At 54.3% G+C, this 102933-nt stretch overlaps 1 protein-coding gene across 3 annotated transcripts; it reads right to left on the bottom strand.

The window, feature by feature from the left end:
- Positions 1-22169: 22169 nt before the first annotated feature.
- LOC137359644 (kinesin heavy chain-like) lies at positions 22170-101787 on the bottom strand. Of its 3 annotated transcripts, XM_068025451.1 has the most exons (29): positions 93520-93648; positions 84156-84243; positions 83711-83784; positions 82901-83005; positions 82753-82801; positions 82359-82414; positions 81377-81464; positions 79008-79132; positions 78071-78175; positions 76016-76164; positions 75359-75507; positions 73962-74122; positions 73715-73783; positions 72617-72823; positions 68255-68401; positions 65393-65581; positions 55612-55729; positions 55173-55243; positions 53808-53917; positions 47264-47365; positions 46081-46141; positions 44835-44906; positions 43597-43701; positions 37882-38098; positions 33950-34103; positions 32975-33057; positions 30296-30323; positions 22633-22731; positions 22252-22337 (listed from the first exon to the last, which is right to left on the bottom strand). In XM_068025451.1, exons 1-28 carry the CDS (start codon positions 93646-93648, stop codon positions 22653-22655), a joined length of 3090 nt encoding a protein of 1029 aa, XP_067881552.1. In that variant the 3' UTR covers positions 22252-22337; positions 22633-22652. The 3 variants fall into 3 exon arrangements, with proteins under 3 accessions (XP_067881551.1, XP_067881550.1, XP_067881552.1); XM_068025450.1 differs by lacking the exons at positions 30296-30323; positions 93520-93648 and adding an exon at positions 101665-101787 and having other exon boundaries at positions 22170-22337; XM_068025449.1 differs by lacking the exon at positions 30296-30323 and having other exon boundaries at positions 22170-22337.
- Positions 101788-102933: the final 1146 nt, after the last annotated feature.

Here is a 102933-nt window from a genome sequence, read left to right as displayed (position 1 = left end):
TCCCGGCCCCGCCCCGCCCACTACCCCCCCCCCCGTCTCCAAGGCGACCGGGACAGGTGAGAGGCCCTGAGCCACCTGGAGCTCCATTGAGGAGGACGGGAGGGGAAGGAACCGCTGTTCCCCCTCCCAGGGCTTCCGACAGCACCCAGACAGGTAAGTAGCCACATTATATATATTATTTTATATCTGCAGCCCCCCTCACCCGGGATCGGGGAGAGAGTCCCAAAACCACACCGACTGGGATCGGGCATAATCCCAAATCCACGCCGACTGGGATCGGGCATAATCCCAAATCCGTGCTGACTGGGATCGGGGAAAGACCCAAATCCACACCGACTGGGATCGGGGAAAGACCCAAATCCACGCTGACTGGGATCGGGGAAAGACCCAAATCCACACCGACTGGGATCGGGCATAATCCCAAATCCACACCGACTGGGATCGGGGAAAGACCCAAATCCACGCTGACTGGGATCGGGGAAAGACCCAAATCCACACCGACTGGGATCGGGGAAAGACCCAAATCCACGCTGACTGGGATCGGGAAAGACCCAAATCCACACCGACTGGGATCGGGCATAATCCCAAATCCACACCGACTGGGATCGGGGAAAGACCCAAATCCACACCGACTGGGATCGGGAAAGACCCAAATCCACGCTGACTGGGATCGGGGAAAGACCCAAATCCACACCGACTGGAATCGGGGATAATCCCAAATCCACGCCGACTGGGATCGGGGAAAGACCCAAATCCACACCGACTGGGATCGGGCATAATCCCAAATCCACACCGACTGGGATCGGGGATAATCCCAAATCCACGCTGACTGGGATCGGGGAAAGACCCAAATCCACACCGACTGGGATTGGGGATAATCCCAAATCCACGCCGACTGGGATCGGGGAAAGACCCAAATCCACACCGACTGGGATCGGGCATAATCCCAAAACCACGCCGACTGGGATCGGGGATAATCCCAAATCCGTGCTGACTGGGATCGGGGAAAGACCCAAATCCACGCCGACTGGGATCGGGCATAATCCCAAATCCACACCGACTGGGATCGGGGATAATCCCAAATCTGTGCTGACTGGGATCGGGGAAAGACCCAAATCCACACCGACTGGGATCGGGGATAATCCCAAATCCATGCTGACTGGGATCGGGGAAAGACCCAAATACACACCGACTGGGATCGGGCATAATCCCAAAACCACGCCGACTGGGATCGGGGAAAGACCCAAAACCACACCGACTGGGATCGGGGATAATCCCAAATCCGTGCTGACTGGGATCGGGGAAAGACCCAAATCCACACCGACTGGGATCGGGCATAATCCCAAATCCGTGCTGACTGGGATCGGGGAAAGACCCAAATCCACACCGACTGGGATCGGGCATAATCCCAAATCCACACCGACTGGGATCGGGGAAAGACCCAAATCCACGCTGACTGGGATCGGGGAAAGACCCAAATCCACACCGACTGGGATCGGGGATAATCCCAAATCCACGCCGACTGGGATCGGGGAAAGACCCAAATCCACACCGACTGGGATCGGGCATAATCCCAAAACCACGCCGACTGGGATCGGGGATAATCCCAAATCCGTGCTGACTGGGATCGGGGAAAGACCCAAATCCACGCCGACTGGGATCGGGCATAATCCCAAATCCACACCGACTGGGATCGGGGATAATCCCAAATCTGTGCTGACTGGGATCGGGGAAAGACCCAAATCCACACCGACTGGGATCGGGGATAATCCCAAATCCATGCTGACTGGGATCGGGGAAAGACCCAAATCCACACCGACTGGGATCGGGCATAATCCCAAAACCACGCCGACTGGGATCGGGCATAATCCCAAATCCGTGCTGACTGGGATCGGGGAAAGACCCAAAACCACACCGACTGGGATCGGGGATAATCCCAAATCCGTGCTGACTGGGATCGGGGAAAGACCCAAATCCACACCGACTGGGATCGGGGATAATCCCAAATCCATGCTGACTGGGATCGGGGAAAGACCCAAATCCACGCCGACTGGGATCGGGGATAATCCCAAATCCGTGCTGACTGGGATCGGGGAAAGACCCAAATCCACACCGACTGGGATCGGGCATAATCCCAAATCCATGCTGACTGGGATCGGGGAAAGACCCAAATCCACACCGACTGGGATCGGGCATAATCCCAAATCCACACCGACTGGGATCGGGGAAAGACCCAAATCCACACCGACTGGGATCGGGCATAATCCCAAATCTGTGCTGACTGGGATCGGGGAAAGACCCAAATCCACACCGACTGGGATCGGGCATAATCCCAAATCCATGCTGACTGGGATCGGGGAAAGACCCAAATCCACACCGACTGGGATCGGGCATAATCCCAAATCCACACCGACTGGGATCGGGGATAATCCCAAATCCGTGCTGACTGGGATCGGGGAAAGACCCAAATCCACGCCGACTGGGATCGGGCATAATCCCAAATCCGTGCTGACTGGGATCGGGGAAAGACCCAAATCCACACCTACTGGGATCGGGGATAATCCCAAATCCGTGCTGACTGGGATTGGGGATAATCCCAAATCCGTGCTGACTGGGATCGGTGAAAGACCCAAATCCACGCCGACTGGGATCGGGCATAATCCCAAATCCGTGCTGACTGGGATTGGGGATAATCCCAAATCCGTGCTGACTGGGATCGGGGAAAGACCCAAATCCACACCGACTGGGATCGGGGATAATCCCAAATCCACGCCGACTGGGATCGGGGATAATCCCGAATCCGTGCTGACTGGGATCGGGGAAAGACCCAAATCCACACCGACTGGGATCGGGGATAATCCCAAATCCGTGCTGACTGGGATCGGGGAAAGACCCAAATCCACGCCGACTGGGATCGGGCATAATCCCAAATCCGTGCTGACTGGGATCGGGGAAAGACCCAAATCCACACCGACTGGGATCGGGGATAATCCCAAATCCGTGCTGACTGGGATTGGGGATAATCCCAAATCCGTGCTGACTGGGATCGGTGAAAGACCCAAATCCACGCCGACTGGGATCGGGCATAATCCCAAAACCGTGCTGACTGGGATTGGGGATAATCCCAAATCCGTGCTGACTGGGATCGGGGAAATACCCAAATCCACACCGACTGGTATCGGGGATAATCCCAAATCCACGCCGACTGGGATCGGGGATAATCCCGAATCCGTGCTGACTGGGATCGGGGAAAGACCCAAATCCACACCGACTGGGATCGGGGATAATCCCAAATCCGTGCTGACTGGGATCGGTGAAAGACCCAAATCCACGCCGACTGGGATCGGGCATAATCCAAAATCCGTGCTGACTGGGATCGGGGATAATCCCAAATCCGTGCTGACTGGGATCGGGGAAAGACCCAAATCCACACCGACTGGGATTGGGGATAATCCCAAATATGTGCTGACTGGGATCGGGGAAAGACCCAAATCCACACTGACTGGGATTGGGGATAATCCCAAAGCCATGCCGACTGGGATTGGGGATAATCCTGAATCCGTGCTATATGGGATCGGGGAAAGACCCAATTCCACACCGACTGGGATTGGGGATAATCCCAAATCCATGCCAACTGGGATCGTGAATAATACTGAATCTGCACCGACTGGGATTGGGGATAATCCCGAATCCATGCTGACTGGGATCAAGGAAAGTCCCAAATCCACACTGACTGGGATTTGGGATAATCCATTATGTACACCAACCCGGATCAGGGACAGAACCAAATCCGTGCCGATTGGGAATAATACTGAATCCACACCAACTGAGATTGGGGATTTTCCCAAATCCACACACCGGTTTTGCGGATACACCCGGATCCACACTTTTCTTATATCTGCCAGTTCCGAAGAAAGGTCACTGACCTGAAACGTTAACTCTGCTTCTCTCTCCACAGATGCTGCCAGACCTGCTGAGGAGATCCAGCATTTTTTGTTTTTATTCCGGAGCCACACTGACTGGGATCGGGGATAATCCCGGATCCACACTGATTGGGCTCAGGGATAATCCCAAATTTGCACTGACTGGGGTTGGGAATAATCCATTATGTACAGCAACCCAGATCGGGGACAGACCCAAATCCGTGCTACATGGGATCGGGGAAAGACCCAAATCCACACCGACTGGGATTGGGGATCATTCTGAATCTGTGCTAACTGGGATCAGGGAAAGACCCAAATCCCTGCCGACTGGGATTCAGGATAATCCATTATGTACACCAACCCGGATCGGGGACAGACCCAAATTCGTGCTGACTGGGATTGGGAAAAATACTTAATCCACATCGACTGGGATTGGGGATTATCCCGAATCCACACACCGGTTTTGCGGATAGACCTGGATCCACACTTTTCTTATATCTGCCAGTTCCAAAGAAGGGTCACTGACCTGAAACATTAACTCTGCTTCTCTCTCCACAGATGCTGCCTGACCTGCTGAGTATTTCCAGCGTTTCTTGTTTTTATTCCGGATCCACACTAACTGGGATTCCTCAGTACTGACCCTCTGACGGTGCGGCGCTCCCTCAGTACTGCACCGGGAGTGTTAGCCTTGATTTTGTGCCCAAGGCTCTGAAATGGGGTTTGGACCTACAACCTTCTGCCTCCAAGATTATGAGAGTCCCAGCCACTGGGCAACAGCGGACCCCTAGTTATGCATTCTTAATAGCTGCGATCTGTTCCTCAGATCAAGCCAGTCACCTTTTCCTGTGGGTCTGCAGTACCCTGCAGCTTCTGAAGATTATTATTCCTGGAATTTAACAAGCTGCAAAGCGCATTTCAGTTTTAATTGAGGCAAGGTTACGTCCATACCCAGTTTGAGCTGATTTCAGCGTCTGTATTGTTTAATTACCTGTTTTAAAATGGTCTGTGTCCTGCACTTACCGCGCCCCCCCCCCGCCCCGCCCCCCCGCAACCATCCACAGCCTTCCGATGCTCTCCCACCCTGCCTGCTTTGCCACAGAGCCATGGGCCCCCTCTTGAGTCTCGAGTCCGTTTCCGAGGTTGCCGATCCCAGCTCGGGTGTGGTCCCGCTCACACTCCAGACGCCCCGCGCCGTATCGGAGTGACGGTGACGACCGCCTCGAGTTCGGCCCCGATGCTCCGGAGGGGATTCATGTGAATCGATCTTTGAAGGTGGCAGGATATAATTGAGGGAGCGGTCAGCAAAGCATATGGGATCCTGGGCTTCATAAACAGAAGTATTGAGTACAAAAGCAGGGAGGTTACGCTGAACCTTTTATAAAGCTCTGGTTAGGCCCCGACTGGAGAATTGCGTCCAGTCCCGGTCACCACACTTTAGGAAGGATGTGGAGGGTCCCGGAGAGGGTGCGGAGGAGATTTACCAGAATGGTTCCGGGGATTGGAGGGGGTGATTTTTAGCTACAAGGTTAGGTTGGTGAAGCTGGGGTTGTTCTCCCTGGAGTGAAGGAGATTGAGGGGGGAGATTTGATGGAGGTGTACAAGATTATGACAGGTTTAGATAAGGTAGACGAGGAAAAGCTGTTCCCATTAGCTGATGGAACAAGGACTGGCGTGGGGGAGGTGGGGGGACACAGATTGAAGATTTCGGGTGAGAGATGTGGGTGGGGTGGGGAACGTGAGAAGAACTTTTATTATACAGCGAGTGGTGATGACCTGGAACTCGCTGCCTATGCGATGAGGAAATGATGAATGATTTCAAAAGGAATTTGCATGGGTACTTGAGGGAAATAAACTTGCAGGGCGAGGGGATAGAGCGGGGGTGGGGGCATTCGGACTGACTGGATTGTTCTCTGTGCACAGTGCTCCAAGTGTGGGTCGAACCAAGTTATATGCAGACCTGAACTGTGCACAGTGCTCCGAGTGTGGTCTAACCAAGGGATATGGAGACTGGAACTGTGCACAGTGCTCCAAGTGCGGTCTCACTGAGGGATATGGAGACTGGAACTGTGCACAGTGCTCCGAGTGCAGTCTAACTGAGGGATATGGAGACTGGAACTGTGCACAGTGCTCCGAGTGCAGTCTAACTGAGGGATATGGAGACTGGAACTGTGCACAGTGCTCCGAGTGCAGTCTAACTGAGGGATATGGAGACTGGAACTGTGCACAGTGCTCCAAGTGCGGTCTAACCGAGGGATATGGAGACTGGAACTGTGCACATTGCTCCGAGTGTGGTCTAACCGAGGGATATGGAGACTGGAACTGTGCACACTGCTCCAAGTGCAGTCTAACCGATGGATATGGAGACTGGAACTGTGCACAGTGCTCCAAGTGTGGTCTAACTGAGGGATATGGAGACTGGAACTGTGCACAGTGCTCCAAGTGCGGTCTAACCGATGGATATGGAGACTGGAACTGTGCACAGTGCTCCAAGTGTGGTCTAACCAAGGGATATGGAGACTGGAACTGTGCACACTGCTCCAAGTGCAGTCTAACCGATGGATATGGAGACTGGAACTGTGCACAGTGCTCCAAGTGCAGTCTAACCGAGGGATATGGAGACTGGAACTGTGCACAGTGCTCCAAGTGTGGGTCTAACTGAGGGATATGGAGACTGGAACTGTGCACAGTGCTCCAAGTGTGGTCTAACCGAGGGATATGGAGACTGGAACTGTGCACACTGCTCCAAGTGCAGTCTAACCGATGGATATGGAGACTGGAACTGTGCACAGTGCTCCAAGTGCAGTCTAACCGAGGGATATGGAGACTGGAACTGTGCACAGTGCTCCGAGTGTGGTCTAACCAAGGGATATGGAGACTGGAACTGTGCACAGTGCTCCAAGTGTGGTCTAACTGAGGGATATGGAGACTGGAACTGTGCACAGTGCTCCAAGTGCGGTCTAACCGAGGGATATGGAGACTGGAACTGTGCACAGTGCTCCAAGTGTGGTCTAACCGAGGGATATGGAGACTGGTACTGTGCACAGTGCTCCAAGTGCGGTCTAACCGAGGGATATGGAGACCGGAACTGTGCACATTGCTCCGAGTGTGGTCTAACCGAGGGATATGGAGACTGGAACTGTGCACACTTCTCCAAGTGCAGTCTAACCGATGGATATGGAGACTGGAACTGTGCACAGTGCTCCAAGTGTGGGTCTAACTGAGGGATATGGAGACTGGAACTGTGCACAGTGCTCCGAGTGTGGTCTAACCAAGGGATATGGAGACTGGAACTGTGCACAGTGCTCCAAGTGTGGTCTAACTGAGGGATATGGAGACTGGAACTGTGCACAGTGCTCCGAGTGTGGTCTAACCAAGGGATATGGAGACTGGAACTGTGCACAGTGCTCCAAGTGCGGTCTAACCGATGGATATGGAGACTGGAACTGTGCACAGTGCTCCGAGTGTGGTCTAACCAAGGGATATGGAGGCTGGAACTGTGCACAGTGCTCCAAGTGTGGTCAAACTGAGGGATATGGAGACTGGAACTGTGCACATTGCTCCGAGTGTGGTCTAACCGGGGGATATGGAGACTGGAACTGTGCACACTGCTCCAAGTGCAGTCTAACCGATGGATATGGAGACTGGAACTGTGCACAGTGCTCCAAGTGCAGTCTAACCGAGGGATATGGAGACTGGAACTGTGCACAGTGCTCCGAGTGTGGTCTAACCAAGGGATATGGAGACTGGAACTGTGCACAGTGCTCCAAGTGTGGTCTAACTGAGGGATATGGAGACTGGAACTGTGCACAGTGCTCCAAGTGCGGTCTAACCAATGGATATGGAGACTGGAACTGTGCACAGTGCTCCGAGTGTGGTCTAACTGAGGGATATGGAGACTGGAACTGTGCACAGTGCTCCAAGTGTGGTCTAACTGAGGGATATGGAGACTGGAACTGTGCACAGTGCTCCAAGTGCGGTCTAACCAATGGATATGGAGACTGGAACTGTGCACAGTGCTCCGAGTGTGGTCTAACCAAGGGATATGGAGGCTGGAACTGTGCACAGTGCTCCAAGTGTGGTCTAACTGAGGGATATGGAGACTGGAACTGTGCACAGTGTTCCAAGTGTGGTCTAACTGAGGGATATGGAGACTGGAACTGTGCACAGTGCTCCAAGTGTGGTCTAACCGAGGGATATGGAGACCGGAACTGTGCACAGTGCTCCAACATAAGCAGAGAAGCAGAGAGGTTTACATAAGAAACAGGAGCAGGAGTAGGCCATTCAGCCCCTCAAGCCTGCCCCCCCATTCACTAAGATCATGGCTGATCTTTCCCAGGCCTCAACTCCTCTTTCGGGCCTGCTCTAGATAACCCCCGACTCCCCGAGATTAAAAAATCTACTGACCTCCTTCTTAAATACATTTGGTGACCTAGCCTCCACAACTCTCTGAGGTAGAGAATTCCAGAGATTCACCACCCTCAGAGAGAAGAAATTCCTTCGCATCTCAGTTTTAAATGTGTTGCCCCCTTATTCTGTAACTATGTCCCCTAGTTTGAGATTCCCCCACCAGTGGAAACATCTTCTCAACATCTACCCTGTCGAGCCCTCTCAGAATCTTATATGTTTCAATAAGATCACCTCTCATTCTTCTAAACTCCAATGAATAAAGGCCTAACTTGTTTTGGCGTTCTTGATAAGACAACCCCTTCATCCCAGGAATCAGCCTACTGAACCTTTTCTGAACTGCCTCCAATGCTAGTATATCCTTCCTTAAATACGGGGACCAAAACTGTACGCAGTACTCCAGGTGTGGCCTCACCAACACCCTGTACAGTTGTAACAAGACTTCCCTATTTTTAAAACTCTAACCCCCTGGCAATAAAGGCCAAAATTCCATTTGCCTTCCTAATTACTTGCTGCACCTGCATGCTCACCTTTTGTGTTTCATGTACAAGAACACTCGGATCCCTCTGTACTGCAGTATTTTGTAGTCTTTCTCCATCTAAATAATCATCTGCCTTTTTATTCTTCCTACCAAAGTGGATGACCTCACACTTTCCCACATTGAACACCATCTGCCAAGTTTTTGCCCACTCACCTAACTGATCTATGTCCCTTTGCAGATTCTTTGTGTCCTCATCACTGCATGCCTTCCCACCTATTTTTGTATCGTCAGCAAATTTGGATACACTACACTCTGTCCCTTCCTCCAAGTCATTAATGTAGACAGTAAATAGTTGAGGCCCTAGGACCGATCCTTGTGGCACCCCACTAGTTACGGCTTTCCAACCTGAAAAAGACCCATTAATCCCGACTCTCTGCCTTCTCTGGGTTAGCCAATCCTCAATCCATGCCAACACATGACCCCCAGTACCCTGAGCTCTTATTTTGTGCAATAACCTTTTATGTGGCACTTTTTATCAAACACCTTCTGAAAATCCAAATACACAAGGGCGGCGCAGTGGTTAGCACCGCAGCCTCACAGCTCCAGCGACCCGGGTTCAATTCTGGGTACTGCCTGTGTGGAGTTTGCAAGTTCTCCCTGTGTCTGCGTGGGTTTCCTCCGGGTGCTCCGGTTTCCTCCCACATGCCAAAGACTTGCAGGTTGATAGGTAAATTGGCCATTATAAATTGTCACTAGTATAGGTAGGTGGTAGGGAAATATAGGGACAGGTGGGGATGTGGTAGGAATATGAGATTAGTGTAGGATTAGTATAAATGGGTGGTTGATGGTCGGCACATACTCGGTGGGCCGAAGGGCCTATCTCAGTGCTGTATCTCTAAACTAAACTAAAAATACAACATCTACTGGTTCATCTTTATCCACTCTGCTTGTTATATCCTCAAAGAACTCTAACAAATTTGTCAAACATGATTTCCCTTTCATAAAACCATGTTGATTCTGTTTGATTGCATTATGTTTTTCTAAATGTCCTGCTATTTCTTCCTTAATAATGGACTCATGCATTTTCCCAATGACTGATGTTAAGCTAACTGGTCTATAGTTTCCTGCTTTCTGTCTCCCTCCTTTCTTGAATAGGGGTGTCACATTAGCAGTTTTCCAATCCGCTGGTATCCTACCGGAATCCAGTGAGTTTTGGTATATTATGACCAATGTCTGCAGCCACTTCTTTTAAAACCCTTGGGTGCAGGCCATCAGGTCCTGGCGACTTGTCTGCCTTTAGTCCCATCAGTTTGTCCAGCACCTTTTCCCTCGTGATTGTGATTGTTACAAGTTCCTCCCTCCCATTTACACCTTGTTCATCTATTATTGTTGGGATGTTTATAGTGTCCTCCACCGTGAAGACCGATGCAAAATATTGGTTTAAATTATCTGCCATTTCCCTGTTCCCTGTTATTAATTTCCCAGTCTCATCCTCTAAGGGCCCCACACTTACTTTAGCTACTCTCTTCCTTGTAATATACCCATAGAAACTCTTACTGTTTGTTTTATATTTCTTGCCAATTTACTCTCAATCAATTTTCTCCCTCTTTATTAGTTTTTTAGTCATTCGCAGCTGGTTTCTAAAAGCTTCCCAATCCTCTGGCCTACCACTCATTTTTGCCACATCGTACACCTTTGTTTTTGATTTGATACTCTCCTTAACTTCCTTTGTTATCCACGGGTGGTTCATCGTTCTCTTCGAGTCCTTCCTTCTGACTGAAACGAGTGTTTGCTGAGTGTTACGAAATATCTGCTTAAAAGTCTGCCACTGCTCATCTACTGACTTTCCCCTGTAGTCTATTTTCCCAGCCCGCTTTAGACAACTCTTTCTTCATACCTCCGTAATCGCCCTTGTTTAAGTTGAAGACACTGGTTTGAGACCCGAGTTGCTCACCCTCAAACTGATGTCCTCGGGGGAGTATTTGCCGGAGTGGTTGGGGAGGGTTTAAACTAAAATGGCAGGGGGATGGGAAACGTTTGCAAGGAGTCAGAGGAGGGGGGAATCAAAGACAAGAACAAAAGACAGTAAGGGGAATAAGAAAAGTGATAGGCAGAGAAATCAAGGGCCAGAATCAAACAGGGTCACGGTGAAAAATAGTGGGAAGGGGGCAAGTAATGTTAAAAAGACAAGCCTTAAGGCTTTGTGCCTTATCGTGCGGAGCATTCACAATAAAGTGGATGAATTAATCGCGCAAATAGATGTAAACGGCTATGATATAGTCGGGATTACGGAGACATGGCTGCAAGGTGACCAGGGATGGGAAATGAACATCCCGGGGTATTCAGTATTTAGGAAGGACAGAAAAAAAGTAAAAGGTGGTGGAGTTGCATTGCTGGTTAAAGAGGAAGTTAACGCAATAGTGAGGAAAGATATTAGCTCTGACGATGTGGAATCTGTATGGGTAGAGCTGAGAAACACTAAGGGGCAAAAAATGTTAGTGGGGGTTGTATATAGACCCCCAAACTGTAGTGGTGATGTTGGGAATGGCATTAAACAGGAAATTAGAAACTCATGCGATAAAGGAACATCTGTAATTATGGGTGACTTTAATCTGCATATAGATTGGGCAAATCAAATTGGTCACAATACCGTAGAGCAGGAATTCTTGGAGCGTATACAGAATGGTATTCTGGACCAATACGTTGAGGAACCAACTAGAGAACAGGCCATCCTAGACAGGGTATTGTAATGAGAGAGGAATAATTGACAGTCTAGTGATGCGAGACCCCTTGGGGATGAGCGACCATAATATGATAGAATTCTTCATCAAGATGGAGAGTGACATAGTTGATTCTGAGACTAGGGCCCTGAATCTTAGTAAAGGAAACTACGAAGGTATGAGGTGCGGGTTGGCTGTGACGGATTGGGAAATGTTACTTAAAGGGATGACGGAGGATAGGCAATGGCAAACATTCAAAGAGCGCATGGATGAACTGTAACAATTGTTTATCCCTGTCTGGCGCAAAAGTAAGAGGGGAAAGGTAGCCAAACCATGGCTTACAAGGGAAATTAGAGATAGCATTTGATCCAAGGAATAGGCATATAAATTCACCAGAAAAAAAACAACAGACCTGAGGATTGGGAGCAGTTTAGAATTCAGCAAAGGAGGACCAAGGGATTGATTAAGAAGGGGAAAATAGAGTACGAGAGCAAGCTTGCGGGGAACATAAAAACTGACTGTAAAAATTTCTATCGGTATGTGAAGAGAAAAAGATTGGTGAAGACAAATGTAGGTCCCTTACAGTCAGAAACAGGGGAATTTATTATGGGGAACAAAGAAATGGCTGACCAACTAAATGCATACTTTGGTTCTGTCTTCACAAAGGAGGACACAAATATCATACCAGAAATGTTGGGGAGCACAGGGTTTAGTGAGAGAGAGGAACTGAAGGAAATCAGTATTAGTAGAGAAATGGTGTTGGGGAAATTGATGGGATTGAAGGCCAATAAATCCCCAGGGCCTGATGGTATGCATCCCAGAGTACTTACAGAAATGGCCCTAGAAATAGTGGATGCATTGGTGGTCATCTTCCAAGATTCTATAGACTCTGGAACAGTTCCTACAGATTGGAGGGTAGCTAATGTAACCCCACTATTTAAAAAGGGAGGTAGAGAGAAAGCAGGGAATTATAGACCAGTCAGCCTGACGTCGGTAGTGGGGAAAGTTCTAGAGTCCATTATCAAAGATTTTATAGTAGAGCACTTAGAGAACAGTGGGAGAATTGGCCAGAGTCAGCATGGATTTACGAAAGGGAAATCATGCTTGACTAATCTGCTAGAATTCTTCGAGGATGTAACTAGTAGAGTTGATGAGGGGGAGCCAGTGGATGTGGTTTATTTGGACTTTCAGAAGGCTTTCAACAAAGTCCCACATAAGATATTAGCGTGTAAAATTAAAGCGCATGGGTTTGGGGGTAGTGTATTACGATGGATAGAAAATTGGCAGACAGGAAACAGAGAGTAGGGATAAATGGATCTTTTTCCGAATGGCAGGCAGTGACTAGTGGGGTATCACAGGGATCGGTGCCAGGGCCTCAGCTATTCACAATATAAATGATTTAGATGAGGGAACTAAATGTAATATCTCCAAATTTGCAGATGACACAAAACTGGGTGGGAGGGTGAGTTGCGAGGAGGATGCAGAGAGGCTTCAGGGTGATTTGGACAAGTTGAGTGAGTGGGCTAATGCATGGCAGATGCAGTATAATGTGGATAAATGTGAGGTTATCGACTTTGGTAGCAAAAACAGGAAGGTAGATTATTATCTGAACGGCTATAAACTGAGAGAGGAGAATATGCAGCGAGACCTGGGTGTTCTCGTACACCATTCACTGAAGGTAAGCGTGCAGGTGCAACAGGCGGTAAAAAAGGCAAATGGTATGTTGGCCTTCATAGCGAGAGGATTTGAGTACAGCAGCAGGGATGTCTTGCTGCAATTATACAGGGCCTTGGTGAGGCCACACCTGGAGTATTGTGTGCAGTTTTGGTCTCCTTATCTGAGGAAGGATGTTCTTGCTATAGAGGGAGCGCAGTGAAGGTTCACCAGACTGATTCCTGGGATGGCGGGACTGACGTATGAGGAGAGATTGAGTCGGTTAGGATTATATTCGCTGGAGTTCGGAAGAGTGAGGGGTGATCTCATAGAATCCTATAAAATTCTAACAGGACTTGACAGGGTAGATGCAGGAAGGATGTTCCCGATGGTGGGGGAGTCCAGAACCAGGGGTCATAGTCTAAGGATACAGGGTAAACCTTTCAGGACTGAGATGAGGAGAAATTTCTTCACCCAGAGAGTGGTGAGACTGTGGAATTCGCTACCGCAGAAAGCAGTTGAGGCCAAAACATTGTATGTTTTCAAGAAGGAGTTAGATATAGCTCTTGGGTTTAAAGGGATCAAAGGGTCTGGGGTGAAAGTGGGAACAGGTTACTGAGTTGGATGATCAGCCATGATCATAATGAATGGCGGAGCAGGCTCGAAGGGCCAAATGGCCTACTCCTGCTCCTATTTTCTATGTTTGTAAACTGAATTTGAAATTCTGCCATGTTTATGATCACTTCCCCCGAAAGGATCCTTAACTATGAGATCTCTTATTAATCCTACCTCATTACACATTACCAAATCTAAAATAGCCTGTTCCCTGGTAGGTCCTGCAATGTATTGCTCTAAGTAACAATCCCTGAGGTACTCTATAAATTCCTCTTCCATGCTACCCTTGCCAATTTGATTTGTCCAGTCTATATGCAGATTAAAATCACCCATGATAATTGCAGTGCCCTTCTTACACGCCTCCATTATTTCCTGATTAATATCTTGTCCGACAGAGAGGCAACTCTTCGGGGGCCTACAGACCACCCCCAACCATGATTTCTTTCCCTTGCTATTCCTTATTTCCACCCAAACTGATTCTACATCACTATCTATTACACCTATATCATTACTCACAACTGCACTGATCCCTTCCTTTAATAACAAAGCTACCCCACCTCCTTTTCCTTTCTGCCTATTCTTCCGGAACGTTGAATATCCTTGAACATTGAGATTCCACTCCTGGTCATCTTGCAACCACGTCTCAGTGATAGCTATCAAATCATATTCATTTATTTCTATCTGTGCCGGCAGCTCATCTATCTTGTTACAAATGCTACATGCATTCAGATAAAGAGCCTTCAGCTTTGACTTTTTACCATTTTTACCTACTCTGGTTCTAATTTCTGCTGTACTCTTATACTTGTATTCTCTGTCCCTTCCTGTCACTCTCTGATTAATGTGTGCCCCTTCACTATCCTGCACCTCTACTCTCTCGATACCTTTCGACTTTTTAAACTTCCTTTCAATTGAACCCTCCCCCCCCCCCCACTATTTAGTTTAAAGCCTAGTACAACCCTAGTTATACGATTCGCCAGGGCGTGGTTCAGGTGAAGCCCATCCCAACGGAACAGCTCTCTCTTTCCCCAGTACTGGTGCCAGTGCCCCATGAATCGGAACCCATTTCTCCCACACCAATCTTTGAGCCACACATTTACCTCTCTAATCTTATTTACCCTACACCAATTTGCACGTGGCTCAGGGAGTAATCTGGAGATTATTACCTTTGTGGTTCTGCTTTTTAATTTAGCCCCGAGCTGCTCATAGTCCCTCAGCAGAACCTCTTTCCTAGTCCGACCTAGGTCGTTGGTAGCTACGTGGACCTCGACAACTGGATCTTTTCCCTCCCACTCCAAGTTCCTCTCCAGGAGAGATGTCCTTAACCTTGGCACCAGGTAGGCAACACAGCCTTCGGGACTCTCTATCTTTGCTGCAGAGAACAGTATCTACTCCCCTAACTATGCTATCCCCTATGACTACTACATTTCTCTTTTCTCCCCCACTTGAATGGCACTCTGAACCACGGTGCTGTAGTCAGTTCGCTCATCCTCCCTGCAGTCTGTGTCCTCGTCCACATCGGGAGCAAGAACCTCATACCTATTGGATAAGGGCACTAACTGAGGCTCCTCCAAAGCTAAATTCTAGATCCCCATACCTGCCTCACTCGCAGTCACACCCTCCTGTCCCTGACCACTGGCCAAGTTCAAGTTGGTTAATCTAAGGGGTGTGACTATCTCCTGAAACACAGTGTCCAGGTAACTCTCCCCCTCCCTGATGTATCGCAGTGTCCGCAGTTCGGACTCCAGCTCATCAACTCTGAGCTGAAGTTCCTCGAGCAGCCAACACTTGCTGCAGATGTGGTCACCGTGGCTCGCACTGGCGTCCACCAGCTCCCACATACTACAGCTGTAACACATCGCCTGCCCAGCCATCTCTATTCTATTTAATTCATTTATTTGGATCTCAGTAATTTAAAAAAAAAACTATTTAAGTGGTCTCTTAACCTGTAATGACGTCGCCTGATTTAAATCACTTGGCCAAAACTAAAAAAAAACACAAGAGACTCAGAAGTGTGGTCCAACCGAGGGATATGGAGACCGGAACTGTGCACAGTGCTCCAAGTGTGGTCTAACCGGGGGATATGGAGACCGGAACTGTGCACAGTGCACCAAGTATGGGTCTAACTGAGGGATATGGAGACTGGAACTGTGCACAGTGCACCAAGTGTGGTCTAACCGAGGGATATGGAGACCAGAACTGTGCACAGTGCTCCAAGTGTGGGTCTAACCGAGGGATATGGAGACCGGAACTGTGCACAGTGCTCCAAGTGTGGTCTAACCGGGGGATATGGAGACCGGAACTGTGCACAGTGCTCCAAGTGTGGTCTAACCGGGGGATATGGAGACCGGAACTGTGCACAGTGCACCAAGTGTGGTCTAACCGAGGGATATGGAGACCGGAACAGTGCACAGTGCTCCAAGTGTGATCTAACCGAGGGATATGGAGACCGGAACAGTGCACAGTGCTCCAAGTGTGGTCTAACCGAGGGATATGGAGACCGGAACTGTGCACAGTGCTCCAAGTGTGGTCTAACCGAGGGATATGGAGACCGGAACTGTGCACAGTGCTCCAAGTGTGGTCTAACCGAGGGAAATGCAGACCGTAACTGTGCACAGTGCTCCAAGTGTGGTCTAACCGAGGGATATGGAGACCGGAACTGTGCACAGTGCTCCAAGTGTGGTCTAACCGAGGGATATGGAGACCGGAACTGTGCACAGTGCTCCAAGTGTGGTCTAACCGAGGGATATGGAGACCGGAACTGTGCACAGTGCTCCAAGTGTGGTCTAACCGGGGGATATGGAGACCGGAACTGTGCACAGTGCACCAAGTATGGGTCTAACTGAGGGATATGGAGACTGGAACTGTGCACAGTGCTCCAAGTGTGGGTCTAACTGAGGGATATGGAGACTGGAACTGTGCACAGTGCTCCAAGTGTGGGCTAGCCGAGGGATATGGAGACCGGAACTGTGCACAGTGCACCAAGTGTGGTCTAACTGAGGGATATGGAGACTGGAACTGTGCACAGTGCTCCAAGTGTGGTCTAGCCAAGGGATATGGAGACCGGAACTGTGCACAGTGCTCCAAGTGTGGGTCTAACCGAGGGATATGGAGACCAGAACTGTGGACAGTGCACCAAGTGTGGTCTAACCGAGGGATATGGAGACCGGAACAGTGCACAGTGCTCCAAGTGTGATCTAACCGAGGGATATGGAGACCGGAACAGTGCACAGTGCTCCAAGTGTGGTCTAACCAAGGGATATGGAGACCGGAACTGTGCACAGTGCTCCAAGTGTGGTCTAACCGAGGGATATGGAGACCGGAACTGTGCACACTGCTCCAAGTGTGGTCTAACCGAGGGATATGCAGACCGGAACTGTGCACGGTGGTCTAACGACTGTTCTGTACAAATTTAACATAACTTCTCTGCTTTTTGGTTCTGTCCCTCGAGAAACGAACCCCAGTGCTTGGCTTTTTTTTTTAAAAAGGGCACGATAAGCTCTGTCGCTACTTGTAGTAACTTTTGTATCTGTATTCCTCAATCAGGCTGTGGTCAGACCTGCTGCAGCAGGGTTTTTTTTCCCTAAAAATAGTTCAGTTGTCAGCAGAGTTGGAGCCCATGGGATTAGAGGGACAGTGACAGTACAGATATAAAACTGGCTGAGGGACAGAAAATAGATTAGCAGTGAACTGATGTTTTTCAGGCTGGAGGACAGTATACAGTTGGTGTTTCCTCGGGGCCAGTATTAGGACTGTGGCTCTTCTCGATATAGATTAATGAGCTGGATGTTGGTATACAGGGCACAATTTCAAAGTTTGCAGGTGATATGAAACTCAGCACGGTAGCGAACAGCGAGGTAGACAGGGAGATGCCTGGAGGACACAGGGTGGCAGGAACTGAGAGACCTGGGGGCGTACGTACAGAAATCTTTGAAGGTGGTGCGACACGCCTTTTTTTTTTAAAAGGGCATACGGGATCCTTGGCTTTATAAATAGAGGCATAGAGCACAAAAGCAAGAAAATCACGGGTTTGGCCCCAGCTAGAGTGTGGTGCCCCAATTGAGGGAGGATGTCGGGGCTTCGGAGAGTGGGGGTGCGGAGGAGATTGACCAGAACGGAACCGGGGGACGAGGGACTTCAGTCAATGCGGAGAGACTGGGAGAAGCTGGGATTGTTCTTCCTCGGAGCAGAGAAGGTTAAGGGGGGGAGATTTAATCGAGGCGTTCAGAATCAGGAGGGGGGTTTGGACAGAGTCGAGAGAGAGAGAGGGAGAAACTGTTTCCAGTGGCGGGGAGGGTCGGTAACCAGAGGGACACAGATTTAAGATAATCGGTAAAGGAACCAGAGGGGTGGGGGGGGGGGGGGTAGAGAAGGAGAATTTATTTTTAACGTGGAGAGTTGTTGTGATCTGGAACGCGCTGCCTGAAAGGGCGGTGGAAGCAGATTCAACAGTAACGTTCAAATGGGCGGAATTGGATAAATACTGGAAGGGGGGGAAAATTTGCAGGGATGTGGCGGGGCGCGGGGGGGGGGGGTGGGGAAGAGCGGTGGGGGCAGGGAGTGGGGACGAACTGGATAGATCTTTCAATTAGCTGGCACGGGCTCGATGGGCCGAATGGACTCCTCTTGTCGCTGTAAAATTCCGTGCAAGTATTTGTGTACCCTTGCCAACATTTTGCAAACTCAGCATCGGAGATAGAGGCTGAAAAAGGAGGCTGCGGAGAATGGCTCTGTCACACACACACACGGAGAAGTTTATCAAATACCAACACAAACGCAACTTAATGTAGCATTGACGATACAACAGGGCTCAGTTAAAGAGAGAGGTTTTTTTTAAAGCAGCGTCTTAAAGGCGGAGAGGTTTAGTTTAGAGATACAGCACTGAAACAGGCCCTTCGGCCCACCAAGTCTGTGCCGACCATCAACCACCCATTTATACTAATCCTACACTAATCCCATATTCCTATCACATCCCCACCTATCCCTATATATTTCCCTACCACCTACCTATACTAGGAGCAATTTCTAATGGCCAATTTACCTATCAACCTGCAAGTCTTTGGCATGTGGGAGGAAACCGGAGCACCCGGAGGAAACCCATGCAGACACAGGGAGAACTTGCAAACTCCGCACAGGCAGTACCCAGAATCGAACCTGGGTCCCTGGAGCTGTGAGGCTGCGGTGTTAACCACTGCGCCACTGTGCCGCTCCCTAGGTTTAGGGAGTCTCGAGCTAACAAAGGCACGGATGAAGGTTGCAGTAGTCGGACATTCATTCAGTCCAGTCACTCCCGAGAGGCCTTGGGGGGTTTCGGCAGTTCTGAGACACACCGACAAGATGGGGCGGGGGAGGCAGGGGGGGTGGGGGGGGGGGGGGGGAACCCGTTTCACTCCGCCTCAGGCACCCAGGTACTCGCAACCCTCTGAGGAAGAGGACGGCAGACGCAGGGAACGGCGCCACCTCCGGGACTTCCCCCCCACCGACTCCATCCGCCTGCCCAATGATGACCCCTTCCCCCCCCCCACCCCCCCAGGAAATGCGGGGTTGTAACAACTCTGATTCTGTACCTACCAGGCTAAACAGGCTGGGGCTTCGTTTCCTCTTGAAGACTGGACTGACTAGATGCAGGAAGGATGTTCCTGATGGCCGGGGGGGGAGTCCGGGACCTGGGGGTCACAGTCTAAGGATAATAAGGATAAGGGGTAAGCCGTTTAGGACTGAGATGAGGAGGGATTTCTTCACCCCAGAGAGTGGTGAGCCTGTGGAACACTCTACCACGGAAAGCAGTTGAGGCCAAATCGTTAAATATATTCAAGAAAGAGTTAGATATAGTTCTTAGGGCGAATGGGATCAAGGGACACGGGGAGAAAGCGGGAACAGGGCACTGGGTTTGGACGATCAGCCATGATTGTATCAAATGGCGGTGCAGGCTCGAAGGGCCGAATGGCCAACTCCTGCTCCTATTTTTCTATGTTTCTATAGAGGTCTTCAAAATTATGAAAGGTCTTGGTGGAGTGGACACAAAAGAGGGTGTTTCTACTTGTGGGGGGGGTGGGGGGGAGACCAGAACTAGGGAGGCCATCAATATAAGACGGTCCCTAATAAACCCATCGGGGAATTCAGGAGAAACGTCTTCACCCGGAGAGCGGTGAGAATGTGGGGTCTCGCTACCACAGGGAGTGGGTTGAGGCGGACGGCGTAGATGCATTTAAGGGGGGGGGGGAGCTGGATAAACACACGAGGGAGAAAGGAATAGAAGGATATGGTGATGGGGGGGGGGGGGGTGGAGGAGGCTCGTGTGGAGCAGAAACTACCAGCACGGATGGGCCGAACGGCCTGTCTCTGCATCTGGAAATACCCGCGTAACCAAAGCTTCGCAATTAATCTTCATCTGTGGATACCAGATGTCGAACCCTCCCAAAACAGCAACCCCCCCCCCCCCCCCACCACTCCGTCACCGGTGCAACGCCCGACCAGATCCGAGACAGAAGCCCCGTAAAACCCAGGGCAGGGGGGGAAATAAAAACAGATCACCTCGTCTTTCTTTAAATCTAACGTCTGTGCGATGACTGGTGTACTTTATTGAAAGGTGAAGAGCAAGAGTACGCAGTTTACATGCAGTATACACACACACACACGGAGACAAGGGCAGACGCGGGCTCACACATGTCTATAAAATATACTGACTCAGGATACAGACAGCAGCAGTATTCAGTGCAAGTGTGAAAGGGTGCAGAGAAGTGGTGGACAGAATCGTGCCAAAGGGCAATTAGGGATGGGTGTTTCGAACTGGGATGGGGGTGGGCTCAGCCCCCAAGCCCCCTCCCCGCAGCCTTTCCTGTGCGGGATCAGGCCTGGCATGTTTGATTTCAGTCGTTTTTGTAATTGCGTATCTTTTTCTTTTCCCTCCTCTTGCCCCACCCCCCCCCCCCCCACCCCAGCGCTTTTTAGAAGAAAACACGGGGGGTGGGGGGAGGAGAATTGCGGCCCACCGTTATCGACGGCGGACTCCGATCGGGACAGCGCGGGCTTATCAACTGCTGAAGTCTTTCCAAGAATACAGAGCCATTCTCCCTTCTTCCTCCCAACTCCCCCGCCCCTCCCTCCCTCCCTCCTCCTGACTGCACGCGAACAGCCCCCTCCTCCAGAGTGTTCCCCCTTTCAATCAGATCATGACTGATCTGCATCCCAACTCCATCCACCCACCTCGGTAAATCCCCCCCTCACCCAAAATAAAATCTAAATCAGCTTTGAAATTTCCAATTGACCCCCGGCCTCGACAATGCTTCCTGACATCACCCCTCGACGGCCCTGGCTCTAATTTAAAGGTTCTGCCCGCCCCGTGGTGCTTGATGCGGTGCTGTGCTATCTAGAATACCGTGGTTTCCTTGCGTTGATCTAGAAAGCAGCTCTAACCTGTCCCGTGCTGTTCTAGAACCGGGCGCTTTCAGTACCATTGATGTGAAATACGGAGCAGTTTGCGCCTCGGGACGGCGTTAATCCAGAATGTCGCCCTCGTCCGCACGTGCTGTTTGGGAACAGCCGATGCGCACGGGTATCGCGCTGATGGGGAAACGTTACTGCCCGGCACCCAGCTGACTCTGAGCGCGTGCGCTGCTCTAGAACGCCACAGACTCCCCTGTCACGCTCCCTGCACAGTGCGACGCTACATCGATGACAACGCGCCGTCCTGCGAGCGGTCACCCGGACCTAGGATAACTCCGCACCGCAGCACACCAGCTTTACAGCCATGCGGCTTTCCGTGATGGTGCCGGTGTTCTAGAATAACACTGCTGTCCTGCTCAATATCGTTCGGATCCGGAATGAGGGAGCCCCCCCCCCTTCTCTCGGTACCACAATGATCTAGGACAGCACGCCAGGGCGTCACATTGATCCAAACTAACCTACGCGCCATCACCTCGTTCTGGCGGGGGGCTCACCACTCGAAGTTCGCGAAGCCCAGGATAAGAAAATTGAAGGAAAATTTGAGGGGGCGGGGGGGGGGGGGGTTCGGAAACCCGGAAGACTTCAGCAGTCGAGTCACGCATTTGGGTCAGGCCTTCTTCTTCGCTCTGCATTTCCAAGTTTTCATGCTTGGGGCAAATCCCCCCAACTCCCCAAAGTATTCAAAAAACCTACTTTATAAGATAGAAAACTATTTTCTCGCAGAGCACGCCAGTGCTGGGAGCAGGCACGGACAAGAACGGGAACAAGACGAACACACACACGCCACTAGCCAGGGGCAGACAAGAGAACGAGCGCTTCCGTCTTGCAAGCATAGATCGGAAAGCTTGCGGAGGGAGACTGGGGGGCAGTGTAGGCAACAGGAGCTTCCCCCACCTCCCCCCACTGAACCCCCCCCCCTGCCACCCGTACATCAAGACACACTCGCCAGAAAGGGGGAGCTACACAGGGTGAAGGTAGGACAATACACAAGGGGTTTTCTTTTTCCTCAAAACAACAATGTACGGGGAGAGCTGGAGAAATCGGTCAATGGGCTCAGGAGCAGGGTCAGTCGTTGCCTTGAAGCGTCCGTCCCAGGACCTGTAAATGGATGGAACAAAAACTTACAGGTGGCAGGAGACCCCTCCGCGCCTCCCCCACCCACCACCAGCTCCCCACCCCACCACTCACATCGAGTCCTGTTCGCCCATCCCCCCCACCACCCGCCCACGGCCTCCTCCCACACTCCCCCCTCCCCATCTCTGTAACCTCCACCAGCCCATACAACCCTCCGAGATCTCTGCGTGCCTCCCGTCCTGCCTTCAGCTGCCTGGGGCCCCCTTACGAACGGGCCCGCGATCATAAGCGGAATGTGGGGGGGGGGGGCGGTGGGTACCTGCACTCGGAGCCTGGCCGTTAGCTTGCTGCCGTCTCCTGCTGAAACACGTAGACTTTTGACTGGTCCTCAGCTTCGCAGCCACAGTGGGAGTCACTCCTGCAATCATAGAATCAGAGGGTGATACAGCGACAGCAGGAGTCCATTCGGCCCGTCGTGCCTGTGCTGGCTCTTTGAAAGATCTATCCAATTAGTCCTCACTCCCCCCTCCTGCTCTTTCCCCCCACATCCCTGCAAATTCTCCCCCCTTCCAGTATTTATCCAATTTCCCCCCCTTTTGAAAGTTACTATTGAATCTGCTTCCACCGCCCTTTCAGGCAGCGCGTTCCAGATCACAACAACTCCCCGCGTTCAAAATAAATTCTCCTCCTCTCCCCCCCCCCGGTTCCTTTACCGATTATCTTAAATCTGTGTCCCTCTGGTTACCGACCCTCCCCGCCACCCGAAACAGTTTCTCCCTCTCTCTCTACTCTATCCGAACCCCTTCCTCATTCTGAACGCTTCGATTAAATCTCCCCCTTGACCTCCTCTGCTCCGAGGAAGAACAATCCCAGCTTCTCCCAGCAGGGATTAGATACAGAGTAAAGCTCCCAAAAAAGAAAAAAAAAACGGGGGTCAGATACAGAGTAAAGCTCCCTCTACACTGTCCCCCATCAAACACTCCCAGGACAGGTACAGTACGGGGGGGTTAGATACAGAGTAACGCTCCCTCTACACTGTCCCCCATCAAACACTCCCAGGACAGGTACAGCACTGGGATTGGCTGCTCTCTGATTTGGGAGCCTGAGTGCATCAACGAGGTGCAGCTGACTGTGGCTGTGTGCACAGGTTGGAGGCTGCAGGCTGTGTGACTGCTGCAAGAGGGAGATTCAGACTGAAACAAAAGTTTTTTCCAAATTTCAACAAAGGAAGGAAGGCAGAGAACTGGAAGCTCTTTTTGTGAGTTTGTTTTATCCTGAAGTCTTTTTCATTGATTGTTGGGGGTGGGGAAAGAAGAGACCTGAAGACCTTGGGTGGGGCTGCATTGTTCAATAGGGAGCTCCTGTGTTTAACATCTTTGGATAGGGAGCTCCCTCCCCACCCCAACTACTAAGCCTGGGACAGGTGGAGCTGCCCAGGTGAAGAGACTTTTCTCTTTTCTCTTATCTGAACATCGAAGGAGGCGTGTGCCTTGGCAGCTTACAGCTGACCCAGGTGAAGACATCACCCCACCCTCCCAACTGGAAGACCAGCTACAAGACTTCTTTAAAATACCAACAAAGACTGATTCCTCCTGGCCTTCCTCTCCCTCAGCCTCTTCCCCAGTGCTACATCCTTTAAATGTTGCTTTTTTGATTTATTGTATTTGCTCTTTTTTTTTTCTCTCAGCAAAGTGCCTGTAACTCTTCTACCCCATGACTTCTCAGTCCTCTCCGGTGGCGGGGCCCTCCTATGCTGCAGCAGCTGCGACAGCTGCTCCTGTGGCCCCGTCACCATTTAAAATCTTGACATCAAAGCATGGGGTGAAGAGTTACACTCATCCTAATATGACTATTGAGGCTTGTGTTAAGGCAATGGCCGTGGTTGTCGGCCCCTCGGCCATTGTTGCAGCCTCAAAGATGTATGGGAAGGCTGTGTTCTTCCTGAAGACCGAGCGGGCTGTGTCCCTCGCCCGAAGTACAGGGCTCACAATGGGTGGGATTTTCCTGCCAGTGGACCCTCTGGGGGCCACTGCACATCGGGTAACCTTGTCGAACGTCCCACCCTTCATTCCTGATGAGATCCTCCTCCCCCACCGACACCATCTGGGGGAGGTGAGGTCAGGGATCACCCCAGTCCCGCTCGGTCTTCGGGAGCACAGCCTCCGACATGTCTACTCCTTCCGCCGCCAGCTATTCATGCAGCTGGCGCGGGAGGAGGTCTTGGAGGGCCACTTCGGTATAGAGTTTCAGGGGACGGCCTACCGCGTCTTCTGGACCTCGGATGGGGCGCGGTGCCACGTCTGCAAGGGGGTGGGGCATGTTCGTAAGAACTGCCCCAACCTCCCGGCCGCCAGCTCCACCTCGGCGGCCCAGAGTGGTTCCACAGCACCTCCTCCCACTCCCCCCACACATCCAATAGACGCCGCTCAGTCGGTTCCGGAGGCTGTGGTTTTCACAGCCTCCGGCGGGGAGGGGAGCGTCCGTCCGAGCAGAAGGAAGACGCGGGGAAAAAAGAAACATCATGAGGCGCGTCCCCTGGACACTTTGACTCAACCCGAGCCTGAGCTCAGCCCAAAGCCCATTCCCATGGAATCCACCTGTCCCAGCGCTGGGCTCAGGCCCAGGGTGACTAAAAAGGAAAAAAAGGGTGCGGAGGCGGAGGCATCTGATGACATGGAGGTCTCTGAGCCTCTGCGCCCTAGTGGGAAAAAGAGGAGAAGGCACCCCTCCACAGAAATAACACAGGGCCCTGAGGTGCAGGGCCCATTTGTTGGAGGGGAGCTGTCTCCTGTTTCGGATCCTCAGGTTTCCCCTACCGCCACCACCAAGGCTGCAAAGTCCGGGCAGGAGCTCCCTATTCCTCAGGATGGAGAGGAGGGGAAGGCCCCGGTACATGAGGCCCCTCCTGAAGGAGTAAGTGGGGCCCTGCTTGTGGTGGGGGAGCCTGGGGACGCCGCCCATTCTGCCACTGCTACTGGGTCGGGTGTCCTGAATGAAGGGGAGGGCGACGCCCCAGAGGGTCAGCCCTCCCAGCCGGAGTCCACCACCAACCAGGAGACACCCGACCTGGTGAAAACTGAGAATGCTGCCCCATCTGCTGGACCTGTGGGTGCTGGCAGAGCGGGGGATGGCCTCCTCTCTCCGCCTCCGGTCTCGGCTCCGGCTGGATTTCCGGAGTCGGGATCTTATGTCTCCCCGGACCACTCGTTGGCCTGGGGACGGAGGTGGAGGGGGGTCCTGGGCTGCTGGCGCCCACAGGCTCCAGTTTTACAATAGAACCCAGAGAGGACTCCTCCGCCATCGATCCTGGGGGTGGGATCGTGACGGAGGCGGGACCAGCTGGCGCGGCCGGGATGTCCGCCCCACAGTGTGTGGTGGATGTGTCAGCCGCTGGCGGTGACGACCCGGAGGAGGATGGGGATTCGGTGGGGGGCACGGAGGATGATCTTGATTCCATCGCCAGTGAGGTGGTGGAGTCCCTCGTGCCTCCCACCGAATCTCCTCTCATCCCCACGGCGGAACTCCGGGATTTCCTCGCGGTTTGCAGGGGCTGCCGCAATAAAGTTCAGCTGGCCCTCGACCGCTGGTCGAATCTGGCGCTGATCATCCAGTCCGTCCGTGCTGCCCTGAAGATAGCGGGCAAGCGCGCGGGCGTGAAACTGGTTGAGAGGCGCCGGTTTCATGTGTTCCTCAATGGGTTGCTGGGGGAGTGGAAGGCCAGGTGCACTTCCACTCCCTCCTCACAGTGAGCTGTTGGTGACGGGTTTTAAGTACCTTTGACATGAAGATAACCATAGCCAGCCTCAACATCAATGGCAGCAAGGGGGCTCACCGCAGATTTCACAATCTCTCAGTCCTTAGAGAAGGGAGATACGCGGTGAGCTTTCTGCAGGAAACCCACACCGTTCCGGGAGACGAAGCCACCTGGCTCCTGGAGTGGCAGGGTGGGGTCTACATGAGTCACCTCACCCCTATTTCTAGTGGGGTGGCTATCTTGTTGGCCCCGACTTTTCAGCCGGAGATCTTGGGGGTCAAGGAGCTAGTGCCGGGCCGCTTGCTCCACCTTGCCGTTCGCCTGGGCAGCGTGCCGCTCCACTTTGTGAACGTGTACGCGCCCAGGCCCGGCGCGTTGCAAGCGCGCTTCTTTGAAGAAGTGTCCGCTCTCTTGGGCTCCATCGATAGCGGCGAGTGCATCATCCTCGGGGGGGATTTTAACTGCACCCTCGAGGTGGGGGATCGCTCCGGTCCCCAGCGCGGCCAAGCGTCGGTGGAGAAGTTGAGGGGACTGATCAGCTCCCTTAACTTGGTGGACGTCTGGCGGAATCTCCATCCCGACTCCAGCGCCTTCACGTGGAGGTCTGGAGGAGGGGGGTCGCGAATCGACCGCCTCTACATCTCGCAGGTGTACGTCTCCCGCGTCTCGGCGGCCTCCATGCGGCTGGTGCCATGCTCGGACCACCACCTGGTGTGGGCGGAGTTCACTCCGCTCCGCACGCGGGCGGGGTCCGCGTACTGGCACTTTAACAACCGGCTGCTGGAGGACGTGCGATTTCGGGACTCGTTCTGTCGATTCTGGGCCGACTGGAGAAGGAAGCAGGGGGGCTTCCCCTCCTTGAGGCTATGGTGGGATGTGGGCAAGACTCACATCCGCGTCTTCTGTCAGGAGTACGCGAAGGGGCCGACCAAGAGGCGGGAGGCCGAGATCGGGCGCCTTGAGAGGGAGGTGCTCGACTTGGGAGTCCCGCCTCGGTCATGCCGTCATGGTCCCGGCCCTGTGGCAGGCGTACAAAGAGAAGAAGGGCGCGCTGAGGGACCTGCAGCTCATAGGGTCCCGAGGCGCGTATGTGAGGTCGCGGATCCAGATCCTGGAAGATTTGGACCGCGCCTCACCCTTCTACTCGCTGGAAAAATGGCAGGGGGTCCGTAAGCAGCTCGTCGAGCTGCTGGCCGACGACGGATCCTCCATCACGGATCCGGAGGGAATGGGCCTCCTGGTCCGTGCTTATTACAGTGCGTTGTTCTCTCCGGATCCGTCCAGCGAGGATGTGTGCAGAGCTTTGTGGGAGGACCTGCCGCAGGTCAGTCCGGAGGGCGCTGAAGGATTGGAGGCTCCGCTCACGTTGGCGGAGCTGACTGGCGCCCTCCACCAGCTCTCAAGGGGCAAATCCCTAGGGCTGGATGGGTTGACCGTGGAGTTCCTCAGGGCGTTCTGGGACGTCCTGGGGGACGATTACGCGCGGGTCCTGGGGGAAAGCCTGGCGACTGGGGAGATGCCCCTCTCGTGGCGCAGGGCGGTCATCGTCCTGCTGCCGAAGAGGGGCGATCTCCGCCTGCTTAAAAACTGGCTTCCGGTCTCCCTCCTCAGCACGGATTATAAGATCTTTGCCCGGGCTATGTCTCCCCGTCTGGGCTTCGTGCTGGCCCACATGATCCACCCCGACCAGTCCTACACGGTCCCGGGCCAGTCCATCCAGGACAACATCCACCTGGTCCGGGACCTGATCCATCTTTCCCAGAGGACTGGTCAGTCGGTCACCTTTTTCTCCCTCGATCAGGAGAAGGCGTTCGACAGGGTGGATCACGATTACCTTTACGGGACTCTGCGCGCTTTCGGACTCGGGCCGCATTTTGTGGCCTGGGTCCGACTTTTATACGCCGCCGCAGAGTGTCTAGTCAAAGTTAACGGGTCCTTGACGGTGCCCCTTCGCTTTGGGAGAGGAGTGCGTCAGGGATGCCCCATGTCCGGCCAATTGTATACCATCTGCGTGGATCCCTTCCTGTGCCTGCTTCGCAGGAGGTTGACGGGATTGGCTCTGCGCGAGTCGGCCATGCGGGACGTCCTCTCGGCTTACGCCGACGACGTGCTCCTCGCAATCACAGATCCCGTTGACTTGCGGAGGATGCGCGACTGCCAGCAGACCTTTTCTGCCGCGTCCTCCGCGAGGATCAATTGGGAGAAATGTTCCGGACTCCTGGTTGGTCAGTGGCGGGTGGACTCCCTGCCGGAGGAGATGACACCTTTTGCGTGGAGCACCACGCACCTCCTCTATCTGGGAGTCCACCTTAGCCCCGCTGAGGAAGCCTGGCCGGCAAACTGGCAGGAGTTGGAGGCGAAAGTCACCGCTCGGCTGGGGCGCTGGACAGGACTGCTCCGAGTGCTTTCCTACAGGGGCCGAGCGTTGGTCATAAACCAACTGGTGGCCTCCATGTTGTGGTACCGGTTGGTCACTTTGGCCCCGCCCCCTGTATTTGCCACCAAGATCCAGAAGAAACTGGTCGAGTTCTTCTGGGGCAAGAGGAAACACTGGGTCTCTGCCGCGGTCCTGAGTCTCCCGATCGAGGAGGGTGGTCAGTCGCTGGTGTGCGTCCGCACCCAGGCTGCGACTCTCCGCCTTCGGACCCTGCAGAGATACCTGTACGTCGAGCGTCCTCCCAGATGGTGTGCGCTGGCGACGTATTTTTTCCGCCAGTGTCACTGCCTTCAAGACGACACGCAGCTCCCGGTGGAGTCCATTAGCCGCGCCTCTCTGAGGGAGTTGCCTGTCTTTTACCGGGATCTTTTCCGAGTCTGGAACATGGTCGCCTCCAGTCAGGGTGCTCCCCCGCCGGCGGAGGAGAGCGCCTCGGCTGTCCGGGCGGCCGACTCCGGGGACGGTCCGGCGGGCGGAGGAGTAGCCGAAACCCCCGGGACGCCCCTCACTGCGGGTGGCGAGGGGGCTCGGGAGTGCGGAGCGATCCCGGCCGAGCTGACTCCCGCTCGGCCGGAACTGCTCATCGGACCCAGGCCCCGAAACCCTCCTCGGGAGCCGGTCCCACACAACCCGAGCCGCCTCTCGGAAATGCCCTCCGTGCCATTCCAATCGGCGCGGAGGGGTTTCCTGTATGGGCTGCTCCTGCACACTCTCCACTTCCTCGCCCTCATCAGCCGGCCGGACACGCCCTGGCGGTCCGCGTTGCCATCTGGCGGCGAGGGGAAACCCCGATGGAGGTCTCTCTACGCGGGAGTCTTCCCCCTTTACATCGGGGACCTGGGGTGGAGGGTGCTGCACAGAGCAGTCCCGTGCAATAGGCTTTTAAGTAGGTTCACGGACTCCCAGGCCAGCTGTACTTTCTGCGGCCTGGACGAGTCCGTGTTCCACATTTATATGGAGTGTGCGAGGTTGCAGCCCCTATTTGAGTATCTGAAGGGGCTGCTCCTCAAATTCTGGCTGCACTTCAGTCCCACGCTCCTGATCTTTGGGCACCCGGTGCGGAGGGGCTTGGGCCGGGAGGAGGATCTCCTCATCGGTCTGCTCCTGGGCCTGGCCAAGGTGGCAATTCACAGGTCCAGGTTGCGGGCCGTCGGGGGGTCCGTCTTCCCCGATTGCCTGCCCCTCTTCCGCGGTTACGTTCGCGCCCGGGTGTCCCTGGAAAAGGAGCATGCGGTGTCCGCCGGTACGCTTGAGGCCTTCCGCGACCGGTGGCCACCGCAGGGACTGGAGTGCATTGTCGACGCCGAGAATGGCATTTTAATTTGAGTTTTTTTTTGTTTATTAATCTGGTTTTAATAAAGTTATTTTAAAAATATAAGTGTGTATATAAAGGGGGCCTGAGGAATAAAGGCCCCCTCGACATAAAAAATATATAAAAGGGGCCTGGGGTATAAAGGTCAGCTTAAAAAAAAATGAAAAAAAAAAGAAAAAAAAAAAAAACGGGGGTTAGATACAGAGTAAAGCTCCCTCTACACTGTCCCCTCAAGGAAATGAGGGGTAGAAACCCTGGCTGATTTATTTCCCTGCCTTACTCCTGTTGTAGGTCGCTGAGGTTTAACTCAATACCGCCTGCCACATTTTTCAGCAGGTCATGTTTTAGAATTTTCTGGAATGCCCAGTCATAAACCCAGTCCCTTTTTATTTAAAAACACAGAAGCTGCTTGTTAGGGGCAGCGGTCCAGAAGATGATGAGACAGAGTGGGGAAGGATTGTGCTAAAGAACCTGCTCACCTGTTATCGTTGATGTCGGTTTCGTTGCCTGTGTACGAGAGAGAGAGGAGGAGCGAATGGGTGCGGGGTGGAAGAGAGAGAGAGAAAACGGAAAAAGAGAAAGGCAGAGAGTAATTAGCAAACTGAGAGGTTGATATTCCCCAAACTGCCGGGGTACCTGCACTAGGTTGCGTTTTACACATCTCCTGCTGGGGTACCTGCGCAAGCTTGCGTTTTGCACATCTCCTGCTGGGGTACCTGTGCTAGCTTGCGTTTTACACATCTCCTGCCTGGGTACCTGCGCAAGCTTGCGTTTTACACATCACCTGCCTGGGTACCTGCGCAAGCTTGCGTTTTACACATCTCCTGCTGGGGTACCTGCGCTAGCTTGCGTTTTACACATCTCCTGCTGGGGTACCTGCGCAAGCTTGCGTTTTACACATCTCCTGCCTGGGTACCTGCGCAAGCTTGCGTTTTACACATCTCCTGCCTGGGTACCTGCGCAAGCTTGCGTTTTTCACATCTCCTGCTGGGGTACCTGCGCTAGCTTGCGTTTTACACATCTCCTGCCTGGGTACCTGCGCAAGCTTGCGTTTTACACATCTCCTGCCTGGGTACCTGCGCAAGCTTGCGTTTTACACATCTCCTGCCTGGGTACCTGCGCAAGCTTGCGTTTTACACATCTCCTGCCTGGGTACTTGCGCTAGCCTGCGTTTTACACATCTCCTGCCTGGGTACCTGCGCAAGCTTGCGTTTTACACATCTCCTGCCTGGGTACCTGCGCAAGCTTGCGTTTTACACATCTCCTGCCTGGGTACCTGCGCAAGCTTGCGTTTTACACATCTCCTGCCTGGGTACCTGCGCAAGCTTGCGTTTTTCACATCTCCTGCTGGGGTACCTGCGCAAGCTTGCGTTTTACACATCTCCTGCCTGGGTACCTGCGCAAGCTTGCGTTTTACACATCTCCTGCCTGGGTACCTGCGCAAGCTTGCGTTTTACACATCTCCTGCCTGGGTACCTGCGCAAGCTTGCGTTTTACACATCTCCTGCCTGGGTACTTGCGCTAGCCTGCGTTTTACACATCTCCTGCCTGGGTACCTGCGCAAGCTTGCGTTTTACACATCTCCTGCCTGGGTACCTGCGCAAGCTTGCGTTTTACACATCTCCTGCCTGGGTACCTGCGCTAGCCTGCGTTTTACACACCTCCTGCCTGGGTACCTGCGCTAGCCTGCGTTTTACACATCTCCTGCCTGGGTACCTGCGCTAGCTTGCGTTTTACACACCTCCTGCCTGGGTACCTGCGCTAGCTTGCGTTTTACACACCTCCTGCCTGGGTACCTGCGCTAGCTTGCGTTTTACACATCTCCTGCCTGGGTACCTGCGCTAGCTTGCGTTTTACACACCTCCTGCCTGGGTACTTGCGCTAGCTTGCGTTTTACACATCTCCTGCCTGGGTACTTGCGCTAGCTTGCGTTTTACACATCTCCTGCCTGGGTACCTGTGCTAGCCTGCGTTTTACACACCTCCTGCCTGGGTACTTGCGCTAGCCTGCGTTTTACACACCTGCCTGGGTACCTGTGCTAGCCTGCGTTTTACACACCTCCTGCCTGGGTACTTGCGCTAGCTTGCGTTTTACACATCTCCTGCCTGGGTACCTGTGCTAGCCTGCGTTTTACACACCTCCTGCCTGGGTACTTGCGCTAGCCTGCGTTTTACACACCTCCTGCCTGGGTACCTGTGCTAGCCTGCGTTTTACACACCTCCTGCCTGGGTACTTGCGCTAGCTTGCGTTTTACACATCTCCTGCCTGGGTACCTGTGCTAGCCTGCGTTTTACACACCTCCTGCCTGGGTACTTGCGCTAGCTTGCGTTTTACACACCTCCTGCCGGGGTACCTGCGCTAGCTTGCGTTTTACACATCTCCTGCCTGGGTACCTGCGCAAGCTTGCGTTTTACACATCTCCTGCCTGGGTACCTGTGCTAGCCTGCGTTTTACACACCTCCTGCCTGGGTACCTGCGCTAGCCTGCGTTTAACACATCTCCTGCCTGGGTACCTGCGCTAGCTTGCGTTTTACACATCCCCTGCCTGGGTACCTGCGCTAGCTTGCGTTTTACACATCCCCTGCCTGGGTACTTGCGCTAGCTTGCGTTTTACACACCTCCTGCCTGGGTACCTGCGCTAGCTTGCGTTTTACACATCTCCTGCCTGGGTACTTGCGCTAGCCTGCGTTTTACACATCTCCTGCCTGGGTACTTGCGCTAGCTTGCGTTTTACACATCTCCTGCCTGGGTACTTGCGCTAGCCTGCGTTTTACACACCTCCTGCCTGGGTACCTGCGCTAGCTTGCGTTTTACACACCTCCTGCCTGGGTACTTGCGCTAGCTTGCGTTTTACACATCCCCTGCCTGGGTACTTGCGCTAGCTTGCGTTTTACACATCCCCTGCCTGGGTACTTGCGCTAGCTTGCGTTTTACACATCCCCTGCCTGGGTACTTGCGCTAGCTTGCGTTTTACACATCCCCTGCCTGGGTACTTGCGCTAGCCTGCGTTTTATGTTCTCCTGCACTCGTCTGCATTTTATGCATCACCAGCCAGGGGCCTGCACTTTACCATCACTCACTTTCCGGTGAGCCCAGAATGAAACACTGAGGTTGTAGTGGCGGTGAGCCCAGTGAGTGAGTTTGAAGGTGCCACTCACCATTGTCAGTGATTTGTTTCTGGTACAAGTCGAAGCTATCTCCGGAGGACAATGTTCCACTTGAGCAGCTTGCACTGAGAGAGCTTGGAAAGAGAGAAACAGACCCTCAGCACTGTTCCCAATCTACACACACACACATACTCCAGAGACCCGAGCTCCATAATCCAGGTCGACATCCCAGTGCCAGTGCTGAGGGAGCGCCGCACTTAGAGGGGCAGCACTGAGGGGCCGCCGCGATGTCGGAGGGTCAGTACTGAGGACTGCTGTGCTGTCAGAGGGTCAGTACTGAGGGAGAGCCACACTGTCGGAGGGTCAGTCCTGAGGGAGTGCCACACTGTCGGAGGGTCAGTACTGAGGGGGCGCCGCACTTAGAGGGTCAGTACTGAGGGAGAGCCGCACTGTCGGAGGGTCAGTACTGAGGGAGCGCCGCACTGTCGGAGGGTCAGTCCTTTATTGGCTGCAAGACGCTTTGAGACGTCTTGAGGCCACGAGGGATGTTGTACAAGTGCAAGTTTGTTCTTCTTTCTTCTTAACCCCTGCCCCTCTCGTTGTGAGCCGTGTCGGGAGATTGGTTCCACCTGCCACCCTCCGGTACCTGACCCGGGATGGGGGCTGGGGGTGGGGTGCCGTTCGGCCCCTCGACCTGGAGGGGCATCGCGGCCGCGCCGGATTCCCGAATAGCAATCAGGAGTGGAGATCCCGGGCCAAACATCGTGACAGCGTTAAAACCGCTGACCTCTTGGCCGAATAGTCCGTTTCTCTTGACTATTTAAGACAAATCCTGGGGTGCCTTTCTCCTCGGACCCTTGAGGCTTCGAGGAGCTTCCACAGTGGCCAAGGTAGCATCCGAGCTACAGTGGCCCATTCGCCATCTTGGTAAAGGAGTCGAACCCAGCGGCTGGGAACCGCCGCCCCTCCCCCTCCCACACCCCACCCCACCCCAAAACCTTTCCCCCGCAGGCCCCAGACACTTACTATTTTTCCCTCGAGTGCTCCAACAGACCGGGCACGAACATTGGATGGCAGGTTTGAAACAGCGTGTTGCTGTACGCGCAGGTGTCTGGGTGGCGGGTCCCGTAGCTGCTGACTGGAGAGCAGGCCGGGTGGTGTCCGGGGCGCACGGGCTTGGCTGCAAGATAATCGCAGAGTCACTGAACCTCGCGGGGTCTGGTGGAGGCCGTTCGGCCCGTCGCGCCTGTGCCAGCTCTTTGAACGATCTGTCCAATTAGTCCCCATTTCCCCCCCCCCTCCCCCTTCGGTTCTTTTGCCGATTATCTTAAATCCCTGTCCCTCGGGTTACCGACCCTCCCCGCCACTGGAGACAGTTTCTCCCTCCCTCTCTACTGGGGGGAGTGGGGTGGGAGTTCTCCCCGGTGTCCTGGGTTCAATATTTATCCCCCAGCCTGCATCGCTTTTTTGAAAAAAAAACACACACACGCACCGATGATCTGGGTCATTGTCTCATTGCTGTTTGTGGGATCTTGCTGTGCGCAAGTTCGCTGCCGCGTTTCCTGCACTGCAACGGTGAGTGCACTCCGGAAACAGTTCTTCATTGGCTGTGAAACGCTTTGGCCCGAGAGAAATGCCCCTCCCGGTTTGGGATCAACTGCTGTTTGTAGTGTACGTTAATGATTTAGACGGGAGTATAGGAGTTATGATCAGTAAGTTCGCAGATGACACGAAAACTGGTGGTGTCGTAAATAGTGAGGAGGAAAGCCTTAGATTACAGGACGATATCGATGGGCTGGTAAGATGGGCGGAGCAGTGGCAAATGGAATTTAATCCTGAGAAGTGTGAGGTGATGCTTTTTGGGAGGACTAACATGGCAAGGGAATATACAATGGATGGTAGGACCCTAGGAAGTACAGAGGGTCAGAGGGACCTTGGTGTACTTGTCCATAGATCACTGAAGGCAGCAGCACAGGTAGATAAGGTGGTTAGGAAGGCACATGGGATACTTGCCTTTATTAGCCGAGGCATAGAATATAAGAGCAGGGAGGTTATGATGGAGCTGTATAAAACACTAGTTAGGCCACAGCTGGAGTACTGTGTACAGTTCTGGGCACCACACTATAGGAAGGATGTGATTACACTGGACAGGGTGCAGAGGAGATTCACCAGGATGTTGCCTGGGCTGGAGCATTTCAGCTATGAAGGGAGACTGAAAAGGCTAGGGTTGTTTTCATTAGAGCAGGGAAGGCTGAGGGGGGGGACCTGATTGAGGTGTACAAAATTATGAGGGGCGTAGATAGGAAGAAACTTTTTCCCTTAGCGGAGGGGTCAATAACCAGGGGGGGCATAGATTGAAGCTAAGGGGCAGGAGGTTTAGAGGGGATTTGAGGAAAACAAATTTCACCCAGAGGGTGGAACGCACTTCCTGAAGAGGGTGGTAGAGGCAGGAACCCTCACAACATTTAAGAAGTATTTAGATGAGCACTTGAAACGCCATAGCATACAGGGCTACGGGCCAAGTGCTGGAAAACGGGATTAGAATAGACAGGTGCTTGATGGCCGGCACGGACACGGTGGGCCGAAGGGCCTGTTTCTGTGCTGCATAACTCTGTGACTCTATGCATAAGGGTCAACCACTCGGCACTGAAGGATCGTGGTTATGTTACTGGGCTGATAATCCAGAGGGCTGGAGTAATGACTTGGAAACGCAAGTTCGAACCCCACCAGACTGGCAGCTGGGGAATTTAAATCCAGTCAATTCAATAAATCTGGAATTAAAAAAGCTAGTCTTGATGATAATGGCAAGCGCGAAACTGCCGGACTGCCGCAAAAACCCATCTGGTTCACTAACGTCCTTCGGGGAAGGGAATCCGCCACCCTTACACCAGTCTGGTCTACACGAGACTCCAGAGCCACAGCAGTCCGCTCGCCACTCAACTGCCCTCCCAAATGGCAACCCGTGAATGAATTTTCAACAAAAAAAGAAATTCCGTTTCTGAATCGCGGTGTGCTCTCAACACAGGGCCCGAGCGACCCCACTCTCTCTGAGCGACCTGACGTTCAATGAGAATAACAATCATGAGGAGTAGGAGCAGGAGTGGGCCATTTGGCCCCTCGAGCCTGCTCCACCATTCAACGAGATCAAAGCCTCAACCCCACTTCCCTCGCCGCCCCGTCGTAACCCTCGACTCCCTTGTCGATCAAAAATCCGTCAAACTCAGCCTTGCATACATTCCAAAGATTCCGAAGATTGATGTCCCTCTGACATTTTGGCAGGAGGAATTAAAAAAAAAAAGCAGCGTGTTATCAAAATGGTGAGAGATTGCAGAGCTCTGAGACGCAGAGGGATCTGGGTGCCCTGGTGCATGAATCGCAAAAGGTCAATGTGCAGGTACAGCAGGTAATTGGGAAAGCTAATAGGATGTTATCGTTTATCGCGAGGGGAATTGAATATAAAAGTAGGGAGGTTATGCTTCAGCTATACAGGGCATTGGTGAGACCACATCTGGAGTACTGTGTACAGTACTGGTCTCCTTATTTAAGGGAGGATGTAAATGTGTTGGAGGCAGTACGGAGAAGGTTTACTAGACTAATACCTGGAATGGGTGGGCTGTCTTACGAGGAAGGATTGGACAGGCTAGGCTTGTATCCGCTGGAATTTAGAAGAGTAAGAGGCGACTTGATTGAAACATATAAGATCCAGAGTGGTCTTGACAGGGTGGATGTGGAAAGGATGTTTCCCCTTGTGGGAGAATCTCGAACTAGGGGTCACTGTTTAAGACAGAGATGAGGAGAAATGTTTTCTCTCAGAGGGTCATGAGTCTTTGGAATTCTCTTCGGTGAAAGCAGAGTCTTTGAATATTTTTAAGGCAGCAGTAGACAGATTCTTGATAAGCAAGGAGGGTGGTGGGGGGGGTGAAAGGTTAGTGGGGTCAGATGGGAATGTAGAGTTGAGGTTACAATCAGATCAGCCATGATCTTGTCGAGTGGCCGAGCAGGCTTGAGGGGCCGAGCGGCCTACTCCTGCTCCTAATTCGTATGCTCATAAATTCTTCCTCATCTCCATTTTAAATGGGAGTCACCTTATTCTGAAACACGAGAGGAAACATCCCCTCAGCATCTACCCAGTCAAACCCCCTCAGAATCTTGTGTTTCAATTAGCTCACCTCTCGTTATTCTAAACTCCAATGAGGACAGGCCCAACCTGCTCGACCTATCCTCATAAGACAAACCCCTTCATCCCGGGAATCAGCCTAGTCAACCTTCCCTGGACTGCCTCCAATGTAAGAGAACCTTGAGGGGAGATCTGATTGAAATGTACAAAATGTTGAGGGGCCTGGATAGAGTGGAGGTGAAGGGTCTGTTCACCTTAGCAGAGAGGTCAATGACGAGGGGGCAGAGATTCAAAGTGACGGGTTGAAAAATTAGAGGGGAGATGGGGAAAAACTTTTTCACCCAGAGGGTGATGGGAATCTGGAACTCACTGCCTGAAAAGGGTAGTTGAGGCAGAGACCCTCAATTCATTTCAAAAGGAGTCTGGATATGCACCTCAAGTGCCGTAATCTGCAGGGCTACGGACCAAACGCCGGGAGGTGGGATTAGAATGGGTGGAACGTTTATCGGCCGGCACAGACACGATGGGCCAAGTGGCCTCTTTCCGTGCCTTAAACTTTGTGATACTCTAGGTGTGGTCTCACCAACGCCCTGCACAGCTGCAGCAAGACTTCTCTACTTTTATACTCCATCCCCCCCTTGCAATAAAGGCCAACATTCCATTTGCCATCCTAATTACTTGATGTATCTGCATGAATCCTGGAGAATAATATCCTATAATTATCCCACATAAGGGCAATCGGGTTACATATGACATTATCTGACATAAACCCAACACACTGGCTCTGTTTCCGGGGGTACAGTTGAGAGACAGGGACCCAGACACTTACAGAGGCACTTACCGATCTGAGCGGAGTGTGGGCGCCTCGGCATGTTCTTGGAACGCACGACCTCCTTTATGCGGTCGACCTCCAGCTGGTACCGCCTCCGGTCCTTCATAGCCCCTTCCTTGGCCTCCTTCAGTGCACCCTCCAGGGCCTTGACTCTCTCAGCCGTAGCCCTAAGCCGTTTCTCCAACTTAGGAAGCTCACAGCGAAGATCTGCATTGTCACGAACCAGCTGGGAGAGGGCGGGCGTTTCACAAATGGCGGGTGATTTTTTTTTCCCCCGTTAAAAAGAAAAAAAAGGAAAAGGAATCGATTGGTCATTTGCCCGTCACAAATCCGCGTCCCAGAAAACCCAAACCACTTCACAGCCTTCAGGATTCAACACGGATCAGCCATCCCTCCATTGTCTCCGGGTCAAAATCCTGCAACGCCCTACCGAACAACACCGTGGGCGCACAGACCACATGAACGAAAGACAGCAAGGGGACGGGTGGTAAATACCCAGCTTCGCCAGGGTCCCGTAAATGGATTTTGAAGAAACAAAAAAAAGATTGCAGTGGTCTTGAAGAGGCGCACAGGTTCTGCCTTAGCAGCAGAATGATACGCCATGCACCATCCGTGAGCAATGCCAGGGAGGAGCCGCCAGTGCCGAGCCATCTACCAAAACGAGGCGCAAGAGTGCCATCCGGTGGCGGAAGTAGGCCCACACCGAAAGCAGAGAGAGTTTGGCTTCAGACCGAGAGGGGGACAGCAGACGTGTTACATTCCTCGGTCCTGCCACAACCTCCCATACAGAAGCCTCAGCCCTCCTGCACCTGGCCGGGAGGTCCTATCCTTCCCCCCCCCCACACCCCAGTCTGGGCGGTGAGGGGGTGGGGTGGGGGGGCCCTCTCTTGGCCTCGCCCGACGTGCAGGCGCGTCCCCGCGCACAGACGCAAGTCAATCTCCCAGTGCGGCATCGGGGGGAGCCAACCCAAGTGTGGTGCAGTGAGAGGAGAGGGCAGGACGATAACTGGACCAGGGAGGGCCAAGTTGGTTCGATTCCAGTGGACTGAAATGCAAGTCCTACAGTCTCCTTATTTCAAGTACACAAGAGGAGGAGGCCATTCAGCCCCTTGCTCGAGCCTGTTCCTCCATTCAATCGCAGCTCATCTGTGCCCAACCACCGCCCCCCCCCCCCATCTACCCACCTGTGCCCCCTATTCCTTAATACCTGTTTACAAAAATCTATCAATCTCAGATTTAAAATTAACAACTGACCGAGCATCGATCGCCATTTGCCCTCCGTCTCTAGAAGTGCTTCCTCATTTCACTCCTGAAAAGGTCTGGCTCTAATCTCTAGACTCTGCCCCCCAAGTCCGACACTCCCGAACCGACGCAAATAGTTTCTCCCTCCGTCTACCCTGTCCATTCCCCTTAACGTCTTGAAAACTTGGATCAAAATCACTCCTGAGCATACTAAATTCCAGGGAATGACAACCCTCGTCTGCGCGGTCTCTCCTCGTAATTCAGCGCTTGGAGTCCGGGCATCATTTCTGGTGAATCTACGCTGCGCTCCCCTCCGAGGGCACCCTAAGGTGGGGTGCCCAGAACCGCTCACAGAAACTCCAGGTGTGGTCTGACCAGGACTACGTACAGCTGAAGCGCGACTGCTACCCCCTTGCATTCTCGTCCTCGAATAGAAATTCCATTGGCCCTTTTTGATTTATTTTCTGTACCTGTTGGCGGCATTTTAAATTACGATTGGCAACTAAGTTGGGAAACTTACGGCAGTTTAAGAGGTAGACTTAGCTGGAGTGGAGGCATTTCTCTGCAGTGCGGGTTGAGGAGCTGGGAGAGGCACCACCGATGTTCTACAGTGCCACCACTGGTGGGAGGCTATAATTACTGCGTGACATGTTTACATACACAGACCCCATCATAAATGTGGACATAGAGTCATAGAAATTTATAATGGGATAAAGCTGACAGGGAGCGGGCGCAGATGTAAAATTTGTCATATTGATAAACAGAAAGTTTAAAAAATGAAAGAGAGTTGGAGAGCGTCCGTGTGAAACAAGGATAACTGAAAGAACAACAAACAGGAATCCAAGGCAGAAACAAACAGATCGCAACTGGGTATAGCAGATAGAATAAATACACCTTAACTTTCACACCTCACCAACAGGAATTTTCGAGCAAAACAGTTTATTTGGAGAGCGGAAAGTGCGTCGAACTCAAAACAGTTTTAAAAGCAAGCAACAGTAAAACGGAAAGCTGGTCCACGGGGGGAGAGGCCATTGAACCCGCACCCTGCCAAAACCCGCCTGCCACGCGACAGAGCAGCCGCGAGCTCACCGCTAGTCCGGGTGGCCATTCGCCCCATCGCGTCAAGCACCAAAACCAGCCAAGGGCGGTCAGTCAGCGTCTGCGGTAAAACGCAGTGCCAGTCGCCGCCTCCCACTTCAACAGGGTCATCTTATCGTCAACGCTGCATATCGTCACGTCACGTCACTGTTTTCAACTGGTTGATATTAGACATCTAGACAAGGCACTGAAAGGACGGCAATGCCCACCCCTCCCCCCCCCGCAAACCTAGTACCCTCCCCCACCCCGAACCCAATCAGAATTGCCGGTAAGTTGAAAGGTCACCTCAACCAGCAGCGAGGTTGATAAAACCGCCACGAGCCCCGATAACCTACGTCTGTTTGTTACCTCGAGCCTCCCTCTCTTCCCCAACGGTGCATTCACCCCTCTGGGCAGGGGCCTAGCTCAGAGGCCTGGCTGTCAAACTCTCACTCTCCAGCCTCAGGGTGTAAAAGTGTCGGAGGTTTATGGCGTGATCCTATCCCAGAGCGAGGGTTCGACGTCTTCACGAGGGGAATGGAGAGAACTCGCGGAAAGAAGGGACCAAGACAAAAAAGGTATTTAAAATATTCTAGAGGTATCAATTTGGCTTTTTGTTTTTTTTTTAAAGGGATGTGCCACAAGGGGACTTCATGGACACAGATCCCATTTCCCGTGCAGAAGAACGGTTTAATCCCAAAAGCTTTTAGGTTGGGGAAAGCAAAGCATTAAAAAAATAAATACCTACGCACTGTCTTTCCCCCGGCCTGCCGAACAACCTACTGAGAGAGGTGACCTTTCAACGTCCAACCCTAATTCAGGTATAGAGCAGTCCAACATAACAAGGAGCGCAGCTCCCTCAGGCAATAGCAAGCCATGCCATGCGTGTAAACAGGGCCCGGTGGCTTTGGCGTGTCCAGTTCAAAGCAAATCAGTGAACGTGCGGAGGCGGTGGGGAGGGGGGGAAAGAGGGGGAGAAAGTAATCGAGGGTGGAGGTGGTCACCAATTCTATGCCTCAAGGGAAAAAATGATCGCGATACAGAGGAAGGTTCTAGAGGAGGATAGGGCCTCGGCAATGTCAATGTCGAGGTCAAGGGGGTGGGAGACCAACAAAATGGCGACACTTTTTCGGCTCTATCGAAGAATTCTGACTCCAAGATCTTCCCGTAAAGGGCAGACAAATTCTCTTGCACCATTGTTGGAGTGCTAGTGGCCAGGGTTGTGTTGGGGACGGACGGACGGGGGGGGGGGGGGGGGGGGGTGCGCGATATGGGTCATTATTGGGGTGATTTCTGACTGGCCTGGAACCTGAAGTATTTCCATAGCCTCCTCCACCCCCACGACTCTGGGTTCAGCAATTCTGTCCAGAGTCCTCACCGCGTGATCTCAACAAAGACCATTCCTCGAGCGAGCGTCCTGGCCAAGTCTGCGAGGTGGCGTCTCTCTCCTTGTCTAACATACGTGCGCTCACAACAAGAGTGGACCCTGGACAACCATCAGGGGTGGGGACCCCCGTGAAGACTTCCCCCCCCCCCACCCCCCACCTCCATGCCCTCCCCCCTTATTTTGGCACATTCTACTAACGGTAGCGGTTGGCTGTACTCGATGCGTGTACTCTCACCTCAGAGTTGGGAGGTTGAGGGTTCCAGCCTCGCACAAGAGACTGGAACTCATCATCCAGACTGACGCACCCAAGTGTCAGTGCTGAGGGAGCGCCGCACTGTCGGAGGGTCAGTGCTGAGGGAGCGCCGCCCCGTCGGAGGGTCGGTGCTGAGGGAGCGCCGCCCCGTCGGAGGGTCGGTGCTGAGGGAGCGCCGCACTGTCGGAGGGTCGGTGCTGAGGGAGCGCCGCACTGTCGGAGGGTCGGTGCTGAGGGAGCGCCGCACTGTCGGAGGGTCAGTGAGGAGTGGAGTGGGAAGGAGGTGATCAGGCAGCGAAGAATGAAACTGGATTCACGACAGCCCTGAGCCAGGCACAACACAATGCTTCCGCCTCGCAGTCTTTACATTCAAAAAAAAAAGCCACAGCAGGATGGAGGTGCGGGGGCAGGGTGGGAAGGATAGGAGAGGGACAAGGGTGGGTCGGGGAGGAGGGGGGAACGGGGGGAGAGAGAGGTACCTTGTTGTGCCAGTGCATCACCTGGAGCCCATTTGGACAGAGGCAGGGAGGGCAGGGAAACAGGACAAAAGCCATCGAAAATACAAGAGAGATAAAGAAAGAGGATGAGTCAAGGGTCTGGCAGAAAGGGGACACAGCAAAACAGAACACAGGCCAAACCCAAAAAGAACAAGCGTGAATGCCGCAGGGCTGAAATGAAACATTAAAGACGGACGTTTCTCGAACCTACCGACCAACCTATTCAAAAATTCTCATCCTTGTTTTCAAATCCCTCCCTGGCCTCTTCACCACCACCCCAGCCCCCTCCTCCCCTCCCTATCTCTGTAACCTCCTCCAGCCCCTACGACCCTCCGAGATCTCCGCGCTGCTCCCCCGATTCCGGCCGCTTACGCGTCCCCACCCCACCGATTCCCGTCTCTCCGCCATTGGTGGCCGTGCCTTTAGCTGCCTGGGAGCCCCCCCACCCCGAGCTCTGGAATTCCCTCCCCGAACCTCTCCGCCTCCCACCCTCTCTCTCTCTCTCTCCCCTCCTTTAAAACGCTCCTCTAAAACTTCACTCTACGACCGAGCGTTCGGTCACCCGTCCCGAATATCTCCTTACGTAGCCATTCAGCCCACCACCCCCACCCCGAGCCTGTTACACCGTCCGATTGCACCACGGCTGATGTGCACGAGTCAGCTCAGCAACCCTACGTGCCCGGGCCCCTCCCTCCTTCCCTCTCCCCATGCCGGCCTGGCCTTGCAAGCAACAATATTACACCAGAATATTATTAACCCTTCTGCAATTTGGGTGCAGTCTATTCAAATTTCAGCCGCCTCAGAGCCAAAGGGCGCCCGAAGCCCGCGACGGTTAACAGTCAGCATGACTGATTGAAGCACCTTGCAGTCCAAAACCGACTCAGGGAATGCGCGGGGGGGCCGAACGGAAGATGCGCGCACCGAGATCAGGGGTTTGGACGCGGTTGGTGGGTGGGGGGGAGGAAAGTAGGGAAGGGGGAAAAACTACAGCGGGTGGATGAATGGCAGGCAGTCGGAGCCAGGACCGCCGAGGGCATGAGGACCGAGGGGCAGGAGTTGGGAGAGTGACTCAGATGGAAGCCAAAACAGCCATGAGGGTAAAACGAATAAGCTAGTAGCAGTTTGGACAATCCCAGACTGTTACACGGCAACAGGAGGAGGTCCATTCAGGCCAGTGCTACTGTTGGGTTGACCAACCCCGGGGAGGATTTTCTGCACGCGCCCCCCAACAATTTAGTTCCGCGCACCCCACCCACCGTGACCCTCACCTGTTTGTGAACCTTTGTAAGTTGGTCCAGGTTGTTCTCAAGAAACGAGATTTTCTGCTTCTGAGAGACGCTCCCTCCACTGTCGTCTGGCTCCAGGTCAGTACTCTGGAGGAGGAAACCACACACAGAGCCTGAGGTCAGGGAACTCAGAGCCACTCAGCACCATTGTGAGATGTCTCGATGAACGCTGTGTGGACCGGATACACAACCTCAAAGAGGCAAGATGTTAAGAGGAAGTTTTAAAATTTAAAAAAAATGCATTACTGGGGCTTATTCACAGAGGCACAGAATACAACAAATTGCATTTATATAGCGCCTGTAGTGTCGTAAAACATTCCCAGGCTGCTTCACAGGTGTGTAAGTCAGACAAAATTTGCCCCCGAGCCACATAAGGAGATATTCGGGACAGGTGACCAAAAGGTCGTTCAAAGAGGGAGGTTTTAAGGAGCGTCTTAAAGGAGGAGAGGGAGAGAGAGAGAGAGGAGGGGGGGCAGAGAGGTTTAGGGAGGGAATTCCAGAGCTCGGGGCCCCCAGGCAGCTGAAGGCACGGCCGCCAATGGTGGAGCGATGGGAATCGGGGGTGGGGGGGGGGTGGTGGGCCGGAGCTGGAGGACAGCAGAGATCTCGGAGGGTTGTAGGGGCTGGAAGAGGTCACAGAGATAGGGAGGAGGGAAGGGCGAAAGGGGGCCATGGAGGGATTTGAAAACCAATTTGGGAATTTAAAAATTGAGGCGCTGTTTTACCCGGGAGCCGGCGCGTGGGTCCAGCGAGCACAGCGGGGCGACGGGCGAATGGGACACAGGCGGCGGAGTTCAGGACGGGTTGAGCTCCAGACAATGGAAAGCAAGAGGCCGGAACGCGTTGGAACGGTCCAGTCTAGCGGCAACAAAAGCACGGGTGAACTGAGGGAGGGGCAGAGCCGGGCGATGTTAACAGAGGTGGAAACAGGCGGTCCTAGTGATGGATATGTGGTTGGAAGCTCGTTACAAACAGTCTGTTTGAGCCTCCGATTTTTTTTTTTTAAATTCATTCATGGGATGTGGGCGTCGCTGGCCAGGCCAGCATTTATTGCCCATCCCTAATTGCCCCCTTGAGAAGGTGGTGGTGAGCTGCCTTCTTGAACCGCCGCAGACCTTGGGGCGGAGGTACACCCCACAGTGCTGTTAGGGAGGGAGTTCCAGGATCTCGACCCGGCGACAGCGAAGGAACGGCCGATATAGTTCCAAGTCAAGACTTACTTTTCTGACCCGTGTTGTGAGGTCTTGAACAAAAAGTTTCCGTAGGTTATGAAGAGTTTGGAGTTCTCGCGCCTGCGGAGAGAGGGGAAGGAGTGAGTGTAAATGTGTCACAGTGACGCCTCGCTGAGGTTTCGGAACTTTCATTTATCTGCGAGCCTTCCAGACTCAACACAGCTCAACAATTTCCCATGATAATCACCGCTCCCACGTCCCTGCACGGCAGCTGCTCTTAGTGGTTTCTGCTTTGACCATTTACAACCCCTCCAGATCCATCTTGTGTTCCTTTACTTGCCCCGTCAACAACTCTCATCTACCTTTCACCGTCGTAGCTTTTGTCACTCAATCTCCCCTGCCTTCCACTCGATCACATACCGTCCCCTTTAGTTCTTTCCTCCCCACCCTCCTGCCCCTGTGTTTGTATGAAACCCGTTACCTCGCTATCATTTCTAACGAAACGCCTGCCCTTTGCACCGGTGATGCAACATGACGTTCGTGTTTTTGGTGACATATTAGCGATCCCAGAGCACGGGGGGGTTAGATACAGAGTAAAGCTTCCTCTACACTGTCCCCATCAAACACTCCCCAGGACAGGTACAGTACGGGGGGTTAGATACAGAGTAAAGCTTCCTCTACACTGTCCCCCATCAAACACTCCCCAGGACAGGTACAGTACGGGGGGTTAGATACAGAGTAAAGATTCCTCTACACTGTCCCCATCAAACACTCCCCAGGACAGGTACAGTACGGGGGGTTAGATACAGAGTAAAGCTTCCTCTACACTGTCCCCCATCAAACACTCCCCAGGACAGGTACAGTACGGGGGGTTAGATACAGAGTAAAGATTCCTCTACACTGTCCCCCATCAAACACTCCCAGGACAGGTACAGTACGGGGGGTTAGATACAGAGTAAAGCTTCCTCTACACTGTCCACATCAAGCACTCCCAGGACAGGTACAGCACGGGGGGGTCAGATACAGAGGAAAGCTCCCTCTGCACTGTCCCCCATCAAACACTCCCAGGACAGGTACAGCACGGGGGGTTAGATACAGAGTAAAGCTTCCTCTACACTGTCCACATCAAGCACTCCCAGGACAGGTACAGCACGGGGGGGTCAGATACAGAGGAAAGCTCCCTCTGCACTGTCCCCCATCAAACACTCCCTGCGTCCCTCTTTAATGAGTCCTTGCTACAACACCCTCCTCCCCCAGTACCAGACCACGAGATTTCCCCTCCATGGCTACTTACGACAGTCTCCTCGAGACCTTTAAGATCATGTTTAGATTGCTCGTGTTTGTCGTGGAGAAATCTGCAGAAAAGAATCAAAAGCGTCTGTGTGAGAGGAGGAGGAGGTCATTTCCTGCTTTCAACTGGCCTCCTGAAAACCCCCGGAGTTTGTTATCGCCCCTACTGTTGGATGCCGTGCCCCACCCGCCCAGGCTGCCTGACGTACCCAGTGTCCAACCTTCACCGAGTGAGGAACGCACCGACACGAGAAACAATAAACATGCGCCCTTGTTAATCAGCGCCCAGGCAGACGGTTCACAGCCTGTGGACCCTCCGCTACGTCACACCACAAGGGATGAGTGTGGGAGGTACAAAAAAAACACAACTTGCATTTATCATCGCACTTTCAAATGGAGTGAAACATCCCCAGGGTGCTTCCCGTGAGTATTACCAAACAAATCTGACACCCAGCCACATAAGAGGATGTTAGGGACAGGGCGATCGAGAGTTGGGTCAGAGAGGGAGGTTTTGAGGAGCGTCTTAAAGGAGGAAAGAGAGAGAGAGACAGGCGGACAGGTTTAGGGAGGGAATTCCAGAGCTCGGGGCCCCAGGCAGCCGAAGGCACGGCCACCGATTGGGGAGCGATGGGAATCGGTGGTGGTTGGGGTGGGGGGGAAAACGCGCGAGAGGCTGGAATCGGCGGAGCGCGGAGATCTCGCAGGGTCGTAGGGGATGGAGGAGGAGGTTACACAGGTAGGGAGGGGCCGCGAGAAGGCCAGGGAGGGGTTTGGAAACACGGATGAAACTGACCCGAGGACAGTGTGGTGCTCCCTCGGTACTGACCCTCCGACAGCGCGGCGCTCCCTCAGCACTGACCCTCCGACAGCGCGGCCCTCCCTCAGCACTGACCCTCCGACAGCGCGGCGCTCCCTCAGCACTGACCCCCCGACAGCGCGGCGCTCCCTCAGCACTGACCCTCCGACAGCGTGGCCCTCCCTCAGCCTTCTGAGTAAGAGGTGAGAGAGTGAGTGAGAGACATCCACTGTGCCACGGTGGGCACTGTCTGGAGAAGGTGATAAGACCCGGGGACCTTACCATTGTGTAATTGATTCCACACTGGGATTCCTTGCCTAACGGACACTGAACAATTAGACCGGGAGCAGGCGGAAGGGGAAGTGGGGTAGGGCGCGCAGCCCGAACTTACGTAAGCTCCTGAAGTCTTTTGCTTTTTTCCCTCTGCTCGCTTTTCAACTTCTCGTAATCGGCGTGCAGCCTCTCCAGCTCCAGGGTGAGCTTCTGGTTCAAACTGTGAAGGGAATCAGAGGTCCGTCAGGAAGCAACGTGAATTAGACAAAATCTACAGCACAGAAACAGGCCGTTCGGCCCATCCGCTCCGTGCCGGTGTTCCTGCTCCACACGAGCCTCCCCCCGCCCCCCCTACTTCATCTCCCCTCCCCCCACCATCACCGTATCCTTCTATTCCTTTCTCCCTCGTGTGTTTATCCAGCTTCCCCCCCCCCCCCCACCTTAAATGCATCTACGCCGTTCGCCTCAACCCACTCCCTGTGGTGGCGAGTCCCACATTCTCACCGCTCTCTGGGTGAAGACGTTTCTCCTGAATTCCCCGATTGGATTTATTACTGACCGTCTTATATTGACGGCCCCCGAGTTCTGGTCTCCCCCGACAAGTGGAAACATCTTCTCTCTGTCTACCCAATCAAAACCCCCCTTTGTAATTTTAAAGACCTCCATCAGCACACCCCTCAGCCTTCACTTTTCAAGAGAAAAGAGACCTGGCCTCTTCAGTCTCACCCGCTAGTTTTAATCTCTTAGTTTAGCTATCGCCCTTGTAAATCTTTTCTTTAAATTTTCTCCAGTGTCTCTGTATCATTTTGATAATATGGAGACTGGAACTGTGCACAGTGCTCCAAGTGTAGTCTAACCGAGGGATATGGAGACTGGAACTGTGCACAGTGCTCCAAGTGTGGTCTAACCGAGGGATATGGAGACTGGAACTGTGCACAGTGCTCCAAGTGTGGTCTAACCGAGGGATATGGAGACTGGAACTGTGCACAGTGCTCCAAGTGTGGTCTAACCGATGGATATGGAGACTGGAACTGTGCACAGTGCTCCAAGTGTGGTCTAACCGAGGGATATGGAGACTGGAACTGTGCACAGTGCTCCAAGTGTGGTCTAACCGAGGGATATGGAGACTGGAACTGTGCACAGTGCTCCCAGTGTGGTCTAACCGAGGGATATGGAGACCGGAAACTGTGCACAGTGCTCCAAGTGTGGTCTAACCGAGGGATATGGAGACCGGAACTGTGCACAGTGCTCCAAGTGTGGTCTAACCGAGGGATATGGAGACCGGAACTGTGTACAGTGCTCCAAGTGTGGTCTAACCGAGGGATATGGAGACCGGAACTGTGCACAGTGCTCCGAGTGTGGTCTAACCAAGGGATATGGAGACTGGAACTGTGTACAGTGCTCCAAGTGTGGTCCAACCGAGGGATATGGAGACTGGAACTGTGCACAGTGCTCCAAGTGTGGTCTAACCGAGGGATATGGAGACCGGAACTGTGCACAGTGCTCCAAGTGTGGGTCTAACTGAGGGATATGGAGACCGGAACTGTGCACAGTGCTCCAAGTGTGGGTCTAACTGAGGGATATGGAGACCGGAACTGTGTACAGTGCTCCAAGTGTGGGTCTAACTGAGGGATATGGAGACTGGAACTGTGCACAGTGCTCCGAGTGTGGTCTAACCGAGGGATATGGAGACTGGAACTGTGCACAGTGCTCCGAGTGTGGTCTAACTGAGGGATATTGAGACTGGAACTGTGCACAGTGCTCCGAGTGTGGTCTAACTGAAGGGATATGGAGACCGGAACTGTGCACAGTGCTCCGAGTGTGGTCTAACTGAGGGTTATGGAGACTGGAACTGTGCACAGTGCTCAAAGTGTGATCTAACCAAGGGATATGGAGACTGGAACTGTGCACAGTGCTCCAAGTGTGGGTCTAACCGAGGGATATGGAGACCGGAACTGTGTACAGTGCTCCAAGTGTGGGTCTAACTGAGGGATATTGAGACCGAACTGTGCACAGTGCTCAAAGTGTGATCTAACCAAGGGATATGGAGACTGGAACTGTGCACAGTGCTCCAAGTGTGGTCTAACCGAGGGATATGGAGACCGGAACTGTGCACAGTGCTCCAAGTGTGGTCTAACTGAGGGATATGGAGACTGGAACTGTGCACAGTGCTCAAAGTGTGATCTAACCAAGGGATATGGAGACTGGAACTGTGCACAGTGCTCCAAGTGTGGGTCTAACCGAGGGATATGGAGACTGGAACTGTGCACAGTGCTCCAAGTGTGGTCTAACTGAGGGATATGGAGACTGGAACTGTGCACAGTGCTCAAAGTGTGATCTAACCAAGGGATATGGAGACTGGAACTGTGCACAGTGCTCCAAGTGTGGGTCTAACCGAGGGATATGGAGACCGGAACTGTGCACAGTGCTCCAAGTGTGGGTCTAACTGAGGGATATGGAGACTGGAACTGTGCACAGTGCTCCAAGTGTGATCTAACCAAGGGATATGGAGACTGGAACTGTGCACAGTGCTCCAAGTGTGGGTCTAACTGAGGGATATGGAGACTGGAACTGTGCACAGTGCTCCAAGTGTGATCTAACCAAGGGATATGGAGACTGGAACTGTGCACAGTGCTCCAAGTGTGGTCTAACCGAGGGATATGGAGACCGGAACTGTGCACAGTGCTCCAAGTGTGGGTCTAACCGAGGGATATGGAGACCGGAACTGTGCACAGTGCTCCAAGTGTGGTCTAACCGAGGGATATGGAGACTGGAACTGTGCACAGTGCTCCAAGTGTGGGTCTAACCAAGGGATATGGAGACCGGAACTGTGCACAGTGCTCCAAGTGTGGTCTAACCGAGGGATATGGAGACTGGAACTGTGCACAGTGCTCAAAGTGTGATCTAACCAAGGGATATGGAGACTGGAACTGTGCACAGTGCTCCAAGTGTGGTCTAACCGAGGGATATGGAGACTGGAACTGTGCACAGTGCTCCAAGTGTGGGTCTAACCGAGGGATATGGAGACTGGAACTGTGCACAGTGCTCCAAGTGTGGGTCTAACTGAGGGATTTGGAGACTGGAACTGTGCACAGTGCTCCAAGTGTGGTCTAACTGAGGGATTTGGAGACTGGAACTGTGCACAGTGCTCCAAGTGTGGTCTAACCGAGGGATATGGAGACTGGAACTGTGCACAGTGCTCCAGTGTGGTCTAACCGAGGGATTTGGAGACTGGAACTGTGCACAGTGCTCCAAGTGTGGGTCTAACCAAGGGATATGGAGACCGGAAATGTGCACAGTGCTCCAAGTGTGGTCTAACTGAGGTTCAATACAATTTTAATGCAACTTCTTTGCCTTTCAACTCTATCCCACTGGAAATAAACCCTGGTGCTTGTTTTTTTTTTTAGTGGCCTTATTTACCCGTGAGCCACCTTTCGTGACTTGCAGATTTCTGCTCCCTGTTCCATTTACTCCCCTGTTCTCCAAGGGATATGTGACCTCCTTATTTTTCTTATCAAAAGATATAACCTCACCTTTATCTATGTTGACAGTCATTTGCCAAGGTGTCACAGCACCCAAGCAGTGACTAATGAGTCAGACCATTCGGCCCATCATAGATTCTCTATCGGAAAGACTAAGCCCCTCCTTCCCCATCATCGGGGCTGAAAGGGTTAAGTTACGAGCCCAGGTCGCAGACTGGTCTTGTTTTCCCTCGGGTGTAGAGGATTAAGGTGTGATCTGACTGAGGAGATTAAGATGGTTGAAGAATTTGATTGGGTAGAGAGAGAGAGACAGACAGACAGAGAGAGACAGAGACATAGAGACACAGAGACTCAGAGAGACAGAGAGACCGAGACACAGAGAGAGAGAGACAGACAGACAGAGAGAGACAGAGAGACAGAGACACAGAGAGACAGAGAGACAGAGAGACAGATACACAGAGAGACAGAGAGACAGAGACCGAGACACAGAGAGACAGAGAAAGACATAGAGACACAGAGACATAGAGACACAGAGAGACAGAGACACAGAGAGACAGAGACACAGAGAGACAGAGACACAGAGAGACAGAGACAGAGACAGACAGACAGAGAGAGAGATAGACAGACAGAGAGAGACAGAGAGAGACAGAGACACACAGAGAGATAGAGAGACAGGGACATAGAGACACAGAGAGACAGAGACATAGAGACACAGAGAGACAGAGACTCAGAGAGACAGAGAGACCGAGACACAGAGAGAGAGAGAGAGAGACAGACAGAGAGAGACAGAGAGACAGAGACACAGAGAGACAGAGAGACCGAGACACAGAGAGAGAGAGAGAGACAGACAGAGAGACAGATACACAGAAACACAGAGAGACAGATACACAGAGACACAGAGAGACAGAGAGACAGAGAGACCGAGAGACCGAGACACAGAGAGAGAGAGACAGACAGACAGAGAGAGAGACAGAGAGACCGAGACACAGAGACCGAGACACAGAGAGACAGAGAAAGACATAGAGACACAGAGACATAGAGACACAGAGAGACAGAGACACAGAGAGACAGAGACAGAGACAGACAGACAGAGAGAGAGATAGACAGACAGAGAGAGAGATAGACAGACAGAGAGAGACAGAGAGAGACAGAGACACACAGAGAGATAGAGAGACAGGGACATAGAGACACAGAGAGACAGAGACAGAGAGACACAGAGAGACCGAGACACAGAGAGAGAGAGAGAGACAGACAGACAGAGAGACAGAGACAGAGACACAGAGAGACCGAGACACAGAGAGACCGAGACACAGAGAGACAGAGACACAGAGACACAGAGAGACCGAGACACAGAGAGACCGAGACACAGAGAGAGAGAGAGAGACAGACAGACAGAGAGAGACAGAGACACAGAGAGACCGAGACACAGAGACACAGAGAGACAGAGAAAAACACAGAGACACAGAGGCACAGAGAGACAGAGACACAGAGAGACCGAGACACAGAGAGAGAGAGAGAGACAGACAGACAGAGAGAGACAGAGAGAGACAGAGACACAGAGAGACAGAGAAAAACACAGAGACACAGAGACAGAGAGAGAGAGAGACAGAGAGACAGAGAGAGAGAGATAGACAGACAGAGAGAGAGAGACAGAGACACAGAGAGACAGAGAAAAACACAGAGACACAGAGACAGAGAGAGAGAGAGACAGAGAGGACAGAGAGAGAGAGATAGACAGACAGAGAGAGACACAGAGACACAGAGAGAATCTATTTTTTCTGGTGGGGGGAGCCCAGAACAAGGAGGTAGAATCCCAAATATATCCTGACCACAGGAAACCGGGGAGGAGAACACCCCTCCACTCATCTTCCAATAGCGGCCATGGGATCTTGTACACCCACCTGAGAGGGCAGATGGGGGCCTCAGTTTAACATCTTGTCTGAAAGACAGCACCTCCGACAGTGCGGCACTCCCTCAATACTGACCCCCCGACAGTGCGGCGCTCCCTCAGTACTGAACCCCCGACAGTGCGTCGCTCCCTCAGTACTGACCCTCCGACAGTGCGGTGCTCCCTCAGCGCTGCCCCTCCGACAGTGCGGCGCTCCCTCAGTACTAACCCTCTGACAGTGCGGCCCTCCCTCAGTACTAACCCACCGACAGTGCGGCCCTCCCTCAGTACTGACCCTCCCTCAGCACTGCCCCTCCGACAGTGCGGCCCTCCCTCAGTACTGACCCTCCGACAGTGCGGCCCTCCCTCAGTACTGACCCTCCCTCAGCGCTGCCCCTCCGACAGTGCGGCCCTCCCTCAGTACTGACCCTCCCTCAGCACTGCCCCTCCGACAGTGCGGCCCTCCCTCAGTACTGACGTCCGACAGTGCGGCGCTCCCTCAGTACTGACCCTCCAACAGTGCGGCACTCCCTCAGTACTAACCCTCCGACAGTCCGGCTCTCCCTCAGCACTGACCTTCCGACAGTGCGGCCCTCCCTCAGTACTAACCCTCCGACAGTCCTGCTCTCCCTCAGTACTAACCCTCCGACAGTCCGGCTCTCCCTCAGCACTGACCTTCCGACAGTGCGGCCCTCCCTCAGTACTAACCTTCCGACAGTGCGGCCCTCCCTCAGTACTAACCCTCCGACAGTCCAGCTCTCCCTCAGTACTGACCCTCCGACAGCGCGGCCCTCCCTCAGTACTAACCCTCCGACAGTGCGGCCCTCCCTCAGCACTAACCCTCCGACAGCGCGGCGCTCCCTCAGTACTAACCCTCCGACAGTGCGGCCCTCCCTCAGTACTGACTCTCCGACAGCGCGGCGCTCCCTCAGCACTAACCCTCCGACAGCGCGGCGCTCCCTCAGTACTGACCCTCCGACAGCGCGGCGCTCCCTCAGTGTTGGCACTGGAAGCACCTTCCTTGACCCGTGGTGTTGTAACTCTGTGACCAGTGTGTGGTCACTGTGCACCCCCCCCGCCCCGCCCCCCCATCGATGTTCACCATCAACCCTCAGCAGACAAACACTATCTCTCCAGGCAAACCCCTCGACGTCACGTTCCGGGACCCACAAACGCACCAAGCTCCACCTGCTTGACCGATGCAATTTAGGAAGAGAGAGAGGGAGGAAGAGGGAGGGAGTGAGTGAGAGGGAGAGAGAGAGGGAGAGGGTGGGTGCAAGTGCGCAGCTTACTCCTTCAACTCGTCGATGGTCTTCTGCTTTTCCTCAATCTCATCGCGCAGACGTGCCAGCTTTTTCTGGTGCCCATCGCGATGGTTTTCCATTTGCTGCTCCAGAACTTTCTGCAAGAACACAGGGGTATTATTGCGATTATGCAGGACGGCAGCGTCTATCAGTCTTGACCTGCAGCCTGTCTTCTCTGGAGTTCCGAAGAATAAGAGGCGATCTCATTGAAACGTATAAAATTCTGAGCGGGTTTAACTGTACAGTAAATGGAAAAGTCCTGGGGAAAATTGATGTGCAGAGAGATTTGGGTGTTCAGGTCCATTGTTCCCTGAAGGTGGCAACGCAGGTCAATAGAGTGGTCAAGAAGGCATACGGCATGCTTTCCTTCATCGGACGGGGTATTGAGTACAAGAGTTGGCAGGTCATGTTACAATTGTATAGGACTTTGGTTCGGCCACATTTGGAATACTGCGTACAGTTCTGGTCGCCACATTACCAAAAGGATGTAGATGCTTTGGAGAGGGTGCAGAGGAGGTTCACCAGGATGTTGCCTGGTATGGAGGGCGCTAGCTATGAAGAGAGGTTGAGCAGATTAGGATTATTTTCATTAGAAAGACGGAGGTTGAGGGGGGACCTGATTGAGGTGTACAAAATCATGAGAGGTATAGACAGGGTGGATAGCAAGAAGCTTTTTCCCCCAGAGTGGGGGATTCAATTACTCGGGGTCACGAGTTCAAAGTGAGAGGGGAAAAGTTTAGGGGGGATATGCGTGGAAAGTTCTTTACGCAGAGGGTGGTGGGTGCCTGGAACGCGTTGCCAGCGGAGGTGGTAGACGCGGGCACGATAGCGTCTTTTAAGATGTATCTAGACAGATACATGAATGGGCAGGAAGCAAAGAGATACAGACCCTTAGAAAATAGGCGACATGTTTAGGTAGAGGATCTGGATCGGCGCAGGCTTGGAGGGCCGAAGGGCCTGTTCCTGTGCTGTAATTTTCTTTGTTCTTTGACAGGCTAGATGCTGAGAGGTTGTTTCCCGCCACCCCCCCCCCCCCCCGGGCTGGAGAGTCTAGAACTGGGATGGGGAGGGGGGGGGGGGGGTCACAGTCTCAGGATAAGGGGGATTTGGGACTGAGACGGGGGAGAAATTTCTTCACTCGGAGGGTTTGTGAATCTTTGGAATTCTCTACCCCCCGGAGGGCGGGGGATTGCTCAGACGTTGAGTGTATTCCAGACGGAGATCGATGGATTTCTGGGACGCCGAGGGAATCGAGGGGTAGGGCGGGACAGCGGGAGTCGAGGTAGTATCGAATGGCACAGCAGGCTGGAGGGGCCAAACGGCCTCCCTCCCGCTCTGGTTTATCCTTCTTACCTTCACTTGCTCAGTTTCGCACGGCGCGCTCCCCTGCTCCGCCTCCTTCACAGCGGCTCCATTCACCGTCTCTGCGGGGAGCAGGGAGGAGAGACTCGGTAAGGCGCGTCGGAAAGCAGTTCAGTGTCACGGCAACCCCTCCCTCTGTCACGCCACCACCTCGTAGCGTGGCCACCTGCACGTCGGGGCAGGAGACGACCACTCAGTGCCCCCCACCCACCCCCAGCCCCCTCCCACCACATGGTAGCCTGTTACGTCGACAGTGCAGTGCTCCCTCAGTACTGCCCCTCCGGTGACGTGGCTTTCCCCAAGCACTGCCCGTCAGACCTGCCCCTACGTGTATGTGCGTCTCTCTCTCTCTCTCACTCTCTCTCTCTGTTCCTCTTTCTCTGTCTGTCTCTCTCTCCCCCCACCCCTCTTGCTTTTGGACGCGTGTTACCTTGTGCCTGCAGTTTGGCCATCTCCTCGTTCAGTGCATCGTAAGCTTCCTCCAGCTGCCGTTTCCTCAGCTCCATGTTGTGCACACACTCGGTCAGTGACCTGATCTTTGCCTCGTGCTGAAAAGGCAACCTGAATTCAGTAACCAAGGCCAGAGCCCCGCAGCGGGTGCCGGGAATCCGCAACAAGGACGGGAAGGCGCTGGGAACGCTCGGAAGGGCTGGCCGTGCCCGCGGAGGGAGGGAGGGGAGCAGAGTTAACGTTTCAGGTGGGCGACGACGAGCCAGAATTGGCGAACCCGGGCGTCGGGTTCCGCAAGGCTGGAGAGCGCCTCACCGGAAGTCCCTCGAGCCCGCGTTTGAGCTTCACTGGAACGTCGCGGTGAGCCGGACCGCGGACAGAGGGGCGCAGCGTGAGAGTAAGGTGGAGAATTAAAGCGACAGGCGACCCGGAAGCCCGCGGCGGGGCGGTCACGCTGGCGAACCGAATGGCGGCGTTCCGCAAAGTGCTCCCCCAGTGCGGAGCAGACCGCAAGTTACAGCTTTCCCACCGATTACAGCAACTTAGACGATCAGAGTTCAGGGGCGATCCGCCCGTCTCTGAAATAGCTGAACAGACCTCGAGAAGTCGTGGGTTTTCACACACTTCCGATACGACACAGACCCGTTACGGATGCCGACGCAGACGAGTCCAGCTGAACACTGGACGGTGCGGAACCGCCCTCAAGCAGCCCCCAGCCCCCCAGCACCTCCCGACTCCCGCAACGCGTGGGAACTGGCTGCAGGAGCAATGACAACACCGGGGCGGGCTTTCTTTTTTTAAAATAACAACACGGAGCGCACGTGTCATTCTCGCGGGTGAAAGAGGACTAAAAGTTCCAGGGAATTTTCTGAACGGCAAAAGGCTAGAAACGGTGGAGGTCCGAAGGGACTAAGGGGGGCCCCAGGTACACAGACCATTAAAATGTCATAGAACCACAGAGAAGTTGCGGCACAGAAGGAGGCCATTCAGCCCATCGCGCCTGCGCCGGCTGAAAAAAAATCTAGCCGCCCAATCTAATCCCACCTTCCAGATCCTGGTCCGTAGCCTTGCCGGTTTACAGCACTTCAGGTGCATGTCCTTTTCAATGAATTGAGGGTTTCTGCCTCCACCACCGATCCGGGCAGTGAATTCCAGACACCCCACCACCCTCTGGGTGAGAAAGCTTTCCCTCATGTCCCCTCTAATCCTTCCTCCCATCACCTCAAATCTGTGTCACAAACAGGTGCAGAAAATAATGAAAAAGGCGAATGGAGTGCTGACCTTCATATCTCGTGGACTAGTATGCAAAAGGGTACAAGTCGCACTTTGACTGCAGAAAGCCCCGGTTAGACCACACTTGGAGTTACTGAGTAGTTCTGGGCACCAGACTTTAACCTGGCCTTGGAGAGGAGTGCAGTGTCGATTCACCAGAATGATACACGGACTCCAAGGGTTAAATTACGAGGACAGATTACACAAACTAGGGGATTTTTAAAAATTCATTCACGGGATGTGGGCGTCGCTGGCCAGGCCAGCATTTATCGCCCATCCCTAACTGCCCCTTGAGAAGGTGTTGGTGAGCTGCCTTCTTGAACCGCTGCAGTCCGTGTGGGGGGTAGGTACACCCACAGTGCTGTTAGGGAGGGAGGTGCAGGATTTTGACCCAGCGACAGTGAAGGAACGGCCGATATAGTTCCAAGTCAGGATGGGGTGTGGCTGGGAGGGGAACTTGCAGGCGGTGGCGTTCCCATGCATCTGCTGTCCTTTTTCTTCTAGTTGGTAGAGGTTGCGGGTTTGGAAGGTGCTGTCTAAGGAGCCTTGGTGCGTCGCTGCAGTGCATCTTGTAGACGGTACACACTGCTGCCACTGTGTGAGATGCTTCACAGGAGCGTACGTCAGTCATAAATTTTTCGCACAACCATATTAGGAGATATTAGGACAGGTGACCAAAAGCTTTGTCAGAAATAGGTTTTAAGGAGTATCTTAAGGGAGGGAATTCCAGAGTTTAGAGCTCCCCCTACACTGTCCCCATCAAACACTCCCCAGGACAGGTAAAGTACAGGGGTTAGATACAGAGTAAAGCTCCCCCTACACTGTCCCCATCAAACACTCCCCAGGACAGGTACAGTACAGGGGTTAGATACAGAGTAAAGCTCCCTCTACACTGTCCCCCATCAAACACTCCCAGGACAGGTACAGTACGGGGGGTTAGATACAGAGTAAAGCTCCCCCTACACTGTCCCCATCAAACACTCCCCAGGACAGGTACAGCACGGAGTTAGATACAGAGTAAAGCTCCCTCTACACTGGCCCCATCAAACACTCCCCAGGACAGGTACAGCACGGAGTTAGATACAGAGTAAAGCTCCCTCTACACTAAAAAAAAACAAAAAACGGGGGTTAGATACAAAAAAAAAGGGGGGTTAGATACAGAGTAAATCTCCCCCTACACTGTACCCCATCAAACACTCCCCAGGACAGGTACAGTATGGGGGTTAGATACAGAGTAAAGCTCCCTCTACACTAAAAAAAAACAAAAAACGGGGGTTAGATACAAAAAAAAACGGGGGGTTAGATACAGAGTAAAGCTCCCTCTACACTAAAAAAAAAACAAAAAACGGGGGTTAGATACAAAAAAAAACGGGGGGTTAGATACAGAGTAAATCTCCCCTTACACTGTCCCCATCAAACACTCCCCAGGACAGGTACAGTACGGGGGGTTAGATACAGAGTAAAGCTCCCCCTACACTGTTCCCCATCAAACACTCCCAGGACAGGTACAGTACTGGGATTGGCTCCTCTGTAATTGGGAATACTGAGTGCCTCAACGAGGTGCAGCTGATTGTGGCTGTGTGCAGAGGTTGGAGGCTGCAGGCTGTGTGACTGCTGCAAGAGGGAGACTCAAACTGAAACAAAAGTTTTTTCCAAATTTCGACAAAGGAAGGAAGGCAGGCAGAGAACTGGAAGCTCTTTTGTGAGTTTGCTCGGTACTGAAAGTATTTTTCATTGATTGTTGGGGGTGGGGAAAGAAGAGACCTGAAGACCTTGGGTGGGGCTGTATTGTTCAATAGGGAGCTCCCTCCCCACCCCAACTATTAAGCCTGGGACAGCTGGAGCTGCCCAGGTGAAGAGACTTATTATCTGAACATCGAAGGAGGCGTGTGCCTGGGCAGCTTACAGCTGACCCAGGTGAAGACATCACCCCACCCTCCCAACTGGAAGACCAGCTACAAGACTTGTGCAATACTAACAAAGACTGATTCCTCCTGGCCTTCCTCTCCCTCAGCCTCTTCCCCTGTGCTACGTCCTTTAAGTGTTGCTTTTTTGATTTACTGTATTTGCTCTTTTTTTTTTCTCTCAACAAAGTGCCTGTAACTCTTCTACCCCATGACTTCTCAGTCCTCTCCGGTGGCGGGGCCCTCCTATGCTGCAGCAGCTGCGTCAGCTGCTCCTGTGGCCCCGTCACCATTTAAAATCTTGACATCAAAGCATGGGGTGAAGAGTTACACTCATCCTAATATGACTATTGAGGCTTGTGTTAAGGCAATGGCCGTGGTTGTCGGCCCCTCGGCCATTATTGCAGCCTCAAAGATGTATGGGAAGGCTGTGGTCTTCCTGAAGACCGAGCGGGCTGTGTCCCTCGCCCTAAGTACGGGGCTCACAGTGGGTGGGATTTTCCTGCCAGTGGACCCTCTGGGGGTCACTGCGTATCGGGTAATCTTGTCGAACGTCCCACCCTTCATTCCTGATGAGCTCCTTCTCCCCCACCTACACCATCTGGGGGCGGTGAGGTCAGGGATCACCCCAGTCCCGCTCGGTCTTCGGGAGCACAGCCTCCGACATGTCTACTCCTTCCGCCGCCAGCTATTCATGCAGCTGGCGCGGGAGGAGGTCTTAGATTAGATTAGAGATACAGCACTGAAACAGGCCCTTCGGCCCACCGAGTCTGTGCCGAACATCAACCACCCATTTATACTAATCCTACACTAATCCCATATTCCTACCAAACATCCCCACCTGTCCCTATATTTCCCTACCACCTACCTATACTAGTGACAATTTATAATGGCCAATTTACCGATCAACCTGCAAGTCTTTTGGCTTGTGGGAGGAAACCGGAGCACCCGGAGAAAACCCACGCAGACACAGGGAGAACTTGCAAACTCCACACCGGCAGTACCCGGAATCGAACCCGGGTCCCTGGAGCTGTGAGGGTGCGGTGCTAACCACTGCGCCACCCCTTGGAGGGCCACTTCGGTATAGAGTTTCAGGGGACAGCCCACCGCGTCTTCTGGACCTCAGATGGAGCGCGGTGCCACGTCTGCAAGGGGGTGGGGCATGTTCGTAAGAACTGCCCCAACCTCCCGGCCGCCAGCTCCACCTCGGCGGCCCAGAGTGGTTCCACAGCACCTCCTCCCACTCCCCCCGCACATCCAATAGACACCCTCACAGCCTCCGGCGGGGAGGGGAGCATCCGTCCGAGTGGAAGGAAGACGCGGGGAAAAAAGAAACATCATGAGGCGCGTCCGCTGGACACTTTGACACAACCCGAGCCTGAGATCAGCCCAAAGCCCATTCCCATGGAATCCACCTGTCCCAGGGCTGGGCTCAGGCCCAGGGTGACTAAAAAGGAGAAAAAGGGTGCGGAGGCGGAGGCCTCTGATGACATGCAGGTCTCTGAGTCTCCGCGCCCTAGTGCGAAAAAGAGGAGAAGGCACCCCTCCACATAAATAACACCGGGCCCTGAGGTGCAGGGCCCATCGGTTGGAGGGGAGCTGTCTCCTGTTTCGGGTCCTCAGGTTCTCCCTACCGCCACCATCAAGGCTACAAAGTCCGGCAGGAGCTCCCTATTCCTCAGGATGGAGGGGAGGGGAGGGTAAGGCCCCGGTACATGAGGCCCCTCCTGAAGGAGTAAGTGGGGCCCTGCTTGTGGTGGGGGAGCCCAGGGACGCCGCCCATTCCGCCACTGCTACTGGGTCGGGTGCCCTAAATGAAGGGGAGGGCGACGCCCCAGAGGGTCAGCCCTCCCAGCCGGAGTCCACCAACAACCAGGAGACACCCGACCCGGTGAAAACTGAGAATGCTGCCCCATCTGCTGGACCTGTGGGTGCTGGCGGAGCGGGAGATGGCCTCCTCTCTCCGCCTCCGGTCGAGGCTCTGGCTGGATTTCCGGAGTCGGTATCTTATGTCTCCCCTGGACCACTCGTTGGCCTGGGGACGGAGGTGGAGGGGGGTCCCGCTCTGCTGGTACCCACAGGCTCCAGTTTCACAATAGAACCCAGAGAGGACTCCTCCACCATCGATCCTGGGGGTGGGATCGTGACGGAGGCGGGACTAGCTGGCGCAGCCGGGACGTCCGCCCCACAGTGTGTGGTAGATGTGTCGGCCGCTGGCGGTGACGACCCGAAGGAGGATGGGGATTCGGTGCGGGCCACGGAGGATGATCTTTATTCCATCGCCAGTGAGGTGGTGGAGTCCCGCGTGCCTCCCACCGAATCTCCTCTCATCCCCACGGCGGAACTCCGGGATTTCCTCGCGGTTTGCAGGGGCTGCCGCAATAAAGTTCAGCTGGCCCTCGACCGTTGGTCGAATCTGGCGCTGATCATCCAGTCCATCCGTGCCGCCCTGAAGAAAGCGGGCAAGCGCGCGAGCGTGAAACTGGTTGAGAGGCACCGTTTTAATGTGTTCCTCAATGGATTGCTGGGGGAGTGGAGGGCCAGGTGCACTTCCACTCCCTCCTCACAGTGAGCTGTTGGTGACGGGTTTTAAGTATCTTTTGACATGAAGATAACCAAAGCCAGCCTCAACATCAACGGCAGCAAGGGGTCTCACCGCAGATTTCACAATCTCTCAGTCCTCAGGGGAGGGAGATACGCGGTGAGCTTTCTGCAGGAAACCCACGCCGTTCCGGGAGACGAAGCCACCTGGCTCCTGGAGTGGCAGGGTGGGGTCTACATGAGTCACCTCACCCCTATTTCTAGTGGGGTGGCTATCTTGCTGGCCCCGACTTTTCAGCCGGAGATCTTGGGGGTCAAGGAGCTAGTGCCGGGCCGCTTGCTCCACCTCGCCGTTCGCCTGGGTAGCGTGCCGCTCCACTTTGTGAACGTGAACGCGCCCAGGCCTGGCGCGTTGCAAGCGCGCTTCTTTGAAGAAGTGTCCGCTCTCTTGAGCTCCATCGATAGCGGCGAGTGCATCATCCTCGGGGGGGATTTTAACTGCACCCTCGAGGTGGGGGATCGCTCCGGTCCCCAGCGCGGCCAAGCGTCGGTGGAGAAGTTGAGGGGACTGATCAGCTCCCTTAACTTGGTGGACGTCTGGCGGAATCTCCATCCCGACTCCAGCGCCTTCACGTGGAGGTCTGGAGGAGGGGGGTCCCGAATCGACCGCCTCTACATTTCGCAGGCGTACGTCTCCCGCATCTCGGCGGCCTCCATGCGGCGGGTGCTGTGTTCGGAGTACCACCTGGTGTGGGCGGAGTTCACTCCGCTCCGCACGCGGGCGGGGTCCGCGTACTGGCACTTTAACAACCGGCTGCTGGAGGACGTGCGATTTCGGGACTCGTTCTGTCGATTCTGGGCCGACTGGAGAAGGAAGCAGGGGGGCTTCCCCTCCTTGAGGCTATGGTGGGATGTGGGCAAGACTCACATCCGCGTCTTCTGTCAGGAGTACGCGAAGGGGTCGACCAAGAGGCGGGAGGCCGAGATCGGGCGCATTGAGAGGGAGGTGCTCGACTTGGAGTCCCGCCTCGGTCATGCCGTCGCGGACCCGGCCCTGTGGCAGGCGTACAAAGAGAAGAAGGGCGCGCTGAGGAACCTGCAGCTCATAGGGTCCCGAGGCGCGTACGTGAGGTCGCGGATCCAGATCCTGGAAGATTTGGACTGCGCCTCTCCCTTCTTCTACTCGCTGGAAAAATGGCGGGGGGTCCGTAAGCAGCTCGTCGAGCTGCTGGCCGACGACGGATCCTCCATCACGGATCCGGAGGGAATGGGCCTCTTGGTCCGGACTTATTACAGTGCGTTGTTCTCTCCGGATCCGTCCAGCGAGGATGCGCGCAGAGTTTTGTGAGAGGAACTGCCGCAGGTCAGCCCGGAGGGCGCCGAAGGATTGGAGGCTCCGCTCACGTTGGCGGAGCTGACTGGCGCCCTCCACCAGCTCTCGAGGGGCAAATCCCTAGGGCTGGATGGGTTGACCGTGGAGTTCCTCAGGGCGTTCTGGGACGTCCTGGGGGACGATTACGCGCGGGTCCTGGGGGAAAGCCTGGCGACTGGGGAGATGCCCCTCTCGTGGCGCAGGGCGGTCATCGTCCTGCTGCCGAAGAGGGGCGATCTCCGCCTGCTTAAAAACTGGCGTCCGGTCTCCCTCCTCAGCACGGATTATAAGATCTTTGCCCGGGCTATGTCTACCCGCCAGGGCTCCGTCCTGGCCCACATGATCCACCCCGACCAGTCCTACACGGTCCCGGGCCGGTCCATCCAGGACAACATCCACCTGGTCCGGGACCTGATCCATCTTTCCCAGAGGACTGGTCAGTCGGTCGCCTTTCTCTCCCTCGATCAGGAGAAGGCGTTCGACAGGGTGGATCACGATTACCTTTTCGAGACTCTGCGCGCTTTCGGACTCGGGCCGCATTTTGTGGCCCGGGTCCGACTTTTATACGCCGCCGCAGAGTGTCTAGTCAAAGTTAACGGGTCCTTGATGGCGCCCCTTTGCTTTGGGAGAGGAGTGCGTCAGGGGTGCCCCATGTCCGGCCAATTGTATACCATCTGCGTGGAGCCCTTCCTGTGCCTGCTTCGCAGGAGGTTGACGGGATTGGCTCTGCGCGAGCCGGCCATGCGGGTCGTCCTCTCGGCTTACGCCAACGACATGCTCCTCGCAATCACAGATCCCGTTGACTTGCGGAGGATGCGCGACTGCCAGCAGACCTTTTCTGCCGCGTCCTCCGCGAGGATCAATTGGGAGAAATGTTCCGGACTCCTGGTTGGTCAGTGGCGGGTGGACTCCCTGCCGGAGGAGATGACACCTTTTGCGTGGAGCACCACGCACCTCCTCTATCTGGGAGTCCACCTTAGCCCCGCTGAGGAAGCCTGGCCGGCAAACTGGCAGGAGTTGGAGGCGAAAGTCACCGCTCGGCTGGGGCGCTGGACAGGACTGCTCCGAGTGCTTTCCTACAGGGGCCGAGGGTTGGTCATAAACCAACTGGTGGCCTCCATGCTGTGGTACCGGTTGGTCACTTTGGCCCCGCCCCCTGTATTTGCCACCAAGATCCAGAAGAAACTCGTCGATTTCTTCTGGGGCAAGAGGAAACACTGGGTCTCTGCCACGGTCCTGAGTCTCCCGATCGAGGAGGGCGGTCAGTCGCTGGTGTGCGTCCGCACCCAGGCTGCGACTCTCCGCCTTCGGACCCTGCAGAGATACTTGTACGTCGAGCGTCCTCCCAGATGGTGTGCGCTGGCGACGTATTTTTTCCGCCAGTGTCACTGCCTTCAAGACGACACGCAGCTCCCGGTGGAGTCCGTTAGCCGCGCCTCTCTGAGGGAGTTGCCTGTCTTTTCCCGGGATCTATTCCGAGTCTGGAACATGGTCGCCTCCAGTCAGGGCGCTCCCCCGCCGGCGGAGGAGAGCGCCTCGGCTGTCCGGGCGGCCGACTCCGGGGATGGTCCGGCGGGCGGAGGAGTAGCCGAAACCCCCGGGACGCCCCTCACTGCGGGTGGCGAGGGGGCTCGGGAGTGCGGAGCGATCCCGGCCGAGCTGACCCCCGCTTGGCCGGAACTGCTCATCGGACCCAGGCCCCGAAACCCTCCTCGGGAGCCGGTCAACCCGAGCCGCCTCTCGGAAATGCCCTCCGTGCCATTCCAATCGGCGCGGAGGGGTTTCCTGTACTGGCTGCTCCTGCACACTCTCCACTTCCTCGCCCTCGTCAGCCGGCCGGACACGCCCTGGCGGTCCGCGTTGCCATCTGGCGGCGAGGGGAAACCCCGATGGAGGTCTCTCTACGCGGGAGTCTTCCCCCTTTACATCGGGGACCTGGGGTGGAGGGTGCTGCACAGAGCAGTCCCGTGCAATAGGCTTTTAAGTAGGTTCACGGACTCCCAGGCCACCTGTACTTTCTGCGGCCTGGACGAGTCCGTGTTCCACATTTATACGGAGTGTGCGAGGTTGCAGCCCCTATTTGAGTATCTGAAGGGGCTGCTCCTCAAATTCTGGCTGCACTTCAGTCCCACGCTCCTGATCTTTGGGCACCCGGTGCGGAGGGGCTTGGGCCGGGAGGAGGATCTCCTCGTCGGTCTGCTCCTGGGCCTGGCCAAGGTGGCAATTCACAGGTCCAGGTTGCGGGCCGTCGGGGGGTCCGTCCTCCCCGATTGCCTGCCCCTCTTCCGCGGTTACGTTCGCGCCCGGGTGTCCCTGGAAAAGGAGCATGCGGTGTCCGCCGGTACGCTTGAGGCCTTCCGCGACCGGTGGGCACCGCAGGGACTGGAGTGCATCGTCGACGCCGAGAATGGCATTTTAATTTGAGTTTTTTGTTTATTTATCTGGTTTTAATAAAGTTATTTTAAAAATATAAGTGTGTATATAAAGTGGGCCTGAGGAATAAAGGCCCCCTCGACATATAAAAAATATATAAAGGGGGCCTGGGGTATAAAGGCCCCTTCGACAAAAAAAAAAGGAAAAAAAAACAAGAAGAAAAAAAAAATAAAATAAAAAAAACGGGGGGTTAGATATGGAGCATAGTCTCTCCGCCTCCCTCCTCCCATAGCCACTACCTGTGAGATGAGGAGCTGGCAGGAGGACAGCTCACGGCAGTTCTCCTCTATCTTCTTGTTGCACTCGGTCTGCGTGTTCTCCAGCTGCCGACATCGCTTTATCAGAGTCTTCACCTCCGACTTCATCTTGCTGATATAAAGCCGAGCGACCGTGAATTCCTCTTCAAACGCACCGCCGAGCTCCACGGGCTGGGAGGGAGGGAGAGAGAGGGGGGGGGTAGGGAGGGAAAGAGTCAGAGAGGGAGGGAGACAGAGGGGAGACAGAGAGCGATGGAGGAAAAGAGTCAGAGAGGGAGGGAGGAAAAGAGAGGGGAGACAGAGGGGAGACAGGGAGGGAGGGAAAGAGTCAGAGAGGCAGGGAGAGAGAGGGCGAGACAGAGAGGCAGGGAGAGAGAGGGCGAGACAGACAGGCAGGGAGAGAGAGGGGAGACAGAGAGGCAGGGAGAGAGAGAGAGAGAGACAGAGAGGCAAAGAGAGAGAGAGAGAGGCAGGGAGAGAGAGAGAGAGAGAGAGAGGCAGGGAGAGAGACAGAGAGGCAGGGGGAGAGAGAGAGACAGAGAGGCAAAGAGAGAGAGAGAGGCAGGGAGAGAGACAGAGAGAGACAGAGAGGCAGGGAGAGAGACAGAGAGGCAGGGAGAGAGAGACAGAGAGGCACGGAGAGAGAGAGGCAGGGAGAGAGAGAGAAAGAGAGGCAGGGAGAGAGAGACAGAGAGACAGAGAGAGAGAGAGAGAGAGAGAGAGGCAGGGAGAGAGAGAGACAGAGAGGCAGGGAGAGAGAGAGAGACAGAGAGGAAGGGAGAGAGAGAGAGAAGTTGAGAGGGGCAGAGAGAGAGAGAGACAGAGAGGCAGGGAGAGAGAGAGAGAGACAGAGAGGCAGGAAGAGAGAGAGACAGACAGACAGGCAGGGAGAGAGAGAGACAGAGAGGCAGGGAGAGAGGGAGAGAGAGAGAGACAGAGAGGAAGGGAGAGAGAGAGAGAAGTTGAGAGGGGCAGAGAGAGAGAGAGACAAGAGGCAGGGAGAGAGAGAGAGAGGCAGGGAGAGAGAGAGAGGAAGGGAGAGAGAGTGAAGTTGAGAGGGGCAGAGAGAGGTGGGCAGAAGGAGACAAAGACAGTACAGACAAGGAGATGGGGGGCGGTGGGGGTCAGGGATTGGTGACAGAGGAGGAGAAAGAGTGAGGATGAAAGAAAGGCAAGAGGTATTTAGCTGGGGCACTGAACTCAACACCGGACTAAACACCTCAGAGTAGGATGTGAATGCCCGATGCTGGGGCATGGGTCAGTGCTCATTCCTCCGTGATCTCACAGGGCCAGGAAATGGCAGGCTAACTGGTACCACAGCAGGACACGAGCCCGGGAATACCTGCCTGTTCCCTCAGTGTGTGCACCATCCCTGGCAAATAGTTCAGAAACACAGTGAGTGTTGTGTGCTCAGGAGCAACAGATGACTCTGAACTGATGGCTCCCGGGGGAGTGTGTCAGTATTTAGAGGGGGCTCCCCGGGGAGTGTGTCAGTATTTACAGGCGGGTCCCCGGGGAGTGTGTCAGTATTTACAGGGGGGTCTCCGGGGAGTGTGTCAGTATTTACAGAGGGTCCCCGGGGAGTGTGTCAGTATTTACAGGGGGGTCTCCGGGGGAGTTTGTCAGTATTTACAGGGGGCTCCCCGGGGAGTGTGTCAGTATTTACAGGGGGGTCTCCGGGGAGTGTGTCAGTATTTACAGAGGGTCCCCGGGGAGTGTGTCAGTATTTACAGGGGGGTCTCCGGGGAGTGTGTCAGTATTTACAGGGGGGTCCCCGGGGAGTGTGTCAGTATTGACAGGGGGGTCTCCGGGGAGTGTGTCAGTATTGACAGGGGGGTCTCCGGGGAGTGTGTCTATATTTACAGGGGGGTCTCCGGGGAGTGTGTCAGTATTTACAGGGGGGTCTCCGGGGAGTGTGTCAGTATTTACAGAGGGTCCCCGGGGAGTGTGTCAGTATTTACAGGGGGGTCTCCGGGGGAGTTTGTCAGTATTTGCAGGGGGGTCCCTGGGGAGTGTGTCAGTATTTACAGAGGGTCCCCGGGGAGTTTGTCAGTATTTACAGGGGGGTCCCCGGGGAGTGTGTCAGTATTTACAGGGGGGTGTCCGGGGAGTTTGTCAGTATTTACAGGGGGGTCTCCGGGGAGTGTGTCAGTATTTACAGGGGGGACTCCGGGGAGTTTGTCAGTATTTACAGGGGGGTGTCCGGGGAGTTTGTCAGTATTTACAGGGGGGTCTCCGGGGAGTGTGTCAGTATTTACAGCGGGGTCCCCGGGGAGTATGTCAGTATTTACAGGGGGGTCCCCGGGGAGTGTGTCAGTATTTACAGCGGGGTCTCCGGGGAGTTTGTCAGTATTTACAGGGGGGTCCCCGGGGAGTTTGTCAGTATTTACAGGGGGGTGTCCGGGGAGTTTGTCAGTATTTACAGGGGGGACCCGGGGAGTGTGTCAGTATTTACAGAGGGGACTCCGGGGAGTGTGTCAGTATTTACAGAGGGTCTCCGGGGAGTTTGTCAGTATTTACAGGGGGGTCCCCGGGGAGTTTGTCAGTATTTACAGGGGGGTGTCCGGGGAGTTTGTCAGTATTTACAGCGGGGTCCCCGGGGAGTTTGTCAGTATTTACAGGGGGGTGTCCGGGGAGTTTGTCAGTATTTACAGGGGGTGTCCGGGGAGTTTGTCAGTATTTACAGGGGGGTCCCCGGGGAGTGTGTCAGTATTTACAGAGGGTCTCCGGGGAGTTTGTCAGTATTTACAGGGGGGTGTCCGGGGAGTTTGTCAGTATTTACAGAGGGTCTCCGGGGAGTGTGTCAGTATTTACAGGGGGGACTCCGGAGACTGTTTCACTCACCACTTTCCAGTCCCCATTTCCTACGATGTTATTCAAATCGCTCAGGTCCTTCAGCAGAGTGTTCAGCACCTCAACCACTCGCTTTTTCTGATGGTTACTCAGTTCCTGGGCGTGATGGAGCTCTGCTTCCAGGGTTATCAGCGTCGTCTGTGGCCCAGGACAGGAGCGGGGATCGGGCGAGAGACAGAGAACTGTTAACATGGAGACTCCCACTGGATTAGACAGAATTAACCTTCAGCCCATCCGCACCGTGCCTGTGTTTCTGCTCCGCACGAGCCTCCTCCCACCCCCTACTTCAACTCCCACCCACTTTCTCCCTTGTGTGTTTATCCAGCTTCCCCCCCCATCCCCCCCCCCCCCCCCCCCCACTTAAATGCATCTACGCCGTTCGCCCTCAACCCGCTCCCTGTGGTAGCGACTCCCACATTCTCACCGCTCTCCGGGTGAAGACGTTTCTCCTGAATTCCCCGATTGGATTTATTAGTGAGCGTCTTATATTGATGATCCCCCTAGTTCCGGTCTCCCCCCCCACCCCACACAAGTGGTAACATCTTCTCTACGTCTACCCTATCGAAACCCCCTTTGTAATTTTAAAGACCTCGATCGGGTCACCTCCTCAGCCTTCTGTGGAGAAAAGAGCCCCAACCAGTTCAAACGTTCCTGATGCTTATAACCTCTCTGTTCTGTTATCATTCTTGTGTACGTGACGTTTTGCACCTTCTCCAGTGCCTTTCTATCCTTTTTTTTTTACAATACTGAGACCGGAACTGTGCACAGTGTTCCAAGTGTGGGTCTAACCGAGGGATATGGAGACTGGAACTGTGCACAGTGCTCCAAGTGTGGTCTAACTGAGGGATATGGAGACTGGAACTGTGCACAGTGCTCCAAGTGTGGGTCTAACTGAGGTATATGGAGACTGGAACTGTGCACAGTGCTCCAAGTGTGGTCTAACCGAGGGATAGGGAGACCGGAACTGTGCACAGTGCCCCAAGTGTGGTCTAACCGAGGGATATGGAGACCGGAACTGTGCACAGTGCTCCAAGTGTGGTCTAACTGAGGGATATGGAGACTGGAACTGTGCACAGTGCTCCAAGTGTGGGTCTAAACGAGGGATATGGAGACTGGAACTGTGCACAGTGCTCCAAGTGTGGGTCTAACTGAGGGATTTGGAGACTGGAACTGTGCACAGTGTCCCAAGTGTGGTCTAACCGACGGATATGGAGACTGGAACTGTGCACAGTGCTCCAAATGTGGGTCTAACCGAGGGATATGGAGACCGGAACTGTGCACAGTGCTCCAAGTGTGGTCTAACCGAGGGATATGGAGACTGGAACTGCACAGTTCTCCATGTGTGGTCCAACCAAGGGATAGGGAGACCGGAACTGTGCACAGTGCTCCAAGTGTGGTCTAACCGAGGGATATGGAGACTGGAACTGTGCACAGTGCTCCAAGTGTGGGTCTAACCGAGGGATATGGAGACTGGAACTGTGCACAGTGCTCCGTGTGGGTCTAACCGAGGGATATGGAGACTGGAACTGTGCACAGTGCTCCAAGTGTGGGTCTAACTGAGGGATATGGAGACTGGAACTGTGCACAGTGCTCCAAGTATGGTCCAACCGAGGGATATGGAGACCGGAACTGTGCACAGTGCTCCAAGTGTGGGTCTAACCGAGGGATATGGAGACTGGAACTGTGCACAGTGCTCCAAGTATGGTCTAACCGAGGGATATGGAGACCGGAACTGTGCACAGTGCTCCAAGTATGGTCTAACCGAGGGATATGGAGACCGGAACTGTGCACAGTGCTCCAAGTGTGGGTCTAACTGAGGGATATGGAGACCGGAACTGTGCACAGTGCTCAAAGTGTGGTCTAACTGAGGGATATGGAGACTGGAACTGTGCACAGTGCTCCAAGTGTGGGTCTAACTGAGGGATATGGAGACTGGAACTGTGCACAGTGCTCCAAGTGTGGTCTAACTGAGGGATATGGAGACTGGAACTGTGCACAGTGCTCCAAGTGTGGTCTAACTGAGGGATATGGAGACTGGAACTGTGTACAGTGCTCCAAGTGTGGGTCTAACTGAGGGATATGGAGACTGGAACTGTGCACAGTGCTCCAAGTGTGGGTCTAACTGAGGGATATGGAGACTGAAACTGTGCACAGTGCTCCAAGTGTGGTCTAACTGAGGGATATGGAGACTGGAACTGTGCACAGTGCTCCAAGTGTGGGTCTAACTGAGGGATATGGAGACTGGAACTGTGCACAGTGCTCCAGGTGTGGTCTAACCGAGGGATATGGAGACTGGAACTGTGCACAGTGCTCCAAGTGTGGTCTAACTGAGGGATATGGAGACTGGAACTGTGCACAGTGCTCCAAGTGTGGTCTAACTGAGGGATATGGAGACTGGAACTGTGCACAGTGCTCCAAGTGTGGTCTAACTGAGGGATATGGAGACTGGAACTGTGCACAGTGCTCCAAGTGTGGGTCTAACTGAGGGATATGGAGACTGGAACTGTGCACAGTGCTCCAGGTGTGGTCTAACCGAGGGATATGGAGACTGGAACTGTGCACAGTGCTCCAAGTGTGGTCTAACTGAGGGATATGGAGACTGGAACTGTGCACAGTGCTCCAGGTGTGGTCTAACCGAGGGATATGGAGACTGGAACTGTGCACAGTGCTCCAAGTGTGGTCTAACCCGAGGTTCAATACAAGTTTAACATAACTTCTCTGTTTTTCAATTGTATCCCTCGAGAACCCCAGCGTTTGGTTTCCTATTTTGTGGCTATATTAACCTGCCTTGGTACTTTTAGTGAGCTATATATCTGAACCCCCCAGATCCTGCTGTCCCATTCAGACTTTTATTTTCCACAGAGTATGTGCCTGCTGAACCCACCCACTAAAACTCACCACCTCGCACTTGTCTATATTGGAAATGGTTTGCCAATTACCTGCCCATTCTGCAAGTTTATTACTGTCTATTTCTCGATCGGAATCACAACAGGTTTAACACTCCCACTCTGCTGACGTCTTACTGCCTCTCTAGTTTCCACTCATACACCGAAGACGCTGTCAGCACTCCCCAGGGACTCGCGAGCACCCATTCTTCGCCTGCGACCCCGGTGTCTGCCATCGTCAATATCGGCGCTCCCTCAGTACCGACCCTCTGACCGTGCGGCGCTCCCTCAGTACTGACCCTCTGATAGTGCGGCACTCCCTCAGTACTGACCCTCCGACAGTGCGGCGCTCCCTCAGTACTGACCCTCCGACAGCGCGGCGCTCCCTCAGTACTGACCCTCTGATAGTGCGGCGCTCCCTCAGTACTGACCCTCCGACAGTGCGGCGCTCCCTCAGTACTGACCCTCCGACAGTGCGGCGCTCCCTCAGTACTGACCCTCTGAGAGTGCGGCGCTCCCTCAGTACTGACCCTCCGACAGTGCGGCGCTCCCTCAGTACTGACCCTCCGACAGTGCGGCGCTCCCTCAGTACTGACCCTCCGACAGTGCGGCGCTCCCTCAGTACTGACCCTCCGACAGTGCGGCGCTCCCTCAGTACTGACCCTCCGACAGTGTGGCGCACCCTCAGTACTGACCCTCCGACAGTGCGGCGCTCCCTCAGTGCTGACCCTCTGACCGTGCGGCGCTCCCTCAGTACTGACCCTCCGACAGGGCGGCGCTCCCTCAGTACTGACCCTCCGACATTGCGGCGCTCCCTCAGCACCGACCCTCCGACAGTGCGGCGCTCCCTCAGTACTGACCCTCCGACAGTGCGGAGCTCCCTCAGTACCGACCCTCCGACAGCGTGGCGCTCCCTCAGCACTGACCCTCCGACAGGGCGGCGCTCCCTCAGTACTGACCCTCCGACAGTGCGGCGCTCCCTCAGCACTGACCCTCCGACAGTGCAGCGCTCCCTCAGTACCGACCCTCCGACAGCGCGGCGCTCCCTCAGTACTGACCCTCCGACAGCGCGGCGCTCCCTCAGCACCGACCCTCCGACAGTGCGGCGCTCCCTCAGTACCGACCCTCCGACAGCGCGGCGCTCCCTCAGTACCGACCCTCCGACAGCGCGGCGCTCCCTCAGCACTGCCAGTGGGAGCGTCAGCCTGGATTATGAGAACCTCCGGAGCGTTGGGACGGGGGCGGAAGGCGGGAGAGCGTGAGCGGAGGGTCAGTGCGTCCCACCGAGCCGAAGCTGGTGTCTCCATCCTCCGCGCGGCACTCCTGGCAGGCTGGCCTTCGGGAATGGGAGCGACAAGACCGACACCCCCTCTCGGACCGGCACCACCCACCGTCCCTTCCCCACCCCCTTCGCAGCACAGCAAGATCCCGGGGAACTCCGCGTCAAACCCGCACGCGACCAGCTCACCATTTTCTTGGCCAGCTCGTCGGTCAGCATCCTGTTCTGCTTGCTCATCTCCTCCACCTCCTGCGACTTTTGGTCGTAGTTGACGGCGAGCTCCTCCAGGGCCTGCAGCACCTCCTTCACCTCGTCCTTGGCGCTGTCGTTCTCCATCTGCAGGCGGCTCAGCTCCTCCTGGATCTTCTCATTGTCGCTGCGGGTCGAAGCCAGCAGCTGCTCCCGCACCCACCACCCCCCCCCCCACACAACCAGGCAGGGGAATGACGGGGTTGGGAGGTTGGAGGAAGGAAAGGAGACACTAAAAACTTGCAGCAATATCATCATCAAATCTCATGGCACAGGAGGAGGCCCTTCGGCCCATCATGCCTGTGCCGGCTCTTTGAAAGATCTGTCCAATTAGTCCCCACTCCCCTCCCCGCACCATTATCTTAAATCTGTGTCCCTCTGGTTACCCACCCTCCCTACTAACTCGTGATCCCAGTCACCACTGGTCAAAGAGGGTTCAGTCCATTGTGAGTCCAAACGTTTCAGCCTCTTATCGAGGGCACCATGAGTTCAGTTCATCGTTTCAGAGCACAGTACATTAATCAGCCAGACTCATTGCCCAACGGGAATGGGATAGGGACTGTCTAGACTTGTCCCCAATGGGAATGGGATGGGGACTGTCTAGACTTGTCCCCAATGGGAATGGGATGGGGACTGTCTAGACTTGTCCCCAATGGGAGTCGGGTAGAGGTTGTTCAGACTCATCCCCCAATAGGAATGGGATAGGGAGTGTCTTGCTACATCCCCAATGGGAATAGGGTAGACATTGTCTGGACTCGTCCCCACTGGGAATGGGATAGGGACTGTCTAGACCCGTCCCCAGTGGGAGTTGGGTAGACATTGTCTGGACTCGTCCCCATTGGGAATGGGATAGGGACTGTATAGACCCGTCCCCAGTGGGAGTTGGGTAGACATTGTCTGGACTCGTCCCCATTGGGAATGGGATAGGGACTGTCTAGACCCGTCCCCAGTGGGAGTTGGGTAGACGTTGTCTGGACTCGTCCCCATTGGGAATAGGGTAGGGACTGCCCGGCGTGTCCGGGACAGGTCATCTCTTACCTCGTCTTGATCCAACATCTGGCACTTGAGCTTCTCCACGATCTGACTGTGCAGGTTAATGTCGTCATCCTGTGAAAACACAACAACCCCTTTCAAAGACCATCGCCACACGCTGACGCGACCGGGTATCCTTCTGGTGAATCTACGCTGCTAAGATGTGAGACCAAGGGGTGGTCACAGCAACTCCAGGTGTTGGCACCTCAGCTCGGGGACCCCCACCCCACCCACCCCCCCCACCCTCCAGTACCTTGTCATCCAGCTGTTTGTAGAGCTTGCGAATCTCCTCCTCGTACTTCCTCCGCTCCTCCTCCGAGATGTGGATTACGATGGATGAGTTGTCCGTGATGGGGGTGACATCACACGGCTCCTCCTTCTCGGGCAGCTGCTCGTTTTCCGGCACGTTCTCCCCTGCGCGGGGGACAAAGGCGGCGTTAATCGCGCGCGTATGTTCGCCGTCGCAGGTCGGGCGGGTGGAATGGAGGTGGGGGAGCGGGGGGGGAGGGGGGGGTGTGAAAAGAGTCATAAAGTCAGTTATACAGCACAGAAACAGGCCCCTTACCTATGCCCCCTGGTTATTGACACCTCCGCTAAGGGAAAAGATTTCTTCCTATCTAGCCTTTCTATGCCCCTCATAATTTTGTATACCTCAATCAGGTGCCCCCTCAGCCTTCTCTGCTCTGAGGAAAACAACCCTCGCCTATCCAGTCTCTCTCCAAACCCTCTCAGAATTTCATACGTTTCGATGAGATCGCCTCTCATTCTTCTAAACTCCAGAGAATACAGGCCCGTTCTGCTCAATCTCTCCTCATAGGACAGCCCTCTCTCATCCCAGGAATCAGTCTAGTTCATTGCACCTCCACTCTTAAGGCAAGTACGTCCTTCCTTAGGTAAACTGTACACCGCACTCCAGCTGTGGTCTCACCAAAGCCCCGTACAACTGCAGCAGGACTTCCTCACTCTCATACGCCAACCACCTGGCATAATTTCTCGCTGTACCTGTTTGTTAGCTTTCTGTGATTCTGCGTACAAGGGCACCCAAATCCACCACACCCCACCCACCCCCCCCCCCCTTCCCCACGAACGCCAAAATTTAACAATCTCTCACCATTTAGAAATATTCTGCTTTTCCAATAAAGCATAACAATGGCTGTGATGATCTGGAATGTGGTGCCTGAAATCCAGTTCGGACTCAATTCACTAACAAGCTGCATTTACGTAGCGCCTGTAATGCAGTAAAACATCCCACGGCGCGTTGCGCAGGAGCCTAAATCAGACAAAATTCGACCCCGAGCCACATAAGGAGAGATTAGGACAGGCGACCGAAAGCTCAGTCAGAGAGGGAGGTTTTTTAAGGAGCAGAGAGAGAGAGAGAGAGAGAGAGAAGCGGAGAGGTTCAGGGAGGGAATTCCAGAGCTCGGGGCCCCCGGCAGCTGAAGGCACGGCCGACGATGGTGGAGCGATGGGAATCAGGGGGGGGGGGGGGCGGGTGATGGGGGATGGTGCGAGGAGGCCAATGGAAGGAATAGCCGCACCGGCCGCCAGTGTGGGTCCGCCAGCAACCCACACCATTCCCCCGCCTCGAGCCAAGACCGGATAGCGCAAGAGCGCCATCGCTCTCCACGCCCGGCTTGCAGGGCTACATACCGTTGCGCCACCGATTCAGCTCGGTCTCCAGGCGGCGGATGGTTTCCTTGTGGGCCTTGTTATGCTCTTTCTCCTTCTCGTACTTCCTCTTCCACTCCTCCACCGTCAGCTCCAGGTTGACCGAGACCGTGTTCCTGATGGTCTTCGCCCTGGAACGGGAGGTTACCGATTACAGCCGTGCGCAGCGGAAGGTCTGGCAACTGAGAGGGCAGGGGGTGGGGTAACAGGCCCCCCCATCGGCGAGCAGGGTCCTGAGCTACTCGAAATTCAAGAAAAACAAAAACAAATGAGGGACCCAACCGATTGCTCCTTACAGCTACCCCCCCAGCGGGACCGCTGGACAATGACCCAGCAAACCCCGGCTGGTCGCAGGTGCGCTCTTGACCCACTCCAGAGATGGGAGTAAATAATCCAGGCTGACACCCCGCAGTGCCAGTGCCGAGGGAGCGCCGCACCGTCGGAGAGTCAGTGCCGAGGGAGCGCCGCACCGTCGGAGGGTCAGTGCCGAGGGAGGGTCTCACTGTCGGAGGGTCAGTGCTGAGGGGCTCAAACACGCAACCTTCTACGTCCGAGGCCAGAGACCTCTGGCCCTGAGCCGTGAACATGCAACGGCGGGCGCTTGCGACCCTGGCGTTTTACACTTGGCTCAAACCACACCTTTGCCCGAACATTAGCGTCGATTTAGTCTCTGCGTCGTTGAAACTCGAAGGGGAGCAGCAGATGACGATGGTGGTTCGGCAGTTGCCTCCCAGGGAGTCTTGGAGGATTCGGGTCATCTTGCTATCACGATAGGGCACGTGGGTTTTCTGGAAAAGCAGAAAGGAGATATCTTGCTTTAATTATTCAGGGCACATGGGTGTTGGGGGGAGGGGAGAGGAGGGGGTGCAACCGATGAGCAGAGATAAAGGACGAAGAGGAAGCAGAGCGTCGGGATAAATGGGTCTTTCTCAGGTTGGCAAGCTGTAACTGGTGGAGTGTCATCGGGATCAATGCTGGGACCTCAACTATTTACAATCTGTATCAATGACTTGGATGAAGGGGCAGAACGTATGGCAACTAAATTTGCCAATGACACCAAAATGGGAAGGACAGTAAGTTTTCAAAAGGAGATAAGAGAGTCTACAAAGGGAGACAGATAGGTTAAGTGAGTGGGCAAAGACCTGGCAGATGGAATATAATGTGGGAAAGTGGGAAATTGTCTGCTTTGGCAGGAAGGTTAGAAAAACAATAAATTATTTGAACGGAGAGAGACTGCGGAACTCTGCGGTACAGAGGATCTGGGTGTCCTGGTACATGAATCACTAAAAGGTTAGTATGCAGGTACAGCAAGTGATTAGCAAGGCAAATGGCCCTTATTGCAAAGGGAATCGAATATAAAAGTAGGGATGGTTTACTGCAGCTGGATAGGACCTTGGTGAGACCACATCTGGAATACAGCGTACAGATTCGGTCTCATTTTGTAAAAATTAATCTCATGGGATGTGGGCGTCGCTGGCCAGGCCAGCATTTGTTCTCCATCCCTAATTGCCCCTTGAGAAGGTGGTGGTGAGCTGCCTTCTTGAACCGCTGCAGTCCGTGTGGGGTAGGTGACACCCACAGTGCTGTTAGGAAGGGAGTTCCAGGATTTTGACCCAGCGACAGTGAAGGAACGGCCGATATAGTTCCGAGTCGGGATGGTGTGTGACTTGGAGGGGAACTTGCAGGTGGTGGCGTTCCCATGCATCTGATTGCCCTTGTCCTTCGAGGCGGTAGAGGTCGCGGGTTTGGAAGGTGCTGTCGAAGGAGCCTTGGTGCGTTGCTGCAGTGCATCTTGTAGATGGTACACACTGCTGCCACTGTGCGTCGGTGGTGGAGGGAGTGAATGTTTGTGGATGGGGTGCCAATCAAGCGGGCTGCTTTGTCCTGGATGGTGTCGAGCTTCTTGAGTGTTGTTGGAGCTGCTCCCATCCAGGCAAGTGGAGAGTATTCCATCACACTCCTGACTTGTGCCTTGTAGATGGTGGACAGGCTTTGGTGAGTCAGGAGGTGAGTTACTCACCGCAGGATTCCTAGCCTCTGACCTGCTCTTGTAGCCACGGTATTTATATGGCTACTCCAGTTCAGTTTCTGGTCAATGGTAACTCGTTCTACTGTTCTGGATAAGGATGAAACAGCTTGACATGGTCTACGCCACCTTGCACTGTGTGTCTCTGCTGTCTGCTTTGATATTCCCACACCTGTGTCACCATCTTTGGCCTCACTCAGGAGCATTCACCTCCCTCGTGATATCTTCGATACTCCCTACCAGCTACCTCGGCGGTGCAAGAGTTGTAAACTCAAGTGAAGCAGCGAAGAAGAGAGTGGGGGTGGCGGGGAAAGGGGTGCGAATGGAGGGAAGAGAGTTTCGTCAGTCAGAGGTGAAGCAGGGACGTCGAAGGGCTTTGGTGAGACCACACCTGGAGTACTGTGTACAGTTTCAGTCTCCTTACCCAAGGAAGGATGTACTTGTCTTAGACGGTGGGGGGGGGAGGTGCAATGAACTAGACTGATTCCCGGGATGAGAGAGGGCTGTGCCATGAGGAGAGATTGAGCAGAACGGGCCTGTATTCTCTGGAGTTTAGAAGAATGAGGGACAACCTTATTGAAACGAATAAAATTCTGAAAGGGTTTGACAGGGTAGATGCCTGTGCTGATGGGTCGATGAGGCAGCGAAGAGGGTTCCCGTTGACCTACCGTCCCCTCGGCCAGAGCAGAGATGACGTTTCCCAGGGCAGAGAGAGACTTGTTGATGTTCTTGGCTTCATTCAGCACGGCCCCCTCGGCGCCGGTTTTGCTCACCTGTTCGGAGAAAGGAATGGCATTACCCATGGCAACACCTCCCACGACCCCGCCACCTCCGCCGCCCCGGAAGGAGGAGGCCTGCAGGCGAGCAGGAAGGAACACCGCCACCTCCCAAAACCCATCGGGGTAGGGCAGAGTGCGGAGACTCATTTGAATGATTCCCCCTCCTCCACCACCACCCCCTCACCAGCGTGAGGAACGGAAGGCGGGGAAAACCGGGAAGGTCCGCACTCGGGGTGGGGGAAGGTGGGGGAAGGAGGTGGATGATAGGGGGATAGGAGGAGGAGAGATGGAGATAAAGGAGGAGGGAGACAGTGATGGGAGAGGAGGTTGAAGGGAGCAGGGGGTTGGAGGAGTAGAGAGGAGGGGGAGAAGGAGGGAGAGAGTTGAAAAGGAGAGTTGGAGGAGGGGAGGAGACGAGAAGGGGGAGGGAAGAGAGGGACAGAGGAGTAAAAAGGAGGGAGGGGAAAGGAGGAGGATGCTATGTGACTCCAGTCCTAGACCAACGTGGTTGACTCTTAATCCTCTGAAGTGGGACTAGCGAGCCCCCTCCCAAATCGTATCAAAAGCCCTCCACTGTGAGAAGGTTCAAGGAGAAACTTGGGGTAACGGGGGGGATTCGTAATCCAAGCCAACCTTGGCTCACCCACCCAGACACTCAATTTTTCCAAAGAGGAGGACGTGTTTTCGAAGAGGGTTCTGGACCCTTGAACCCGGAAGACCGGCGAGGTGGAGAGAAGATCGGAGGAAAAGGAAGACTGGAACGACATATACCTGCACCCCCCCTACCCCCCAAACCACCCCCGGTCTGCCCCTGACCCCGTCGTACCTTCTCACTACCCGCCAAGTCCACCAGGTAGAGTTTCCCACTGAGTTTCTGCTCCGTCTCCACGTTCTCCTGTTTAATGTTGATGAGGAAGATGCTGTGACTGCGGGAGCTGTGCTCATTCATGTCTGAATGGGGAATAGCAGCAGACAGAGGAGAGGTTAATCGTCACCTCCAGGCTCGAATATTCCAATTCCCTCCACTTCACCGGGCCTCCCCATCTTGCACCCTCTGTAAACCACACTTGGAGCACTGTGCACAGTTCCAGTCTCTATATCCCTCGGTTAGACTACACTTGGAGCACTGTGCACAGTTCCAGTCTCTATATCCCTCGGTTAGACCCACACTTGGAGCACTGTGCACAGTTCCAGTCTCTATATCCCTCGGTTAGACCCACACTTGGAGCACTGTGCACAGTTCCGGCCTCCATATCCCTCGGTTAGATCACACTTGGAGCACTGTGCACAGTTCCGGCCTCCATATCCCTCGGTTAGACCCACACTTGGAGCACTGTGCACAGTTCCGGCCTCCATATCCCTCGGTTAGATCACACTTGGAGCACTGTGCACAGTTCCAGTCTCCATATCCCTCGGTTAGACTACACTTGGAGCACTGTGCACAGTTCCAGCTTCCATATACCTCGGTTAGACCCACACTTGGAGCACTGTGCACAGTTCCGGCCTCCATATCCCTCGGTTAGATCACACTTGGAGCACTGTGCACAGTTCCGGTCTCCATATCCCTCTGTTAGACCCACACTTGGAGCACTGTGCACAGTTCCGGTCTCCATATCCCTCGGTTAGACCACACTTGGAACACTGTGCACAGTTCCGGTCTCCATATCCCTTGGTTCGATCACACTTGGAGCACTGTGCACAGTTCCAGTCTCCATATCCCTTGGTTAGATCACACTTGGAGCACTGTGCACAGTTCCGGTCTCCATATCCCTCGGTTAGACCCACACTTGGAGCACTGTGCACAGTTCCGGTCTCCATATCCCTCGGTTAGACCCACACTTGGAGCACTGTGCACAGTTCCGGTCTCCATATCCCTCGGTTAGACCCACACTTGGAGCACTGTGCACAGTTCCAGTCTCCATATCCCTCGGTTGGACCACACTTGGAGCACTGTGCACAGTTCCAGTCTCCGTATCCCTCAGTTAGACCACACTTGGAGCACTGTGCACAGTTCCGGTCTCCATATCCCTCGGTTAGACCCACACTTGGAGCACTGTGCACAGTTCCGGTCTCCATATCCCTCGGTTGGACCACACTTGGAGCACTGTGCACAGTTCCGGTCTCCATATCCCTCGGTTGGACCACACTTGGAGCACTGTGCACAGTTCCGGTCTCCATATCCCTCGGTTGGACCACACTCGGAGCACTGTGCACAGTTCCGGTCTCCATATCCCTCGGTTGGACCACACTTGGAGCACTGTGCACAGTTCCGGTCTCCATATCCCTCGGTTGGACCACACTTGGAGCACTGTGCACCGTTCTGGTCTCCATATCCCTCGGTTGGACCACACTTGGAGCACTGTGCACAGTTCCGGTCTCCATATCCCTCGGTTGGACCACACTCGGAGCACTGTGCACCGTTCCGGTCTCCATATCCCTCGGTTGGACCACACTTGGAGCACTGTGCACAGTTCCAGTCTCCATATCCCTCGGTTAGACCACACTTGGAGCACTGTGCACAGTTCTGGTCGCCACATTATAAAAAGGACAAAGAGACACGGGAGAAGGTGCAAAAAACAGATTTGCAATGACCGATACCAGATTTACCTGAAGGATATCAGAACTGAGATGCGATTATCAGGAACGATTGAACAGGCTGGAGCTGTTTTCTCGAGAAATGTTGGCGAGCGGAAGGGCGTGGGGCAAGGGGATGTACCAGAGCTGGCTCCCAGTGGCTGAGTTGTTGAAACAGGCTCCACCGACCTGTCCCAGGATGGCTCTGGGGTCTACGGCCAGTCTCTGCAGGGTCAGCCAGGGCAGAACTGGAGGACACACACGGGGATAACTGAGGGAAAATGGGAATGAACTATACCTCGGCCAGGGTGCCCACTCCTGGCCAGTCTCCACTGACCCCCTCCCCAACTGGCAAGCATGACGGACTCTGGGTGAGAACAGGGTTTGCGTCTTTGCGAAGCTGCCTCCACAGTCGAATAACCCCAGTGACAGTAACTGTCCGGAAGCCAGACATGGACAATGATCATGGCTCCTGGAGCCAAAATTCCAGTTTTGTGGAGGGTGGAGAGGCGGCGGTGGGGGTGGCGGGGGGGTGGGGGGGTTGGTGGTTGGGCGCGGGATGGAAAGAGTGAATCGGGGACCCACTGCCTTGACTGATGGGACAGATTTTTCCTCACGTACTTGTGACAGCAACATGGCGGTTGCATTTTCCCTCGTCGATGACGTCCATTACCTCCTCTGGACTAGACACGAAACGTTCTGTACAGCCCTGAAACACATCGTTTAACAACTGCTCAGTTTTTCTACTTGGGTTGCCAAGACAAGAGTCCCATCAAACACTCCCAGGGACAGGTACAGCACGGGGGGGTTAGATACAGAGTAAAGCTCCCTCTACACTGTCCCCATCAAACACTCCCAGGACAGGTACAGCACAGGTTAGATACAGAGTAAAGCTCCCTCTACACTGTCCCCATCAAACACTCCCAGGACAGGTACAGTACAGGGGTTAGATACAGAGTAAAGCTCCCTCTACACTGTCCCCCATCAAACACTCCCCAGGACAGGTACAGTACGGGGGGTTAGATACAGAGTAAAGCTCCCTCTACACTGTCCCCATCAAACACTCCCAGGACAGGTACAGTACGAGGGGTTAGATACAGAGTAAAGCTCCCTCTACACTGTCCCCCATCAAACACTCCCCAGGACAGGTACAGTACGGGGGGTTAGATACAGAGTAAAGCTCCCTCTACACTGTCCCCCATCAAACACTCCCCAGGACAGGTACAGTACGGGGGGTTAGATACAGAGTAAAGCTCCCTCTACACTGTCCTCCATCAAACACTCCCAGGACAGGTACAGCACAGGGGGGTTAGATACAGAGTAAAGCTCCCTCTACACTGTCCCCCATCAAACACTCCCAGGACAGGGACAGCACGGGGTTAGATACAGAGTAAAGCTCCCTCTACACTGTCCCCCATCAAACACTCCCAGGACAGGTACAGTACGGGGGGGGGGGGGGGGGTTAGATACAGAGTAAAGCTCCCTCTACACTGTCCCCCATCAAACACTCCCAGGACAGGTACAGTACGGGGGGGGGGGGTTAGATACAGAGTAAAGCTCCCTCTACACTGTCCCCCATCAAACACAGCCTCCGATTTCTTACCTTCACGAAAGGAACTCGGTTCTTGTCCTCGTGAACAGACAGGTTCGTCTTTGCCACTTGAAGCGAAAGAAAACACAAGTTTAATTTTGTGGCCTGCACCATAATCGTGAGTAACCGTGCGCATTTGTGCATGAGGGGGAGAATTTTTATTTTAACGCGGGGAGTTGTTGTGATCTGGAACGCGCTGCCCGTAAGGGCGGTGGAAGCAGATTCAATAGTAACTTTCAAAAGGGGGGAATTGGATAAATAATGGAAAGGGGGAAAAATTTGCAGGGATGTGGAGGGGGGAGGTACTAATTGGATAGATCTTTCAAAGAGCTGGCACAGGCTCGATGGGCCGAATGGACTCCCCCTGTCGCTGTATCAGTCTCTGATTCAAGGTAATAAGACTTACCATCCAGCAGGTCTCGAATTTTATCCATGTAGATTTCGAAATAAGAGACCTAAGGAGGGCAGAAGGGGAGAGAAAGGAAAAATGAGAGGGAGAAGGATGGAAAACAGGCAAGTAGCAGATTGCTGTTCCGTACCTGCCGGCTGTTTACCTTGATGTGGAACTCCAGGTTTTCAGCCATGGAGTATATGTGGTTGAAGATGTCATGCGCGATTCGTGGGATGATGCCCATCAAGTGGGGGTCATGAAGCAGTCCCTGCAAAAAGAAACACCCCTCGTTCCGTTAGGCGGGCTCCCGACCCGGCGACAAGCTTGGACATCCCACAGTCCCGGCCCCGCCGCGGGTAAGGGGATCTCGCAGCCGCGCGGTGAGGAGGGCGCAGCGCCGAGGGAGTGCTGCGTTGCCAGGGATGCCGGCTTTCAGACGAGATCTTCGACCCAAGCCACTCCCCCATTCCACTCCCCCCACCCCGCACCACTCCGTCTGCCCTCTCGGGTGGGCGCCAACAATCCCACGGACACTATTCCGAAGAGCTGGCAATGGTGGAGGGGGTCCCGAGGTGGTGAAAGATGCCCGGGTGTGGGGGGGGGGGGGGGGGGGTGGGGTCTGTCTTTACCTAGCTATCTGGAAGCGGAGGGTGAAGGTCTGTGCAAGAGGGGTAGTGGGGACTAATTGGATGGATCCTTCAAACAGCCGACACAGGTTCGAGGGGCCGAATGGACTCCCGCCCGTGCTGGGTCACTCTCTGATTCTATGCTCTTGCGTCCTCCCCGGTCCACCCCCTCATCATGCATGGTGACTCAGGTGAGGGAGCGGACACAGGCAAGTGCTGGACCCTAACCATCCCCACAAACCTCTTCCCGCACCCGCCCCCCACCCCCCACAAAGCGAGACGGGGCGACGGCGCCAGCCGAAAGCTCACTGGCGCCAAAAGTCCCACCCTCCCCGCGCTGCCCTTACCTCCATGGTGTGGGTTTTTCCCGAGGACGTCTGTCCGTAGGCGAATATGGTGCCGTTGTAGCCGCCCAGCACATCTGCAGAAAGAGGGGCAGACGACTTGTTTGAGGAACGCGTGCTACCAAGGCGGGAGGGGAAACACTGTGCAAACGCAAGGCGTCAGCTTTGGAAGGCGGCCGAGAGACGGCAACTGTGCCTCGGCGGATGGCCCTCTCTCCCTCTCCTCCGAGTCAGAAGGTTGTGGGTCCGAGGCCATTCACGGGGAAGACTTGCTCATTTCCTGAACATTCCTTCGCCTTCAAGGCTCCTCCAGCCTCTGCCTCTGCTCCGTCTCCATTCCCTGCAGCCACCTCCACCCCCCCCACCCCAACACTGACCGTCGCCGCCCCCCGCCCCCCCCTCCCCTCCCAATTCGGCCGCAGCGACCAGCCGCGGAGGGCCTCCTTACCTCGGACGATCTGCCTGGCGCAGGCGTTGTAGACCTGATCCTGCGTGGTGTTGGTCGGGAAGACGCGATCGAAGGCATACGACTTACCCTGGGACCGGGCGGAGAGGGAGGGAGAGAGCGGGGAAGAGAAAGGAGGTTAGAGTCTCGTCTCAAAGCAAAAAAAAAATAAATAAAAAGGCGTCAGAACACACGGCGGGCAATGGACCGAGGTTTGCCCAGTTCATCACGGTCATCGCTGTTGGACATCCTGGATGATTTAAGGGTTCATAGTCAGTCAGTCTTGGTTTTGAAAGATAGAACGGATGGCCCGTCTAATGCTTCTACTGGCCGAGTGTTATTTACTTATTTTATTTAGAGATACAGCACTGAAACAGGCCTTTCGGCCCACCGAGTCTGTGCCGACCAACAACCACCCATTTTTATACTAATCCTACATTAATCCCATATTCCCTACTACATCCCCACCATTCTCCTACCACCTACCTACACTAGGGGCAATTTACAACGGCCAATTTACCTATCAAACCTGCAAGTCTTTGGCATGTGGGAGGAAACCGGAGCACCCGGAGGAAACCCACGTGGTTCACGGGGAGAACTTTGCAAACTCCGCACAGGCAGTACCCAGAATCGAACCCGGGTCGCTGGAGCTGTGAGGCTGTGGTGCTAACCGCTGCGCCGCCCATTCTTGAGAAACGAAACCTGCCCTTCAAGAAGGTCAAGAACAGATAGGTCAGAAAGTCTTGTTTGAGGGAACTGACCTTGGAACGACTGCGTACGTGAACAGACTGAAGAGTTGGTTATAGATACAGCTTGAGGTCCTACTTCTGACGTCTACCTGTGGTGTAGGGGTGCAGTAGCAGAGTGGTTATATTACTGGACGAGTGATGTTCTGGAGAAGTGGGTTCAAATCGCACCAGGACAGCCGGAGGAATTTACATTCAGTTAATTAAATAAGTCTGGAATTAAGAAGCTAGTCTCGGTAACGGTAACTGGATTGTCGTAAAAACCCAACTAATGTCTGGCTTCCTTACCCAGTCTGGCCTTGGTTTAACAGTACCGACAGTGCAGCACACCCTCAGCGCTGACCCTCCGACAGTGCGGCGCTCCCTCAGTACTGACCCTCTGACAGGGCAGCGCTCCCTCAGTACTGACTCTCCGACAGTGCGGCGCTCCCTCAGCACTGACCCTCCGACAGTGCGGCGCTCCCTCAGTACTGACCCTCCGACAGTGCGGCGCTCCCTCAGCACTGACCCTGCGACAGTGCGGCGCTCCCTCAGTACTGACTCTCCGACAGTGCGGCGCTCCCTCAGCACTGACCCTCCGACAGTGCGGCGCTCCCTCAGTACTGACCCTCCGACAGTGCGGCACACCCTCAGCGCTGACCCTCCGACAGCGCGGCGCTCCCTCAGCACTGACCCTCCGACAGTGCGGCGCTCCCACAGCGCTGACCCTCCGACAGTGCGGCGCTCCCTCAGCGCTGACCCTCCGACAGTGCGGCGCTCCCTCAGTACTGACCCTCCGACAGTGCGGCGCTCCCTCAGCACTGACCCTGCGACAGTGCGGCGCTCCCACAGCGCTGACCCTCCGACAGGGCTCTTGAACCCACAACCTCCTGACTCAGAGGTGAGAAAGAGAGAGGCACCCACCGAGCCACAGTTGTTTCCTCGGCTGGGTGACAGAAACAGACCTGTACCAACGTTTAAAAAAAAACCTTTAACTGCTGCCTTGCTGACTGACAGCTCTGGGGGCGAAACTTTAATTAACTGAGGCAGCAATGCCTGTCAGTGAGATTGGCAGCTGTCGGGATAGGAAAAACACAACCGGATTAACTCATGTGCTCCTCAAAGCGTCTGCTGACAGGTGCTGAGGACAGAGGTTCAGAGAGTGGATTCAGACCATGCCTGGAGTGCGGTGTACAGTTTCGATCTCCGTACCTAAGGAAGGATGTACTTGCCTTAGAGTGGGGGTGCAATGAATGATTCCTGGGATGAGAGAGGGCTGTCCTATGAGGAGAGATTGAGTAGTCCGTGTGGGGTAGGTGACACCCACTGCGCTGTTAGGAAGGGAGTTCCAGGATTTTGACCCAGCGACAGTGAAGGATCGGCCGATATAGTTCCAAGTCAGGATGGTGTGTGACTTGGAGGGGAATTTGCAGGTGGTGGTGTTCCCATGCATCTGCTGCCCTTGTCCTTCTAGGTGGTAGAGGTCGCGGGTTTGGAAGATGCTGTCGAAGGAGCATTGGCCAGTTGCTACAGTGCATCTTGTAGATGGTACACACTGCTGCCACTGTGCGTCGGTGGTGGAGGGAGCGAATGTTTGTAGATGGGGTGCCAATCAAGCGGGCTGCTTTGTCCTGGATGGTGTCGAGCTTCTTGAGTGTTGTCGGAGCTGCTCCCATCCAGGCAAGTGGAGAGTATTCCATCACACTCCTGACTTGTGCCCTTGTAGATGGTGGGCAGGCTTTGGGGAGTCAGGAGGTGGGTCACTCCCCGCGGGATTCCCAGCCTCTGCGAGACAGAGAAAGTCTTCCTCTGCTCACCCTGTCGAAATTGAGCCTGTGCACCGATCATCACACCACAGGCCGTCTGAGATACCGCCTCTTCTGCTGCACTGTCGGAGGAGGGCAACGCTGTTGGTGGTGCTGCCTTTCGGGTGAGACTTCAAACCGAGGCCCCCAGTCTCCTTCTCAGGAAGGGATCCCAAGGCTACTATTCCGCAGACCACCCCTCCCCCCCACACCTCCCCCCCCCCCCCCCCAAGCCAATCCTGAGGCCAATACTCAGCGCTGGCGACGGAAGGTTCTCCGTTTAATTGATTTATTATCCGAGCTGGACACGTCAGCAGGAATTAAATCAGCAGTTAATCCACTCCTGAACTTAACGCTCTTAGCTGCTATTAACTGGAAGGGCTGTGGAAAATTCCCGGGATTACAGGTTTCATTTGCTGCATTACCAGCGTAGATCAGCTGGACTTATCCTGCCAGGGCACAGCGTGACTGATCTCCTTACTGTGCTCGCTGGCTCTCTCAAGACAAGGAGGGGAAGAGAACAAAATATGAGGGACAAAAGGGAACGGCCATTCAGCCCCTCCTCAAGCCTGTTAGGCAGGGAACAGGAGGAGGACTTGCTGGCAATATCTGCACAGAATCCAGGGGGCAAGGGCGAGAGGGAGACAGGCAGAGCGAGAGACTGCAGGCGGTGAATAATGGGCCATTTTACACTCATACTGCCCTGGACGTGAGCAGCACAGCCGGGTCCTCCGATCCCCTGCTGCGTACAGATCAGCTGGATTCACACGGAAGCTTCCAGACCAGCGGCCGTCTGGGATGCAGGCAATTTAATACTGGACTGATTGCATGTACGTGTCTGAGCAACCTGTGAATATGCCTGCATGTGTGTGTATCAGAGAGACAGAGAGAGACAGAGAGAACAATGAGCTGTATAATGGAATCCGAGGCTGCAACTGCTCCCAGGCGTCAGCTGTAGATCAGCGACAGGCTCGACCTTTCTCCCTCTCTCTCGTCTCGGGGTCAGAAGAGCCCCTCTCCAGAGACTTGCGGCCCATAATCCAGGCCGACACTCTCAGTGCCAGCGCTGAGGGGGTGCCGCACTGTCGGAGGTGCTGTTGTTCAGATGACACGTTAAACTGAGGACTTGTCTGCCCTTTCAGGTGAACGTAAAATATTCCACGGGCCGCAATGCAAAGGAGAGCATTGGCTTTGCCCCAGGACAGTATTTACCCCTCAGTCAGCGTCTTTAAAAACAGATGACCCCGCCCCCCACCCCCGCAACCCCCATTCATCTCATGGCTGTTTGTGGGAGCTTGCTGTGCGCAAATTGGCCACCGCGTTTCCTCCATGAAACAGTGGCGACGCTTTGCGAGGAGCTGGTTCTAATTTCTGTGAACCAAAGTGGGGAACCGCTGGGATTGTTCTCCCTCGGAGCAGAGAAGGTTAAGGGGGGAGATTTAATGGAGGCGTTCGGAATCAGGAGGGGGGTTTGGATAGAGTAGAGAGAGAGAGAGAGAGGGAGAAACTGTTTCCGGTGGCGGTGAGGGTCGGTAACCAGAGGGGACACAGATTTAAGATCATCGGGGGAAAAAAACAGAGGGGGGGGGAGGAGAGGAGGAGAATTTATTTTAACGCGGGGGAGTTGTTGTGATCTGGAACGCGCTGCCTGAAAGGGCGGTGGAAGCAGATTCAATAGTAACTTTCGAAAGTGGGAATTGGATAAATACTGGAAGGGGGAAAATTTGCAGGGATGTGGGGGGAAAGAGCAGGAGGGGGAAGAGTGGGGGCTAATTGGATAGATCTTTCAAAGAGCCAGCACAGGCACGATGGAACGAATGGACTCCTTTCTCTGCTGTTATCAGTCTCTCACCTGATACTGTGCATTCAAAGCCTCTCCTTTTTAAAAAAGAAACATACAAAATAAATTCTCTTATCTTTGATCAGTGAGAGTGTAGTGTACACAGCCTCCCTCTCCACTGCAGAGCACTTAACAGCACAGGCCTCTCGACAGTCAGTGGCATTCAATTTATTTCGTATGAACTTCAATCCGAGCCCAATTATTCCCCATCAAAGTGCTCTGCGGACACAGTTACCAGGAGAGGCACTCCAGGCAGTCAGTCAGTCACCACCCGCGCCCCACCGAGAACTTTGCCTGCTACAGAGACTGGGACACTCCTGGGTTCCATTCCCGAGTCTCTTGTCAGTCTCCACTGAGGAACAATGGGAACATGAGGAGGCCATTCAGCCCCTCCCTCGAGCCTGCGACGCCATTCAACAATACCGTGGCCGTTCAGTGTCCCAACTACACCTGCCTGCCTTGTGTCTTTGTAACCTCGGCCTAACAAAACGATGAGGGTCTAACAATTGGAAATCGACACCAACCCCCTCCCCGCGCCCCCCCCCTCACATTCCACACTCACCCCCGCCACCCCTCTTGGCCCCCCAACACCTTCCAATGTGGTGTAAACCCAGCATTCCACCCGATGCCGTGGGGATTGGGCCCATCAAAACTATCTCCGACCGTGCGGCTCTCCCTCAGTACTGGCTCTCTGGCCGTGCGGCTCTCCCTCAGTACTGGCTCTCTGACCGTGCGGCCCTCCCTCAGTACTGGCTCTCTGACCGTGCGGCTCTCCCTCAGTACTGGCTCTCTGACCGTGCGGCCCTCCCTCAGTACTGGCTCTCTGGCCGTGCGGCTCTCCCTCTGTACTGGCTCTCTGACCGTGCGGCCCTCCCTCAGTACTGGCTCTCTGGCCGTGCGGCCCTCCCTCAGTATTGGCTCTCTGGCCGTGCGGCCCTCCCTCAGTACTGGCTCTCTGGCCGTGCGGCCCTCCCTCAGTACTGGCTCTCTGACCGTGCGGCCCTCCCTCAGTACTGGCTCTCTGGCCGTGCGGCCCTCCCTCAGTATTGGCTCTCTGGCCGTGCGGCCCTCCCTCAGTACAGGCTCTCTGGCCGTGCGGCCCTCCCTCAGTATTGGCTCTCTGGCCGTGCGGCTCTCCCTCAGTACTGGCTCTCTGACCGTGCGGCTCTCCCTCAGTACTGGCTCTCTGACCGTGCGGCCCTCCCTCAGTACTGGCTCTCTGGCCGTGCGGCCCTCCCTCACTACTGGCTCTCTGGCCATGCGGCCCTCCCTCACTACTGGCTCTCTGGCCGTGCGGCCCTCCCTCATTACTGGTTCTCTGGCCGTGCGGCCCTCCCTCAGTACTGGCTCTCTGACTGTGCGGCTCTCCCTCAGTACTGGCTCTCTGACCGTGCGGCTCTCCCTCAGTACTGGCTCTCTGACCGTGCGGCCCTCCCTCAGTACTGGCTGTCTGGCCGTGCGGCTCTCCCTCAGTACTGGCTGTCTGGCCGTGCGGCTCTCCGTCCCCCGCCTCCTCCCGCCACACTCTCCCTGCTCCCTGTGCTGCCACACACAACACAGCTCAGGACCCACGGGAGATGATTTACAAATGAATGGAAAATGACAGGTCGGGAAACACCAGCTGGTTTATCAACTCTGCCCCGTCATCATGGAGCCTGGAGCTTCGAGACGAGACACTTCCCGCCCACCCCCACCCTCCTGGGGTCTCCTGGGGAGAGGCGGAAAAGTCCCAGGGCCAACGAGCGGGAAACAGACGCTGGAAAAATTCCTGTCCCACCCCGCCAGCCAATCACGGAGACGGCGAGGGGGTGTTTCCGCTTGTGTTTGCGACTGGGAGGTGGGGGCCGGGGGAAGAGGGTGGGGAAGAGGCCACAACTAGGGGTCGTCAGTATAAGATAGTCAACGATAAATCCAATAAGGAATTCTGGAGAGACTTCATAACCCAGAGAGAGGTTTAGGGAGGAAATTCCAGAGCTCGGGGGGGCCCAGGCGACTGAAGGCACGGCCACTGATGGTGGAGCGATGGAAATCTAGTGGCGGGGGGGGGGGCACGAGGCCAAAATTGAAAGAGGGCAGAGATCTCGGAGGGTCGTGAGGGGCTGGAGGAGATAGGGAGGGGAGAGGTGGGGCAAGGCCATGGAGGGAATTGAGCACGAGGACGTGAATTTTCAAGCTCGAGCTGAAGTGGGTCAAAGAACGTAAGGGGCCGGGGGGGGGGGGGTGACGGGTGCTACGTTGCGCCCGAATTTCCTGCTAACCCCACGACAGCACGCCCCAAAGGTGAAACGGGTGCACAAATCATGCGTAAATCCAGGAAACCTCCACGCTCCCCCCCTCCCCCCCGCCATGTATTCCTCCTCTAAGCCTGAGAAGCAAAGTTTCAATTCAACCGAGAAGCTCCATTCAATTTCCGAACTGACTGATATTCACGTCATAAAAAAATCCCATTCGCCGACGGGTAGGTTCGGCCGTATCGTACCTGCGCCTGCGCGCCACCCGTGTTCCGCGACCTCTTCGGCCACGGTTCACGCCCCTGGCCCGGGAAATTCCAGGCTTCGTTGCAAGGGGATTTGAGCACGGGAGTAAAGATGCATTGCTGCAATCGTTAAGAGCCTTGGCGAGGCAGCAAAGCCACAGCACTGCGGACAGCTTTGGTCTCCCGGTCTGAGGAGGGGTGCCGCAGAGGGCGTGCAACGGAGGCTCACCAGACTGATCCCCGGGCTGGCGGGATGGTCCGATGAGGGGAGATTGAGGAGACTGGGCCTGTACTCTCCAGAGTTTCGAAGAACGAGAGGTGATCTCGTTGAAGCATAAAAAAATTCTTACAGGGCACGACAGGGTTGATGGAGGGGGTGGATGTTTCCCCCGGCTTGGGGGGGGGGTGGTGGTGGGGGGGGAGTCTCGAACCAGGGGACACAGTTTCAGAATAGAGGTAGGCCATTCAGGGCGGAGATGAGGAGGAATTTCTTCACTCAGCGGGAGGCGAATCTGTGAAATTCTCCAGCCCAGAGAGGGCCGCGGAGCCTCAGCCACCGAGTATGTCCGAGACAGAGATCGGCAGATATTTCTAGAAGTTGAAAGATACCAAGGGATGTGGGGGACGGTGCGGGAAAATGACGTGGAGGTAGGAGAGTCAGCCGCGATCCGGCCGAATGGCCTACTCCTGCCGGCGTCTCCCACGTCCCCACGTTAGCGAGCAACGCCACAGGACACCCAGCAGTACTGCGCGGCCCGGAAAAGGTCGGTGGGAACTGTTTCAATAGTAACTTTCCAAAGGGGGACATTGTGAGAGGTGGGGGGGGGGGGGGAGGGGAATGGGGGGGGGGGGGGGGGAATGGGGGGGGTGGGGGGGAAAGAGAGGGAAGGGTGGGAATAATTGGATCGGTGGACAAAAGCGCCAGGGTGGGCACGGTATGGCGCACGGCCTCCTGACGTACCCTGAAGTGATTCCGTTGCAGGCGAACGAGACCCTGGGCCGCAGCGGCTCAGATCCTGGGCTCGTTCAAAGTGGGGCAGAGGGGTGGGGTGAGGTGGGGGAAGGGGGTTGGGCAGCAACACAGCATTTCAGGTACAGCGGGATTCTGTTGCAGCCAGGGAGGTGTGTACTGCACTGCGTATAATCGCCTGAACAAATCAGGAGGAGAGAGAGAGAGAGAGAGGAGAAAGGGGTAGGGGAGGATGCAGCCAATGTCACCCTGAGCGAGAGACAGACAGACAGACACCCTCCTGCACTGAAAACCCACTAAGATCCCTCCTCAAACCCAGGGGGGGGGGGGTTGAAAAAAAAAAATCACCTTAGAAACTGATATAGGAACATTCACAATACCTTCAGGTGGACAGAGAAACATAGGTAAGCTTAATGAATGCGTCTCTGTATATAGGATATAGGTTCCTCCTGTTTTAAACCAAACCCCTCCCCGCCCCCCCCCCACCACCCCCTTGCAGCCCTGCCTACGAGGCGACGAAACACCTTAAAAATTCACCATCTCCATCTTTGCAAAGCAAACAACAACAAAAAAATCATCAATTTTCCTCAAGAGAGCACAGATTTAGGTTTCAGCTGCTGGTGTTGTTTTGTAAGCATCTCTCTGTCTCCCTCTCTCTCTCTCTGTCGATCACTGTTGGCACAACACCCTTGCCTGCACCTCCTGAATAACAAACACACACCAGACTAACGCCCTGGAATTAAGAAGAAAGGGGGGGGGGGGGGAAAAAATCCCAAACCCCTATCCTCCTCCACACACACACACACACACACACACACACACACATCAAAAAGGACATCTTAAATGCAAACAGGTTTATAAAAACTATAAAATGAGGCAGTTACTGTAAAATTGACAGTTGTGCAAGCCCCTTTTCATCTTAAATATATCACGTTAAAAATGCATGCACGAATCTTAAGATAGAAAGCAAAGGGCTTGTGGGGGACGGATAACTGATAAAAATCCTCCCAAAATCAAAAGCATCCCCCATTCTGCGGGCTGGGTTAAATCCAGGGGCGGGGTTCGACACACTTAACACATACATCACTCGATTATTAGAGGGGTTTGTGCAGTGTGTGTGTGTGTGTGTGTGTTTGGGGGGGGGTTTCGACATCACTTGAGTAATTTATCTATTTAAACAATGTTGGTAGACGGGCCGTTTTTAACTTGTGTGAGAGATCACTGGGTCATCTTTGCAATTCTTGTTGAGAGCCTGTGCAAGTTTAACACCAGCATCCTCATGTCATTCATTCGCGGCTCAGGGGAAACGACTGCAAATCGAAGCAATTGGGACTGTAGATCAAATTTAAAACAAGAGAAACAGCTCTCAATTTCCCCTCCCCCCCCGGGGTTGAAAAAAGAAAAATACACAGGAGAACACACCACCGTTGCAAAGAAGAAGAAAACAAATAAAGATGCAATGTTAGAATGGCAAAGGGGCAGTCTGCTCCCTGCTCCCTCTCCTCCCCTCTGCAAAGCTTCCGAATACACAGAAGGAGAACACACACTTACCGCAATCACCACTGTGTCATCGTCCTGGAAGGCAGGGATAAATTTATCTCCTCTCAGCACCTCTGAGTGGTTAAGGGGCCGAAATCGGCACATCACTTTGATGTTACACTCGTTCAGTTGCTCGGTCATGTTGAGTCTGGGAGCTGGGAGGACGCAGCTGACAACAAGGAGAAAGGAGAGAGAGAAGAAACAGGGAGGGAGGGAGGAAGAGAGAGAGAGAGAGAGAGCAGATCTTCCCAATCGTGATGTTGCCGACAACAGTTAATATCCCTGCTCTGAAGCACTGAGTGAGATAGTCTCTCCTCTCCCCCTTTTTCCTTGGCAATTACAGAAATGAACTCTTGGGCAAACAACAAAATACTCGACTTCAATTAAAAGCTGATTTCTAATTCCTGCTCAGTCTTTTCTCCCACCTGTTATACGATTTGCTTGCGTATATTTTATGTCTAAACACGAAAGACAATACCCTCCCAGATGACCTTCTGCAATCCCTTCTTTTCGCCTTACACAGACACACACACACTCTCTTCCCCTAGCTTTCCAATGTATCAGTTCATCTCAGCTGATGAGGGCAAGGTCCCGCCTCCGCTTGGCACTCATTGGTCACGGTGACAGCAATGGATAGCTTGCGTGACCCACCACACTGAAGGCGGGCAGTGAGCAGGGGCGGCAGGACGAGAGGGGGACCACCGTCCCCTTGTGTCCATCCCACCCTACCCCGGGGATGCCCCCTTGGCCGCCCCCGCCCGAGGGGTTCTGCCAACCTTTGGAATTCTCCGCCCCGGAGCGCCCCAGTCGTTGGACGCACTCGACGGGCGAAGGCTGCGCGGAAAAGATCCAAAGTAGTCCCCGCTCCTCAGCTTTCTCCCCATAACCCTGCAAACGATTCCTCTCCATCTGCATGCCCATTTACACTTTGACGGGGCTCCGAAATTGCCTGTCTCGAGTTTTCAGGTTACGTCCCCTCGTGCTAGACTCCCACACCACTGTAGGATATAGGTTCGGGAATTTGTTCCTGGGATGTGGGCGTCGCTGGCCAGGCCCGCATTTATTGCCCATCCCTAATTGCCCCCTTGAGAAGGTGGTGGTGAGCTGCCTTCTTGAACCGCTGCAGTCCATGTGGGGTAGGTACACCCACAGTGCTGTTAGGAAGGGAGTTCCAGGATTTTGACCCAGCGACAGTGAAGGAACGGCCAATATAGTTCCAAGTCAGGATGGTGTGTGGCTTGGAGGGGAACTTGCAGGTGGTGGTGTTCCCATGCATTGGCTGCCCTTGTCCTTCTAGTGGGTAGAGGTCGTGGGTTTGGAAGGTGCTGTCTAAAGAGCACTGGTGAATTGCTGCAGTGCATCTTGTAGATGGTACACACTGCTGCCACTGTGCGTCGGTGGTGGAGGGAGTGAATGTTTGTGGATGGGGTGCCAATCAAGCGGGCTGCTTTGTCCTGGATGGTGTCGAGCTTCTTGAGTGTTGTTGGAGCTGCACCCATCCAGGCAAGTGGAGAGTATTCCATCACACTCCTGACTTGTGCCTTGTAGATGGTGGACAGGCTTCGGGGAGTCAGGAGGTGAGTTACTCGCCTCAGGATTCCTCGCCTCTGACCTACTCTTGTAGCCACGGTATTTATATGACTACTCCAGTTCAGTTTCTGGTCAATGGTAGCCCCTAGGATGTTGATAATGGGGGAATTCAGTGATCGTAATGTCATTGAATGTCAAGGGAGGATGGTTAGATTACCGCTTGTTGGAGACAGTCATTGCCTGGCACTTGTGTGGCGCGAATGTTTCTTGCCACTTATCAGCCCAAGCCTGGATATTGTCCAGGTCTTGCTGCATTTCTACACGGACTGCTTCAGTATCTGAGGAGTCGCGAATGGTGCTGAACATTGTGCAACCATCAGCGAACATCCCCAATTCTGACCTTATGATGGAGGGAAGGTCATTGATGAAGCAGCTGAAGATGGTTGGGCCTCGGACATTACACTGAGGGACTCCGGCAGTGATGTCCCAGAGCTGAGATGATTGACCTCCAACCACCACAACCGTCTTCCTTCGCACTGGGCACAACTCCAGCCAACGGAGAGTTTCCCCCTGATTCCCAAAGAAGGTGGTCGGAGCTCATAATGTGATTTTAAAATAGTCTATTAGGAAGCAACAGTTTAAATGTGATGATGCGTAAGCTAAATGGGCAGGGAAAGACCCACGACTGGTGAGAATGGTTTACCGATCCCAAGAGAACGAGTGAGCGAATGAAGCCCATCTCTGTGGCTGGAAGGGGCAGCCTCCCGACTGTCTGTCCTGTCTGTTTCCTCACAGCCGTCTACTCTCTCTCTCTCTCCCTCTTTGTCGTTTGCCTCCTCGACTTGGCTGAGGTGTTGGTGGTGTAATGACCAGGTGAGAAGGGGTCTGGGGGTTTCCCTCTCAGCCTTTGCCTGGTTTAACTGTAACAGGGTTTAATTTTAGAAACACCGTGTTTTTAGCTTCCCCTTCAGTGAATCCTTGTTCACTGCTCCAATTGTAAGGCAAATAAATCAAACAGGTTGAGGATGGCTCGGTAACGTCTTCGCAGTCCGACATACTAAGGATCAGCAAATCCTTTTATGCTGGGCTGTATGACGCGAAGCCCACGGACAGCAGAGCCTCCCAGTCCGTCCTGTCATCTATCACAGAGGTCTTAGATGACAGCAGGAGGGAGAGACTGGACAAGCCGCTAACTCTGGACGGGCTGACAAAGGCCGTCGAGTCCTTCGAGACGAGTAAAACTCCCGGAAGCGATGGCTTACCGGTCGAGTTGTACTCGGCCCTGTGGGACTGGGTCGGCCCGGACCTGCTGGAAGTATACGAGAGTATGCTTCTGGCCATCAGCATGTCAGAATCCATGAGGAAAGGCGTCATCACCCTCATTTACAAGCGGAAGGGGGAGAGGGCAGAAATCAGAAATTGGAGGCCCATCTCACTGCTTAATGTTGACTACAAGATTCTGTCCAAAGTCATCGCCAGTCGGGTCAAGTCTGCTCTGGAGTGGGTGATCCACCCCAATCAGACCTGTACTGTACCCGGCAGGAAGATCTCCGATAGTCTCGCGCTACTCAGGGATACGATCGTCTATGTGCGGGACAGGAGGGTGGACACCTGCCTCATCAGCCTGGACAAGGAGAAGGCTTTTGACAGGATATCGCACACCTACATGATGGACGTGCTTTCCAAAATGGGGTTTGGGGAGGGAATCTGCAATTGGATCAAACTGCTCTACACAAACATCAGTAGCGCAGTCTCAATCAATGGGTGGGAATCAGAAAGTTTCCCGGTCAAATCTGGAGTCAGACAGGGCTGTCCTCTCTCCCCGGTCTTGTTTGTTTGCTGTATTGAACCCTTTGCTGAGTCTATTAGGAAGGATGCGAGCATAAGAGGGGTGACAATCCCAGGCAGCGGAGGCACTCAGGTTAAAACCTCCCTGTACATGGATGACGTCGCCGTCTTCTGCTCGGACCCGCTGTCTGTGCGCAGACTGATGAGCATCTGCGACCAGTTCGAACTGGCCTCGGGAGCCAAAGTTAACCACAGCAAGAGCGAGGCCATGTTCTTTGGGAACTGGGCTGATCGATCCTTTGTCCCCTTCACCGTCAGGTCAGACTACCTGAAGGTGCTGGGGATATGGTTCGGAAGGGCCGGGGTGTGCACCAAAACCTGGCAGGAGTGAGTAGCCAAGGTAAAACACAAGCTGAGTATGTGGGAGCAGCGATCTCTCTCTATTGTGGGTAAGAACCTGGTCATCAGGTGCGAGGCACTCACGTTGTTGCTGTACGTGGCGCAGGTCTGGCCCATACCCCACTCCTGCGCTGTGGCGGTCACCCGAGCCATTTTCCTCTTCATCTGGGGATCCAAAATGGACCGGGTCCGGAGGGACACGATGTTCAAACCTCTGGATAAGGGCGGGAAAAATGTACCCAACGTGGCCCTCATCCTGATGACCACCTTCGTGTACGACTACATCAAGCTGTGTGTAGACCTCCAGTACGCAAACTCCAAGTGTCACTACGTGCTGAGGTTCTATCTGTCCCCGGTGTTGCGAAGGATGCATCTGGTCACATTGCAGCGGAACGCGCCATCCAGTTGGGCGGTGCCGTACCACCTATCCTTCGTGGAGCATTTTCTGCGGGAAAACACCTTTGACCACCGGTCCATCAGGCAGTGGTCTGCACGGAATGTCCTCAAGGCCTTACGGGAAAAGGAGACGGTGGATCCTGTCGGATGGTTCCCTGAGCAGACCGTCAGTCATTTGGCGGAATGCCTCATCACCAGAACTTTCAAACAAGCACCAAGATGTAGCTTGGCTGGTGGTGAGAAGGGCCCTCCCCGTCAGATCCTTCCTGCACGCCCGAAGTCTCGCCCCCTCTGCACAATGCCCCCGCGGTGGCTGTGATAGGGAAGAGACGGTTGCCCACCTCCTCCTGGAATGTGTCTTTGCAAAGCAGGTGTGGAAAGAGATGCAGTGGTTTTGGTCGAGGTTCATCCCAAGCAGCTCTGTAACACAGGAGTCTGTGCTCTACGGGCTGTTCCCAGGGACGCACACCGAGATAAACATCAAATGCTGCTGGAGGACTATCAATTCGGTGAAAGACGCCCTTTGGTCTGCCCGAAACTTGCTGGTCTTCCAGTGCAAAGAGTTGTCCACCGCCGAATGTTGCAGACTGGCACGTTCCAAGGTCCAGGACTACATGCTGAGGGACGCACTAAAGCTTGGGGCAGCCGCAGCAAAGGCTCAGTGGGGAAAGACCACAGTGTAAGGTCCCCCCCACCAAGCTGAACTGAGGGGCTGGATCCATGGGAAACCCCTCCAACTGTATCGGGAAAATTTTCATTTGCTGTAAAATGTAAAAATGTAATTGGCATGACAAATGAAATGGAAGGGTTGTGAGGCAACTCATGATTGTAAAGAAGCAAAAGGACCTCCTTTGCACTGTTTGTATTTTTTGACATGGTGTTATCAGAAACTGTTTGGTCATGTAATTTTTACAGATTTTTATGAATAAAGTATATTTTGGAAAAAAAAAATCAAACAGGTTTCCTTAGATATAAACAAGGTAGAAGTTTATTAATCTTAAACTCTAATGTGGTTACCGACTACGAGTATGCGATGTGACCACACTAGCATGCATACGCGATAAACACAAACGCAGGTAGAGACAGAAAAAGTAGAAGGAATAAAGGGGGAAAGTTTGAGGCAATATCTGGTAGTTACAGTCCTTTGAATTCAATGTGGAGTCATTGGCTGCCGGTAAGTCTTGCAATTCGTTGGGGCCCAGTTCACGCTTCAACTCGTTCCGGTTTTGGAGTCTTTTCTCTCCTGAGGCTTACGTGTCTTCCGTGGGTCCGGTGGCTTGGGGAGAAAGCGAGAGAGAGAGAGAGAGAGAGAGAGAGAGACAGCCAGGTGACAGCTTCAGTTGCCCACTGCCTTCTGAGTCTTTCTCTGTGGCACAATTCCAAAAACCCCAGCAGGTTAGTCACGTGACTAGCTCTTTATTTGGAACAGTCTCTCCAGCGAGGTTTGTGGATTGGATTACCTTAGCAGTCTCTGGAATGCGCTTCCTTACGCCTTCAATGTCTGGTGATCAAAATCCATTTGGGTTAATTGGAGCAGGGAATAGCCCTTTGCCTCCACAAGTTTAAAAATCAATGTTCATGTAACAAAATTAATATGCCTCATTCTTGGCAGGTGGGGGGGGTCTGCATGACCAGTGGTCTCTTCGGTCCTCGGCGTCCCCAGTCTGCTTGATCTAACCAAAGTGTTACGCCGGAGCCAGCACGGATCCAGTCTGAGAGACCTCTTTCCCATCCCGAAGACGACCTCGGTGCTTCCCTCCTGAGCAGCTGCTTATATACCCTATTTCTGGTGGCTGGTGAGGGCAACGCATCAATCATATTCACGGTGATCCCTCCCATCTCCGTCCGGAGCCCCTGAAGCCACCTCGTGGCTCATCGCTTGCTAGGACACCCTGTTTATCCTTTACTCGTGAGGTCCCACGTTAATCAGCTTCAGGGATGTCTTGTTTCAGGACCTGAGAGAGAGAGAGAGAGAGAAGAGGTCGAGAGAAGAGGTACAGAGAGAGAGAGAGAGAGAAGAGGCAGAGAAAGAGAGAGAGAAAGAGGCAGAGAAAGAAAGACTTCATTCCAAGCAATGACAAGGCTACACCTACTAATACCACAAGAATTCTACACTACTCTGAGAAGTATCACCCTCAACCAGAGCAGGTGGAGGGGTGACCTGATGGAGGGCTTTAAAATTATGAAGGGGTTTCGATAGGGCAGACGTAGAGAGGATGTTTCCACTTGTGGGGGGAGACCAGAGCTAGGGGGGGGCCATCAATATGAGACAGTCACTAATAAATCGGGGAATTCAGGGAACTCTCCCCCAGAGAGCAGTGAGAATGTGGGACTCGTGACCACAGGGAGTGGGTTGAGGCGAACAGCGAGGATGCATTGAAGGAGGGGGGGAAGTTGGATAAACACACGAGCGAGTTGTTGTGATCTGGAACGCGCTGCCTGAAAGGGCGGTGGAAGCAGATTCAATAGTAACTTTCAAAAGGGGGGGAATTGGATAAATACTGGAACGGTGCTGTCTAAGGAGCCTTGGTGAGTAGGTAGATGGGACACACTGCTGTCATGGTGCGCTGGTGGTGGGGCGGAGTGAAAGTTACAGGTAGTGAATGGTGTGCCGATCGAGCTGGCCGATTTGACGCGGATGGTGTCATTAAAACGAGTGGCTATTTTACCATCAGAGTCATTACAGCACAGAAGGAGGCCACTCGGCTCATCGAGTCCATGCTGGCTCTCTGCGGAGCAATCCAGTCAGCCCCCTTCCCGCCCCCCCCCCCCTCCGCTCGATTCCCCATAGCTCTGCGAGTTGATTTCCCTCGGGGCGACCGTCCAATTTCCTCTTTCATTCACCGTCTCCACTTCCACCGCCCCTCGCGGGCAGCGAGTTCCAGCTCGTCACCACCCTCTGCGTAAAAAAAAAGTTCTCGCTCACATCCCTCTCGCCCCCACAGTCCTTTTATTTCTTCGTGGGATGTGGACGTCCCTGGCAAGGCCAGTATTTGCTGCCCATCCCTAACTTCCCTTGACAACTGGGTGTCCTGCGAGACCATTTCAGTGGGCAGTTAAGAGACACCCACGCCGCTGTCGGTCTGAAGTCACACGTAGGCCAGACCAGGTAAGGATGGCAGATTTCCGTCCCTGACGTTAGTGAACCCAGATGGGTTTTTTTTTTAAACAACAATCGACAATAGTTTCGTTGACGTCATCAACTATTTCAATTCTAGAGCTTTTAATTAATTAATTGAATATAAGTCGCTTTTCCTACCGCACCTAAACCTGTCATAATCTTGTACGCCTCGATCAAATCTCCCCCTCAATCTCCCTTGCTCCGGGGAGAACAACCCCAGCTTCACCAACCTAACCTTGTAGCTATAATCACCCCCCACCCCCCCTCCACCATCCCTGGAACCATTCTGGTAAATCTCCTCCTCTCCAGGACCCTCACATCCTCTCCAAAGCGTGGTGACGCAATACTTTATGGACTAAGCAGAGATTTAAAAAGGTTCCCTGCTTTTGCACTCAATTACCTCGATTTACCAAGCCCGAGATCCCATATGGTTTGCAATGACTGCTCCCAAGATGCACCCCCAGGTCCTCTGCCCCTGCACAACAGTTAATGCAGTGCACTCTGGTGCCTGGGTGGGTAGAGGAACTGTTTGGATCAGAAGGGCTAGCACAGCCACGATGGGCCGAACAGCCCTCCATCTCTCAATGACATCATCAATCCAAGGCAACAGCACAGTGGGACTACAGATCCCAGCAGGCGCCGCGGCCGGCGATGACGTCGGCGGATGACGCATCCCCGGGGAAGCGACGACACCGCTTTTAAAGGGCGTGTGTGTGGGGGGGCGGGGCTTGGTCAAATCTCGCGATAACTGGCGGCCGTTGCCCCAGCCGGCGGCCGTTGAGGGTTGGTGAGGGGGGGAAAGGATTTTTTTGTCGGCCGATTTTAAAAGTTGATTCGCCGTCCGTTGAAGAAAATAAGTCCCACCGCCGACGACCCGGTCAAAGCAAGAAGGAGGATGGCGGATCCTAAATATGCCAACCTACCGGGCATCGTAAGTAGCTGGGATGTCTCTGCGTGAGGTGGGACCTTCCAGAATCTTCCATCACGGCGCTACGACGAGTGCAGGCTCGCCGAAGCCCAGCTAGGCCTCACTGCCTAACCGGCCCCGCCCTCCTGACTCCGGCCCCGCCCACATTGTGGGGGTTTGGATAATGCCCCGCCCGCCTGACTCCGGCCCCGCCCACATTAAAGGGGACGTTGGGTAATGCCCCGCCCTGAGAGGGGGGGATATAAATGCCCCGCCCTCCTGACTCAGGCCCCGCCCACATTGTGGGGGTTTGGATAATGCCCCGCCCGCCTGACTCCGGCCCCGCCCACATTAAAGGGGACGTTGGGTAATGCCCCGCCCTGAGAGGGGGGATATAAATGCCCCGCCCTCCTGACTCAGGCCCCGCCCACATTAAAGGGGACGTTGGATAATGCCCCGCCCTGAGAGGGGGGGGATATAAATGCCCCGCCCTCCTGACTCAGGCCCCGCCCACATTGTGGGTGATGGATAATGCCCCGCCCACATTGAGGGGGGGTTGGATAATGCCCCGCCCTCCTGACTCTGGTCCCGCCCACATTGAGGGGGGGTTGGATAATGCCCTGCCCTCCTCACTCCGGCCCCACCTCCTGACTCTGGCCCCGCCCACATTGAGGGGGTTTGGATAATGCCCTGCCCTCCTGACTCTGGTCCCGCCCACATTGAGGGGGGTTGGATAATGCCCTGCCCTCCTCACTCCGGCCCCACCTCCTGACTCTGGCCCCGCCCACATTGAGGGGGGGTTTGGATAATGCCCCGCCTAGAGGGGGGGGTTTATATAATGCCCCGCCCTCTTGACTCTGGCCCCACCTCCTGACTCTGGTACCGCCCACATTGAGGGGGGTTTGGATAATGCCCCGCCCAGAAGGGGGGGGGGGTTATATAATGCTCTGCCCTCCTCACTCTGGCCCCACCTCCTGACTGGCCCTGCCCACATTGAGGAGGGGTTGGGTAATGCCACCCCCCAACCACCAGGCTCGCCCCCACCCATGTCCCACCCACCCTCTGGCTGAGAGTTGAAGGGGGGAGGGGTGGAACGGACAAGCCTCCTGTCTCGCCAGCCACACCTGCTCTCTGATTGACTTGAGTATGAGGGGGATGGACTGACCCCGCCTGCAGCCCTCAGCCCCGCCTCCCCCGCCGCAGCCAGCCCCGCCCTCAGCTGCTAGTCCCTCCTCCTGTTTCTCTCAGCCCCGCCCTCAGCTGCTAGCCCCTCCTCCTGTTTCTA

The sequence above is a fragment of the Heterodontus francisci genome, unplaced genomic scaffold (assembly GCF_036365525.1).
Source record: "Heterodontus francisci isolate sHetFra1 unplaced genomic scaffold, sHetFra1.hap1 HAP1_SCAFFOLD_1313, whole genome shotgun sequence".
In the NCBI taxonomy this organism is placed as follows: domain Eukaryota; kingdom Metazoa; phylum Chordata; class Chondrichthyes; order Heterodontiformes; family Heterodontidae; genus Heterodontus; species Heterodontus francisci.
This window is presented reverse-complemented; position numbering and strand designations above follow the sequence as displayed.

What these genes read in the sequence shown, in the direction of transcription:
- LOC137359644 (XM_068025449.1), bottom strand. Translation starts at nt 93,648, where the DNA reads ATGACCGAGCAACTGAACGAGTGTAACATCAAAGTGATGTGCCGATTT. An exon ending in GAAATGGGGACTGGAAAGTG is followed by an intron (nt 65,582 to 68,254) that starts GTGAGTGAAACA and finishes CCTCCCTCCCAG; the next exon opens with CCCGTGGAGCTCGGCGGTGC. An exon ending in GGCCAAACTGCAGGCACAAG is followed by an intron (nt 55,244 to 55,611) that starts GTAACACGCGTC and finishes TGCTCCCCGCAG; the next exon opens with AGACGGTGAATGGAGCCGCT.